This window comes from Hippichthys cyanospilos, chromosome 6 (genome assembly GCF_059441005.1).
Source record: "Hippichthys cyanospilos isolate Australia breed blue-spotted pipefish chromosome 6, RoL_Hcya_1.0, whole genome shotgun sequence".
Taxonomy (NCBI): Eukaryota; Metazoa; Chordata; class Actinopteri; order Syngnathiformes; family Syngnathidae; genus Hippichthys; species Hippichthys cyanospilos.
This window is the reverse complement of record NC_142374.1, coordinates 8,896,624-9,040,802: the sequence shown is the minus strand read 5'-3', so window position 1 is coordinate 9,040,802 and position 144,179 is coordinate 8,896,624. Positions and strand designations below refer to the sequence as shown.

General features: G+C 40.1%; 8 protein-coding genes and 1 long non-coding RNA gene across 23 annotated transcripts in view; 5 read left to right on the top strand and 4 right to left on the bottom strand.

Annotated features, from left to right (window-relative positions):
- The window catches only part of abtb3b (ankyrin repeat and BTB domain containing 3b), an 81,342-nt gene extending 57,420 nt beyond the window's left edge, over nucleotides 1-23,922 (bottom strand). For both annotated transcript variants that reach the window (XM_088416656.1, XM_088416657.1), the window contains exon 1: nucleotides 22,893-23,922. In XM_088416656.1, the coding sequence (XP_088272782.1) occupies nucleotides 22,893-23,748 (856 nt within the window). In that variant the 5' untranslated portion in view covers nucleotides 23,749-23,922. The remainder of the gene's footprint in view (nucleotides 1-22,892) is intronic.
- A 5,275-nt stretch (nucleotides 23,923-29,197) lies between these two features.
- Nucleotides 29,198-36,524, top strand: cry1b (cryptochrome circadian regulator 1b). The gene is made up of 11 exons (XM_088416658.1): nucleotides 29,198-29,967; nucleotides 31,081-31,189; nucleotides 31,329-31,471; nucleotides 31,563-31,747; nucleotides 31,998-32,086; nucleotides 32,459-32,599; nucleotides 32,692-33,003; nucleotides 33,090-33,241; nucleotides 33,958-34,160; nucleotides 34,392-34,526; nucleotides 35,609-36,524. The coding sequence occupies exons 1-11, from the start codon at nucleotides 29,810-29,812 to the stop codon at nucleotides 35,719-35,721; spliced, it is 1,740 nt and encodes a 579-aa protein (XP_088272784.1). The 5' UTR covers nucleotides 29,198-29,809; the 3' UTR covers nucleotides 35,722-36,524.
- A 144-nt stretch (nucleotides 36,525-36,668) lies between these two features.
- LOC148422070 (dihydrofolate reductase) lies at nucleotides 36,669-44,353 on the top strand. Its single transcript, XM_088416676.1, has 6 exons — nucleotides 36,669-36,909; nucleotides 38,601-38,650; nucleotides 40,260-40,365; nucleotides 40,490-40,616; nucleotides 42,850-42,965; nucleotides 43,531-44,353. Exons 1-6 carry the CDS (start codon nucleotides 36,803-36,805, stop codon nucleotides 43,637-43,639), a joined length of 615 nt encoding a protein of 204 aa, XP_088272802.1. The 5' UTR covers nucleotides 36,669-36,802; the 3' UTR covers nucleotides 43,640-44,353.
- A 6,948-nt stretch (nucleotides 44,354-51,301) lies between these two features.
- mterf2 (mitochondrial transcription termination factor 2) lies at nucleotides 51,302-91,502 on the bottom strand. Of its 12 annotated transcripts, none has more exons than XM_088416671.1 (4): nucleotides 90,922-91,228; nucleotides 89,544-89,648; nucleotides 75,568-75,702; nucleotides 51,302-52,683 (listed from the first exon to the last, which is right to left on the bottom strand). In XM_088416671.1, the coding sequence occupies exon 4, from the start codon at nucleotides 52,652-52,654 to the stop codon at nucleotides 51,527-51,529; it is 1,128 nt and encodes a 375-aa protein (XP_088272797.1). In that variant the 5' UTR covers nucleotides 52,655-52,683; nucleotides 75,568-75,702; nucleotides 89,544-89,648; nucleotides 90,922-91,228; the 3' UTR covers nucleotides 51,302-51,526. The 12 variants fall into 12 exon arrangements, 8 of the variants coding, with proteins under 8 accessions (XP_088272797.1, XP_088272793.1, XP_088272798.1 ...); XM_088416667.1 differs by lacking the exon at nucleotides 90,922-91,228 and adding an exon at nucleotides 74,539-74,652 and having other exon boundaries at nucleotides 89,544-90,027; XR_015865850.1 differs by lacking the exons at nucleotides 51,302-52,683; nucleotides 90,922-91,228 and adding exons at nucleotides 72,207-72,792; nucleotides 74,532-74,652 and having other exon boundaries at nucleotides 89,544-90,045.
- Nucleotides 71,268-80,775, top strand: LOC148422069 (carbohydrate sulfotransferase 1). The gene is made up of 3 exons (XM_088416659.1): nucleotides 71,268-71,408; nucleotides 77,015-77,190; nucleotides 79,188-80,775. Exons 2-3 carry the CDS (start codon nucleotides 77,052-77,054, stop codon nucleotides 80,351-80,353), a joined length of 1,305 nt encoding a protein of 434 aa, XP_088272785.1. The 5' UTR covers nucleotides 71,268-71,408; nucleotides 77,015-77,051; the 3' UTR covers nucleotides 80,354-80,775.
- A 20,550-nt stretch (nucleotides 91,503-112,052) lies between the features above and the next one.
- etfbkmt (electron transfer flavoprotein subunit beta lysine methyltransferase) lies at nucleotides 112,053-114,926 on the top strand. Its single transcript, XM_088416790.1, has 3 exons — nucleotides 112,053-112,524; nucleotides 112,595-112,725; nucleotides 114,048-114,926. The coding sequence occupies exons 1-3, from the start codon at nucleotides 112,247-112,249 to the stop codon at nucleotides 114,398-114,400; spliced, it is 762 nt and encodes a 253-aa protein (XP_088272916.1). The 5' UTR covers nucleotides 112,053-112,246; the 3' UTR covers nucleotides 114,401-114,926.
- Nucleotides 114,927-115,931: 1,005 nt separating this feature from the next.
- Nucleotides 115,932-130,390, bottom strand: LOC148422065 (uncharacterized). The gene is made up of 4 exons (XM_088416789.1): nucleotides 130,214-130,390; nucleotides 121,198-124,355; nucleotides 116,508-116,555; nucleotides 115,932-116,433 (listed from the first exon to the last, which is right to left on the bottom strand). Exons 2-4 carry the CDS (start codon nucleotides 124,334-124,336, stop codon nucleotides 116,300-116,302), a joined length of 3,321 nt encoding a protein of 1,106 aa, XP_088272915.1. The 5' UTR covers nucleotides 124,337-124,355; nucleotides 130,214-130,390; the 3' UTR covers nucleotides 115,932-116,299.
- LOC148422066 (uncharacterized) lies at nucleotides 123,370-126,473 on the top strand. Its single transcript, XR_015865868.1, has 3 exons — nucleotides 123,370-124,326; nucleotides 124,466-124,533; nucleotides 125,063-126,473. It is a non-coding gene; the product is annotated as an uncharacterized LOC148422066 (long non-coding RNA).
- Nucleotides 130,391-141,137: 10,747 nt separating the features above from the next.
- slc41a2a (solute carrier family 41 member 2a) overlaps nucleotides 141,138-144,179 on the bottom strand; it is a 14,992-nt gene continuing 11,950 nt past the window's right edge. For all 3 annotated transcript variants that reach the window (XM_088416844.1, XM_088416841.1, XM_088416842.1), the window contains exons 9-11: nucleotides 141,703-141,834; nucleotides 141,472-141,620; nucleotides 141,138-141,390 (exon numbers count right to left, since the gene is read on the bottom strand). In XM_088416844.1, coding sequence (XP_088272970.1) covers nucleotides 141,214-141,390; nucleotides 141,472-141,620; nucleotides 141,703-141,834 — 458 coding nt within the window. In that variant the 3' untranslated portion in view covers nucleotides 141,138-141,213. The remainder of the gene's footprint in view (nucleotides 141,391-141,471; nucleotides 141,621-141,702; nucleotides 141,835-144,179) is intronic.

Genomic DNA, 144,179 nt, shown 5'->3' with positions numbered 1-144,179 from the left:
ATCAAAGCCTTCAGCATCTTTGAGCCCTCATCTACTTGGCTGATTGCACTTTAGAAACTGTCGACTCTCCTGAAAATAAGGTGCTGTGCTGTCGCTGTCATCGGTGCTATCTACTGTACATTATGAAATCCCAAATATACTAAAAAAAAAACGTTATGTAGCCCAGAAAAGCAGAAGAGTATCTACACTGGAAAAGATGCAAGTCACTGACATCAAGACAATAAAGCATCTTGACATGCATGGATAGTTCTACCCCTAGTCCATCATCCTGAGGCTGTACACAAAGCAGAAAGAGGGGGCTGTGGGCTAGTGAGCATCCAGGGCACTATCCAGGAGGAAACAACAGGCCTCCAAGAACATGGCCCCCACGGGCAATCTGCTCAGTGAATGCCTCATACAACAGAAAGCCGGTAAGGAGAAGGAGCCAGATGGACTGGCGTGGAAGGGCAAGCCCCTGCATGGCATGTACCACCATCAAATTGAAGGAGTAGCTGAGATCAACAAAACATACCAGTGGCTGGAAAAGGCTGGACTGAAAGACAGGATGGAAATGCTAATCATGGCAGCACAAGAACGGGCCCTAGATGCAAGATCAACAGAAGCCCCACCTCATAGCTGGGTGTAAGATGCCCGTGTGCAAGGAATACATGGTAGCATGAATAGTGTACCAGAACATCTATACCAACTATGGATCAGAAGACTCAGATTCAAAATAGAAATCGCTTCCAAAGGAGGTGGGAACCAACCAAGCTAAGATTCTGTACTGACAAATGGGTGAGAACCAACCAGTCTGATATGATAGTGGTAGATAGTTGAGATTGATCAATCCTGCAAGAGAGGAACATTCCGAAAAAGGAACACACAAAACCGGAGAAGTACCAGGGATAAGGGAGACTTAGAGAAAATGGAGAGGGTAAAGACAACACTCGTACCAGTATTGATCTGAGCACTGGGGGCAGTTACCCCCAAGCTGGATAAATGGCTCCAGCAGATACCAAGAACAACATTTGACATCTCGGTGCAGAGGAGTGCAATCCTGAAAAGAGCTAAGATACTGTGGCGAACCATCAAGCTCAAGCTTGAAGGAGATTCCACCAATTAAGGATGGAATATCTTAAACTTTATCCGCTTGATTTCATATTTATTGATGACAGGTTACCAAAAATCAAAAAAGATGATCTGAGAAGACAGTGTGTGATGGCCTCAATGAAATGTCGACTCATTGCTTGTATGGATTAAGTTATTTCCCGAGGCACTCTATTACTCATCATTCTGCTCAGCTTCCCTGACACAGACACTGTGATGCCTATGTGATTATCTTTTTGGCCCCCTCTGGGGGTAACACTTCGGTCAACATCACTCATCGGCCCCAAGGAGTTCTGCCTCTGTTATTGCTATCTGAGTGGTGGGAGGGGGCAAAGGACAGGGGCTTTATCCCTGCGCCTGTCCTAGTCATTTTTGTAACAGATGACTCCGCCGTACTACAAAGATGCAATCAAGGAGTCAGAAGTCATCGTCAGTCATCTTAAAACAGGTCTTACAACAATGGTGCTTCGGGAAAAGTATGGACACTTTTGGGAAGGCCATTAATTTTATCTCTTGTCTTTACTGTGGGGATGAGTTAAAAGTGTAATAACAGTATCGACGCAAGGGTGGAAGTTTTAAGTACATATGAATGAAAAACTATTGCCATATCACTAACTTTGCCAAGTAAAAATCAGCTCTTCAGAACAATTCAGTTATTACTTATATGGCTAGGGATGCTGCGATAAACAAAAGACAGTATAACTTAAAGAAGGATGAACTATTGATGATCAAATAGTGTACTCAAACTGTTAAAAAGCACCAAGTGATATAGCATGGAAAGATATTCTTCTGTAAAGAAAATACTGTTCAAACACTTGTCACTTGTTTAACGCGCATGGCAGTCTCAGAAGGAACAAATTGTTTCGTGAATGTTTTTTTTTTGTTTTTTTTTGTCTTTGGTTTGCTCATGTTTGAGCAAAACGGTATTAATGGAAAAATCCACGTGACCTCTCAGTGTTGTTAACCGTCATGAGCTTCTTGAAGAAAAGAGCATTTTCCAGAAGTGAGATCATGTGAATTGGAGCTAAAACACCATGATGATATAATATTACAGGTACTTGCAGTTGATCTGTGTTTTTGACCCCTGTCACCTCTTTCTCTCTCTTTTGAGTCACTGAGTTCTCTTACATTACGTCTATTAAAACATTCTCTTATATTCTGTGTATTCAAAATGCTTTTAAATTTTTGAAATTTAACTTTTAAATTCACGTAAGTAAAGGCAAAACATGGAGTTAATCTGCATCTGAGCCTTTTCACACTGCGGTTTTTCCATGCCAATTTTGGACCGACATGAAAAAGAAGAGGCAGGCAGAAGGGAGCATATGTTAGCAATAAAAACTGTCTTGAACCTATATACCATATACCTCCTCGTGTTGTAATCTGTACCACATGCTGAGCTCAGACGAGTGTTGCTCATACTCACTCAGAATAAGCTCAACTATTTCAAAACTAATGTTGAAATAGATGGGCTCAACCTGCAAGCAGGGAATGAGAAATTCAGATGACGTCAAACACTCACTGCTGACAGCAAGTTGAGGTTCTCCAGTAGTCATGCTATTAGTCACTTGTCTTGAACATTGCGTTCCCCCAGCACTGGAGGTGATCTGTCACGGTGGACACGTATTTCTCTCTATAGTGTGTGCTGTCTCACTCTGTCCATCATTTGAGGCCCAATACAACTATTACATTCTGGGCATTCAAGATTCTGCTATAGTGAAAAGAAAAATGCAGTGACTCACTGCAAGATAATCCCACTTCCTGTAGTTTGATGGTTCTTTTGGTGTAATTTCCATACCATGTGTGTGTTTTTCTGTTCCTTATTTGTGATGCATAACGCTGTCATCTCCTCGTTTATCATTCAAATAGCCCAGTGCAGAGAGTGACTACAGTATGCCAATTTCCCATCGGCCTTTGGTGCTGTCCCTACACCGAATTGCGCTTCTATTATATTCTGTCTAGCAGCAAGTGGCCTGAGCAGATGTGTTGATCGATGTCACTGCAGCCTGCTAGATTTTGGGGATCACAAATAATTTGTGTTGTTTGTTCGATAAAAATGCCGCAGTAGACCAAAACAGTAGACCCCGCAGCAGATGCCCAGGTGAAAATAAAATTGAAAACGAGTCTTCCATTTATTCATATCTTCCATGTATTCATAACAGCAATTGTACAAAAATGATCATGTTAAATATTTAAGATCCTGGATTTGCACCCTGAGGTGAGATTACTTATTCACGGCAACTCACATGTGCATCTATATCCACTATAAATATGTGCACTGACACATGCTTGAAGGTCAGCACTGTGAAGTCTCAGTGGAGGTAATGAGATCCCACTCAAGTGGAAAAGAATCACTAGCGCTAGAAGATACACAGTTTCCTTGAGCGCTCCAAGTCTCAATTGGTTTCTTCTTTTGGACTTATTTGATTGGTTGGGGATTTCCTCACTTCGCAATTAAAAAGGTCTGCAATTAAAAAGGGAAGATTCTGACATAATGCCAATAGTTGAGTAAAATAATTAGGAATTCTTGTTGAAGGCTAAAGCAAAGATCTCTGATATGGACTCATTTACCTGAAAACAATAATTTGAAAATGTCATGTGCTGATTTCCCTGACAAATGTTTTGGTTTAAAAGGGACAACAATGAAAAAAAGGGCCAGTAGTGCAATTGAGGGTGAAAAAAAAAAAAAAAATCATGATGGAAGCAATTCCTCCACGTTTGAAAGAGACACACTTAATTTGGCTACATTTCGCAATGATTGAGAAATTTCATACTGTCCGATGTGTGATAAAGATTATCATGACCAGTGGTGTGACTGAGCCTGTTTTCAGGTTTTTTTTTTCCCTCCACAACCTCCTGCTCAAAAAAAGAAATTAATTAAAAAAAATGAATAAAAATCTGTGTTTTTACATGTAGTCAATAACCTTTAAAAACCCAATTATTTTTGTAGTTTTCTCACTTAAGTGCCACTTACTTACAATAGTTAATACTTACAATACTGCCTCTCCTGGGGCACTCTTGGTTCCATTATAAGTAGGCCTCAGCATTATAGTGATTTTATCAATTAATCAATAAAGTTTTATGGCAAACAATTTAAAAAAAAAAAGAAATCTAGGTTTTTCTTCCTTTCTTTGAGGTGGCCCGTCGACACGTTGACGTTCGCCTCACAGTTAAGGGACCCGGGTTCAAATCCACCTCACTCCAGCAACCTCATATATTAGGTTGTTATCATTATGTGCTTATTTCTTGTCTAGAATAATGTGCATTGCTATCCACGTGTGCAGTCCTAGTTCATCTCGCCCCAGTCCTTAGATAAAGCTGTTGACGCAGGAAAGTGTGAGCTGCGACCTTGGCCCAGCTGTTGGTGGCGCCCGATTGGCTCTTTTTGTTATGTCTTGTAATGTGCAATGCTTTGCTGAATGAATAAAAACCAGGCAGGGGCACTTGGGCGTTGAATTAGCGTTGGAGAACACACGAGTTCATTCGTCCAAGCTTTTTCCCTATTCCATGGCATAGAAAAGTCAATCTTGACAGGTCTGAGTTACTCTTTTTGCTGCTTAGCAGCTAGGCTTGTCCTAGTCTTCTTTTAGAGATTTCTCTGACACAGCCTTCCTGTGGGGCGTTTGTACGTTCTCCACGAGCCCGCGTGGGCTCTCTCTGGGCACTCCGGCTTCCTCCCACATTCCAAAAAAAATGCATGGCAGGTGAATTGGACATACTAAATTGTCCTTAGGTGTGATTGGGTGTGTGAATGGTTGTTTGGTTCCGTGTGCCCTGCGATTGGCTGGCAACCAGTTCATGGTGTCCCCTGCCAACTGCTCATAGTCAGCTGGGATAGGCATCAGCAGGGCTGCAACCCTTGTGAGGATAAGCGGGTCTACAAAATAGATGGATGGAGGTTTTTCTCCTTTTTTCCATCATACTTTCTGCTCTAAGGCGCTTTTGTGCCACTCTCCCTTTGTTTTTGTCACAAAGATACACACACCAAATACGATCATACAGACATTCATTTATTATCTTAACCACTTATCATCCCTGGGCTTATTGTCATGGTTTGTAGGATTTTGGGTTGTGGGTTTATCTTGGGGGTTTCTGTTCCTTTCTGTTTACGTATGTAGTTCCTGTTTCTGCTCCTCGTTAGTTCTGATTTAGTCCACCTGTCCGCGTTACCTGCCCCTCGTGTCCTCCAATCCGCTCCCCTTGCCTATTGTTCCTGCCCAGCCTCCGTGCGTTTCTGATTAGTTTGTGAATGTATTTAAACCTAGCTTCTGTTACAGCCCTTGTCGGATCATTGTCTTGTCATGTCATTGTCGTCCTGTAGTCCCGTCTCGTCCATCAGTTCCGTGTATTCCTGCCAGCCTGCCCGTAGTGTTTTCTGTTTTTCCAGCCTGCCTGCGCCCTTAGTTTTTGCCCTCCTGTTTTTCACGCTTTCGTTCCCGTTCGTTGTCAATGAATATGGATTTCGTCAACCCCCTGTCCCGACGCTCCCCTGCTTTTGGGTCCTCCTCCTCCGCAACCATGCCGGCATTCACACCCGCCGCGCACCCCCGTGACACTTATAGGCGTTTTGGAGCCTATCCAAGCTGTCTTTGGGCAGTAAGCAGGGTGCACCCCAAACTGATTGCAAGTGAATTGCAAGGCACACAAAGAAACACACGTAAGGACAATTTAGAATATTCAATTTACCTACGTACCATGCATGTTTTGGGAATGTGGGATGAAATCCAGAGCATCCAGAGAAAACCTATGCAGGCACGAGGAGACCATGCAAACCCCACACAGGAAAGTACCCAGAAGCAAACCCATGAGCCTGGCATGTGAGGCGAATGTGCTTAGCAGTTTTCCACTGTGCCGCCTCTTAACAACATGATTACAACTAAAGACAGCAACACATTTTACACGAGAAAGAACTGGTATTTTCAGTGGTTTAGAACTCATTTAGGTTTTGCTGGGACACACATGGAATAGGTGAGTTCACATTGCAAAATTTATCTAAAGCCCACGGCAACAAAAGGCAGTGGCACAACTAACTTATTCTATCATTTAAAACAGAGGCAACCAGCTGAGTGCCAATCTTTGGGAATGTTGAGGGACACAGAACAGCTACAATAACGAATTCCTGCTAAACAGCAGCATATTGTGGTAGAATCGTTTACCCAATGAAAGAGAAGTGGACGGTGGAAAGCAATTACTAATGTTATAGTAACCACACGTACTGGACGGTTGGGACATAAGTTTCCATTTATGGGAAAATGTATAACACTTTTTAATTCAGCAGATATCGTAGACATCCTGTGTATCATATATTAACTTAATTCCTGTACCACCTTGTAGCGTGCAAAGACTGGCTTCATTCACTCCAGACCCAGAAATGTGCCAAATGTTCACCTGTTTACATCTGTGTATTTTTGGGGTTTTTCTTTTACCATCCCAAGTTTGCACCCAAATGCCCTGCTCCTTCAAAAACTTGCCATACTATTATTACCTAGCATTAGCCTCCAGCTATCGGCTACCTGGTTGCAAGTTTTTTTGTTTTTTTTTTCCTGAAGTTACTTCAACCCATTTTCAGTATAACAGCACTCATGAGAACATGAGCAAAGAGCTGCAGGGCGTGCCGTTTTATGAGTTTGACTGAGCTTTTATCAACAATGAACGGGCTCTATGGATTATATTTGCCTTCAAACAGCGTACTTTCCAGAGGTACACTAATCTTTCTTGCCAAAAGTATATAACTTCCTGTATAAAAGTGATAGACATCAAGGACAGAGCTCATGTTTTCCACCTAAACCAAAATGATGTTTTGTTTGTCAATCTAATGCAAAACAAACATTTTAGGTTTGTTATTTTATCATTCTCAAAAAATTTTGGAGTTGATTATTTATTTGCATACAATATGCTAAAATACACTTATGTTACCCGAAGTATTTAATTCCAGACAGACGTTTTGTTCTATAATCCCAGAAGAGAAGTACTGTAGTAGAGGTTTAGACGACGAAGCTTGTGGAGATACTGTTATAGGTGTGGTGTGCTGGGTTAGTCATCTCCAGTACATCACACACAATAAAGGCAGTAAACACATTGCCTGATCTAGTTTGTTCATTTGAGTCACTCTTTTTTTTTAATTAGCGGAGATGTTAAAATTTAGTATGTGTGCATAGTTTTAGATCCCAGCCATATATGAAGTATTAAAAAAAAAAAACTGGGATGTGTGTTCTACCAAAACACACCATGGCTTTAAGGTAAAAAATGTGCCATATAAAATGGCATTTTTTCATGCTGTGCTAAAATTCCAAAAGAGAAATACTGTTGCCGTTTGTTTTTTGGGGGGTATTTTTTTTAGAATGTGTTTGAGTTTTGTCTCTCATTTTTAGCAATCTGGTTTAGACGACGAAACTTGTGGAGATAATGTTATAGGTGTGGTGTGCTGGGTTAGTCATCTCCTGAACATCACACACAATAAAAGCAGTATACACATTGCCTGATCTATTTTGTCTGTTATTTGAGTCACTCTTTTTTTTTTTTTAGCTGAGATGTTAAAATTTAGTAAGTGTGCACAGTTTAGATCTCAGCCATAAATGAAGTACAGTGGGCCCCCGGGTTACGAACTTAATCCGTTCAGCGGCTACGCTCGTATCTCGAATTGCTCGTATAGCGGGCAATCCAAACCCATGTTAATTCGTGAGTGCGTGCAACGCGCGCAGAAGCCTTAGGTAAAATCATCACGCTGTATACATAAATTAATATTAAGTGACATAATCTACTGTACAGTTGCATTAAATAACAAATACAAAGGATAAATGACTTTTACCTTTGGAAAGACGTGACTTGTGCTGAGATAAGCAGAGATGAGCAGAGATGAATGCTCTAAGTCAATACGGTAAATCAGATATGCTATTGGTCTTACAGTGTCAAAGTAACTTTTTCAGTCAGGGTTTTCTCTACTTCCTTCCATCCCAACCAGCTGTGCCATCAAGCTAGATAAAGGCGTTCGGCCAATAGCATATCGGCACTTCTGTGATTGACGTGTGACACCGGCCAATAGCATCTCCGTGAGTGAGACCGGGTGACCTTAATCGACCAATAGCATATTGGCGTCTCCTTGACTGACTGATAATTATTTGCACTTTTTTTTTAAACGGTTGGAATGTATTGACATCTTATTGATTAAAACACATTTAAATCTGTGACGATTTTTTGTCCTGCAATCGGCACACTTAATTTCATGTCAACTGTTTTTCCCGACGTGAATTGAGCACGGTGGAAGCGGAGAGGTGGTTGTGTGTGTTGCATTTACTAGGCAGCACACTTATGGCTTGTTCGAGCGTCAGTTCACCTTTGGTTACAACTCACAAAATTGCAACAATGACGCTGTCCCAATGCATATCGGGAGATCGCCGACTAACCTGACATGCAATCTTGTCTAGCAACCATTATATGGCGCTGTATCATCACCCGTAATAGGGTGCAGAGATTAACCTCTTGAGTTAATACGGCAACGCATATAGGCTATTGGTCTTACAGTGTTACAGTAACTCTTTCAGTCATGGTGCAAATCACGGAGATACTAAAACATCATCCTCTTATTTCTTCCTTTACCGCTGCTAGTAATTTTAGAAGCTATGTCTAACAGATAAAGTTTGCAAAGTCTTCAAAACATTCCGTTTTTCACTCATTTTGTCTACTTCCTTCCATCCTGTCCCATCAAGCTAGATAAAGGCGTTCGGCCAATAGCATATCGGCATTTCTGTGATTGACGTGTGACGCCGGCCAATAGCATCTCCGTGAGTGAGACCGGGTGACCTTAATCGACCAATAGCATATTGGCGTCTCCTTGACTGACTGATAATTATTCGCACTTTTTTTTAAACGGTTGGAATGTATTGACAATTAATTAAAAAAAAACACACATTTAAACCAATGACAATTCTTTGTCCTGCAATCGGCACATTTAATTTCATGTCAGCTGTTTTTCCCTTTAGCTGTACAAACACTACACTTAAATGGTAATATATTTAGACACCGTGAGTGAGACAGTCAGTGTGAGATTGTAAGACCAATAGCGTTCACGTTACCGCCATAAGTATCTATTAATGATTGTAGATGACGCAACTGCTGAATATATTGACGCAGTTAGGCGAGAACATTTCTACATACTCAATGGCTGGTTTGACGGAATGCTCGCAAGACGAGAGGTTTGCTCGTAAGCGGAGGACAAAATTCTCCCTGATCCACGCTCGTAAGGCGGAATGTTCGCAAATCAGGATGCTCGTAAGCAGGGGGCTGACTGTATTTAAAAAAAACTGGGATGTGTGTTCTACCAAAAAACACCATGGCTTTAAGGTAAAGAGTGTGCTATATAAAATGGCATTTTTTCATGCTTAGAAAATAAGTGAGTGTGGAGAGGGTCCATTATCCATCCATTTTCTGTACTGCATATTCTTCCTTAAGAGAACTACATAAACAGTTGCTGTTGTTGCCGCAGAGTTATCACTTCATAAAATAGAGGATATAGGATGTATAGGCATCAGACTGGTAGCGTAAAGATATTGGAGCAAAGCAAAAAAAAAAAGTATTTAAATATGTTCAATGTGGGCAAAGCTAACGACGTAGAATGTGATAAAGTGTTGGGATATTTTTTATGCTTAAATTAACACTAGATTTTTGGGAGGCATTTTTTTATTTTGGCCTAATTCCAATCCACTAAGCAGCACAAGATTAAACGACAATAGAGACTGCAAGGGTACTTACTGATATCTTTATTTTCAAGGATAATGATGTCTTCCAGTGAGTCTCGGCCTATAATTATTCAATAGGAGGACTGGTATGCCAAAAGAAGAGCTTTTTTTTTTCTTTCACTAAATCCGCTCTGTATTTTTAGCCTACAGCTGAATTGTGCACTTAGTCATGCGTCGAGGAAAACCTCATTGGTTTTGAAAGGACCAAAAAAGGACTGAAATAAAAGATTTCATATGCTCTTTTGAAATAAAAAAAAAAACCTAAGAATTCATGGATATGTAGTAAATGAAAGACACTGATACAAAGGCCTATCCGTGCCCCACCAAAATCTTGAATTCATTGCAAAATATTTAGTTCATATCCTGACGTATGCAAACATCTTCTAAGATTTTACATAAAGCTGCAGCTATATACAGTACTTGTGGGGTTTTCGATTGACAGTAACCACTAAACCAAATAAAATATGCAGAGTGATTTTAAAGCAATGACTGAGTTCTTACTGTGATGACATTACCAAGGATATAATGGAGTGTATTTTATATTGGTGCAAAAGGTCATGTATTAAAATTAGAAATTCAGGGAAATTACAGAGAAGCTCCATCCAATCAGAAAATGGTGGATGGAGTTGCTGTGATATAATGTAGCACAAAAGTAATCACAAACGTTGTCATACACTAATGCACATATATATCAAATAGAAACGACAAGATGATGGAATGTTCACTAGTTAGGGCGTTATTAGAAAATTAATATAACACAATACACTTGTGGTTTCAATACAACAGAAATAGCACACCCATGCTGTACAGTTAGGTAAAAATAACCCAAATCTGGTCAAAATAGGACTAACTTTTTGTGCTTCATCTGGAAGTTGGGTCAAGTGAATAACCTATAAAACAACAAATAAATGTGGTTGTTTTGTACAAATGCATAATATTTGGGGTTGTTGTCATTTAAAAAAAAAAGATACATAAAACAAACCATAAATGTGTTTGTTTTGTACAAATGGATAATATTTGGGGTTGTTTTCATAAAAAAAAAAAAAAAAAAATATTAAAAAAAAGTTTGGTGGTCTATTTTTTCTTAAAACCTTTTTTTTTAATACAATTCATCCATCCATCAATCCTTTATCTACTGCTTTATTCGAAGTTAGGTAATGGTGGCAGCAGCCTCAGCAGAGAAGCCCAGACTTCTCTCCCCAGCCACTTTGCCCAGTTCCTCTGAGAGGATCCCTTGTGGTTCCCAGGCCAGCCAAGAGACAACGTCTCTCCAGCATGTCCTGGGTAGTCCTCCCAGTGGGACATGCACGGAACACCTCACCAGGGAAACATCCTAATAACCAGATGCATGAACCACCTCAACTGGCTCCTCTCAACACAGAGGAGGAGCGGCTCAAAACCCAGCCCCTCCTGGATGACCAAGCTTCTCACCCTGTCTCTGAGGGACACCCTGCGGAGGAAACTCATTTCGGCCACTTGGATCCCGTTCTCTCGTAGATCGACTGGTAAATAGCTTTCAGTATAGCTTTCGTTACCACGACACACAGGTACAGAGTCCGCATTACAGTAGATGCTGTAACCAACCGCGTGTCAATCTCTCATACCATCATACCCTCACTCGTGAACAAAACCCCAAGATACTTAAACACCCCCGCTTGGGGCAGGACCTCATCCCCGACCCAGAGGGGGCACTCCTTCCTTTTCCAACATGAGGACCATGGTCTCTGATTTGGAGGAACTGATCTTCATTCCAGCCGCTTCTTACTCGACTGCGAACCACTCCAGTGTTGGACGTCACTGCTTGAAGAAGTCAACAGCACCACATCGTCCGTAAATAGCAGAGATGTATTCCTGAGAATTCATTCATATTTTCAATTCATTTCTTTCACATATACACATAAACTCAAGAGATTTGGAATTAATTGTGCACAAATTTATCCCAAGAGTACAATAATTGGTAAGTAGGCCTTTGAGCATTCATATTTTTCAAAACCTTTAGGCACCGTGTACACTGAATTGGACAAGAAGAGTTGTCCAATGAAAGAAAAGCGTGACCATTTAAAAAAAGTCTTATTTCTGAAAAACAGTTAAAAACCCAGCAAGGATCTCCTCAAGAAGGTCACAAGGTCATGTGACGTAACATAGCAAGATTCACTCATGCAAGTCTTTGTCAGCATAAGACATAAAAGTCAAACAAAAGTGAAACACGGGGCGTAGAAAATAGTATCAAAATTTTCATTTACTTTGCACTGTGGCCGAATCCAAGTAACATCAACTTTTCACATGTTCGTTCCAATCCCACAATGAAATTAATTCCCAAACGAGATGTGGAATGTGTGAGCCAGTAAGAGTACATCCTTGCCCGTGCTGCATGCGCTGCTTCAAATCTGTCACTGCCCGCTCGTGCTAAGACCCTGGGGCTGCTGTGCAAGGGTTTCCCCCCGAGGTATGGTATAGTATATCTCACCAAGGATTAATGAGTACTGGTCTCCCCTGGTACAGAGTGGCACGATTACATGTCTTGTTAATTCCTGTCTCTCTTGCCTACAACAGCATGTGTGCACCAAGCTCACAGAGCAATGGTAAATACTGAATAAGGAAAAAACGATGCTAAAGTAAAGTGAGTGAAACCTTCACTATCAAGCCCATGGAAGACCAGTAATGCAGTTCAATGCAAAAGAGTAAAGTACCGCTGCTATAGCAAGTATGGTTTATAAATAAACAATCAACACAGTCATTCATAAACTTAAGCGATCTTCTCATGGAACTGGATCTAAACTGTGTTCTGTTTTCATGGTTAAGTAGCATGAGTTTACCGATTCGGCTAATTACGATGTTTGAAATGTACTTTTATTTAAAGAGGTTTCTATTCAGAGAGAAACCTTGCTTTACGAACTTGAGATATTTGGGCACTATATTTGTAGGCAGCGCTGATGCGCTCGAGTGTATAAACTGGTGCATTTTCGTGTCAATGCAAGCCTTCGTCTAAGAAAATTTGGCAGGCAGCTCTGCGCCATGCTTGGCATTTCAGCACATCAAGGGAATTTCCTTCCACGATGTTGAGCCCTTCCAACTCAGTATACAAAATTTATATATTAGGGATAATGGCTTACAGCTGATCTTCCACAATTTTAGCACACTTGGTTGATTCAACCTTTGTACATTGGATGACATGAGGAAGGCCTCGGCAGAAAAAAACAACAAGAACTGTATACTCTACGAAAACGATCATGTTCCTAATGTGTAAACACTTGTAGGCTTGTTCCAGTAAACAAAATGCTATTGACATGAATAGGTAGGTGCTAAACACTCTTTCTGAATGTGTGCATATGGCGATGCTAAGATAATGTTCATGCTTAAGTCCATTTCTTGACTTTGATGGAACTGTTGCCACAGCCAGCATGGGCGCCATCACATATGTGCATATATTGCCCTTAATAGGAACACTGCCAGTGCCAACATGCCTGCCATGTTGGCATGGCAGGGAGCCTTCTCTAATCTACTGTATATGTGTGACAACGGTGGCACAGCAACAAACACATGTACTAGCGATGTAGTGCAATTGCGGACAATCCTGGAGGAAATAACATTCCTGGACAGATACTGAAGAAAATGATGTTTTGAGTGGACTGGACACTGTTTTCTGTTTGATAAATCTGGAGTTTATTGGCTGTGGGTCGGTTAAAATGAGGTTCCATTGTGTATACATAAACTGTATAGCCCCCCCAAAAAACTCCACCACCCACCAATTAAACGAGCAGCAGTGAGACTCACCTGTGTATACTTGTGTCCCTCAATCAGGCAAAGAAAATATTGTCATAGTACACAATTGGTCTGTAATACAAGAAAGACTGCATGATAGTGTTTTAAAGCCTAATGTGACATTTTCCATACGATTTTTGAGAGCAGGCGAGTCGGCCAGGACTTAAAAAGCCCACCACCATTTGCAAAACAAAACTGTGCATTAAAAAAAAAAAAAAAAAAAAAAAACAGGCGGTGCTCATTCTTGGGCCCCGGGTATCATGTTTGAAATACCATTGCCTCTGGCATTACCAAAAATCAAACAGGGGTTGTCGTCCTGGGCCTTGCATGGACTGTAAAAAAATATTTCAACATATAGTTTCCTGTTCTGGCAGGATACTGCCACCAAAGAAGGGAAACCCAACACCCACCTGCAACAGAATCAGTTATTGAGAGAAGAGCCCCTGACATCTTGACGCAAGTATGTGTGTGTGTGTGTGTGTGTGTGTGTGTGTGTGTGTGTGAGAGAGAGAGAGAGAGAGAGAGAGAGAGAGAGAAGGAGGAAAAGAGACAGAGAGAGAGAACGAGAGAGAGTGCATCTGTGTAGGAGGCTCACCATATGCTAGATGAGCCATTGCAGAACTGATGCAGCAGGTGAGAACAGACATGACAGCATTGGGTGAGAAGGGTTTTGTTGAGGCTTACTCAGTACATTAGCACCAAAGAATGACACACTTCACATTGAAGGGATCGCTGTTACAAATTAATCCCAGCACAGCAATATGCAACATAAATTCAAGTGTTACCAATAATTACAGGATATTGCTCTATCTCTATAGGACTGACTACCTATTTTTAGGATACATTCTGAGAGGGGCTGCTCTTCTTTCACCAGCGGATAGCTAAAGCCCAAAATGTACAATTGCACATCTAAAGTTTATTGTGATTTGCTAGGAATTTTGCAGAAGTGATCATTCAAAAATGTCACCACTTCAAAAGATTTACTCAAGTACTGCAATGTCTATCTGGTATGTTCTCTTTTTTCTAACCTTGTTTAGTCATTATTTTGCTGAAGAACACTGTGAGAAAAATGTAGTACTTGAGTGCGTGTGTGTGTGTATGTATCAAACTGATAGCCCTTTCACATTAATCAGTACTCTAGAAGTAGCTCTCGGTTTCGGAATGGGTGGTAAGCCCTTCCCTGGAGAAAGAACGTGCTGTGACATTGCTGAGCAAGGATCAAAATATCACGATCCCCCGCTGGCAGACAAGGGGAGATTCAAAGTTCATTCTTCATATACAGTACTTAAAATAATGATGTCAACACATATGAAAGACTGAAAAGAGAACCAAGTATTGCCAATGAGAGGAAATCATTGAGTACCGTATTTTCCGCACTGTAAGGCGCACCTAAAAGCCTTAATTTTTTTTAAAAGCTGATGGTGCGCCTTATATATGGATCAATATTGCGATTGGGATTCGTAGACGGGGAATGAAGTGATAAGTAAGCTTTACCTGTTTCTTTTGTGTGTTTACACATGAACAAGGTTGGTCATATTGACATTAAGTTATTATACAATTGAGAGTTATTATTTGAGTTATTATTATTACTTTCAGTATTGCTTTATTGTGATTGAAAAAGTTTTAAAATATGTCATTAATTGAGGGCGCGCCTTGTAATCCGGTGTGCCTTATATATGGAAAACGTTTTAAAAGATGTCATTAATTGAGGGTGCGCCTTATAATCCGCTGCGCCTTATATATGGAAAACATTTTAGAATGTGTCATTAATTGAGGGTGCACCTTATAATCCGGTGCGCATTATAGTGTGGAAAGTTTGGTACTCAATGATTTCCTCTCATTGGCAATACTTGGTTCTCTTTTCAGTCTTTCATATGAGTTGACATTATTTTAAGTATATGAAGAATGAACTTTGCATCTCCACCCCCCCTTTTTTTTTAACAAATGTTACATAAACAGCTAGCATAATCTGTGCACTTTTATTACAAACTATAGCCACATTCATAGCGTTTATGCTCTCCCAAAATACACAATAGTGGTGCTATTAACAGACCTGCATTCAGTAGCATCAATTCTAACTCAATTTAAAAAAATTATTATGCTGCCAACATCTTAGCCCTCTTAGTTGGCAAAGCAGCACAGCACAAAACTCAAGCTCACTTTTCAGATCCACACTCAACCTATTACGGATATGTCATTTGATGTAAATTTGCCTAAACACCACATAGTTGCAATTCATGGGAACATGGCTTCCACACTATTCCCCATTGTTGCATACCTCTATTAAATCAGAAGCCTAAAAGTGCGAGTATTCACTGAGCATATTAACAGTTTATAAAAATATGATTCACACTTGGGAATGTAAAAGAATATAAATCACCTTTTTTTGGACTGTAATGTCTACAATCGATACAACATGGGCCTTCATATAGGGGTTTGCCGATGACAACCACACACTCGCCAACACACACTCGACACACTTCGTTTTTTTGTATTGATTCACACTCCTGACTGGGACACAAACTTGGCATTAGCCGGAGTGTACTGTCAAGTGCAGAGAGGAACTTCCCGGATATACACTATGCACTCCGAATTGCGGAAACCAAACAGCCATTGAGCAAGCGTGTCACAACCACAGACGGGCTCACGTCACATCATGACTGTAACTCAAAGAAAAAAAACAGACTTCTTTTGAGAACAAATGCACAGTAAATATTCTGGACAGACAACTTGAGACAAGACAGTTCCAAAGACAGGTGAGGGAGGCCATTTACAGTACGATGAGAAACTTTGTCATCAGAAGAGGAAGCTTACACCACCACCTATACTGTAATATCATCATTTCATCCCTTCCAAAGATATTCAATACTTTATCTTCATGCACATGACAAACGACACAGCGACTTTTGGCCTTCAGGTGCTCTCGCAACCATTGTTACAATCAAATATGCTACTCAAGAAGGCGAGGAGGCTTTATGTCAAAAGACTGTCAGCATCCATAGAAATACATTCACCACCTAACATCCAGCTGAGTTGTTGGCATTTTTAAAAAGGAGTATATGTATACTGTCTCTGTCCTGTTCAAATGAACGAATTGCTCCCACTCTCCTTCACAATTTTGCATTAAGGAAAGGGGACCAAAACCGCTTCACGAGGAAGACACAGATGTCAAAACAGACCCTGTAGCCAAAACAATGTCTTTATGGACTACGACCAAATTGTGCGTTCTTGTCCAGCTGTTGTCAACCTGAAGCTAGACAAAAACACAATTCTCCAAGAGGAAACTTGACATCTCAGAAAGCAGTCAGAGAAAGTGACATTGAAGTGAAGGCTTAGCATTCAATTGTTTTGTATCCTTGGATATTTTTCAAGTCAGAAGTCTAATTAACAGTAATGGTGCAATGGAGCATTTTTAATTCAGTACACATACCGCATTCACTTTGTAGTATAGCGGTTGAAAACCCCTCCTTTATCATGTAAGTTACATTTATGGGAGCAATTCAGCAGCTAGGGGTGAAACAAGTTTGAATTTTAAAAAGAGCACCATTTTGTTTTTTATGCCTCGAGCACACCCTCAGAATGACATGTCAAGGAGGTCACAACATTTATTCATAACATACCACCAACACCTTGCAAAGCATTACTTAAAAGATGACTGAAAAACACATGACAGTCAGTGCAATAGCCTTGGTAGGCTTTTATTTTGAAGGTGTGGTGGTGTGGCAGCAGGCTTGACTTTTCTTCTCGCATTTTCACTTTGCGGCTATCTTGGCCCAGTTTTTTATTACCATCACATACAATACCCTCTTGGAAGTAAATATCCCAAAAGGGTTCTTGTTGAAGGACACAAGTCCTACCCAAGAACCATGCGCTTCAGTAAAACACTTCTTGAAAAAGATTCTTTAAGAGTTCTTTGTAAGATTAATGGGTTCGACACACTGGAGGCAACAAAATACCGCAACTCCTCCTAGATCAAACTTTACACATGGAACACAGTAAGCAGTTGCAATTGCAGCAGCGACAGACATCGCTGTCTGCTGTCACTACAACAGATTTGACTGGCTAAAAATTTGAGGAACCCTTAAGATTTTTATTGTAAACAATAGTTTTATTAAGAATACCCGTATGAAGATTTAGAATTTTTCCGTGGATTATTTGTATTATTCACGTTAACCCTACTCTGCTAATCCCAAACTTTCGCTGATTGGTTGTAGTGCCTGGTGACAACATGAAACATTTTTCAAATTTCTAGTGTCGCTTTGCAGATCGCTGAGTGTACGTAGGCGTGCAGGAGCGAAATTTTAAATACGGTGGGGAGAGGGAAGGCGATTTTCCTCTTGACGCCTTGGTTCTGTACAGTGGTGAATAACTGAGAAGCGAGTGCCTCGCCGCTCATGTCTTGAACCCATAGGCATTCGTCTCTGAACCATTTTAATCCAGTCATTTAACTTGAGGAGAAACAGCATGGAACTAATCACGGTGGCTGAGTCCATGCAACGTACAGTAAGTCCCTTGGTATGTTACACTGTCATGGTGATATAATGTCACTATGGTTACAGAACGCTTTTTATCCTTATAAATGATGACTCATTGCAGATGTACCTGGCTCTGAAAAAAAAAAAAAAACAATCAGTCCAACAACTGCCTTAATGAATTTACCAAGTCAAGTCAAGTCTATTTATAAGGCATAATTAAAAACAACCTCAAAGGGCTGACCAAAGCGCTGCACAATTACTAAAATAAAAAGCAAGTTATTGCGCACAATTATAATAGTAAAACAGTGATTAAAATCAATATAAGGCAGAGTTAGAATAAAAAGGGAGGTAAAACAGACAGAGCCAAGATTACTTGTCTACATGGAGTGAATGCCTGAGAGAAGAGATTTTAAAATGTTCAAGTGACTAAGCAAGCCCTAACCTGAAAAGGTAAGCTGTTCCATAGCTTTGGGGCCAACACAGAGAAAGCTCGGTCACCACGAGTAGCAAGCCTGGACCGAGGGACTTCCAGGGGCAGCAGGTTTGACGACCTAAGTGTCGTGGTTATCGTTGTAGATGTAATGGTGCCAAAACATTTAAAAACAATTAATAAAACTTTAAACCGTTTTCCACCGTTCATATTTAGATACAGCTGATAAAATCCTTTCTAACATGGTTAGCCTACAATTTGTACAGATTTGATCAGTTGCCATCAATTGCAATACACTCCTTGCAGTGTCCCAAAAGAGTTCTTCTCGCAGTGCAGATTATCTACCGAGAACCATTTGCTTCAGTAAAAGACTTATTGAAAAAAATTCGTCAAGGGTTCTTTGCAATACCAATGGACTCGACACACGTGAGACAACAATTATATACAATACTACGTCGGGCTTAAAGACTGGTTAAAGAACCACAGAGCACGCCGCTGTACCGGCATGCATTACATCACCTTTCCAAACCTCATTACATCACCTCTTCCTCATGCTAAACACTTGCCACACCTCGTATGCAGCTGGAGAACTTTTGTACGCCAAATGGACTGAAAGTGGATTGGTCTTGGCATTAAACAATACAATCACACAGTGCAGCGTGATGCGTTACGGTTTCGCTGCCTCAGACTTTCTGGACTATGTGTGTTGTAATTAAAAACTGGAGAGGAGCCCGTGCCGAAGGAGTGCATACTAAGCGTCCCCCTGCCAAAGATGTCCTCCATAGAATTAGGCAGTCCCTAAGTCTGCTGTCTTGTAAGTCTGCCTCTGTACAGTGTGTGTCATTTCAGTCTTTGTAATTACACAGCTATTTTCCCAGAAAATGTGACGGGCTTACATTGTAAGGGGGGAAGCACCATATGACATCATCTATCTGGAAGTAGTTGAAAGTCTAATAGCACACAATTGTGTACAGTATAAGCATTTAGCTAGAATGTATTGGCAACGATTAGAAGGCATTGTTAGACTTTAAAAGGCATGTGCATTCAAATTCTAATGTGAAATATCTAATAGACTACGTGCTGTTCTTCGCCATCCTCAAGATAACGCGGTGACAGTTGCTTCCATCTTCCCCACCATCCAACACAGAGTGCCGTACTGTAGCTGTATGACACGCTTTGACACACTGCAGCATTTTCTGCCACTCAGTCCACTGAAGGACGTGTTCCAGAGGGAGATTGAAGACAGAATAGCCGACATTATGAGAAAACTGCAAATGAAAGCAAATTTCCTTGGCTCCCGCTTGACTGTGCTGAAACGAACCCTCCCACCAAAGTGGCGCACACAGTCGGTATAGCAAATTTTGAGAAACTAAACAAACAGGGGTCGTACACCAGTGTTTTCAGGCTTCAGGCATTCGTTGGTGATGCATCAATACAGTCAGCTTCTCAAACTTTCCCTCTTTCACTCTGTTTACCTCCCTCACTCAAAACCCAGGTTTTATTCTCACTGCTCTGCATAATGGATGATAGCACATTGGTCCCCCAGGGTCTTTCATTATGTAAACCTGTTGCAAGAACAGCAGTTTTTCAGCATTCATCAAACCAACAATCACGTATTAGAGTGGTGTGTAATTTATTGCCATTTACGCAGCCATAAAGCCAGAACACAATTAGTAAAGGACAAGTACAAAAAAAACAAAAAACAGAAAGCCAGTATAGAAACTGCAAAGGGGTATTGTCAGTATCAGAATAGGTACGCACAGACGGTCGTGTACTATCGATTTAGGGAAGCTTAAAATGCGCATCAAGCTGCAGGGCATGACATCTGCAAGAATTTCACTAATATGTGTGAGACAGCAAAGCTCTTACTTACTTGCCGCTGCTTTTATGATCTTTTCACAGCATTCATTTACAGGGGCTGTACAATTTCAGAGATTACAGGTAGACAAAAAAAAGAAAAAAATTCAACACAACCTCACAGGGGTTTGTGTATGTTCAAAGGAAGAAGCTTCTAAAGGGCTGGTAGGATCTAGGTGAAGGTACATACATCAGATTTCATCTTCACCATTTGAGTCACATCGAAACAATTGCAGGCCCCGGAATCATAATTCCATTAGCCGTCCTCCATGAACCTCAATTTTTAAAAAATGCTCAAGGATTTTTTTTTTTTTAACTGCATTAACTGCTATAACAAGCGGGTACCTTTTATTTGGTGTGCATCGTCGAGAAGACAAGTCAAGCTAGATAACTGTTCATGCTGTGCATGATAGTAACACACCATGACTGTGGTGAGAAGGCCAATTTCAAAATAAAATTATGCCAAAAATAATAATACACAAATCTAAGTGCCTTGTTATGCTTTTACCGGTATTTTAACTTAAATATGTTTGTGGCAGCATGTGGTGACTGACTTAACTGGTCCTCCCGACTGGAAAATGGAGCTCAGTTAAGGTTTGTTAACAGAAACCATTTTCCAGCACCGATTAAAGGTGCTAACACACGCAAACACACGTCACCCCCGGTCCCCTCCATCGTTTTTGGAGGGAGCGTCATCTTGGCATATTAGTGCCATATGTTTGTGAGCTCGGCTTTTCCTCAGGAACAAGTGCAAAAAATAATAATAAAACACCTGCGTGCACTGCACTGCTTACTGCTTAAGTGGCCAGAAAGAAATCAATATTCACAATTTTAAACAATTGAAGGATGAGAACTAAACCGTGTGTAATTTGACCAAGGCCATATGCTTCTTTGTATTCCCACCACCAAGTCGGAGACCAGCCCGCTCCCAGCACCTGCCCTAAACTGGTCACCAGTCAATAGAAGGACACTCTCTTAAACGAGCTATTCACACTTTCATTTAGACCCTCATTAGTGAGAACTGAACTCATGCAGGCTTCTAGCTAAGAAAATCAAATGTAACACTTAACGAATGCTTTTGTGAAACATTGGGTCAGACCTCAACCACTAAAGCCATTTACTTCACATAACATCTTATTTTCTACAGACATTTCAGCAGTTAAGTGACAGCAGTTGAAAAGAAGATAAGAATTATCAAGCCATTTTCTCAAACGGTCTGCTTTGGTCAGATGACATGAAAGGCTTTGTTTAGCTGTTGGATGCCACTGGAGACAGCATGCGCCAGCCAGTACTAATATAAAAAAATTACAGATGGACTCTCACTTATATAGTGCATTCATACCTTTGGTACTCAAAACGCCACTCACAAATTAGTTATTTACCTACTGATGACAAGGCATCAAGAGCAACTGGGGGTTCAATGTCCTGCTTTAGGACACTTTGACATGGTCAAGATGGTTGGGGATCGAACCCACACCTGCTGAGCTGAAGTTGAAAACGTGGACCGTAAGGTTTATTTTGTCCCCTCTTTACGCCATTTTTTTCGCCTTACGACACATCCAACATAGCATTAGTGTGTGTGCGTGACTGCAATGTTGGATGTGTCCAAGTTCATCTGTCTATAAACGCATTACCACTTACGTCAATATAGTGGACCCCCGGGTTACAGCGTCCCTGGCTTACGTTTTTTTTCATGTTGCGATGTGGAATACAGAGTTTTTTCGTCCCCTTCTTTAAGGTATTTTCCCCGCTTTGCGACAAAAACAACTGTCATAACCCTAGGGGGTTGGCTGTATTTGCATTTTGTCTCAAGCTGCAGGCGTATTTAGGTAATTGCACTTATTTTCTGTTGCTGTCAATGCCTCCATGCAGCGCGTCACTACAATACTGGCCTGCTATTGGTCAGCGTCTCCTCACGGAGATGCTGGTCTGCTATTGGTCGGCCTCACATGTTTCAAAATGGCGGAACGGTAAAGCTTTGTTCTATCGTGAGTGGTTACAAAACCGTATTTTAGTGCATTTTACTGTTTAATTCAAACTTGAATGGGTTAGCCATGGGTCCCAAGATTGCTAGTGATGTTAAAGAGAGAAGAAAGAAGATGATTTATAAGGAAACGAAGCTGGAGATAATCAAAAAATACAAAGCTAGCCTAGCCTAGGCTTACTATGGAATATGGCCATAACAAGCGCCACTCAAAGGTAAATAAATCATGTCTATATTTTTTTTTATTCATGATGTTTTCTGATTGTGTACATGTGTGTACAATTTTGATGTTTTTACCTGGGATTCTAAACGCATTAGCTATTAAACATAGGTTTGGATTGAAATCATGTGAAAGGTATACAGCAAGACTGCACCACCAAACTAAAGCCAAACCCGTGAAAAGCCAAACGCTTAAAAATCTGCAAGCACGGCCAATGGTTCAGTGTACACTGGAGCTCAAAGAGTCTTTGGGGTTTCTCTGCAGGGTTATCAAGCCTTATCAATCAAAGTCAGCATGCACAAGTTACAATTAAAGAGCGTTTGCAGTAAGTGTCCCTTCAACTCACCACTCGCATTCTTTCCACAGCTGAGGTGTTGCCAGTGCTGCAGTGACCCCCACAGCTCAGCATCACAGCTGACGGCCTGCTCCAGGCTCTCCACGCTCAACTTGGGGATATTGTTGTCCCGCTCCAGCAGCGCACTGCGGAGCGCCCGCGCGTGTATCTCGCGGAAGAGGCTCTCCATGCACGCCGCCAGATAAATGGCCGCGTGCTCGTGGATCCTGACCGCGATCCTGCTGTCGACCATCCACCTGAAGAATCTGCCCACGTTAAAGACGAGCCCGCAGCGCACGGACTTGGCGCGGGCGAACTTGTCCTCCTCCGTGCTCATGTTGTATAGCGACAAGGCGCCGAGTGCAGCGCCGATGCAGTTCGTGGAGACGACCCAAGACAGAACCATCTTTATGGCACTTTGGATCTCGTATTTGGTGCATTTGGCGTAGCGTAAACTCAAGCGCTGCGCTTCCTTGGCCACCCTGACGAGGGCCCGGCTGACCAGCGCCGAGAGCCGGAGCAGGACGTCCTGCGGCGGGCTCTGTACGCTCACCCCCTCGTCCCTATGCAGGGCTCTCGCCACCTCCCCGAGGCTCCACGGCACATCCTCAAGCTCGGGTAGTTTAGCGCACTGGCCCGTGCACTCCAGGATCTCGGCGTCTTCGACCAGGACCGTGTTGACAGTGTCCAGGCTGTTGTTTCGACTGTGCATGGAGTCCGTTAGTTGCCAGCAGTTCCCCCCATGTGCCTCCGAGCAGCACAGCGACGCACTGGAAGACCTGAAGGAGTCCGCGGCTCCACCATAACCCGAGTCGAGAGTCAAATCCTCCAGGGTCCTCGCTGCTGCTGACTTGCTACTCCTTGCCATAACTGAGCTTCATAGCGACAAGAGAAAGTGGAGGAAATCGACGAGTGTGCAAACGCGTGCTCCATTCGCAGGAAACGATCATTTCTGTAGGCTGGAAGTGCGTCCAACGATAACAATACAAAGTTAAAGAGAGCCCAGTGCACCAGCCGTCAAACGGTTCGACCAGCGCAGTGGCTGACAGTTGGGGGCGGGGACATGGCGCCAAGCTGATAGCCAATCGAGGCGCGATGGTGAGCGCTAACTATTTCTGATTGGATGAACCGTAGCTCACAATGGAAAGTCACGAATAAGGCGCGTCTTGAAGCTTTTTAATACAAATGCGCTGTAAACAACGTTTTCCCCTGTGATTCTCTTGACGGTGGCAAGTAAGTAAAAGTAGATACGCGTTTGTACTCAAGTATATACAATTGGCAAATTACATCAAGGCTATAAGGTCTATAAATGTCCGGAAATGCTTGTAAATGACTTAAATTTATTTTCATTAAACGCTCGCAGAAAATGATGAGAAAATGCAGGAGAGAGGACAAAGCCTTTCACAATATATTTTTCCGGATCCATATGCCTCATGGTAACACGATTCAAGACCATTAATAATAAATTACAGGCGGCATAAAGTATCATTGTGTCTTCGTGTAGAGGTTAGCTAGAAGATCTGAAGTATTTCCAAGGTCATTTGCAGGATGGTATCACTTTCAGGTTCATACCTGTATACCTAACCTGTAGTCTATGTGTAAATTGTGAATACTCTGATCTCGCGTTGTATATTCATAACTTATATTTAATGCACATACTTCTTCTCTAGTTTGTTATACAGTATTTGGGATGATTTGTAGTTTTTGTTTTTAAATTGATGTTTTTTCATTAGTGGTTGCATGGTTTTAATTCCGTGAATAAAACATAACCGCATGTTTAAAAAGATATCCCCATAAAATAATATCAGCTAATGTTGAACGAGTCATCATCACAACTTGCAATTTTGATCACTGTCAGACCTTTTTTTTTTTCTCTCGTTTGCATATGATTCACTATGACGTGACGGAATGAAAATGTTTCTGGAGCAACAGGGACCTCCAAAGGCACACGTCGGTACTTCAACAATACGGAATTTATGTTTTGTTTGGTTTTTGTTTTTTTTAATTATTGCACCATATCCAAAACAAATACAGTACGTACAAAATGACCACACTGAATGATATACAAATATCAATAGAACATCTTTAACAGTATCAATCATACATTAATATCAACATTAACATTAATCTCTCGTAAAACACAATTAAAAAATAAAGAATAAAATAAATAAATATGCTAGGGGGTACAAAAAAAATTATATAAACAAATTGAACTTTTTACAAATCTCTATTGTTTTTTGAGCCATTTTGTTGTCTGAATCTCTCATTAAAAGGATGTATTGTTTGACCTCATTACAAAATACATTAAAACAAGGTTTCCTTTCAATAAATTTGGAACAATGAAAGTGATATTTTGACAAAAACATTAACAAATTTAGAAAATAAGTAGAATCACTTTTTCCTCTATTTTCAATAAAGCCAAACAAGACATTCTTCCAAGCAATCTTGACATCCTTTTCAAAATTATTGTAGACAAAATCACATCATTTCTGCCACAATAAACTTACAAATGGGCAATACCAAAATAAATGAACAATAGTCTCTGGGGAATCATGACATGGAATTTATGGTTTGAATTGAAAAGAAAACAAAAAGCTACGTCATCGTTGGTTGAGGATACACCTCATCAGTTAAGTTTGAATTCCTCCACATTTAATGGAACCGAACCATCTTTTAAAGTATTTTGTAACGAGGTGAAACAATACATTCTTTTAATTAGATATTCAGAAAATAAAAAGGCTACAAAAAAAACAACAACAGAGATGTGTGAACAATTAAACGTATTTATTTAAATGTGTGGACTCCTAGCATAATTATTTATTTATTCTATTATTATTATTATACTGTAATTATCTTTTTTCTGTCACTTCTTTTGTATATTTGGATTTATTGTTATGCATGATATGTTCTACTAATGTTTGCTTAATGTCCAGAGGTGTTGTTTTATAGATTCTGTACTTTGTATGAAGTTATTGCAATAAAAATTATCAGTTTAGTTTGGATTTACAATCTATAACATAAAAGCCTTCTAATATGCTTTGACCTTTAAATAATGTATTTAGTTCACGCATTCATTTGCATTAATTTGTTATTTACCTTTGACGTAAAAAGGCAGTCGAATCTTAGATTAAAGACCTTAAAAATATTTTTGACCGACAGTACGTAGTTTATTCATTTAAAATTAAGCTACAGACTGAACTAAAAATGTTTTAGCCCATTTGACTTTTTAGCTGCAACCTCTAATCAAATACAACACTGCATTATCTAAGAAGTTTAGAACCTTTCCCAGAGAATAATCGGGTTGAATAGTTTGTTTTGGCCAAGTTAAGTGTGGAACAGTCTCATCGTCTTTTCTTGCATTAAATACCGATACCTTGTTTACTTAAAAATATGAATCATATGGGTGTTCATGAACTATAAATGATGTTTTGTGTTCTTTTCAGTGGGATTTTGTGCCTCATACTGAATTCACCGCCATAAACTGTGAGACATTTCATATAACATCTATAATATTTAATATCTACATTTTGTCAGGTTATGTAAGCTGCTTTGTGGCATGGTAGCATGCATGCATGCACAGTTAGCTGTATAGTATTGGTCAAATATGATGAGCTAGAGGAGGAACAGAACTCAAATTGTTTTGCATTTTCTCTCCATAGACAATAGAGATAATACAGTATATAAATAAATGTGTGTCATAACAATCTATACGGCGACTACTTTTCTCAACTATCCATGGGATATCTTTCTTTGATAGTTTCTGATTATCATGGCATATCACAGCTTCATTCTTGGTGAGGCCAATGGAGCGTTCCAGATGATAGACTCCCATTATCAATCTAAATTTAGCGAGAGCATATTTTGCAGTGAGGTTGTTCAAGGTGATGTTGGAGCAAGCCTTTCCTCTCAGGCCTCCTTTGAGATGCCAAAACATTGTAAACACAGATATATGTTTTAATTGGTGACTATGTAAATTAAAGTACCGCATCAAGAAATACGAAAAATCAACACTAGTTTAATACTGATTGGAAGAGATCCATTGTTTCAGTGAGTAATTCCCTGAGTTGTAGTCTGTTGTACATCTATAACGAAACAACGCTCATTTGTGTCTTGAAATATATTGTGAGCAAACTGTGTGACAGCATCTTTTTCAACATGGTCTTAAATTAGCACGTTCAACAATGACATGATTTAATTGCTACTTGGTAATGAACTAGAGTCCATTATCATCATTTTATGTCCAATTAATGCTCCCTTTAAAGACCCTTGTCTTGACTCTTGACTTTGTGACATAAAATACCATGGCAATAAATTTGTAAACATTATGTATATACACAGCTGCTGAAGTAAATATTGATCACATTAAAATTTTGTATCACTAAATATATTTCCAAAGTTGCTACTGACATGAAATTCATTAAAATCACCAGATGTAGGGAATAACAAAATGATTGAATTCATGCAAAGAAAGCAGAACAAACTAACAAATTAATTTGTGTGTAATATGAAATTACTCAGGGAAAAAGGATTGAACACGCCTACTGGTATTTACTTAATACTTTGTACAAAAGCCTTTATTTCCAATGACAGCGTCGCGATGCCCTGCTTTAGGGAGAGACTGGTCGCATGCATTGGCTTTCGTTCGGTGGGCTTCTTGAATGGACCTTGAGTTTGTCGTCTTTCCATAGGTTTTCAATTTGATTCGAGTCAGGCGATTGGCTGGGCCATTCCAGCAGCTTTATTTTTCATCTTTGAAAGCAAATAAGAGTTTCCTCGGCAGTATGTTTTGGATCATTATCCAACTGAAATGTCCACCCTCGTTTCATTTTCATTTTCCGTGTAGATTGCAGCAAATGTTTGTCAAGTAAGTCTTGCCCAGTACCATTTCCCGTGGGTCTTCTCTTCAAGAAGTTGCAGTCTACTGGTCCAATTTGCTGAAAAGTGGCTCCACACCATCTTGTTCCCATCTGCCAATTTGTCTGCTGGTATGGTGTCTTCAGCCTGATCTGTGCTAAAGATATCATAACAGCAGCAGTATCTCCTACAAACGTGGTGTCAATTATGGAATCCAAACAGTTTGATTTTGCTTTCATCTGACTAGACGATACTCCTCCAGTGTGTAATTGGCTTGTCCAAATGTTGTTAAGCACATTTTAAATGGGCTTTGACATGCTTTTTTTCAGCAATGGGATTTTGCATGATGAGCGAAAAATACTGGCCATGGCGGTAGATTGTATTACTCACCGTTTTCCTTGTGATAACAGTACCTGCTAATTCCAGGTCCTATAGAAGCTCTCCACAGGTAGGCACCGGACAACTCTTCTTTGCACTCCTCTGTCAGAAAAAAAAGGACAAAACTCAGACACAGCATAGCCGTAGAGCCACACTTTTGAAGTGAGGAGGAAATCAATGACTTTATTACTGTGGTGTGACATGAATGCTGCATAATGTGTATTATTGATGGTAGAAAATAAGAAGTGGAAATTATGTCTATTTGCCTGACCTGTGTCATCAAGATAAACCAATTACCATAACTGTTAAAGATTCAGAGAGATTTATTGTCACATGTAGCCTATAGCACGAAACCACACATTGAAATTCTTACTAACACGTATACAGTTATTGAAGCTTTTGCAAATAGTGTTTCAGAAATTGGAATGTGTACCACAATCTGCACATTGACTGCATGTTAATATTATCACTGTCTCAATCTAAGATGGATACCATATTCTTGTTTATCGATTGTAACACTGAATGACAGGTAACTTGAGCAAAGTTGTTATTTTGGACGGCAGGATTTGTCAGTTTAAAACACACTTGAAAATAATATGCAAAAACAAATAAACAATGCACATTAAGTATTTACTGAGCAGTGGCGCACAAACATGAAGGTGAATAAAATAAATGAAATAAAAAGTACTGCAAAAGTAGTACCGTTAGTCAATAATCATGATCATTAAAAAACAACAACAACAACAAAGATTCTAAGAAATTAAACGTAAATGATTGTGTGACGACAGAAAAATACAAACAATCGTGGCTGGTGGCTGTATTGTATTGATCATAAACTCAAGCGCAAATCGGCCCAAACTGGATGAAAAATCGAGCAGACCTTATTCGAGACAGCGCGGTCCGCCACGTGAGCATCCGGGTACTTTTCGGCGTAACGCGTAATCAGCGCCAACCTCTCGATTGGCTGCTTTTATGCGTTTATCTATTTGTGGTGGTAGTCTCCAGAACTTTTCTTTGATTCACATGGTGCAGTGATTTTTCCAAAGTTGCCGTACGTGAGTTTTAAAGTCACTTGGGAAAAATAAACCCAAGCGAACAGGGTCGCTCGAAATAAGCACACTACAGAAACGTGACAGCGAAAGAGTTGTATAATGGTCTGTGCTGACCAATCAGAGTGCCAGTTTTCTGCCGGAATATTCCAGTGGGAGGAGCTGTTGACACAAGGAGCGGATATCTTCATCAGACAGTTTCGCGCAATCCATTTACACGCAAATAGGTCGCTAGATTAAGTGCATGCCTGGTTTTAGAGGACGTCTGCTTCAGGGAACGTATAAGGGAAAGTTGACTTTATGTGCGCCTTCAGTTACTGCAGTGACAAAGAGGTCATATGCCAACGTTGTCGCTGCCACTGAGTGGAAACGGTTTGTTTTGGTGGTGTTGTTTTTTTCTTCGCGTGTTTTAAACTATCCATGCACGCATGCGGCCACGACTACCCTCGAGAATTAACTATGTAGAGAAATTAATGGAGCTAGGTTAATGTTAACACGAGCGTTAACTTTCTTAATATAAGCGTCGTATAGACTTTTTTGCCGGTTAAAAAAGGGTGGGAGGGATTTGTTCAGCTGTACCCTGCTAGGGGCCATTCACCCAAAGCCACCTTAAATAATAGACATATACATAGCGCTTTGCGTGTCGATATGGTGGCCAACGCAATCCACTGGTTCCGAAAAGGACTAAGGCTGCACGATAACCCGTCTTTAAAAGATTCTATCCGCGTGGCGCACAGTTTACGCTGCATCTACATCCTGGACCCTTGGTTTGCAGGCTCCTCGAACGTGGGCATCAACAGGTGGAGGTAATGTTTGCAAATCTGTTTGTTTTTTGGCCTTTTTGGTGGTGGTGGGGGGGGGGGGCAGTGTGTATCATAATGAAAAGCAATTATTCTATTCAGCCACACGAGGGCATGCATGGAACGCAGCGTTCCTCAGAAGTTAGCGCAGAACATTATTGTTCTTTATTTTTTTTTCTAATTAGGTGCAATGGTTTAAGAGCAAGGACAGCATCACAATTTCCAAGTCATCCACAGAGCAAAATATTGAGCTGAAAGATGCCCATTGTAATACACAGTGGACTAATGAATATATTGTAATAAGTAGGATTATTTATATATCACACATTTATATATAACGCACTTGCTGGTACGTCAGAGTGAATGTGAGCTTCCAGAGACCAAGTCCTCTCTGATGCCCCTATTTTATTTAGGTGCCTTTCCCAGCTCACTTAGGCAGTAAGCGGGAAACACCCTGAACTGGTTGACAGCCATTTGCAGGGCACACAGAGACGAACAAGCATTCACACACCCAAACACACCTAAGGACAGTTTAGTATGTCCAAGTCACCTGCCATGCATGTTTTTGGATTGTGGTAGGAAGCCGGAGTGTCCGGAGAGAACCCATGTAGGTTCATGCAGAACATGCAAACTCCACACAGGAAGGCTGGAGTGAGGTGGATTTGAACTCTGGTCCCCGAACTGTGAGGTGGACCCGCTAACCACTGTGCAACTGAGCCGATTCAGATCTATAGACTATATAGTCTTCAACAAACATAACACCCATCTATTTTCTAGAGCCGCTTCTCTTCATTAAGATTTTGGACCTGACATCCATTCGTTGATAAATTGGAACACAGAAGCATTGGGAGAGGATGCAAACTCAGAGGCGTTCTCAGGCAAGATTTGAATATCGAGCATCAGAACTACAAGCTGCAGACAAGTTTACCACGACTAAACCCTATTCACAAGAATCCCTGTACATGTTCTTAAATTAATACAATTATGAACAGTGTCAAATCAGTTTTTGTTTTTTTGCAGCTAGCTTTTTTATTATTGGCATAACATTGTTGATGTGACCCAATTCAACATCAGAAACACAGTTCATGTGTGGCACACATGCTGTTTGATTCTTTGCAGGTTTTTGTTGCAGTGCTTAGAAGACCTAGATGCCAGTTTACGTAAACTCAACTCCCGGCTCTTTGTCATTCGAGGTCAACCCACAGATGTCTTCCCCAGACTATTTAAGGTAGGTTTGATCAAACACAGTGGACATCTTACCAATTCTAATGGTATGATTGAATAGTTGTTGTTTTTTTTTTTTTTTTAGCTACAGTATATTTCTGAGGTGTCAAATGTTATGTTTGATATTTTCCTTTTCTCATTAGGAATGGCAGATAACTCATTTATCCTATGAATATGACTCAGAGCCTTTTGGCAAGGAACGTGATGCTGCTATTCAAAAGCTTGCCACCGAAGCAGGAGTAGAGGTCTTGGTGAGGGTTTCACACACACTCTATGATCTAAACAAGTGAGTGGTCAAACACACGTGCAGTCACTTTATAACTGTGTTCGTTAGTTTTCGTTGATAAGATTTGTTGCGTTTTATTCCTTTCCAAAAGGATCATAGAAGTTAATGGCGGCCAGCCTCCTCTTACATACAAGCGCTTCCAGGCTCTCATTAGTTGTATGGATGCAGTGGATTCTCCGGCCGAAACCATCACATCAGAAATCCTCAAAAATTGCGCAACACCCATCAGTGAGAACCATGACGACAAGTATGCAGTGCCGTCACTAGAGGAACTTGGTAAGGCTCGGATGTATGCTTCTGCTGCTGCTGCTGCAATAAGCACAAAAAATGCAGGCGTTGTAACTTCAAGGCTGACTTTAGCCAGGATGGTTCTTTTTTTTTCAGTGAGAAGCTCAATGTATGTGTTTTCTTAAACGTGAGTATGAGATTAGCTTGCACTTTCATTTTTTCAGAACTGTAAGGCGGACGTGCTAACCACTGTTTCACCGAGCCGCCCTCTGCTTATACATGTTTGCTTTTTCCACAGGTTTCGAGACCGAGGGCCTACCAACAGCAGTTTGGCCAGGTGGAGAAACAGAGGCCCTCTTGAGACTCGACAGACATCTTGAGAGAAAGGTGCAAGGACAACACTGGATGTGTGTTTTTTCAGGAAAACTCAAATTAAAACACAGATTGCTGCATTCAACTGTTGTGTTGTGGACAAACCATAAAGTTTTGTCTCAAGTTTTACTTTTTGTCGGGGCTAGATTTGTTCATATTATTTTAGACTGCCTACTTTTGTTGAAAATAAAGCAAATGTTTAGGGTGTTCCCACCCATTGCTTTAATCAACCTTATTACATACAGCACGCAAGATTCAAATTTGATTCATGCTCCTAAATTCAGTGGTCATTCCTTGAGACAAACGGGAAACAATAATCTTGGTCAACATACGGTACAAACGGCCTTTGCAAAACTTTTGCGCACTATTCCTTTTGTCTCTTCACAGGCATGGGTAGCAAATTATGAACGTCCTCGAATGAGCGCCAACTCGCTCCTGGCAAGTCCTGCAGGCCTCAGCCCCTACCTACGCTTCGGGTGCCTGTCGTGCCGACTCTTCTATTTCAAGCTGACTGACTTGTACATGAAGGTAATGGGGGTATTGCTGTTTTATCAATGGAAGCGCTCACTACAGGAGATTGTACGGGAATCTAATTAATGGTGAAATGTATGGTCAAATAGGTTAAAAAGAACAGCACACCACCGCTTGCCTTGTATGGCCAACTGCTGTGGAGGGAGTTCTTCTACACGACTGCTACCAACAATCCATGTTTTGATAAGATGGAGGGAAACCCTGTATGTGTCTTGATCCCGTGGGAACGAAACCCAGAGGCGCTGGCCAAATGGGCAGAAGGACGGACAGGATTTCCTTGGATAGATGCAATTATGACCCAGCTGAGGCAGGAAGGTTGGATCCACCATTTGGCCCGACGCGCTGTGGCCTGCTTTCTCACCAGAGGAGACCTCTGGATCAGCTGGGAAGAAGGCGTGAGGGTAGGCAAGCACACAAATCTTCCTTGTAATGGCTTGTCTGCCTGCTGCCTTTTGATCGTAAATGAGCCGTGTCCGCGTCCTGGCAGGTGTTTGAAGAGTTGCTGTTAGATGCAGACTGGAGTGTAAATGCTGGCAGCTGGATGTGGCTTTCCTGCAGTTCTTTTTTCCAGCAGTTTTTCCACTGTTACTGCCCCGTGGGATTTGGGCGACGTGCAGATCCCAACGGTGACTACATTAGGTGTGTAGAGTTTCACTAAATTAGCAGTGGGAGTCATATCTTTTTTTCCACAGAATTCCCCCGTTCCCCTCATTCTTTTGTTTCTGCTTGAGACTTAAGCGCTTCAAACAGAAACTGAGGCTTTAGCAAAATGGCCTGAAAGTCATATGGCATATTAAATTAATAGCATTAATTGAACCTTTTTGTCATAACAGTAATGGTCTGAGTAAAATCGGAAAACCATACCCAATGGAAGTATTTATGCTGTAATAATGAAATATGAAAAGATAAATATTTCCTCGTTAAAGAGGTCAGAAAGTATCATTCATTCTTCCATTTTTCATTCAAATTTTGCATTTTCATGCAAATGTCTGCTTTTTATTTTGTCACGAAATCTGTTTAACCTATAAAAGATGGTGGATTGGTGAGCCATGAGGATGAGAGCCTTTTTAAAGAAATGCAGCTTTGATAATCTGGAAATCACATTGTCTGTGATTTCGGTCCGAAAACGATATATTGTTTTGCCCTAGCTAAACCTGCAGCAGATTGCTGTATGAATAAATGAGTAAAGATTAGGGAACATTGTTTGTTCAAGATGCTTTGACAGTGCATTTAGTGTTGTGTATTGACAACCTTCACATTGCTAAATGTGAGATGTAGTACCAGCACAATTTTGCTCTCAATTCACTAAAAATGACCAACCTGTCAAGTTAACCTCATTTTAATCCGGTTTGTAGGCGTTATTTGCCCATATTGAGAGGCTTTCCAGCCAAGTATATCTACGATCCATGGAATGCCCCAGAGGAACTACAGAAAGCTGCCAAATGTGTTATTGGAGTGCACTACCCAAAGCCCATGGTGAATCATGCCGAAGCCAGCCGCATCAACATCGAACGGATGAAGCAAATTTATCAGCAGCTGTCGTGCTACAGAGGACTATGTAAGAGCAATAGTTACACTTCTATGTGACGTTATTATTCAAAAGCATCTCCATTACAGCCTGCCTTGTACCGAAGCCCTTTATCTTTAAACTCTGATGTTTTCAGTTTAGAAAGCGGATGAATGATTTTGAATGTGTTACTTATCTTCCAGATGAGTAGATTCCTTATTGATTTTATACCTGAATGTGCTGTGGACCTTGTTGAATGGTGGCGTGTCACTTATGATTCAGGTCTGCTGGCCACAGTCCCACATAATCCCAACTGCGGGACAAATGATAGCATTGGGAGAGTGAACTCAGGGACTAGTCAAGGACCCGAAGGCTTGTCAGAATATGCGTCAATCCAGAAGCGTACCTCTCAAGCAGGTAGGGTTCTTGCACTGTTGATACCATCCCTGCAACATATCGCGAGCGTCAGGTTGGAAGCATTGTAGCTCCAAAATAATTACTTTTCGGGAGACCCCAAAAAATTGCTTTTTTTTTTTCACCTTCAGCATTCCATTGTGAAAGTAATGGAAGCCATTTTCAACACTTTAAATATGGTCAGTAATTTGTAAAGGAACACTCACGTGTGATTTCACTGGTAGTAAGGATTTTCGAGAAATCTCAAATTGGGCTGATGGTGACTTTTGAGGCTTTGGCTCCAGCACTATACATGTACACTTTTTGTTTGTTTGTTTGGGGGGAGGTGAGCAGAACAACTAACTGTCAAGAAAAACTAAAATCTACAGCATGTTTGAAATCCCTAAATGAATATGTATGAATATTTAGTTGTTGTTTTGTTTTTTTCACCACATGAAAGGATAATACAAAATTGACATTTTTTGCTGGTAAACTTTATGGTTAACCATCTGGTTAACCATGGTTAACCAAACGTCTGTCTATTATTGCTGTCTTCATTTCATGGTCATTATTTTGACATTTTAGTGTATGTTAGTGTAAACGTTGACTTTGGGGCAAAAACTGTGTGGCGCTAACTTCAGGTTAAACACTGGGACAGACATTTTTTACTTTTTGTATCCATCCTATTTGGATGTGCAGAGACCTCCAACGTCACTCGGTGAATGTGACGTAGTCACTACACCACCGTGGTTTATAAAGCAGCTTAGACTTGTACACACCTCTTTAGCATGATGGAGTTAGAATAGCAAAGTTGCCCCCCCACCGCCACCCCCAGTCATCCAGACCACTCATTTGAGTGTCGTTTTCAAATATTTGGGAAGAGTGGCACAAGAGTATGATCTTGTTGTGTTACACCTTGAGAAACAATGAGTAAAAGCAAAACAGAAGGTCCAGGATACATTGATTTGTGTCTCCAGTCATGTATTTGGGGGTGATCCCAAAAAAGCTGCATATAATGTTGTCCTTCACAGCATACACAAAAAAATGATAGTAGTACCACATAAATGTCTTTTATTGCTCATGTGGATAATGCTTGTTCCAATTAGGTGGCTTGAGTGCAGATAGAGGACAGTCAAGGCAGAAGCGACGCGGTGAAGAAGGCCCAGCCGAGAGCAACTCCAAATCCCGAAGGCCAAGCAAAGAGTTGCAAAAGGCATAATACAAAGAATTCCTTACTCAACCTGAATGACAACCCCCCCCCAATTGTGCCTTCAGCTATTTATAATTAACTGGAATTTATGCTGCCTTCTAAGGAGTCACGCTGGGGAGTGATAGATTCAGATCTCGGGATTATGGAATATTGAATTAGTTATGAAGGGTACCCATTTTAATCACGATCCAAAATGTCGTCTTTTCTCACAGGCAAATGTTGGTACGTTAGGGGCTAACAGGCCGACCTTTAGCAAAGCCGCCCTCCCCCCAAAAATAAACAATCGGTCTGTCAACAAACCTTACAAAGGGAAAAGTACAGTCGTGCTTTTAGATTTTCAATATTACAATTGTCTCATACAATGTTTAACACCGAACCTCCAATAACGACTTATATATTCTATTTCTTTCACACACATTAAGCTACAAAAGTTAATTATAATACAACAAACCGAAGCCTGAACAAAGTCTTGCTAAAAGTAATGTAAAAGTAGTGATAAGCTGCTGTATTCCTTCTTTTTGTTTGCACAAGCATATTGAGTGTTGGCCAAGATATTTAAAAAAGTCTTTTTTTTTTTTTTTTAAATATGAATTTTACGGAAAATAGTAATATCCACTTCACTAATATGATGAAGGATTTCTGCCAAAACCATTCAAGAAAAAGAGGGGGCTGGGATCAAAAATGTTGTATATATCTGTTTATTTAAATCGTTGCAGGAATACAATTTGTGTGCGTGTGTGTGTTTAATAAAGAATGGCCTGATCTAATCTGTTTTGTAAATAAAGCAACATTGTGATATCTTTTTCCTCCAATTCGTCAAAACGTTTTAATGGATTTTCTTTATTGTAGTAATTGCGCCCAATGTGGTATTTGACATGCCACTGAGTTGCTGCCCCGCGAATCGACGATTACGCAGAGGTGTGCGCGCACCGGGTGAATCAGGCGCATGCTCACTCGTTACTTTGTTCGAAGATAGTCACATAAGCGATTCAACCCAATAGCAACTGAAGCTCGATGGGCGGTGTCCGAAGAGTTTACTCGGCTCAGGATCCGAGCGTGTAGTAGTGGAGACTTGCATGAAATATTTGCGATGGAAGAGGGTCGCCGCAAAGTGCAGAAGAAACCTGTACGCGTCATCGCGGCGGTGTGCAAAGACAAAGGCATCGGGAAAAATGGCACGCTGCCTTGGAATCTACCGTAAGACTACTTGAACACCCTTTTCGGCCTTTAGTGAAAGTTTTGATAGACTCTCAGAGAGGTATGATCATTATTATGGTTGAACTGCATTTGACGCTGCAAACTACGATAACGATACTAAATCCTGACGTTACTTAGACCCTTTTTCTGGAGCACGAGGCTATTATTGTAGAAAAAAACCTGTCAACCCGCAAATACAGTATTACCACGGAGAATGTCTAACTTGTAGCTACAAAAGCGTGACCAAAGCCACGGATGTGTAACGTGACGAGACTAAGCAAATGTCCGACTAAAGTAAAAAAAATACCCAAACTAAATTTACAAACTATAATGATTTGAATGCAAGTATTTTAACTGTGCTTTTGTATGTAATTCTTTTTAAAGCTATTCAGTATTGATAATGCCCATCGCTGTGAATTTAAAGGGCTTGCCTGTGTAACCCGTGTGGGATTGTGCAAACATTTCAACTACTGTTTTTTTTTGTTTTTTTTTTTTTTTTTTAATTGATTCGTCTTCCTCTGCAACACTGGGGGAGACAATAGAGAACAGTTTGTCTTCATGATCTGTGCATCTGCATCCCTCAGAGAGCAAAACCGCAACTGAGTGAATGCCGATCGGTCGCGGAAGTACACTAAGCATCGCGGAAGCAGAATGCACCGGAAATAACCATACATGACTAAAAATAAAATGACGCATTGAGATCACATTCAAAATATAACTAAAATAAAAAAATAACATGTAATTTTTAAAAATTCTGTTAAGCCTGTCCATCCATGAAACTGACTGAAAATACCAATATACGCAAATCTGTCATTTTGGCAAAAGTCGGCCATTCTGAAGAATCTTAGATCTAAATATAGTTTTGTTTGAATAACATGTTTAATATCTTGCATCTTGGTGCATAGTCTGAATGGCTTCAGTAGTAGTTTACAATGTAGGGAAATATACTGTAGTTGAATATGTTTCTAGTATATTTACTAAACTATTTACAATTTCATATTAATTACAATTTCTTAGCTGCTTTCTCCTAACTGGAGTCGTTGGTGTGCAGAGGCCTATCCTAGCAGTCATCAGCCAGAAAGCACACCTAAGTGCAGTTTGGAGTGCCCAATATGTAATAATAATATGCTTTTATGCGTGTTTTTGAGAATGCGGGAGGAAACCACAGTTAGTGTCGCTGCACAATTTTTTTTACCGGCAAAGCAAGAATAACAATGGCAACATTTTTAGACAGAGACAGATGTGCTAAACACAATATTAGCTTTGACCTCAAAAAAGTGATCCTTAATCATAAAATACTTGTGGCTTAGTCATGGGTTAGCTTCTCTCACATGCAATGGGGAAAAAAAGCATGAGCCTCAAGATGTTTATTTAAGTTCAAAGCAAAGTGCTGAATCCGCCAGGCAACTTTGTACTGTATGTGGACCTACATGGATTGCACGATTTCCACAATTTTTCCAGCTACCTTATTCCTGTTTTAGTTTTGGGGCATTGTTATGGAGTCACTCACCAAGTTGTACACCTTTGTGCTTGCTTTAAAAATTATAAGAACTGATGCTTGTTAGAAAAGATATTTTTTGACAATTTAAATATGATTATGGGCAGGCATAACATGTCTGACAAGAAGAAGAAACTTGAAACCTCTGAAGACTGACTTTTTTTTTTTTTTTTTCTTATAATCCAATTTGCAGATCGGAATTCCAATACTTCCTTCGCAATGTTACAGAAGTTTCAAAACCAGGTAAAGTGAAGTTCAAAATTAAGGTACGAACGAGATGCCTTACTGCACACATATGATTAAACTTTACATTCAAACGTTTACCTCTGGTGGTCAACAGAGACAAAATAGGTTGTCCAACTCTCAGTTTGCTGGACCAACTGGATCGTGCCAAATGGCAAGTACTGCTTGACTGATCCAATTATTTGTGTTCTGTAATTTATCATTAACTCATTATAACCCAAAGATGCTTTTAAATAACTTTGCAGAGTCCTGAAATTAATGCATGAAGACTTTTTTTCACACTGGGGGGTATTTTTGCAAGTTTTGTCGCAGAGGAGTTTTTCTGTGTTTAAGTTGAAGGAGGGTCTGAAAACTGTTGGCACAAATTAAAATTGTTAATGCCGATCTGTTAATAAAATGGTGTTAATATGAATATTAAACTATACATTAGGCTCCTCATTGAAACATGTACATTATTACTATTATTATTATTATTATTATTATTATATCTTAGCCCCTGAACAACATTTTGTCGAATCCTTTGATCTGAAAAAAGGCAATGCTGACATTTCACCATGCAGAGTATTACTAAACAATGAAAATTATTATTCTGTTCACACCCCTGAGCAGACAACATTCTACAATAGAGCAAAAAATAAAGTAGGCAATAAAACAGAAAAGGAAAATAAAATGGCACGTGCTACTCAGGTTTCACACTACCAGGAGTGTACCATCATGTGTGTGCACCATGGCTGAACTACTGTGAGAATTATGTGGAAGAAAACTACCCAAAAATGATCAGAATATCGCACAAGGATTAAGTAATACCACAAATGCACTTTTTCATACATACATACATATTGTACATATGTTCGATGTCATAATTTAATTTGCTTGGATTGTAAAGTTTCGGAACATACATACATACATACATACATATATATATATACACATATATATATATATATATATATATATATATATATATATATATATATATATATATATATATATATATATATATATATATATGTTTTTGGTTTTTTGTTTTTTTTTTTTCCCCCCAGGGTGTTCCAAATGGTTGACCCCATTCTAAATGCCAATATCTCGATAACTACTTGATGGATCTTAATGAAACTAAATACACTTTATGTTGAAGGTCATAACTTTTATTGGTTGCGTTTACAAAGAGAAATACAGATATTTTTTGGTTCTATGATAGATTTTCATAAATGTTCAATATGAGCGCCCCCTATGCCTCTGGACACATGAACGCCATTTATTAACCTGAAAAGATTGAACTGCCACACACAAAAACATGAAACATTTCTACACAAGCTGTGAAAATTTGAGGTCATTCCAACAAAAATTGTCAAAATTATTGGCCTACAAAATAGGGTCAAACATTTTGGAACATGTGTGTGTGTGTGAGAACATGTATATATATATATATATATATATATATATATATATATATATATATACACATTACATACATATATATATATATATATATATATATATATATATATATTTTTTTTTTTTTTTTTTTTGGCTTTCTTATTGTGTTTGACGGTTAGCCCTGTGAAGATCGGCAATCACGTCTAACTCATTTTTATTTATTTTACAGGAAAGTTCAATATGTTGGTGTGGGGCAAACTGTGCTGGTTCTCCAACCCTCAAACTATGTTCCCAATGGCTAATGTGTTGCATGCGATACTGAGTGAAACACTGGTGTGAGTGCAACTTCATACATACTGTATAGACCACATATGATCAAAATGGATATTGTTTACGGTCATGAATTTCTGTTAGGTATTCATTACCTGTACCACAAGTGTTTCTACATCTGTCTCACAGGACGGTGCCGGATCATGCCCACTTCCTTTGTCAGGACCTGGAGAGTGCTGTCCTTTTGGCAGCACAGTACCCGCTCGCAGACTTGATTGAAACCATATGGGTTGTGGGAGGCACACGGGTTTACAAGGTAAATTTATGGTAAACGGGATGCTATTGTAGGTCCAATCCGCTTGTAAAGAAGCAAAATTCCCAATGTCTCAAAAACCTGCTGACTTAGTCAAAACTGCTCATTCTATTCATGGGGCCAGTGAGGTGGTTATTGCCAACTGGTCACAGTTTCACATATTGCTGTCACTGTGTGTCAAAAGGATTGTAATGCACACATAAATAAATTAATATATATACAGTAGTACTCCTCTACAGCAAAATCATATTTGCAGCCAGAAATTTTTGACAACAGGGGACTTTTCACTATAGCAAATCTATGTCTTGGACGTAAACATAAAAAATATGCAATCTACAATCTGACTGAAGCTAAAAACAAAACTATCCAACATTTAAAAAGAACACAAAAAAAGAATAAAATTACCACATCTACAATAATCATTCATTTTCATCCATCAAGTTCTTGCATAAAGTCTTTCACTTTGCTTCATCCATCTTTCATCTTTATTACTTTTATCCTGTCTTCATGTGTTAAGTTTGGTTTAAGCTTGACGGTTCTGCAAAATCTGCTCGTAAAATGACTTTATTTCGGCAACCGCCCTCATGCGGGGTCCACGCGGAACAGAATTTGCGCAATGCGTATTTTCCGGATTGCTTATGAAAGTTTGCCAATAAAAACAACTTTATGATTCGTCTGAAAATACCGTGATCTTCTCTCTTTAACATCATGAGCAATCTTGGGACCCATGGCTAACCCATTCAACTTTGAATTAAGCAGTAAAATGCACTAAAAATACAAAGAACAAAGCTTTACCATTGCGCCATTTTGAAACAAGTGAGGCTGACCAATAGTAGACCATAGCAGACAGTAGACAACAGAAAATAAGTGCAATTACCTAAGAACGCCTGCAGATGGAGACAAAACAACACAAATACAGCCAACCCCCTAAGGTCATGACAGTTGTTTTTGTCACAAAGCGGGGGAAAATACCTTAAAGAGGGGACAAAAAAACTCAGTATTCCACATCGCAACGTTTAAAAAATGTAAGCCTGGGACACTGTAACCCAGGGGGCCACTGTGTGTTTGTGTGTATATATACAGTGGGCCCCCGTGTTACGAACTTAATCCGTTCAGCGGCTACTCTCGTAACTTGAACTGCTCGTATGACGGGCAATCCAAACCTATGTTAATTAGTGAATGCGTGCAACGCGTGCAAAAACCTTAGGTATAAACATCACGACTTTATACACATATTAAAAATGAGTAACATAATCTACCGTACAGTTAAATTAAATAATATATACAAAGGAAAAATGACATTTACCTTTGGGGCGACGTGATTTGAGCTGGGTGGAGGCGGAGGGGAGCAGAGACCAACCCGCAGAATTTATTTATTTATTTTCTTAAACGGGAACTTTTCTCAAACTAGAACATATCACCGGCGATTTCCTTCTCTTTAATCCATAATAGAAGAAGCCTCTCAATTTTGTTGTCGATCGAGGTCCGTCCCCCGGCAAGGAAAGTCTTGCCCTTCGAAGATTGCCGAGCGGTTACGGCTATACTCACGAGCAAGGTTAACCATGCGTGCGCCTCCTTCGTGTTTTTTTTTTTTTTAATTATCTCCTGCTTCGTTTCTATTGTCATCATCCTCTTACTTCTTCCTTTACCGCCACTAGCAAATTTAGAAGCCATGTCTAACAGATAAAGTTTGCAAAGTCTTCACAACATTCCTTCCTTCCATTTTTCACTCATTTTCTCTCCTTCCTTCCATCCCGACCGGCTGTGCCATCAAGCTAGATAAAGGCGTTCGGCCAATAGCATATCGGCATTTCTGTGATTGACGTGACGCCGGCCAATAGTATCTCCGTGACTGACTCCGTGACTGACACCGTGACTGAGACAGTGACTGTGACATTGTAAGAGCAATAGCGTTCAACGTTGCCGTGATGAGCGTCAACTTCTGATTTAGATGACATAGCAAAGCGAAAAAAAATGTACGAATACAATGGCCGGCATGTCGTATTGTTCGTAAGACGGAAGGTTTGTGCGTAAGTGGGGGACAAAAAACTCGTAAGTCGAAATGTTCATAAAAGAGGGTGTTCGTAAACCGGGGGCCGACTGTGTATATATATATATATATATATATATATATATATATATATATATATATATATATATATATATATATATATATATATATATATATATATATATATATATATTTATTTTTTTTTTTTTTTTTTTTTTTTTACAGGATGCACTGTGTCACCCCTGGTGTGAGTTGGTTTTCCTGACCGATATTATGGCTGAATTTCAGTGTGATGTCTTCTTCCCTGAGATGGATCCACACGTCTTCATAAAACAAGAAAGGTGCCTGGAGAGAAAATGGATGTATGATAGTGTTGTACTCTGATATACAGTATTTAAGAGTGACTTCACATTTCCAAGTTCAACTGTCTTCATTCAAAGAAATCTGTTAAGCTTCACTACATCTGTTGTGATTTTGCTCTGGGTGAATTCTTTCAATGCATTTTATGTGATTGTGAACTGAGATAAAGTGAAGATATGAGTTTGTTAACGTCATGAATTAGCTTTGCTTGAAAGTGTACATTTGCCATGTTAATGGCTCCTGTCCAGTTCAGGATGTACTCCGCCCCTCACACGGGTCAGGTGGGACCACCCTTTAAGCTCACTCATGACCCTAATAAGAGCAGTATTGTAAATAGCTGGATAGTTAAATGTTACATTTTGGGATTCCTTGTCATTACACTGAAAGGGAGTAAAATGTTCTCTTACTTGATCATATAGTCCCTAAACTGTAGTGTGGTTTCCATTGTCTGATTTAAGGCCACTTGTTACTGTAGTTCAACTTTTTTATTTTTCCTATAGGCTGTATATGATGGTTATTTTTGTTTTTATTTCATCTCCCAATTAGATTTCCTGGAGTACCAAGTGGAATACAAGAGGAGAATGGCATTAAATATGAATTCCAGGTATTCAAAAAGGAAGATGCACATAGGGGAAATGAAGAGTGTTTTGAATGACACTGGTGATGTTAAGTGATAATGCCTCGTTTTGCTTTGCTGCCACTAAACTACTTTAGCAGCATTCCAGTATCCAAACCCAAATGTTAAGAACAAGTATGTTGTGTTGTCACATCTTGGTTATCGGGATTTTGGTAGTGGGTTGCACAAATGCCACTTGGTTCCAAGGTTCCTCTTGGTGGGAAGGCCTACCATTGTGATGTACAGCACATTGAAGGTATTTTTATAATGATACATTTTCTCAAATAATGTTCTTGTAATATGTTGTTAGTGTTATTAATAACAACGTTAATGTATGCCAAGATACTGATCATGTTAAAGATTTCACTCAAAAAAGGAAACAAAGATCAATGTGTAGCCTTTTTCTTTAAATCTCAGCTAATGTTCACATTTTCAAATGATGATGCAAGATACTCATGTGATCCTGGGACCAGCAATTAGAACCTCAAATGATTCTACACAATGCACTTGCTCATTTCTCCAGGTGGACTGCTTGTGGAAGCTAAATAGAATCCCGTACAAGTTTGCTGATTACTGGCGATACACAAGCCATATTTTTGTCTCCGTACAAGTTTGCTGATCACTGGCGATACACAAGTCACATTTTTGTCTCCGTACAGTACAAGTTTGCTGATCACTGGCGATACACAAGCCACATACAGTATTTGTCTCAGTAAATGTGCATGGTTGTAATAATAAAATGATTTACTTAGATTCGTTTTGTCTCATTGTCATTCATTATTTTCTGCATTGCATATCGTTTGATTGCATGCCTTGAATGTCATTGTAAATTAACCTTGAATGCACGTAAATGTGACAATTATGTGTGCAGTAGTGAAACTAAATTGTAGTTGCACATCATCTCCACTAGAGAGCAGCACAAATAAAGAGTGCAATCCACGACTGCGGTAAGTACTGTGCTGCTCAAACGACGAGCTTCAACCATATACCGTACCGCTAGCTTGTTATTAAATATGAAACCTATGCTTCATTTCTTTTCTCTCCTTTTTTCCCCCCTTTTCTCTCCTTTTTTCCCCCCACAATTAAAACAACTGCCTCAATGGAATTCATAACTGATATGCATAATATTATACATTATCTTGTATCAAACCCCATTGACGTTTTATCTAGGTGATTGTGTGTAATTAAAAGCTAATAAATAAACTGCCCATTTTCATTCCTTTTTGAAGCACTGCCTTAAAAGGGCTTCAAGAAGTAATGAAGGTTCAAAACATTGCATATTATGGGTCACTTCAACTAGTTCATGTTTTTCTTAACCTTGATTTCTTATTTATCATTGCCGTTTATTACTGTCTATTCAAAGGTTGACGCAAATGAAATGCTTTTCAAGAAGGTATTAGTAAAACGTCTCTCTCGAATGAAGAACATTAAGGTCATACTTTTAGGGTATGGTTCAGTATTTATTTGTTTATTTACATTTCTGTTGATTTATACCATTTCATCGAGGATGTGTTAATTTGAATTATTTATTGCACCTAGAACAGGTGATCTCGTAGGGTCTCACATCTAACATCAGTGACGTCTGACCTCACAAATGTCACAGATCTTCCAGCGTCTCTTGCTGCGCTTGTACGTAGTCAAATATGGAGCTTGTTAAAATGGCAAGTGGGGGCCAACTATTTTTACTACCCCTTCCCACAGAACAGAAGTACGATGAATACACAGCACATGGTCGAATACTTTTGAAATAACATTCACTCAGGCGCTTGAATGGAAACTGCTCTTAAAACATAACATTAAAATATATTAACTTAAACTGTCATCAAATGGAGGGTATTTATTACCACGGTACATGTACGCACACTTCAACTGAATTTCATTGCTTTTAATTATGGACGTCATCTGTTTCTGCTGAGATATTCTCCATAAACGCAATAAGTTAAGCATGACTAATAGCAACCTGTGCCATGTTGGAAATGAAAAGGGGCAATTTACGTTCACCCTTATTAACCTCTCTGGCTCGACTTTGCCATTGAGGAACAGTCAGCAAAGGACAAGTGAACACTTCAGGCTTTGTCTTCTTTGTCTCTATCAGCTGCTCCAAAATGTGCTAATGAACAAAATAGTCATTGAAATTTTAAGTATAACCATAGTTATTCAGATAATATAGACATGTTCTCAACCACACAAGACTTAGGTCTACCAAATATACCAACTGGCCACAGTATTATACACTTTAGTGTGCACCACTGCACCACTGCTGAAATTTTAAGTGCAACCATAGTTATTCAGATAATATAAACATGTTCTCAACCACACAAGACTTAGGTCTACCAAATATACCAACTGGCCACAGTATTATACACTTTAGTGTGCACCACTGCATTGATATCTAAGTTACATTATCTTCACAAAATGAATACATTTAGTATATAATATGGCTCTTTTTTCAGATTTTCATTTAAAGGGGAAGTCAACTTGTTTTTTTTTTTTAGTACAGTGTTATATTAGTCTAAACATGGCATTCTGAAGAATTTTGCACTTGTGTAAGCAGAAAAAAAAATGGTTTTATCCATCCATCTTAGGGATCATCCTTTTTGCCACTTGTCGACTGTAAAATTACATTTGATCAGGGCTCGGGTAACTCAAGTGGCTGAGCAATTATGGGTCATTACTTGTGCACTGTGTAATTGTGCAGTAATTTTCAGTCAACAGCAAATGGCAACACGGCTATCCCTTCTGGGGACATTCCGCAAACACAGTATTAACCAGAATGCCATGTTTAGCCCCAAAAAAAAAAAAAGGTTTGGATTGACTTCCCCTTGACCACAGTTCATTACTGTAATCACAGCTTGCCTTGGTTTAGGACTCCGAAGCATAACACTGAGAGACATGTCCAATATAGACTCACATAGCGAGCACAGACAAACAGACCTTTACACATTTTCTTTATAGATGAAGACATGTTAGTCATTTAATTTTTCAAATGTGTTAGAAGTCTTGCAAACATGCGAGGATGTTTGAAAGGGGTTTCAAATTGAGATCTCGTTAGTATGTGACTGACTGCTATTCCACCATTCTGCTCCTCAATAACACCCACAATAAAATTTAGCTGAAGGCTGATAATATGATAAATCATTTGCATTTGATATGATAAGATGCGGTGTACCTTCAATTGTAGCATATCCAAGAAGTTGTGATTAAAAAGAATAAAACACACATTTCTTTTTTTTGTTGTTGTTTTAAATATAAAAACCAAAATTCTGAGGATTATCTGTCTACATGACTCGGCACGATTGCGCAGCGGGCTTCAACCAGGCAACATGACAAACTAAAGAAATGGATGGGAAGAATTTTCCAGTTGATGAGTGTACTTGAAGCATCACTCAGGCCACGTTGGGGCTTTGCTATTGTGAATGATCTCAATATGATCCCTACTCAAGCATCCATCTGCTGAGCTCACATGCATTATCACCAGATGCACTCACTTTCTTTTTTTATTATCTGCCCAGCGGCTATCACCATGACGACACAGACATGCTGAGAGATGACGACGGCAGCAGCAGATGGGAAGTGACAGTTGTTAATATATATATGTTGTTTTCTTGCTCCTCTCCTCTCCGGAAACTTAAGACCATCCTTTCTTTCTTTGTGCATGAGAAAGAAAAGCCCTTGGATGCATGCGTTAAGAGATTTGGCTGGTTATAAGAAGAATTGCACTTCTTTTTACTTCGAAAGGATGCCTCCGTTCAGAGCTCAAAAGCTCAAACGCACAAGATTGAGTCATTATAAATGAAATAACACAATTTTTGCATAACACACGCTGAAAACAGTCAGCACACCGCATGAAGGAGACAATTTCCAACTCAAATCAAGAGGGCTTTTTTGTCATCTCATTATGCAGTCTGGTTTAAAACGATAATGATAGAACATTTCCCAGGTGAAACGGGTCATATTAATATGTCCCCATCTGTAAAGTAACAATAAAACTGTGTGAATGCTTGCTAGAGGGAAACAGCAGTTCCGCCAAGAACATTGTGCTGAAATGAGACATTTGCACAGGATGTAAATAAAACGGTTTGTTTGTTTTCCTTTAAACTCGGCCATACATTTGACAAATGTATAATTCAGCATATGCAAATGTAATGTGATAAGGGGATCAGGGTGAATTCATTACTTAGTTGCCATCTGCAGCATTTTAACAAACATCATATGCATACATTATCTGATCTTACACGAGAGGATGTTTATTTTTGCTTTTTCAGCGCCATTTTTCACCAGCTAAATCACTAATCTGTAATGACTACAACGTTTTCTGGTTCAAAGCACCAACAAAAGCATTAACTTGAATATGCAGTATGGACGATTGCTATACATTTTGATAAATTCCTCAATCCTCTTATCTAACCCAGGCATCACACGTAAATATTTATATGAACAGTTTAAAGCATGTGCTTTGCATTACCCCCCCCCCCCCCTCCCCCATTGTACTCTTTATATTGTCTTAAGGGGATATTCGTTTGACACTCACAAACAGTGATTGTGACCCTGAAGTAAAATATTTTTTTAACAGTAAAACGGCCAGGTGTCCAGGACCTTTGTTCATTTGTATATTATTTTTTTCACATTTCACAGTGGCTAGACATAAAAGAGGTGCAACGACAACGTTCTCATTTAATTATAACAGATTGGAGCATACAGTTGAATTAATTTCAAGTTTAACTCACATTTAAGATACATCAGTTTAATCACAAACTATTTCCAAGGCATATTTAATGAGTTGTTGTTTGACTTTCAGCTCAGTCCCTAGCAACCAGAGGTTACCAAAGTGACTAAGTATGAAATTAGATTTGTGCCAAAAAAAAAAGAAAACTTTGGTTGGATTATTAAAAATGAAACCTGCCATTTATTTGATCTGGACTTTAAAAGTACGTATGTTTGTTTACTTACCCTCTGGGCTTTAAAAGTACATATGTTTGTTTACTTACCCTCTGTTGTGCAGGTTATTACAGTGAATTCAGCTTTTAAGTTGTGCAGGTCACAAGTGTATTTTATTTAGTAGGCTAATACAATTCTCAAATCATCCAAAGAATAGTGTTGACAAATGTAGACTTGGTCATGTAATATGTAGGTATTGGTACTAAACACTATAATTTCATGAAAGCTTACCTTTACGAACGAGCAGAGGTGGGCAGTTTGTTGGGACTGAAGAACTGTGACGGCCCGACATTTTGCTGACAGCCCACCGAATGACAAAAACACGATGGACCACGACCAACGGAGCAATAGATTTGGTCTGTCACTTTAATCCAGCGTTGTTATCGTCACCGCCTGTGTCACCTGTCAATGAAAAAAATGATTTGTCACCTCACCCAGTTTAAATCTTCTACATTTATGAGAAATATTTTAACTGTGACATACTTGAGAGCATGGAAGCGTAAAGAGTCTGAACAGGCAGCAAGTACTGTGTACCATATTTTCCGGACTAGGCTGGTTTATAAACCGCAGCAGCAAAATATGAGTTAAAAAAAAAAAAAAGATTGTTGTCACGGACAAGCCGCACTGGACTATAAGCCGCAGGTAATAACGTCAGATCTATTATTGAAAAAAGATGGTATATGAAGTTTATCATTATTTAACTTTTTTGTAATTGTCTGCCAACAGCAACATCCTCTCTTTAACAGACTCAACATGCCTGCATGTTCAGTTCCAACATATTTATAGAAAATGGATGGATGGAAAGATGGATATCTGTTAGTTAAGTAGAAGTTCAAAATCAAAACTTCAATAGCATCTTTTTTTTCTCCCTTTGTTTGATGGTTTATTTTAGTGAACAAGAACACATTCTAAATCATTCATATACAATCAGAAATACATAAATAAAATCACATATACTGTGTGATGTATATAAAATTACACGTCACGAATGTATCCAAAATTGTATACATTTTCTTATTAAATTTAGACATATATTTTTTGTAATAATACATTGTTCTAACTCTTTTTGAGCACAGCCATTGGTTCACATAATTTCAGTTTTATTTGATAGTTGTTCCATAAATTGCCATCTCAAAAAGATACAAACATTTGTTTTCTGGTGGCTAGGAAAAAAAACAACAACAACAACAACAACAACAGATAAGGCGCACTGGACTATAAGCCGCAGGGCTCAAAACATGAGGAAAAAGTCCCGGCTTATAGTCCGAAAAATACGGTACATAAATACATCCAGGAAAAATTGGCTGAGAACTACAGCATTAGGATGCAGCGGTTACTATTAAGAGAGACAACATCCTTAATGTATTGCACTGAGAAACACTTTCTCCTCATTGATGGTAACCAGCAAAGCTGGGATGTCAATCTTTGCGCTGCATCTCAGAGTCCAAGTTTCATGAACACAATTTGCACAGTGCAGTTCTTGTAAAGACTTTCAAAAAGTAAAAGAAAAACAAAACAAAAACAAAAAAAAACTATGTTTTGAGTTTGTTATGTGTTATTTTACTTTTTAAATATGATTTGAATGAATAAATCACTTGCACATTGTTGAGCAAAGCATTTTGGTATATCTTCCCATTAATTTTTTAAGAAACCAATGGGCAAGTTCGCAAATTGATTCAATCCCGCTTTTAGCCAGGAAATTTAAAATAAAGATTTTAAAATTCCCCAAAAGGCACTGTCTAATATATTAAGCTCAGTTAAAAACTTGTTGTTTTTTTTTTACTTGTAGTGTATGTGATAGATGAAATGTGGTAAAATGGTTTTTCAAGTGGTTAAATGAATAATTGGATGGGCGGACTTGAGAGGTTCAAAACTATTTGAAGCACCTAAATGCTCTGAAGTGGATGTGAATGCTAAATGCAGTCTAGTCCCAATGGTACTCTTGGTCCTATATGGAACAACAGGCAACAGGAAACAGGCTCTGCTTTTGCGCCGTGGTGTAATTGCTCATCTGACGCACCAGGTGGTGCTGTGGCCCTGTCATTGTCAAAGTCTGGCGGGGTTAGAAACCTTTTTAATTGCTGTCAATATTTTTTTTTCTAAATCATAATAAACATTAAGGTGATTTAAAAAAAATCAATCAATCACAATTTTAAATCTTTTTCTTTAGTTTGAAATATTTAAGATATTGGTGTTAATGTTAACTTACATTTATTATTTTTTATTTTTTATTCAGTATCACACCATTTAGTTGATCATTTTATTTTCGCAGTTTAATTTTTGGGTGGGAGGGGGCATTGATTACGGGAGTGGGTGACGGACCCACATTCGACTGACGGGGCAAGAGGTCAACAATTACAATTTTCAGCTTGAAAAAAAAGTGGACCATCGCTGACGGAAGGGAGGTCAGGACATCGATGATGACAGGACGAATTTTGACAGCAAAAAACTGTTAAATGCACACTCTTCTACCGATTGTGTTGTTATACAGTTGTTGTGTTTCTAACATGTTACTAGCCTAATGTTACCACATCAAAACATCGTATTAAGCATTAAAAACAGATACTTAAATTACATAAATGAATCTTGCTCATCGTCGTTTTGGCAGATGTCAGTAGCAGGAAGGAAAATATCACAGAGAATACCATTCAAAGCAATGCAGCCATGAATGAGGAGCATTCTTCATAAATAATGATTCTGATTCTATAGATAAGTCACATGATATCCTATATTTGGCACAGATTTTATGCCAGATGACCATCCTGACGCAATAACTAATACCTTTATTAGATTCTTCTTTTTTTAGTGCATTAGTTTGCATGAAGGCGCCACATAATATACATTTATAGATGCAACTCTCAGCAACTCCAGAACCAAATCCGTTGTTAAGCAAATATGATTCCAATGGGGTCAAAGGCAGGTAGAGGCAAAAACAGACACTGGATTCCATTAAATTGTGTACCAAATTAGGTGTCTGTTAAATGCACATCAGTCATCTCCTTTTAAAGGAGCAACAGGGTTAAAAAGAGGTCTTTCTCTGCGTAGTTGCAATTTCCCAAAGCTCACTTCAAAGTCCTTCTTAGTACCATTAAGAACATCCAGACTCGCAGTCCTTACATCATAACCACTCGACTTCAGTCTCTGAATGCGATAATTAACGATTTGGCTTGTCAGTTCCAGCACAGTCGGGGTTTGCATAATTTGACGCATGCTGATTCCGGCACGCAGTAGCCCCTGGAAGCGCTCTGCCAGAGTTTCTTCAGGGTAGTAAAGTAACGCCGGACAGCTGACGACAATGTCTCGCAGCTCTGCCTCGGAGCAATCCAAGGTCTCCTGCGAGTAGTTCAGCGTGCGGCGCATGCTGTCCGGGTTCAGCTCAATAACAAAGCCCTTCAGTTTGGAGAGGAGGTAGAGGAGCTCTGCTGTGCTGAAACCTCTTTCCTGCAGGAAGAGCATGTTCTGCCTCAGGATTTCAGGCTGTTTGAGGAGCACAAAAGGGTTCTGGCTTAGCAGCTTCTGAAGCCAGATCTTCATGTTGGCCTCGTCTCCCCCGAGGTCCTGGTAGGTCTGTTGGAGGGTGCGAACCATGTGCTTGTTCTGCTCAACTGGGTGGCTGAAGCTCTGCGGGGCGCTGGCCATGAGCTTGGTGATCATTCTCTTGTTGAGGTTTAAGCTTTGGAGGTAAGTGATGTTGTTGCGCTGGTTGTCATGGTAAATTGAGGAGGTGAAGAAGGAGGCTGGGAATTTTTCTATGATGCCAACCAGCTCTTTCTGGTTGTGACACACAGACATCCAGAGCTCTTTCTGTGCAAGTGTCTGGTCTGGATTGCAGAGCACAGCCTCAGGGTAAACCGTTAAGATGTGCGATATAATGGTATCCGAGGCACCTAGATCTTTCAATAAATCTGCAACCTCTTTTGTGTAGGCCGGATTCTGTTGCAGAACCCATCCTTTTAGTTTTCTCACCTTTTGGATGTCCACAGAGAGATCATAAAGAGCTGCCACAGTCTCTTGGTTCTCTGCTGAGCTAAATGTCCCATGCGGTCTCACGTTTGGAGGTAAAGATGTCACACGGTGGCACTGAAGGCACAGCGATGTCGTGAGGAGACGCAACATTGGGGAACGCAACACCTAGTGCTGATCGCCTATGAAGGAGAAAAGGAAATTGAAGAGATATGTTAAAAACACCTTTGTGACTCCTTAGCAAGTACGATACCTTCTCAGGACATACGACGTACAGTACAGGCCAAAGGTATGGAAACATCTTGTCATTCAAATTCTTGAAGCTGATTGTTTCTTGTCAATGTGGATTTTAACAGTTGTCAAATAGGGCTGCCATCTGTGTATTAACCTGACTTCTGCACAAAAAACTCTACGGATGGTTTTGAGACCATTGATAAAGCAAAATAATCCATGAAAAAAAACCCAGATAAGGCAAACCGTTAAGTGAAAACCATTTCAGGTAACTACCTCTTGAAACTCAGAGAGAATTTCAAGAGTGTACAAAGCAGGAATTAGAGCAAAAGGTGGCCAGTTTGTAGAAACTAGACTATAAAACATGTTTTTAGCAGTTATTTCACCTTTTGTGTCAAGTACATAATTCAAAATGTGCTCATTCAAAGTTGTGATGCCTTCAGTGAAAATCTACAATGGAAATACTGAAGAAAATAAAGGAAATGCATTGAATGTGGTGTGTGGAAATTTTTGAACTGTAGTGTAGGTTGAAAAAAAAATCCTGAACAGCATTTTGAGAGTTAACGTAAGTAATAACTAATGCCATTGTACAATGAATAACATTGGAGATATTTATTGATCAAGCGTTGTCAAGCATGTAAATTTGTCCATGTATCCACAAAAAAATTAATTTTATGAGCTTTCAAGCTCCTTTTTTTTTTTTTTTTTGCCTGCCCGCAGTTTATCCATTCATTCATTTTGTTTTTTACGTACGTATATTGACGCACGGGGCATTGAGCTTAGTATGAAAATAATACACAGGAACGGAAAAAAAGCTCCGATTGTCAGAGCAAAAATGGTGAATACCTACCGTAAAAGTTGTCAAGGTGGGCAAGGGAACATTATCTTTGGTGCTATGAGCGGATGTGACGTTATATTATGGAACAACTTCTTCTTCTACTGCGTATATTTCACACCGCCTCCCGATTCTTATGCAACAGCGAAAGCTGCAGGCTGCATTCGATAGGACGTTCTTCAGTCCTAGTAGGTACTAGGTACTGCTACTGCCTACTTCTACTTTTCTTCTACGTCTTCTACTTCAACTAAACGAATAATACTGTAACTATTTTTTTATTGCAGTTTAAAAATATTGTTATACAAAGTGTCTGGGTTATTATGAAAAGCATACATGAACATTTTCTATCCTTTTCCTGAGCAGGTATATTTTTAAGTGATGTTGTTTTGAAGAGAATTAGCACATCATATCATCCTAAATTAATGTGTATAAGTTTGCATGTGCCATTTTGGCCCAATTTATTTCTTCTACTTCAACTACTAGTGTGAGTACAAAAAAAGGTGGCAAAAATGTATATGTCAAACTGCAGTCGTTGTGCTTGGAGCATGTGTGTCCATGAATACACTCTGGGTAATCAGGCCTGAGTTGAATTGGTTGGGAGCACATGTAGTTTTCTCACAGTTGGTGCTTGATCATGATGCTTGATCACCAGCTCTGCAAGCTGTTCCCTCAGCAGCACGAGAGCGGCTGCTGAGTGGGAAGCTGACTTCATTATGTACAAGTAAACAGATGAACTACCTGGAAGGAAAACAGGTCAGTGCTTCTGTTTTTTAAATGCTTAATATCTTGAGCGAGTCTGAGTTGGCTGCACGGATATGCAGTTTTCGACAGAATCACAGCCAAATAAAAGATGTTCTATATACAGTAGGTGATTTGTACAATTTATTCAGTAGGTCTCAGTCAAGCAAAACAACTTTCTTAGTGGTAGGAAACAACATATGGGCCTGTAAACAGTGTTATCCTCGGTGTTGGGAGTAATGCATTACCAAAGTAATGTAATTGCTATAATGCATTACTTTTTACTGTAACGCTGTAATGTAATATATTACACATAAAAAATAGTAATATTTTTCTCGTTACAAATGAGAGTAAAAAAAATACAATGCATTTTTAGCCTGAAATTCGTGGTGAAAGGTTTACAATACAATACAGATGAAATGATTTATACTGGTTTTAGACTTAAGCCAACCTTTCACTGGATGTGTAATGAGCATAATGCACTACAGTTAGAATGGCAAATCCATATTTCCAGTTACGGTGGTGAGTAATTAAAAAGTCATGCAATAGTAGTGTAATGCATTGTATTTCAAATACAGTAATATTGTAATGTAAATAATTACTTTAAAATGGCAGTAATAAGTAATAAATAATGCATTACAGTTTTGAAGTAACTTGCCCAACACTAGTTATCTTCTCTCGTCCCACCTGCAGTCAACCTTTTAACAGATTCATTGCCTCTGTGCAGGTTTAAAAAAAAATAAAAAAAGACAATCCCATCTACCCTCCTTCACTTCTGAAATGCTTCCCTGGCTCTGTGAATAATAGTGGCAACACTACAAAAATAAATCCATCCATCCGTTTACTGCTTCCATCCATCCGTTTACTACTTTTCATCATGAGGGTTGACTCGGAGCGTTTTCCAAAAGTACACCCTGTGTTGATCACCTGTTAATCACGGGGCATATATAGACAAACAATCATTCATACCCAACCCTAAGGGCAATTTAGAGTTTCCAATTAATCTTACACACTTGTTTGGGAACCCCACAGAAAGCCCACACAGGCAAAGTGAGAACATACAATTTCCACACACGAGGGCCTTAGCCAAAATCAGACACAGAACCTTCCAACTATGAGGCAGACTGAAAACCTTTTTGTTGGAAAAACCTTAAGATCTGTGTGGTCGTCTGATGCAGAATGTAAAATGTAAATTTTATGTAGTTTCCACCTGCAAGTGATGACGATATATCTAAAAAGCAAAATATCCATCCATCCATTTACTATAGCCACTTATCCTCACGAGAGTCACTGGCTTGCTGGTGCCTATCCCAGCCATGTTACAGCAGTAGGCGGGGGAAACCCTAACCCTGGCCAATCGTAAGGTACACAATGACAAAGAACCATTCACACACCCAATCACACCTAAGGAAAATTTAGGATGTCCAATACACCTGCCATGCATGTTTTTGGAACATGGGAGGAAGCCAACAGTGACTAGAAAAGACCCATGCGGGCTCCGAAAGAACATGCAAACTCCACACAGGAAGGCCTGAGCGGGCTGGATTTGAACTCGGAACTCTGAACTGTGAGGCGGACATGCTTATCGAGCCATCCCAAACCAAATACCACCTCCTATAGCAATATTCGTGTTATATTCGTGCAATATATGAACAGATACAAACTACACAGGCATGAAGACGCCAATGTAAGATAAAAATTTGCAAGGACATATTTACCTCATATTGGCAGTTACAATGTTACTCTAGTATATCCTGGCAAAAGAAAACCTTTTTTTCTTTAAGGGTAGGAAGAGTTTATCTTCTAACCTCCAAAAGGATCCTATATCAAGATTAACAGCATTAAATGAGGACGATCGGTCAATTTGACTGCTCAGTTGACTGTTGAAAGTAGATGCAAGTACTCTGCAGTCATACAGTATGTAACATTATGAACAACACGGAACATAAATGTCATTCATTGTCAACATGAAATAACCTGTACTCTCTGTTAGACTATAAAACATTCCCAAAAGTGGCACTGTAACAACTCTTTGGGTTGAACCTGTTCTTCAAGGTTGCCCTTGACAAAAGAATACACAACTTTTTCTCTCTGTTAAATTGCACATGACTTGACTTGTTATAGATCAAAAACATTATATTAAGAATATTGTACTTGACTGTAAAATGAATTCAGTATTAGTTATCCAACACAGCCACCTGTAATGTACTGCATCAGGCTATTTCTAGACCAGAAACATTTTCAATGGAAATCACTGAAGAGCATATGTCTGACATTTTGACAAAATAATTATCAAGTGCATTTGTGTGTGTGTGTGTGCGTTTTGCGTGTGTGTTTTCCTTCGTGCATTCCACCATTTACATTTCGGTACAGGTATGTTCGGTTTGACTGTCGGGGAAGAATGTGGAAGAGGAGGATACTGATATTTTCCCCGAAGGCGGTTCCAAAGCGACAACACCAGGCGAGTGCTTTATAGGAGGTTAAGTGTCGTCCCAAGTCTCAGTGTGACAAACACAGCGATTGAAGCAATATGGGTCTTTTTGTATTTGTTCAAATGTCCGTTTTGTTCTTCCTTCATCAGGTGCACAGTGAGGAGCCAGAGCCCTCAATCAGAGCAGTTGAGGGCACCATGGAGTTGGGCTATTGTTTTGGTGTGGACTATATCGTCGCTTACAGATGTGGGCCAGAAGGGGAGCAGCTGCTTGGCAACTCTTCAGATGACAGCGAGCCCTTTGCCCTCCCCGCTCACCTCCAGGGTCGCATCCACATCAACAACCATAATCAAGTTCTCGGGCTGCAGATCCGTCAACTGACACCCTTGGACTCCGGGCTTTACAGGAGGGAGTGCTGGAAGAACCAAACACGAGTCAACCACCACTCACAGCTGCTTATCGTGTGCGATGAGGAGATGGAAGCCAAAAAGGTGATTGCGGATGAAAGAAACGGCCAGACGCAGCTTCGGTGCAACAGCACTTCCGATGTCATGGAGGGATTGTCTGTCCGCTGGTATTACGACACCGAGCAGTCTTACAGACTCCAGCTCTTCTTAGATACCAGCGTGTCACTGGAACCACTGGTGAGTGAGCTGCAGGGTGCTGTGACCGTCACTGACAATGGCGGAACGCTCCTACTGGACAACACCTTGATGAAGCAAAAACAACAGTTTTACTGTATGGTGAGCAATGCAACAAAGTGTCGCAGTTTCCAGAATATGTACCAACCTGTTCACAGTGAAAGGCGAACAATCTTTGCCTCAGTAGGGGACAAAGTGGAACTGATATGTCCCTTTGAAAGTAATAACCAGCAATGGGAGACACCACTAGGGAACATAAATGCCAGCAGCGTGAGGAACAATGAGATGTACATATCAGACAAGCCTGAAGACTACTCGCTGCTGATTCCCATTGTCTCGTACGAACACAGCGGCGAGTACTCATGCGTCGCAGCTACACTCGACATGCAGTACTCGCTGTCTCTTTGTCCTCAAAGACAAGCCAAGGAAAAAGTGTGCACTGAAGGTGCTAACATCTTGCTAGAATGTGAAATTGACCAAGAGGATCCCAAGAGAGTGCTTTGGTTCCGCCAAAACTCAGCAGGCGACCATAAGCTCATCCTCGACTCCAATGACGACACCATAGAAGTCCCGGAGGATCAGAGAGGCAGGATGTCTATGTCAGAAGGAAAATTCTCACTGACACTCTCTAACGTTGACTTGAAAGATGGCGCCTTCTACTGGTGTGTCGCGTTGGGTGCAACTGACTCTGCAGATTTCGGATATGATTATGTAGATGACTATGTTGATGAAAACACTGATTATGGTGATGGGCAATACTGGTACGAAACACCTAGGTGCATATTTAAACAGGAAAACAAATTGATCGTGGCAGGGAAAACATCGAGCATTTCAGAGTTTGCCATGGTGGCGGTAGCAATGGTGCTCGTGGTGGTTGGACTGATTGTAGCTGTGATTGTCATGAAGAGGGCAAAAAACATACAGCGGAGCAAGAAAGTAGCATCAAGGTCCAAACAAAGAGCAAACAAGGATGTCAAATCGAACGGGGATCCTGAGTGTCTGGAAAAGTTGAATCCTGCTTGAAGGCTTTTTTTCTCTCTTTAAGAGTCATTTAAGTACAGCCCGGACTTTGACATGCAACAAATGCTTAAATCTTGTGACTGAAAATTTCTTTCCTTCCTTTAATCTTGCAGGCCTATCATCACTATTACATACATGTCAATTTCAAAACAAAAAAAATAGATAATTAGAACGAAGTAAAGGTCAAATTCGTTCATCTCCACCCTTGCTAACTGCTAAACACCGTGTTTCATTGCCAACACCCAAGCAGTACAGTGATCCTTATCCAAGGCCTAAAGAGCAGAAGAAACCGGTTAGGCTTCTCTTCTGTCGATGGGTTTAAAGCTATTAATGATAAAAACATTAACAGACAGAAAGCACTCACGCGTGAGGGAAAGGACGCTATGCACTTAAAAAGCTTTTTCAGCATTTGGGTACACTTGAACAGAAAGTGTTAACAAGAGGCTTTGCATGTTTGCACTACTTATTATCCATTTGTAAATAGTAAAATCATCCGCAATGCTTTATATTTGTGGTTTTGGTGGCATCGTCTGGAGGAAAATACAGTGTGTATACATTTTTTACATTAAAGTTATTATTCTAACTTAAAATAAGGTGTGGACTTTTTCTCAGGGTTTCTTGCCACAAGTGGTGAAGTTCATGGCTAGTGAGGCACCATGGCTAGCGAGGCATCAGTTTTAGACATTTCAGAACTTATGAGGCATACATAGTGCTTGCTGCATTCAGCATTAAATAAGCTAGAGAAAAATGGATGAAAAAAAAATAAAAGTCTTACCCTTACTTGTAAATTAAGCCAAATTTACTACTTGTAGATTGAGAGGTTTCTCCATCTAAAAAGATATTTCTGTCCAAGTATTTCGAGTGAAGTATCTCTTCACATACACTATTTTTAACGAGCACAGTGAGCTCAAGCTGGAGCATGTTTGTCCCCTATTTTACAGTCTAGATCAAATCCTTCCCAGCTAAAAAGATGAGAAACTACCTGGGAGATTTGTATTATTTCCCCACCGTTTCTGAGGTACAACATTTCAACCTGACAATGTCAAAGAAAAGGCTTGGGAGGCATGGAAGAAGAAAGGCACCAATGTAAACCTTTGTGCCCTTGTGCCCCGCTCAGTGTGGCTGATTGCCACTCTAAAGGAGACTGCACTGTCATGGAGGCACAATCCTGTTCGCTTCACCTCACACTATCTGCTTTTGTTGCAGTCAGGAAAATTAATGTAAATAAATAAATAAATCCATATTGAATTCATTAGTCCAACTATGGAAAATCACAAGTCTTTTTGGGGGCGTCTGAAAACATGATCTCAGAGTGAAATGTAAGTCGCTGTGTGGAGTTTGCATGTCCTCCCCGAGCCCGCGTGGGTACTCTGGGCACTCCGGCTTCCTGCAGGGCAGTTTTATTGGACATACTAAATTGTCCTTTGGTATGATTGGGTGCGTGAATGCTTGTCAGTCTCGGTGTGCCCTGCGATTGGGTGGCACCCAGTTCAGGGTGCCCCCCACCTACTACCCAAAGTCAGCTGGGATAGGCACCAGCAAGCCAGAGACTCGTGTGAGGATAATCAGCTCTAGAAAATGGATGGATAGTGTAACTGACTTCCTATGCATATAACAATAAAATTCTTAAATCTTGATGAAGAAATACTACAGTTATTTCCCAATATAGACTACCTTGTTGATGTACAACAAAAAATATGCTATCCCTGCTTTTATTGAGAGACTGAGATGAGGCTGGCTCACTTCATTTCTGGCACATGTACTGTATTTAAACAGGAAATACACAAATTCAGCATTTTTGACAACAAAAAAAAGCCCAGAGCAAAGAGAGAAAAATGAAACCATTCTTATTGAATCATGTGTTCCAAGTTCCAACTTGCTTTAACACCTTGTGTTGGTGGGCAGTCACTCAGAGGACAACCTTTCACACTCACCTTTATACTGTCTATCACTGAGGTTTGGAACCTCACCTCCTGCACCTGTCAGTGAAGTGAACTGTAATTGTTGTAATAGCTTTTACAGAGTAGGCCTAATTTACCCATGCACATAATTGAGAATAACCTGGAAAAGAAAATGTCTTCGAAAAAATATTGGATATGCTACAACTAACCTAGTGTGAAACGTCCCATTGGCAGGTATGTTCAGTGAAAATGAAACGTGTGAGTAAGAAAATGATGTGTGGCTTTAATCGCACAAAAAGACATCAAAATCTAGGAAAAAAATAACAAAATATTTGACGATGGTCATGCTTACACATGATGATTCGTTTGTTTACTTTCCAATGATTCTTTTATCTGGAATTCAAGCAGATGCTGGATGCTCTCATGTATACTTGTGAAAGTTCCAGGGTACAGAAAAAGGGCCTTGGGGGCCGAAATGTGCGCCTAGGACTCAGCACGCCTCAGAGAACAGAGAGTGGTAGCAGCAGGCTTCCCCTAGCTTGTCGCATTGAATGATTTTCAATAGCTCATCTTAATTGTTGAAGCATCTCTCCTACCATCTGCGTGCCGAGGAAAGTTGGCCTCATCATGTCGGGAAAACACGTTTTAAATTTTGTTTGTTTGTTTGATTAACATTGTTAAAATGTTTCTTGTTGAAATTTAAAACGGTCTTTGCATTCAAACGTTGGTTCATTCTTATTTGCTTATTTGCTTCTTTAGTTTAGCCCCCTCCGCCCCCGAAAATCAACAACTGAGTAGATGAAAAAAAAACTTTAGCATTAAATGAATTCAGCAATTCAGTACACATTTGTTTTCTCATGTTATACGCAATTACCTTCAAACATATTTATTGCATTACAAAAAAAGATTTCACAATGTCCTTAATGGAACTAACGTGTTCTTGGATCGAGGCGTGCCCAGAGAAAACAGACACATGCATGTTGACAACTAAGTTTATACACTTTGAAACAAAGAATTTGAATCCCAAACCTCAGAACTGTGAATCATATATTCTAAAGGATTTCGGGAGAGGACTTCAAATTATCAGTCTGAAATGTTTTCTTCCTCCTAAGCAACTCTAATGTACTTTAGTTGTAATAAAAGCTAATAAGAAATGGATTGGGCTAGCTCCAATTTTGTCAGTTGTCAATGCAGCAGAGTTTTTTCATGTTTTACGGGTGCTATACAATCTGGTGGATTCATCTCCCTGGGGTTTTTCTATGGCAATAAGAATTTCTTTAACACATTTTTAAAAATTGAAACTATTGTTTTCCTTAGATGTTTTACCAAATGTAAAATGTAAAATTAGTTGAATAAAGTTACTATATATATATATATATATATATATATATATATATTATATATATATATGTATATATATATATATATATATATCAATTATAACTCATCCATCAAAGTTCATACTTTGAGTAAAATGTATTTAAAATTTTAGTGTTTATATCTCTCAGAAATCTCCACAGCAACCAATATCTTAGGAAAAAAAATATTAACCTTAAACATTCCGGAAATGTTGAAAGACCACTGAAAAGTACATTCCAATAAAAATTACATCCCTGCAGACAATGCAAACATGAATAAAACTGGGTTTGCCCACAGAGGCTCATTCCGCTGAGATTCATGTTTTTCAGCTTGAACAAAACAAATGATTTTTTTTTTCATAATAGAAGAGAATCACTATACTTGGGAGAGTATGAATAGGGGAAGAAAATGGAAATTCAAACATAAATCATAACAAGAATTTCCACGCACATTGTTGGACCCATTCCCTTACATAAGTTTTCAAAGTTGACTGAAATACTTGAAAGTTTCCATGCAAGAGAGCAATTATTAACTGAGAGTCATGTGCATCAACACGTGCTACCTACTGCCCGTGGGCAGCATCATTGCTTCTCTTTGCCAGGTAGCTAAAAGGTTTTGTGAATCAATGACATTGACAATGACATTAGCCGTGTTAGTTTTCATGTCACTGGAATGTTTAGCTGTGTGTCATTAATTGAAGGAAATAACACATTTAGAAGAGCACAAAATGAAGTGCAACTCTCCAATCAGGTTGGCTAAAATTAAAAGTGCAGTAAAGTAAAAGTGGGCTGCTGTATTTAATATATATTGAAGATTTATCAAAAATTCAATAAAATAATAATTTCTTGGATGTTTGCGTTCAAATTGTTGCTACTCAAGCTAAACAGCTTTAAGGAACAATAAATTGGGTTTTCATATCTCCAACAGTCATTAAGATACTCTATAACTATATAAGGAGGCAAGCTCTTGCGAGGTTATAGCGCCCACGACATTTCACATTTTCTCATCCCCGCACAGCAGGCAACATATTTGCGTGTGTGTGTGTGTGTGTGTGTGCTCGTCAATGCTCTGGGTGACAGTAAAATAGCCAAATGTGGTGAAGGGGCCAGCCGGGCACGAACGTCTTAGTATGCTTTTATTTCTTCTCGACAACTTGTCTCGACGGCTGAATTGACTGACTCATCTTTCTACTGCACAACTGTTGCTCCCAGAGTGACTTACAACCTCCAGTATAAACTACATGTTGTCCAGAAATCACATTAAATTGCCAGCTCAGGACGCTAAACATCAACTTTACAAAAATATATAGGGTGCAGAGGGACAAATAGCATCTAACTGTGTTTTGTTCACACTGGCTTTATTAAAGCAAGCTTATAAGGGCCTACAACTCTCTGTCGCAGCCATCATTGATATTCAAGTCTGAATGCAATTTGCTGTAGCGGGTAGCACCAGCTTGCACAGGATTCCAGTCTATGAACCCTTTACTGTATACGAGCAATGCAAAGCATCCTCACAAGAGGAAAAACAAAGATAAGCACTACTTTTGTACGCCTAAATCTATGAATTCAGAATGTGAATTCATCACAGAAAGATGGCTGTAATGGGCATTGAACACTTACCAAAAGTACAATGACCCAGGCAGGATAAACACATTTACCAGCCAGTATATAACAGGGATGGGAGGAGATCTGTTATTTTGTTTTGTTTTTTTAAGCTTTTTGTGTCCACAGGGAGAATGCTCCGCCTGCCTCTGGTGAAGCACACAAATATCAGCCAAACATTGTGAGAAGACCAGTCAATGCTTCAAAATAAACCACATTTTAACTCGTAGTGTATGACACAAATGGCCATAGTTAGCTTTTATTTTGAAGCTCTTCTCTGAAGTTTTTTCTTGTGACAATGGGTTACTTGATCATCTTAATCAGCTCCGAGGTAAACAACGATGTTTTTTTTTTGTTTTTTTTGCTTTGTTTTTTGTTCTTTCGACTGAACGTCTGCGGACATTGGACGTGCATGGATAAAGTGTGTGAAAGATGTTTAGTAAAACACTCCGTACTATTCTTTACCATACCCAGTGATCGTTATTTTGAACTTTATTTTGCTTTTTCTACACACAGCAGAGTGCTTTCAGGAAGGCTTCAAACTCCAAAACTTACACTGCAGGACTGAATGCGCTACCCCTCCCCCCACCCCTTTCTGGATGCCAGGTCACTCTGCATTCTGCCCGTACTCCCAAAGCACCCCCCACAGAACTCCCGTAGAGACAGAGTTGAATGCATTTTCCTAGTCCACAAAACACATTTAGACCAGTTGGGTGAACTCCCATGTAGCTCTGGTCTACTGTTACACGGGTGGGACAAAAATCACTCTGCTTCTCCTGAATCAAATACAAATGTTTCTGTATACGAAATATTGATTTTACGAGTAAAAATTCGGCCAACTTTTTCCCTCTTAATCCGAGAAAAAAAATCAATATGCGAGCAATAACTCACATGCTCCAAAAGTAAATGCGCCATACCACTGCACCAGTATCATGCTCTCTCGTTGACCTGTGTGCTTGGGGGCAGGGCTTGCATTCATGCATTCATTTCGTGAAGGGAGCTGAGAAAGGCTCAATCTGCCCTAATTTGCGGGAACTATTCCTCCGTCGAACATGATGTCCACAAACCTTAACATATTGAGGCAGTTGGTGTGAAAAACAAGAAGAGAGGGTGGACAAGAGTCCTGCTGTATAGGCAAAGGGTTGGCATCAAGCTAATGGAACCACTTATGCACCAAAGAGCACTTCTGATTTTTTTACTACAGAAGTGTGGCGGTAGAGCCATGGTAGAATGGAGCCGGTTGGTCCCCCAAAAAACCCTACAAAATACAGATTGGCAGAAGGTGAATGAGTCACTCGGGTTTTTTTTTTCTTTTTTCTTAATAACAGTTTGCCCACTAGCCAGACGTGTGAAGGTGTTTGGTTAGATTGTAGGAACACTGAAATTTATGGTTGTGATTTTCAGAGGGGCAAACCATGCGAGACCAGGACCAATCAAATGCTCCCAATAAAACTGACTTCCCCGGAGGTCTCAAAGGCTTTACGGAGATTTGATTTAGAGTCTGGAGGCCAGACACTAGTGGGGATGAGGTTGATATCTTGTGATACACACTCTTGTTAGATTGTATAACTCCTGCTCCTTTGTGCAATAAGACTGTTTAGGAGAAAACATTCTCCACTTCATTGGATGCGAGCACATTGTAAAGAAGAAATTTCCTGCAGCTTTAAATAGAATATTTTGAAAGGCAGTAAAGTGAGTTTTCAATGAACAAGAAACATTTTCTTTTGTAATTGTCTCTTTCAGGTACTGCTTGTAACAAGGAAGTGGGAGAAGAAATTACTCATTTCAAGTTGCTTTCAACTAGCTATCCCGTATGAATGCAGCAGATAATTAGGCTTAATTGTTTGCGGGTGTCAAGTTCAAACAGATCATTTCCGTGCCAGTTCAATTACTGTTAGATAGAACAATTTGCAAAATGACATGTGCTAAGAGAAGGACTCAAAATTTCATTGGAATAAAATCTGAGAGAAAACTATTATTTTTAAATAAGTGTAAAATCATATTTGTTTGAATGAAATTTGCAAACGTATTTGTATTAAGATGAGGAATGTTGGAATTTTTCAGCGTATGCTCTAGAGAACGTGAAATTGTGATAATAGTCGCATTGAAATTATCAATGTTTTGACCCATCAACACAACCATTTGTTTGACAACAATAAAATCAATTTTATACTTCAAGTTGCTTGCTAGTTGGGATTTTCTTGTATTCCGGGGAAAATCTTTCCAAAGCAGTCACTTTTCAGAGGACCCAAAAGTAGCATGTTTATTTTAATATTATCATTGCATTATCTACTTATATGTACATGTCAAATCAAGCACTTTGTCATCCTACCACCAGGGGGCAAATGCAAGTTTAGGACTTCATTGAGCTTGAGAAATAGCTAGCGAGCAAATCCTGCAGGAGCGGCGAGAAGGGCGGCATCAAGGCTTAGTTACGTCATTTTGGCAACCACGCCCCTCCGCGCAGTGTCCGGGCGGTCAGCTTTTCTGCAATGCATTTATTCCAGAATTTCTTTACCGCACGGAAAACATGGCAAACTATTGGTTGTGGAAGTTTGCCGGTACAAACATCTGATTCAGCTGAAAAAGATTATGGTGCTTAAATACTGTAAGCGACTCCTGGCGAGCACGCAGACTGGGGAGAGATGTTTAAAAAAAGAAAAAAAAAAAAGCTTGGAAGAAGTTGGTTTCACAAAGCACTCCCTTTAGATGGCAATGTTTCCCACATTTCCAGTGTCAAATGGCGTTGGGTTTCTCACCTGATTTCTAATATATACTGTGCTAGCTGTCAATTGAGACCCATTTTGAAAAATCCGATCAAAAAATGTAAACGTCGGTTTGAAATGACCAAAAATGAAATTTTGACTGCTAATTGATTGATTGATAAACTTGCTTGAATGTAAAAAATGTGCTTGGTTGTAAGTAGGCTTAATTTTTTTCATGGGTTTGCACTCAGCGACTAAGTTAGGTGCGTTGTACTGTATGCTAAGTTTTTGCCATGTCCTAGGTGAATGTTATAATTATCATTCATGTATTTATTCTAGTTTATTACTATTACTTGTAAGTATCAAACCTTGAAGCCTTGTCTATATACTGCTTGTTTTAAAAAAAGGGCAATAAATAGACATTTTGACCAAACATGATTTACAATTGTGATTAATAATCGTGATTTCAATATTGACCAAAATAATCGTGATTATTATTTTGGACATAATCATACAGCCCTACCCAAATTTAACTTATGGAGTTTTTGGCCCGATGCCAGCAATATTTAAGCAATGAAATGCATATACATTTATGTGATTGTCCCAGTCATAACGACTTTCCGAGGGACACCATAACTAGGATACAGCTGGCGATGAAAATGAGTTAGACACCCCTGTATTAGATGTTGCCAAGATCCTTTAGCGAATGATGCAAACTATTGCATTAGTGGTATGAATTATTTATTTCTAACAGGGATTCTTACAGTCTTTTGCCACTGTATTGTGTCATTTTCTTGCAGAAGATCCAACCATTTCAAAACATAGTGTATAAGTTACAGTACATATGCTGTACATATGTACGCCAAGATTTTTATCCTATTTACAGAAATCAAGTATCACATTGTTGGGTTTTGTTGCTTGTCACCTTAACTGTCGCTCAACTCTAGAGTACCGTACTGTTAACCTTCACTTTGCCAGGTGTGATGAAGCCAATTCCAGCAAGTCCTGCCCAAATTAATTAACAGAAGCAGAGCTAATTTGGCAAACCATAGTGGCAAGATGCCTGGAGAACTCTTGGGTAAGAGTTCATTTCTTTTTCAGGGCGAGCTGTTCCCTTTGATGATTCGCTTTGTCACATACTGTTGGAGACAACATCACAGTAGCAATTTTGGGTGGAGCTCTCACAAGTACTCTTACATAAGTAATTTTACAGCTAGGAAGCATGCTTGTTAGTTAGTTGTTAGTTCCCTGGCCAATTGTCATTTAATCTAATGATGTGCAAGAAATTACCTTGAGGAAAAGGTCTCTCGCTGTTTAAGAGATTCGTGAAGGTATGTAGATTGAAATTGGACATGTAGATGATTGAACGGAGAAAAATAGATACTTTTACATAATATGCTTTAATCTCCCTCAACCGGATGATCTCTCAGTGGATCAGTAATTAACACCACTACACGTATAGCCATTCTTCAAACATTAGTGTACCAATAAACAGCATTCTACAGTGAACTTTTAGAATGCGCTCAGTTTTTTTTTTGTATTTCTCAAACAATTATGGGTCACTCTACAATTAGTGGCTACTTTAATGTACACTGAACCCTGAAATCTGTAAAAAAAATCTGCGTCTATGTGCTCTGCTTGATTGACTCTCAGACCATTTCCCACTTACGGAATACGCACAGTACATACACTGACAGCGATTAACCAATCATAGAACATTATGGAATACGTGCAGTATGTATGCTGACAGCAGGGGCATAGCCAGAAATTATTCGATTGGGTGGCCATGCATGCATGCATACGTGCATCATATGATGCTAAATATATCATGCTATGCAATCATAGATAAATGAAATAAATTGTACAATATAGTTATGCAGTTAAAATGAAAAAAATATGACACTGTATCAAGAGTCTAAGAATACTGCGTGCAATGTGAAAATGACAGAAAAATCACAGAAGTGGGGTTGGCCAAAAAGGGTGGGCCCTGGCCACATGGTAGTTCCGCCCCTGAATGGCAGCAAGACACCTATTAGAGAACATTATGTATGTTCCCATGTTTGCTGTTTTCCGTTTCAGCAGGCGCCCTTGATTACGGTGTGCCATATGTGTGGTTTAGGTACATAAAATGACCCCATAATTGAGAGACTGCGCCTAATATCTTGGTGAGCAGTATGGTATGGAAAATATAGTACATTGTAACACAAACTGCTGAGGGGGAGATATAAAGCTATCCATTCATCCATCCATTTTTCTTTATCAAGATTGAGGACATTGTTGTGGCTTTCGACAAGCGTTTCTTACATGGCTCCTAGGAAAAATAACATACCTGCCCCTGGTTGATCGTGTGGGACTAGCTGATTTGGTGCAGTCCTCTATGGCACTGGTCATCAATGTTGTTTGCACCATTGACTGATTTCACAAAAACATACAGATATTGATGGACCGCCATCGCCCCAGCAGTGATACATTTGGATGTCCTATGCTCTTAATATTTTTGGTGCACAACCTGGGCGCTACCGATGTGCACCCATGTCATGTCAAACCTGACGATTACTCTTGGGGACTGTAGTTAAGTTATAACAAAAAGACCAGCATCTTGATTGAATTTCTGGTGAGATAATTGACTTCTCAGATAGTACAAACACGGAAGTGGAGCGTGCGTACTTGGGCCCAATAAAAGCATTTAAAACCCTATTTGATCATTACAACATAGAAGTTATAACCTCTGGTCTTCAGAGGTAACTTTAACTACCATTCCCACCGCTGAAAAGAATTTTCAAATGTTGCCTGAGCAGCAGCAGCAACCAATAATAGAGTGATAGAGTGTAGTTATGAACAGTTGTTTAGTGAAATAAATTTAGCTCTCAGCCGCACTAGGTGGGTGGAATGAGATTTTCTTTTCACTTGCTTATTGCATTTATAGTGAGGAAGGGCTTGAATAAAGAGACTGTTTTGGAGACTTGATTGTCCTCTTGACACAGCGTCTGACAAATAATCTCTCTGACTTGCAACACTAATAAAAAAAGAGGGAGGGTTGCCAATCAAGCCAGGATGGAGAGGTCGGGTTAATAAGAATGAGTTTTTTTGTCCAACGTCAGGGTGGAAATTTTGACATTTTGAAAGATGAGAGGAAAAAAAAGTCAGCTAGAGAGTGAAAGAGACTCTTCAAAACGTACATCATCTGACACACTTTTTATTCGTTGCATGGTGGGGAACATTTTGAATGATTCTGTTTGTTCGCTTTTAAAAAAAAAAAAAAAAACTTTCTCCTATACAAATCCTACCCAGAAGATGAGGGGGCGTTCAGCTCCTCAGAACTGGGGATTTGAAGCTGGCAAAGCAAGGGCTCAACACTGAGAGGCGTAGAGGACAGGAGGCGCTTGTATCACTTGTTATGTGTTCTTGGCATCTTTCTGTCCTTTGTGTGCTTCCTAAGTTTACACTTTGAATGCAATGTGCTGTAGGCGCATATTGGCAGATAAATGTTACTTTGTGTAAGTCGTTGTGGAACTCCAGTTTTAGATGCATTATTTTTTGGTTGTGCCTTTAAGGAATATGTAAAAAAAAACAAAAACACTTGAGCAGACAGAGTAGAGGTTTTCACACTAAACACATGTCATTTCTTTGCTGAAATATGTTTTGGTTATGTAAAACACAGGCTTGATAAGCTATAGCTTCACCCTATTTGATTGGCTTGTTTCCCTTTTCACTAAGTAGTACCACTAGGTAAGTGTGATTATCATTTAGCTCCTATCGACGGGGGTTCTCCAACTTATTTGAAGATGAATGGACTAAGGACTACCAGTTTGATACTTTTGAAACTTTTTCCTCTAGGATGCTCTACCAGCGTTGATATTTTCAAACGATCACATCTAAAATATTCCAAGGACGTATATTGCCCCTTCATTGTTGAGCTATTTTTACAACAGGTCTGGGGGCTACTCAGTTAGCCTTTGGATGCTACCTGGTGCCTGTGGGCAGCACGTAAGTGACCCCAGTGTTGTCAGCATTTCCACAGTGAAAAGTGGCAGATCAGCATAGTGTATAGCTGCAAGAGAGCTGTAAATATAATAACATCAAAGAAACACAGTATGCCACTGAATTTCAACAGAGGACAACAAGAAACACAGTTTTCAGTTCTAAACCAAAGCTTTCTTCCTTTTTTTTTCCACCACTCTGAACATCTGTTTGTTTCAGTAATTCAATCACGTTTCCAAGTAGGCTGGATGTCTTGGTTCAAAACATCAAGTCATGAAAACAAGTGAGGATAATATCAGACTGAAGTAATCCAAAATAAGGCAAACAAAAACATGCTGTTATTGTCGGATACATCCATCTTGTGTAAATCCAAACTTGAAAAGACATAGCATAGGACAGCTTTTATCTGAAGTCAATACCACACATCCGTCCATTTTCTATTGTGATTTTCTATTATGATAGTCCTCATTGACTCCACAGGTGAGAACTGAAATGGCCTTTCGGTGGAAGAATGAATGAAAGCCCCATACTGTATTTTATGCAAATGAGTAAGTCAGTATCAGATGGAAAAAGGTACAAGTAACTCTCTTCTAAAATGAATTATCAACACCATGTAAAATCAAAAGACATCTACTATTCAAACCCATTTTTGGTCAAGGAAGACGCCCGCATGACTGAGTCACAGCAGGACATCCATTTCTAAAGAAAAGCAGACCTTCCCCCTCAAACGTCTCCTTCAAGGACTGATGATGCTATCACTGGCTGAATCTGAACCCGTGATGACACCCAGGGGCCTCAATATTACATGTAATGCTCGGTGCACGGGTCGGTGGCACATGTGACATGAGCAGTCGTCCTTACTTGAATGAGGGAACACAAAGGTCATCGTTTCAGTGTGCGTGAGAGCTTCATTTGATGTCGATGAGAATCTCTGTTAGGAACATTACATTGACAGAGGGCAAATTGATGGAGATGATGTGCATAGATTACTTTTGGTGCATGACAACAGCTGAGGAAAGCTGCTTCCAGGATATTAACAATATTTAACATTTTAGGAAAAGCACATTTCGAGTTGTCTAGTTATGTATAAAACTAAATCAATTTGGGTTTAGTTGGACCGAAGTCAGGCATTATTTTTTCAGATAGTATGAACCATGCACAGCATGAAACGTATCAGATGATCTTCAACAATACAATTTTGCACCCAGTCTGGAGGCTCCAGCTGAAGACCGTGCTCTCCCTTGCCCCCACCCCAGCACACACACACGCATCTCCCTCCCCCTCTCCTTCCTCATCCTCCTCATCTTCTTCACTCAGACTCCCGCTGCTCTCTATCCATGACGCATCTCCATCTCTAACTCCTGTACCGGCTCCTCGGCATCACACAGACAGACACACACATATAAAACCAGAAAAAGGCACCACAAAGGACCGGACCGACAGCTCAATAAAACAGAAACACGGTAAGAAGGCAATTTTCACATTCTCTCTTTCCCGCTTTTACTCGCGTTCAGCTGCAGAAAAGCCCACGTCTATAAGAGGTGTTATCAGACTTTTTGTACATACATGACAGTGAGAATTGGAAGTGACACTGTTCTCCGTTAATTCTTACATTTATTAACACAATACAATATGTTGTAATTTTGTTGTTTCTCTTTTTTTCCTCTTAGTCATTGCAACCCTTATCCCTGTAAAAAGCACGGTTCACAAGAAGTTCAGTGTTTCGGCCAGATTTAAAGTCATCATTTACAAAAGGCCCAGTTATACTTTTATATTTTAAAATGCCAAATTACATTATAAAATTAAGTTGTCGATTATTGCGCTGAAAAATCACGTGGTGCCCCCCCCCTCACACACCCCAGACACACACCCCTTGCAACGAAAGTAAAATGCATCTTTGCGATGACTATAATCGGATTAAGTTTCCCTGAGCTGTTTGTATTTTCTTCGTGTGCGTGTGTGCTCGTGTATGTTTACTGCCATCATAGTGCTGGACAAGATCATCTGTATAACTCTGTTATCCTGTGGTAGTGCACTTTTAATGCAAAACTGGTTTTAAATTATTGCTACAAAAGGCAGTCATTCATTACATATGATATATATACTGTATATATATATATATATATATATATATATATATATATATATATATATATATATATATATATATATATATATATATATATATATATATATATGGATACACTGTGTTTTATGTAAATGTTTTTATGACTCTTATGCTTTTGTATTATTGCTTTTTTTATTATTATTTGTGCGTGTGTGTGGGGGGGTGACATTTGAAATCATATTTTACAAAGGAGGATTGGTCATCATATATTATAATGAATAGCATTACACTAACTATCAAAGACTTTACTTAGCAACGCTGTACAGGAAAAATCATAAGCACCTCATGTTTCTTCATCACTTGCATCCTAAATCCCTCAGTCCCTCCCTCATCATCTACCTCTGACCTCATTTGTTGCTTTGTGTTCCACATAGTGTGTACCTTGCATAAATGCCATTATGTTCGAGACGTTCACAGCTACAGTATGTTATCTCAGCAGCTGCACCTGTGTTCCTTCACTCCTGGCACTTGCTTGGTTTGTCTTGTAAATGCTTTTATCAGACACTAAAAACACTGCTGTGGGATGTATGCATGTTGGAAGAATACAGTACATTGGCCCCATGCAGCTGTTGCCACACTACAGCATGGTCTACGGGGTGGCACTTATAAACAATGGGAGAACAGAAGACTTGCATATCAATATGCTCTAAATCACTGAAGCATCTGTCTTCCTTCTCCAGAGGGCAGCAGGGTGTGAGAAGCCAGCAGTTTGATTACGACTGGAAAGAAAAACAAAACCTGTGGAATCACATAGGTCAGCCGGCAAAAGTACAAACATGTTTGTTTTCTTAGGAGACAAAAATGATGATGACAACTCTGCATTAAATTTGGAAATGACTCTGATTAAGTAGATAGTACAGTATTTATACGTCCGTTCGCCCATCCATTCGTATAGCGGTCATTAGGGTCAATGGTGAACTTGAGCTTTGATATATACTGTATTTTTACAAAAGTGAGTTCGAAGTATTTGTTTTAAGATGTCATCTAATTTATAGAAGACATTTATTTGTAGAAATGCTTTTGTCAGGGCAGTGGTACTTACATTGCTATTCATTGTTTTGTAGGTGGAGAGTTGGAGTTTAGACTTTGCAATGGAAATGTAATGTGTAACTTGCTCACATAAGTGGTTTCTATTCCCATGTCTTATTATTTTGTTCCCATCAATAATGCAATGCAGTAAGGGGCAGATGTAATTATTTCCTCACTTGCTTTCTAACCCGTCAACTACAATACATCAGTAATACAGTTAGTAGTAATAAGGGTGTCGTATACCAAAATGTGCAAATATGAACAAGCTAAATTGTAGCATTTGGTAGAAAGGTGGCTATAGTAAAGACATTTACATACTCCACTTTGTTTTGTTTTTATTTACAGTAGCATACATTCAGAGTCTTGAAGGCTTTCTCTGTTGACTAAAATATCTCAAGGAGAGAGCAATATTTCAAACATACATGAAATTGTAAGATTTTTTTTTTTCCCAGCAGTGTCTTGTTTTCATTTTAGAGGGTCTCTCCTGAGCAGTGGAGGGGGACGGGCATGGAGAAGTCAAATTTCTGCTTAGTTTTGCCATGTAAATATGAGTTGCTTGCCCAACATCTTCTGAATGACAAGGACTGGCCTCAAACATATGCACAGGGTTAAAATTGCTATTCCTTTTCTGAACCAATCAGATTCTTTATACTACTTTCATGAATAAAGTAATTATTAGTTCAGCTATCGGAGGTTTGTCGCTCTGATTGGTTGAGCTCAGCATGCACATCAAAGGCTGATTTACTGGGAAGGATTTTTATTATTATCCATCCATCCATTTTCCATAGACATCCTCACTAGGGTCTCTGGCTTGCTGGTGCCTAATGCAGCATTCTACGGGCAGTAGGCGGGAGAGTACCCTCAACTGGTTGCCCGCCAATTGCAGACGTGCTAACCACTCCACCACAGATCCACCATATTATTATGATTATAAATTCATTTTGAGGTGTACTTTTCACGTAAAATGAAACAAGCTAGAACCAATAACACTGTCCATGGCTTCCTTGTTTCAATACGGAAATTGATTTTTGGGGGGCATTTTCAGAAGAGCAAAAGAAAAGTTAGCTTGCACAGATAAATAGAGCCCCAAAAAAGAAAAAGAAAGGATCTACTTTGTCTGCTGCAGCAAGTGTGGTGAGTACAGAGTAGTATATTGCTTTTTGTGATGATATATGTTGATTGTGAATTGATATATTGCAGTGCAGCGGTTTGGAATGTGGAGTACACCGAAAGATATGATACTAAAGATACACATTGTTATTTGTTTTAAAAGGATATATGATATTTGATATTTAAAACTTCCCACCGTGAACTATTGCATATTAATTACATTTGACACATAGGTCATTTAACTTCTTATCAAATAAGAGATTTAAAGTACCAATAATTCTAATCGGGAAGTGAAACTTCTTGTTTGCTGAAGCCGCACCTCTCACCATGTGGCTGTCTTGACCCCTTTATGACGTCGTTCAATGCTGGCCAGCCACGAAACATCGATCCATCCATCATCCTGACCGCAAATCCTCACGAGGGTCATGGAGGGCTGGAAACTACCCCAGCGGAGTGAATGAAGGAGCCAAAATAGGCGTTTTAGTGACATTAAATCCAAAACAGTGTCTAAAAGCCACACTCACAAAGAGCCGTTCCTCCTCTCTGATCAATTCCGAGGGAAACCGGTATCCATAACAACAGTTCTGCCCGCAAGTGAATTATTTACTATTGACGTTGATGGTATCGATATGTACTCTCAAACACGTATTTTCACCACTTTGTCACGTTCTACAGGAAAATGTTGTAGCCCAATAAATGAAATGTTGCTGTTTACTTGGCCAACTCGGTGCAAAAGTTCTCCTTCTCAACTCTGGAACCAAAACATAACTAAAAGACATGGATAAGGTCAGCATGTATTTACTCTTGCACGGGTGGTATGAGGGCTTGCGACCGTCATCAGTTCTTTCACAAGTCCTGTTTATCTGCACGGATGGGGCCAGTGCAGAGAGTGCAGAATAAGCAAAGGATGCTTAGAAGTACATCAGTGAAGGAAAATAACACTTAAGGTTGAGAAATCCAAATTGTAACATGGGTAAACTCTCCAAAGGTTTGAACTCCCACAATACGACTCCATTAATAGATTTGGTTTTCATGATGCCTCCTCTCTAATGCCATATATTGTTATATTTTGTTTTTTTTACATCATTCTGATACCTTTTGGTGTTCTTAAGAGATGGATTGGGTCACCTAAATACTCACTGAAGGCCCAGATTCAAAATTAATTGCCTGCCACTGAGTATTTGCAGACATTTGGTAGAGTTTTTACCCCAAGCAAACAAATAATAGATGTCACATAGTGTGACTTTTTTTGTGACGTTTAACTCTTCTGTCATTCCATATGCAAGCATAAGAAGAAACACTTTTACCCCAAAGGCGGAAATGTATAATTCCTGTTGGTTTGTAACTGTACTCACACAGAATTGCTTATGATGTCAGATGTTTCTTTCTCCAACCCACGGAGTAAATGCCTTTGGTTTGATGTTGTTTGTGATTAATGGAACATCATAAGCTGCTCTCAGCTCAATGCGACCAATTCACGCAGATACAGTCTGCAACAGGGACAAATACACAGCATTAACGAACAAGCAGCAGATGTGAACACCAGATTGACAGCGATAAGACCAGTGATACAATGCATCGTTTACCTGTGGTTTTGATTGTGGTTGTCTGTGCACAGCCACTTTGAGTGATGGCGAGTCAACACTCTTATGCACAATGGGACAAACGATTGCAGTATTTATAGATATCTTTAGAAAAAGACATTTGCGTCCCCCTGTCAAAGAGGTTGAAGATGTGCAAGAGAAGACGACGGAGACTAGCTAGAAAGCATGTGGGCCTTTATGTGAGCTACTATTATGGGCCAGATTAGACACAAGAGAGGAAAATTTATTGAAATAATGCTGTGTGCCTGGTACACTGATCTTGCTGTTTGGGACAGAGTGTTCCTCTAGAAAATAATCTTTAAGACAACAGTTTTCAAAGGGACTTCAGGTGCAAGAGCAAGAATATAGATAAAAGAAAAAGATCTATTTTTAAAACAGATTCACCCATTAATGTTATGGAAAAAAAGTTTGGATTTGAATTGAGGGGGATTGTGCGAGCAGCACACTACAGCTGAAAGAAATACGTGTGCTGACAAAGTTGCGAATAAAGATGAATTTATAATACTGAAATGGTAATACAAAAGGCACAGCCACTTTCTCAAACTTGAATTTGTTCACAAGCCTTGTAATGATTTTTTGAAAAGTGATTACAATTTGTGAATTTTAGTTGGGCTTTTTAAATGTGCCTTTCTTTAGGGAATCGGCAAGGACCCAGCTAGTTACAGTATATGGTCTTTACTGCACTTCTAGACCTTTTGCACCATATTGAACACATTAGTATGCAAATACTGTACTTTATATCACAGAGGTTCTTGTTTGTGGAGCCCAGCGCAGGCAAAGCAGAGATGCAAGGTATACCGAACCAAAAAAAAAAAATTATAAATATATATTTAAAAAATAAACAAACCCAGCACCGAAAAACAAGTACTGATGTAAACACACACACATACACAAAAAAAAAACAAGAAGTATACCTTAATGTATTTTGAAAAAGACAAATTATGGTGTGAGTCATTAATTTTTTGTGAAACAACACAATCAAAGTGACAAATCTATGGAACTATCATATAAATGCATAGATTGTAACACCCAAAACTGCCATTCACAATCTGAAAAGCACATTTTTTTAATACAAAGTCTGCACTTCATGAGGGCAAAGCATAGCCACAGAAATAAATGAAAAATGAGTGCTTGTTTAAAGTTGACCAAATCAATCAATATGGAATCCCATTGTGTTTGTGCATTTGTGTGTCAACAGTGTGAAGGATGTAGAGTCAACGGGAAGGAGGAACAGGATGGAGTGTTCCTGGAAGACAGTGCTCCTGCTGGTGTGTGCTTCATTGGGGGTCCAATACACCGCCATTCGCACTCTGAGGGACTCACTGTCTGAACCCTGTCATGGTGTTTACCGGTGTCAGAGCAGACATCCCAGAGGTACCGCAACCAATCCAAACATTTAATATTCATAATACAAAGAAGATTATGTCTGAGGTAGTGACTTAGGTAAATATTAACTTAAACAAAAGGAAGTGAACTCAGATAAAAAAGGTCAAATCACAATGAAAACATGCTGTGACTGAGGCTAAAGAAAGACGATGGCACATCATTAACCCAATGAATTCCCGAGTAGCTGTGTGAAAAAGAAATACGGTAATATTCGTGATTCGTCTTACAATCATTCTCTCATTTTTCCTCCATTAATCTGCTCTTACGCTGTGCCTGTTCCTGGCACCCCCATTTGCAATCAACTCCTCATCAGTCGTAATTACATGTTAGCTGTTTGTGCTATATATAGAGAGTCCACATTTCATGCCCACATCAACCACAAGAAGACAAGCTTCTTCTAGTTTATTGATTTCTGCTTTCCATCATTTACCTTTTCCTAGCTGGAAGTGATGATCAAAACAAATCAATTTAAAATGTAAAACAATTGTTTTGATATGATCCAAATAGTCCCTCATGAATTTGCAGATCAGGAATTTCACAATAGGTTCAGTTATGAGTTAAGTAATAGTGCATGAGTATATCTTAAAGAATAGACAACACCCTTTCATTAATGATGGAACATTTTGAGTAGTAAGACTCCCGGAGTCTTTCCTTCGTCACTTAAAAGGTGTTGTTGGTAACCTGTTACATACAGTATGTGCATTTGCAGTTAGCTTTTAGCCCTATTGTTTGCACCTGTTTTTTTTTTTTTCTTTTCGCATGTTGCGAGATGTCATGTAATCTACCAATACTACCCTTGCGATCAATCATTTGACCACGAGCAATTCATTGTGCAGCCCTTATATACACTATATACTGGGGTGTGCTAAAAAAAAACAAAAAAAAAAAAACATCCACGTAAGAACTGAAATCGTCATTTACTATGACAGAATCTATTTAAAACACCCCAACATGGATATTACAAATAAAAAAAAACTCTTATAAAACAAATCTGCTTCCTGTTGACCTAATGCAAATATGTGGGAAGGAAAACCATGTCAAGCATGCCTATCTATAGATTAGAGCAGAAAACAATTTAAATCGAATCGAATTGTTTTGAATCAAAATTTGATTCTAAATCGAATCATAGACCAAAAAATTAGAATCATATCGTGGGACAGTCAAACATGCCCAACGCTGCTATGAACCACACAGTATACAATCATCAGCCTTCTGTGGAAAGCAAAATACAACGTACTTTTCTGTTGTTTTCCTGAGGTCTGGTGAGGTTAGCCCAGTTTCTTGACCTCCATTCCAGGAGGTGAAATGCACCAACATACTTTCCTTGCCAAGATACTGGCGCATGCGTGGCAGTTGGCACAACCAGGATGTGTGATTTGAAAAATGCATTTAACCATGTTCCTTATGGTATCCAGTGGGAGTGGCCCCAACTGCAGGAACCTGTGCAAAGGATGTGGTTCACGTTGACATTTCTGGACTTGGTCACGGCTTCATATTGGTAGCAGCTGATCATGGCAATGCAGGGAAGATCTAAATCTGAGGTCATGGGCTTCATTTGGAAAGGACAAGATATGTAGTTCTGATTTACTGATATCTCCATGTTTCCATCCTCACTTGTAAGCGTCTACTATGAATGTCTCACTATCAACTCTGCAATTAGGCGTTTCAGGCCTGTGCTCAGGGAAATTTAGAGACTACAATTGGTTGGACTCGTACAAGTCAATAAAAATATTTCACGAACCCCTTACTTTGAAGGTCAAAGAACAAATTAGCCCGAGTAGAGCAAAAGACTGTGTTGAATCAAGTCCCGTAAGGTGCTATATTCAAAGTCCTATACTACAATTGGTAAATGGTGGATTATTTTTGTAATACTCAAACTGATACCAGTAATTTAAGGCTATACAGGGACTACTCCCGACACTAGTAGTTGTTTATAAAAACAAATATCGACTGAAACATGTTTTTTTTTTTTTTCCTCTTCAAAGAATCCAATTGGAGAACCTTATGTGATGACAGCTGGGTGTCCACAGAGACCACTCAGAAGCACATCCTGCTCTTTGCCACCACACGCAGTGGTTCATCCTTCACTGGTCAGCTACTCAACCAGCACCCTAAGATCTTTTACATGTTTGAACCTCTCTACCACGTCCAGCAGGCATTCACAAATTCCAGCGGCAGGATTCGACGGACTTTGGACCGCCGGGTCCTACTGGGTGCATACAGAGACCTCCTGCTGAACTTGTACAAATGCGACCTTCACTTTATGGAGAATTACATCCGCCCTGAGCCCCAGGACCATGCCACTAACTCTTTCTTTCGTAGAAGCTCTAGTCTTGCCCTTTGTTCTCCTCCTGTGTGTCCGGAAGGAGGGAATGCTGCAGCGCTTGATTCACCTGAAGAAAGCTGGTGTACCAAGAAGTGCAGCACCTTGAACCTCACCTTAGCATCAAGGTCATGTCTGTCAAGAAGCCACATAGCCATAAAGACTGTTCGGATCCCCGAGGTGAGAGACCTGCGAACTATAATCGAAGATCCACGTCTGGACCTAAAGATCATCCACCTGGTGAGGGACCCGAGAGCCATTCTCGCTTCACGCATGACGGCGTTTTCTGATCAATTTCGTGCTTGGAAAATATGGAATGCGACAGGGCGGCAACCGCGATACGTGGACCTATCGCAGATCACCAGTACCTGCAAGGATATGATGGCGTCTGCAGAGGCAGCACTGCAGAGACCAGCTTGGCTCCAAGGCCGCTACATTTTAGTGAGATATGAAGACCTAGCAGTTAACCCAAAACAGATGGCAAATGAGCTCTACCAGTTTATCGGCCTAGAGATGGAGGAGAGGGTGCAGACGTGGATTACAAGGAACACCAACAGCAATATGTCCGCTCCATTTGAATGGAATCACAAGTACTCCACCACCAGAGACTCCAGATTGACAGCTGAGAGTTGGAGGCTTCATCTGGGCTACGATATTGTCAGGACGGTGCAGAACCTGTGTAATGACACTTTGGCCCTGCTGGGGTACAGACGTGTACATTCCCCAGTTCAACTAAGGAACTTGTCGTATAGTCTAGTTGAACCCGTCACATTTCAAGCCATCCTTTCCCAAAATTGGGTCACTACCAAAAATCAGACAAGCACATAATATATACGCTTTTTTTTTTGTATTTTATTTGTGTTCCAGGTGAGTGTGCGTGTGTGTGTGTTTCTTCAATGATTTATGTGCATACATCAATATTCCTTTAGGAAGAATTTGTAAATTGGGTCTTATTTTGAAAAATGTGGCAACCCTTCCAAACAGTCCTTCGACTGATGCTGATGTAAAAATAATGAAATATAATGATTCATGTAAATATCTTATTTACTGTTTTAATACTGATGTGACAGATATCAAAAGATGTGACACTGACCCAAACTAATATTTTTGTGTGTTGTAGTTATGAGTGAATATTTATTTATTATTCTATTAATTACAGTATACATGTATACCAGTCACATAACCGCTGCTACGGTTATGAGAATGTTTCCCCTTTTCAAAAACTAAAGAGTAAATGAGTAAAATCCAAAGAGGTGTTGTTTTTTGAATCTTAGAGGAATGTTTTTTTGATTTGTTTTTTAAACAATTGAATAATTGAATCGTCTACATTTGTGTAAATCTTTGAATCTTTTTTGTCTAAAGTAGTTGCTGACTAAGTTGGAATTCCATTCACCACAACATACTGCTAGTCTTTGGTTGAGAAGTGACAATTTTCACAACAGGTTTAATTTAGAAGTCAATTCACACATATATGCAATATAGCAAATAACTTGGATGACCCTGTTCTTCATCGAGAAGCATGGTCACAGAATAAAGAACATTTGTGGATTTAAAAAACTCATTTCACATGAATCATAATGTCAGCATGACAATGATTTTCAAAGGTGGGTGCAACAGTAGATTCTTCTGTCTGTCATACGACAGTGGCCAGACCATCTCAGTCCATCATCGTCAGTCTGTCATTATTCCACCCGAACCACAATTGTGACGTCAGTCCGTCAGCGTTATTATGACCATGTTTCCGTAATGGCCAGATTACAATTCATCCTATTTTAGGACCGCCAATCAGTCCATCGTCTTTATTTTAACTACACTTCTGTCGTAGTGAAAGTAGTTGCTGCTATTTTAGGACCATCAAATCTCTTCTTCCTCTTCTTCTTCTTCTTTTCCTTTTTGTTCTTTTTCTTCTTCCTCCTTTTCTTCTTCTTTTAAGACCTCTGTCGGTTCCTACATTCTTCCCATATGATGTGACCTGCTGTGGGGCACCTGGAATGGCTGCCAGTCATTTCTGGGGGGAGTTGCTAGCATGTAACCAGTGGAGTGAGGGCCTAAGAATGAGAACGAGAGGAATGATAGAATCCCATTGTCAATCATTCTGCTCAAAGCAACCACACTATGCCCTAAACCAAAGGTGTCAAACTCATTCTTATCGAGGGCCATGTCGCAGTTACAGTTTCTATCAGAGGGCCAGGATGACTGTGATAAAATACATTTTGGGTGTATTTGTCACACTTCTAACTAGTTTTGAAATCAGAGAGAGGGTGAGGGCAAAAAGCGCTTGCTTTTCCCCCCCAAACAATTTCAAATTGACTTACAAATGTGATATTTTGACTGGAAACTTGAATTGGAATGGGCGTTGCGCGGGCCGCGTGAAATGGTGCGGTGGGCCGGATCTGGCCCCCGGGCCTTGAGTTTGACACCTGTGCCCTAAACCATCATTGCTAAAGCACTAATGACGTGCTAACATTGCTAACGTCAGATGTGACAGCTCAAAGTGCCGTGTTACATAGCCTATATGTTTTTATGTGAATATGTACAACGTTAGCCGTAGCTAAAGTCAATTTTATGTTTGTTAGTTCTACGGTGTAAATTGTTGGTGGGAAGTGCGGGTGAAACAAGTAAAGATAAAAAGAGGAAGACCACAATAAACCAATGCAAAAACCTATTTTCTCATTTGTGGGCTGGTCGGCATCTTAATAAATTATAAAAATGCATCACAAACTATAACAAATACGGTAGACATCACAGGTTGTGATAATGTCTCCTATTACATGCTAATAATTTCATATCTTGAATTTTCTGTCATTACTAGAGGCCTTTTGTAATCTTAATTTTTTTGTAAGTAGAGGTACCACTGTACTTCCTTCACTTCCTTTGAAAAAGCATCATATTTCTGTGGCAACTGTAATGGACTGTAGAGAATGATGAGTTTTAATTCTAAAGCCACTAAACAAAGATGAAATCGAGGAAATGTATACAATTTTAGCAAAACGGTCAGGTATCTCCGTAGGGACTATAACAGTAAATCTGAGGGTAAAATTGCCGCTTTAGTAATGTAGTTTGTTCACCTATTTTCATTTTTTTCCCGCAGCTGCTCTTAAAATTGCTGACATCTCAAATATCTTGACACACATCTAAAGATCCTGGGCAGGGCAAACAGGATTTAAAATGCATGATAGAAAGAATATGATCTGCAGGCCTTACACAAACTTTGTAATAAATGAAACCCAGCCAAGGAATGTACATTATATTTTTGGGCCTATTCCCTCCCTGTCAAGCAAGCGGCAAGTAGACTGAGTCAGCTGCAAGCTAATTACAGATTTTTTTGCACTCAATAATGGCAGTCTCTTGACTCTGCTGACAAAATTGTATCAATACTGGTAACGTTATGAGGTGCATGCTGGGGGGGAAAACCATGCAAAAATCCATACATTCCTGACCAGAGTCTAAGTAGCTGAGCCAAACAATACAAACAATACTTAACAAAACGTAATTTAAGTTTTGAATCAATGTCTTACTGATGTAAAGCAGGAGAAAGCAATGTGTTTATTGAACTCTAATTTACGTTTAACCTACTGAGGAAATACAAATCTTAGTGAGTAATATGCATTTGTTAAGATAATGATGAAAATTCTCTTTCAAGAGAGTGAGCAGGAAGGCTGACAACACAACATGTTGTGAGTCATACACACTTGGCTGCTTGGCAAACGAGGGTTCTGAATGTCACTGGACAAAGAGCAGCCAGATAGACCAACAAATGTGAAATTACTGTAGAAAACAATGTACGTGTAAGATCATTACGCAATTCCTTATAATTATTATTACCTATTGTTACTTCTGAATGTTCATTTATTTGTCATTGTACTTATTGATATTACCACATTGTGTCCTCATAACTTTGTGCTGAAATAATGTGTAAGTAGTCTACATAACTCAGTCAAACAGAGGATGCACCAAGACTGGAAATAAGACATATTTTAAGAACATTTTTCTTGAAACAAGAAAGTTTGGATGACTATAGCTCCAATGTCATTGGTGCCGTTGTTTAAAACATGCTTATCAGTCTTGACCCAATAACATGATCTTCTATCTTCAGGTTACAGTCCCGGAAGAGCCCAGACAGTGTGAACCAGTTACCACGGATGTATTGTTAAGTACTATCTTGACCTTCCAGCATGACTGTTATGTCACCGTTGATGGAATCAGCTCTGTTACTTGATTTCCCCTTGGTGTTTCCTTAACACCTTTCCATAATCACTAGGTTTAACCAGAAGCTGGTTCTAATGAGATGAGAGAAGGCCGTCCTTGGTGTTGATCCTCCAAGGGATATGGTTCATGTAGGCTTTATGGTTCTTCAAGGACCCCATATGGGCAAACAGCCAGGATATGAAGGCAAATTAAGAGCACCATTGCTGACAAACCGACAATGCAGTCAATATGTAATGCTGTAAACATACAGCTAAACATGCGCTGCTTCTTTGTTCCTGTGCTTTAACAGAGATCTGTTTTGCCAGTTGAGCAGTAGAAAGAGTGGCCACACCACATTCTGAACCTTTTAAGACTGGCATTGATTTAAGCAAAGTCAGAGGTCTCGGGAGAGCACAGCAAACAGCATATTGACAAACCACTTAAAATGACTTGTGAAAAGTGCTGTTGACGACTGGAGAAAAATCAGTGGGAGATGACCACTCCTATTTGAATCAGCACCTGACGACAGCTCACAGTATTTATGCCACTGTTAAATGACACCTAAAAGCTCAGAACCACTGTGTACAGTGTAACACACTGTTTTTCAACCTATTTTGAACCAAGGCACACTTTTTCTTTGGAAAAATCTCTTGCATACCACCAATCAAAAGCTTTGAAATGTGAAACTCTGTAACCTATATTAACAAGTTAACACGTTTTATCAACAGGAATCAAACACTGTTTAACACCCCTTAAGATATTGTCTCAAAGTACCGTGCTGACGCCAGTCGGCAAAGAGCAGGGAAGGGAATCTTTGACTGCTTCAATTCGATTCAGATTTTAGGGTCTCCGCTTCCATTCAGAATCGATTTCCGATTCAAAACCATTTTCAATTCCAAACGATTTAATTCGAATGAATTACGTGTGAACAACGGCTATTCTTTGAAGCTAGCTATAAATTGTATAACTTTTATACTATAAAATACATTCATAGGAAAGAAAGCGTACCAATAGAGTACCAAAACCTTCTTTGGAAAACTGTTGCACAAATGAAAAATTTTACAACGTCTCAGTACATTTATGACACACAAGAGATGAAAATAAAGTTTTTCGTCGAGCAGCTAAATCGAGAGTATAAGGAAAACAAGAAAACTGTGCCGGTTTGCTCATCTCTGTGCATGTCGGGCGCATTATTATTCACAATTAATATTATTATTATTTAGTAAAATATAGACAGTATTTTCATTCATTTACATGTATGTGAGTAATATGTGTGCATGAATTAATTTGAAGTTACATACATTTTATCTTGCATTATTTTATTTTGTGGACATGCTCAAGTTTTATATATTGTGTTGATTACAGACCATCTGCTTTCTGTTTTATATGAATATTTGTTCCTGGTTAGCTCATTTCATTCACGTGCGCACATGGAAAAGCTCGTATAGTCGCGATGTCATTTTTGATCTATTAAATTGATCAACAACGGCAGCCACCTTCTTACTAAATAGACTCGGTGGCGGAAATATTTCTCATGGCTTCAAAGTGATTGGGACCCGCGATAGGCAAAAGCCATTTTTAATCCTTATACAATCACTAGGTCCATGACAGTCAAACTCCATTTCTTAGCAGTGGTGTGAAACATTGCATTTACATTCGCAGCAGTGTGGCTTTCGTGCGTCACACAAATTTGCAAAACGTGACTAGACTGCTTTCTATTGGTGCATTGAATTCCCACAGAAAAGGCTGCGTGGTGACATCACGGGACAGCACCCCTCCGACATAATATGGAACCTGACAGGAAGCGGACCTTTTTTTCGTCTTTAATATTAATTTAGTGAAGTTTTAAATCAATATAAAACATAGATCACAAACTCCAGCCCTCGAGGGCCGCCGTCCTACATGTTTTCGATGAGCTCGGCGTGTTTTAAGACGGGAGCATGGAACGCATGCAGGACTGCGGCCCTCAAGGACTGGAGTTTGAGACCTATGATTTAAATTGTAGTAAATGAGAATCTCAATGCTTATGTGAATTATGTAAAAATGTGAAATTGAATGATTTACTAGAGCAGACCTGAATATATCTCAAAGAACGATGGTTTGCTGCGGCACAGTGATTGTAAAACACTGGTGTAACATACGGCATCAAAATGTTTTAATCATGATATTAAAGAAAGTGAGGAAAAAGCTTTAAGCTCATCAGACTCTCAAGCAGGGCAGCATTTCCCCTTTTCACACAAGCGCCGCAATCCCACAGGCACTGGCACAGACATATTGCATTTTTCACACTGCTCACTGGAAAGCAAAGATGTCATTTATGGAGAGATTAAGGAGCATTTAGAAAACACTTTGAGCCGCTGGGGCCCCGAGCAGACATCAGCCGCAGTCCCAGCCTCACTCACATACTGTTATTTCCCCCATGTGCGCAGTTCAGACGTACTCAGACAACACTCTGTATGCAACATGGCTGCTTATCTGTTGTAGACGCTTTTCCGCGTTCGCTTTTCAACAGTTTGCGTCGTTTTCTATAGTTAGTCTTTGGCGAAAGATTGGGGGCTAATGCTTTTTGTGAGCTTCCCACCGATGCTAAGGTTTTTGTCAACATCCAATTGCTAATGAAAAAAGCGCAGGGATAGAAATATAGAATGGAGCGTTTCAGGGATTTCTGATGTTCAATCACCTCACCAGGTTTGTGGATTCATAGCTTCAGGGGGTCTTACTTGCGCAGGAGTTTGAAATTCAATTCAGTGAGAAACCCTCAGATGTGCTACATGTGAGCATTGGTTTGTTGCCACCCAATCGTCACCTCGCACCACTCACACCCTTCCCCCCACCTATTTATTTTCTTTTATCCCAGGCTCCGGTTTCAGAAAGAAGTAGGCGTGAAAATGTCGGTGGGATTTTTGTTTTCCATTCTCCCCCATGGAAGTCTTCTACAGGGGGTGAAATAAAGTGCTGCAGGTGGAATAAGGCCTAGGCTGTATTATCACAGAAACAGTTGGGGGGAGTGCAATCCTGCAGGTTTAGTTCAGAAGTTATCTTTTACAGAAGTCTGTGAGTTTGGCTCCTGCAGTGACTTTTATTTTCTTTACCTAAATTACTTTGCTTTCACAGCCAAAAGCTATTCTTTGAGATCTTAAAATAAATCATCATTTGTTTGTATTCATTTTCTTTAAGGGCACCAAAAGCATGTAGCACCAGGTTGGTTGTAAAATATCTTGGACCACATCACCAAGGAACATGACTATTATGAACACTAGGTTACCTACACATGCAGTATGGCTCTATTGGAACATCCTCACAGCACCTGAGGTTCTGAATTCAATTCTTGATTCATGTCTGGAGAACATCTCTCTGCATTTTATCGCTTATCTGTCTATCTGTCCGTCCATCCATCGACCATCTCCTTCAGAATTGTTGTTCATAACGATGTCTTTTTGTCATGCTTTAATTTTTTAAGTATAATTGATTTAATTTCAAATCATTTTAGCTAATGAGCGGAGTCAATGAGAAACAACTTAAAAAACACATCTGAACCAAAGACATGTAGACCAAGATCCTTATGCATCCCGAGGAAAGTGTTAGCCTGGACCAACTTGCTTCAGCAAATCTGCAGGATTTCTGGTTGATTCAGAAAAATAAAGCTCTCTTTTTTCACTCTGTGATTTTCTACAGGATATTTTTCATGCTATGATGTGCAAAGAAGCTGGCAAAATATCATCAGAAGTACACAGAGAGAGGTTTAATAGTAATCATTTCACCTCAAGCCTATCAATTTCAATTTATTGCTCCATGGCTATGTTTGTACACTGACTGTCTGCTTCATACTGTTATCAATCTGTAAATGTAATTCTTTGGCATAATGTCTAAAATTCCTCATTTTAACTGACAGCCGGTGAGGTACAAATTCAAAAATAGTACTGTTGTTTTTATTCTATTTTAATCAAATTAAAATTACTATTATGTAGCCTGTATTATGTATTCTGTATTACTTCACGCATCTGATTTAGGCTTCTTGGATTATCAGGTAGTATATGTTATGTTCTGTGTTTTGTGTTGGTGTCGGATTGTTTGGGGTTTTTGTTCTGTGTTTTGAGGGGTTCGGCTTTACAATATATCTACTTTACAAATGTTTTTACTCACAGCCCCACCTATGGACTACATTCTGTAGTAATTGCATCAACCCAGAAAAAACAAGAAAAAAAAAGAATCGCAAAAAGTTGGAGGGGAGTTGGAGTTGTACCTGCAGAGCACAACTCAAATTGGAAATTATTTTATTTAAGTGCAAAGCAACGTGACACATACAGTAGACGACCCCCAACTCTGCTTCATCTTTGGGGAGAGATTTCCATCCATTCATCCATTTTTTTTAGTCTCTTATCCTCACTCGGGTCACTGCATCTGCAGGCAGTTGGCAGGGGACACCCTGAATCGGTTGCCAGTCAATCACAGGCCACACAGGGACAATTAATCATTCACTCACAATCACACACCCACACACACACACACACACACACACACATACATACAGTATACATACATACAGTATATATATATATATATATATATATATATATATATATATATATATATATATATATATATATATATATATAAATTGTAACCAGTTTATCATCGTGCCTCTTGGGCAGAGATTTGTCTCATATTAATTCGAACAAATACATTTACACATTTGACCCAGTCCCCCAATAGATTTGTGATTTGCATTCGTGGGTCTTTTTTTTTTTTCAAAGATGTTTTTTTTTCAAAGATGTTTATGCATTTATCATGACTTAACATTTGAAAATGCTCAATTCTGCTTGTGAATTGTTAAATGCATGTTTTTGGATCAGCAAGCCTGCCCATTCCTTTCTGAGATAAACGTCATGCATTAAGTATCAAGACATCAAGACACATACTCCAGTTTTTTCTATATATTTACATGGATAGAATACAACTGAATACAACTGTAATTTGTTTCCATCTTTTTGTTTTACATTGTTAATATTCCCATTCATGTTCTTGTTGTTGTTATTGTTCTTATTATTATTATTATATGCTACTTTTTTTTTTAGATTTTTTACTAATGTATAATTGTAATATTACATGCATTATTGTCGGCATGTATACACAGTGGCCCATTATTCGGATACATCTAAGACGAAGTAAATTTGATGTTTACGTATAACCTTTTAGTGTTTAAGATTGCAACAATTTAGAAACTAAGAGCTTAGGTTAGACATTTTATTTTGCTTCCTCCTCTTTTTAAGCAACTTTATTTCCCTCTTCTATTTGGTGTTTTTTGCTTTTGTTTTCCTGTTCTTTTTCTCAACAAGACAATCACAAAAGCAATCAAAGTAAATTCTCGAACGTCATGCCCATAATTAGTGTGTTATGGGGGAAACAATGACTTAACATGTTAGTACAATAAAAAATTTCCAGGAACTCACTTGAAAATGTTGTACTTGTTACTACGCCTGTGACAAACCAGATGCACAAGTTTCTAATCTGGACTTCTGGAAATTCTTTTACATGTACAATAGCAAGTTTGCAAGAGAGTGCTGAAAAATTTGATCAACCACAAAGAAATCTGAACATTTGTGCATCTCCCAGTAATTTAAAGCGCAAGCCATTAAAACATTTGACAGAATAACACAGCCTAATACAGTATATCATAAATAACAGGATCTCATTTTAAGTCTGCGTAAAGATCTCTATTTGCGTGAAGGCTTGTGCCTACTGGGATGACTCGTTTTTCCATGTAGTTGAGTTCACCCATAAAACACAAAAGAAAATGCCTAAAAGACATTGCGATGCAACAAGAATTTACCTTAGCTTGTGGCTTTGTTGTTTTGTGGACGGCAGCTGCACGCTCTGTGTTGTTGCCTGTTGTTATTCCTCATGTACCTGGATCGCTCTTCAGCATTGTATTTGACTGGTAAAAGTTGCGCTTTCATTTACTAACTAACCGGTATTGAAACATTTACCCAAGTTTTGTGTATTCCGCGCTATTGTGCACTAAAACCAATGGCGAATTGTATTTGTATTCGCTTGCTCTTTCGCTCATTTGGCGCATGGTCTCTTTGTGACACCGTAGTGCTCGTGCTGCCTTCAGGTAAGACCAGTAAATAGCAACTCTAAATTCTACACATTGCATCTTAAAGAGTAGCCACAGTTAGATCATGTTTGCACGAGCTGCACTATTTTGCTTTCCCTCCCGCTTTATTATTTTTATGGTAAAAGCAATGCCTCTAGATTTATGTGCTACTTAGGGACATTACAGATTCTGAGGAAATGTTTGTGTTGGCTTTTTTCATCCTTGTTTTGAACTCAAAGGCAAATTTCAAGCTCTCTGACTTCTATGATGTCATTCTACACTCTACAGCCATCTCATGCGGGGATCTGCTATGCTGATCTGCAATCAGCTACACCTACACCGTTAGGTTTCTCGGGTGAACCACACAATAAGGCTTGGTGGAAAATGTGGAACTCGTAACGCTATTTACACCTACCTAGCGGCACCATTTATTCCCCAGAGCGGCTATTTATTCCCCAGAGCAAAATGGAGGAATTATCCAACATTTCCTCCATCTTTGCTCTATGCTACTCTTAAGCTTCAATTATTGCGCACTCTTCGTCTCTTTCTATTTTTTTCTCATCCCTTTCCCTTCATTTCTTCTGATATTTTAACTTCCACAGCCTAGCCACATCAGTACCTCAGGGCTGACATGGCCGCTGATGCTAACAAATGGTGACTGTTCCTGCTGACAGCAGGTCCATCTATCTGTGTCACAGTAATTGAATTTCATAAATACAATCAGAGGGATCTGTTATGCGGGGGCTTTTGTTCTCTGCATTGTGATTGTGTATTACCAAAACATGACTAAACAGTGGGATTATTGTCAGATAGAGGTACAGTACTTGGCTTTGAGACAAATGATGAATGTAAAGTCAATACTGCTGCTGCACTTTTTTGCATTTAGGAGATGAATTTGCCAGAAATAATTGAGAAAATTATAATAGTAATTTTATTTTCGCTCAAAGTTGTGATTGGGATTTGATTTGCGATTTTCAATTTGTTTGTTTTGACTATATTTTTCAACATTTATCCTATCCCAGCGTTTTTAAGCCTTGCCATTGTCTGATAAGGAAGAAAATATCAACGAAAAGAAGAATTATGTTAAAAATATCTAAATCTGACAGCTTACCTGAAAATGAAAGCTTTGCAATGAATTCAGCACATCAACCTATTGGTTGTTTGCGAAGCAGGGCTGCAGCCGTCACTGACAAGTATGTGCCCACTCAGCAGAAAGCATATTTTCAGATGGAACAGATGCTGTACAAGTACCATATGCTCCACAGAAAGCAACTAATTAGCTGTTAAATGAGCCAGACATTGACATGAGAAGCTCCCTTAGAAGTAGTTAATCCCCGTTGATGCACTTTGGGAAAGTATTGATCCGACAACACATCAAGCTTCGCTCTGAGGATGCGATCAACCGGCTCACCCAGAGAGTCTTTACAGTCTGAAAACTCCCACCAGAGATTTGCTTTAATGCTAGCAACAAAGAGGCAACTGACAGAGCTCTCTGTAAGATGCATGTGACCTTAGATGAGAAATACCTTGAGAACTCTTTGGACGAGGCACCCTCAGTGAAGATTATCGCTCTTTTGAGATGAAGCTTGAAAAAGAGCATCGAGGCAAGTTTCCAGGCAAGCTCCAAACATTGAATTCAGCTCAAAAACAAGTTGAAAATCACAGCAACAATAAGCGTGTCTGGGAACTGCAAATGGCTCAATTAAAAGGCCAAATAATGAACAGAAGTAATGACAATAAACAATCAAAGCAAGAGATCACACAGTGTGCCCATTCTATAGCTTTGAATGAGCACACTCCGATCTCTTCAGGATATATACTTATATTTCTAGAAGTAGTAAATATACTGCTATCGATTTCCTTACAGCTGCTTTACCACTGAGTGCAGCTCAAATAACACCATTTTCAAAGGTTTGTTGACTCCCATGTAGAGCTACAATCATTAACCGACAAGAAGTGGATCAAACTGATCAATAACCATACTTGATAAACAATGATCATTTTGACAGACGTATGGTTTAATTTAAAAGTGTTCAAATCCTTGGTATTTCAAACTCAAAAGGAAATATTCTCCATCATCCATAGTCCTCCATGCAAGCAAACATCTTATCTTTGTGTTGTATCAAAATAACATTATTTGTATTTACTTACAGACCAAACCGGCAAGTAAATCTTCGTTATTGCATTGTCAATTTGAAATAAGGTCACATTTTTTTTAGGGATGGGAATCAAACCGATTGACTTAATATACAAAATACTTGATGGATTATTAAAAGAATCCTTAGTTGCAGGCTGCACCCCTACTCTCAGGCCACGTGGTACTCCTAGTATACGCTGTGGAACAGAAACAGGCTGGAACTTCCCAATTTGATTCAATATCTTCTCATATACAGTATGCATACTCATATACAGTAATTCATCCATCTTTTTTGCTTCTTTTGAATGAAAACGAAGAATATCCCAGCTGACTCTGGCCATATTCTAAACAACTGCACCCTACACCGGTCAATAATAAGGCACAGAGATAGACAACCGTTCACACTCACATTCCCACTGTCACTAGGTGGGAATTGAACCTACAGTGGACACTGAAAGTTGGATCACCCCTGGTGTATAAAAATAGTATTAGTGATAATATAGAAGCTAAGGAAAAATGGAAAAATATCCAAACATAAAGATCAAGGGAAGTTAACGGGTTGATCATACGATGACAACCTCGAGTGGGCGAAGGCACCGTTTTGACAACACGGGAGTGACTGACGCAGAAATATAATAAATAAATGTTTTCAAAATTCCTGATGTACGGCATGCCTCAGGTTTGATGTCATCAGTAAGTATATTTCTTACTTTCCTCCGTGCTTCACCTTGTCCTCCTGCTCCTCTCCCGCTTTCTTCCACACCTCCACGTTTTTTTTCCTTCAGCCTACTCTAATTCTCACTTAGCTCACTCTTCCCACTCTCTACATTTTACTCCACAGTTCACCTGTGGCTTATTTATAGTGCTCAGGCTGACAGCAAAGTGAAGTACAGTATGTAATTACCTAAAACAGTATTTTGCTGTGCCAAGGTGGCCAGACTGACAATGCGAGCCTCGCCAGAGCTAGACAAACTTAAGACCGTATGGCGAAAACATGTTAAGAGGAGGTGTGGGGTAGAAAAAACATCTCTTTATAAAGACTCAATTCTTATGGTTCACAGTGAAGAGCTGTTCAAAAGACTCGATCTGTTCAGGAAAACCGCATCATTAACCATTCACCCACCACAGTTTGACCTTGTCCCCCAAAAACTGGCAAAGACCTTGTAAACCCGAAGGGTCTTGACTAAGCAATCAACAAGATATTTCCACACACCCTGACTGGAGTAGAAACCCAGACCACTGAATTTAAAGTCAGTGGTCTTAAACACTGGACTTTTCAGTTACAAGCAGTAAGTGCAGTGTAGATGCAGGGAGGCAAGGCATACATGAAGATCTAGATCCTTTTTTATTTATTTCAAAATTATTCTTGTTTTATTACTAATACATTTTATTTCAACAATTATTATTGGTAGAAATGAGAAACATTGACTTTTTCTAGATCAGATAAAACTTCAACAAATTTTGTAGTAAATTTGGTTTGGATTAAATTTGGATAGGCTAAAACTAGCTGATTTTCAATGACTATTTTCAAACTAAACTTGAACCACACAGGACAGATTAAACATAACCCAATTATGAATGACAACTTTTAGAATTAATTTGGACCCCTCTAGACAGGCTAAAACACACCCCTGTTTTTAACAACTCTTTGTGGATTAAATTTGGACCAGAGTGGATGGACTAAAACACAGTCCAGTTTTCAACTATTTTTGGACCAAATTTGGAGCCCATTGGGGCAGGTTTAGCATAATTCTATTACCAACCACTATTTTGGGGCTAAATATGGACCGTATTGGACGGACTAAACACAACCTTGTTTCGTGACTATTTCTGGACTAAGTCAGGTCGAAGACGGGACCATATTTAGCCCAAAATCCAATGCTCAAAACCCATCTGGGGATGGGTGGGTATTGCTGTTGTGCGACCGACAATTTAAGCGCAGACACACCATCAGACCGCGGACAGACTACGAAGTGTGTTTGGCAAAAATCTTCAAATTAAGGAATAGGCAGTATGAGGTTGCATTGTATTTGTGAAGTCGGCCACAATGTGTAATGCCTAGCATACCGTACATAAGGACAAACACTGTAACGCTCATGTTAAAAGTGAAGAGAGATTTTATTTCCGAGCAGTAGATGGTTTGTCACATCTGTTGTGCTGCTGGGGTGTGCAGTTGGGATATGAGGAGCTTGCAAACATATGGTAGATTTAATTAATGTCAACTATTTCATCTGCTTCAGTGCAGGCACTTTAGGCCCCTAAGCTGCCGCAGAGCTCTGTTGTTTTTCTGAGCTTTCATGCATGCCTATTCAAAGCCCTTAATAAGGATTATGTTTCGGTGAAACCAATCAACGGGGACATGGTTACTCTGAACCCGCATGGGCATCGGGCTGGCTGTCATGACCCGTGCGTAAATAGCAATTTTGGACAGCTCCGTATTATGTATGCGGTAAGGTTGCAGTTTATGGTATTAAAGGTGATTAAATCATTCAATGCCAGGCCAGTAAAAATGGGTCTTTGTATTTTGCAATTGCCATCAATGGAAGTAAATGAGATAAATGTTCTTTGTTTATCTTGCGATTAAGTTATTGTTATTATGAACTTACTGCGAGTTAGGATTTTTTGTTTTTTGCTTTGATACATGCAACATTACATTATTCACTTCCAGCCCAGTAAAAAAAAAAAAATTCTGACATCTAAAGCTTTTAATGGTAGTGAATGAGTCAAATGTTGTAAGAACTTCCATTGAAGGTGCAAAGCCCTGTATTATGAAGAGCATGAAAAACTTTGTTTCTGAAATCGTGCAGAGGATATTTTGAAAAACCAAGCTGAAATGTATTTCAGTGAAAATAGTCCACCCCTACAAAGTACAACCCCCTGTTGACTTTCATCACTTTTTATTGACTCCCATTGCAGCACATTTTAGCTGGCTGTGATTTTGCACCAGCAAGTAATAGTTATTAATAATGAAAATATAAATGTTTAATATATCCTGAACTTTTAGAGCAGCAGCTATGAATTTGATTAGTCTTTTAAGATTCAGTCAATGGCATTCAGTGCAGGAGCTTATTTTTCACATCCTTGGATCAATGCGTGTCTTTCTAGGCTCTGTTTGCACTCTGTCATTTTCTCTCCTTCTTCTTGAGGAGAGTGCCACTCTAATGGATTTGAACACTAAACCGATGAAGGAACATTTATTGGCTTATCAGGACAAATTATATTTTTTAGCCACCTCTGAATCAGTGCTCATCTCTGGAACTCTGTAATGGGATAAACAAGGAGATCCTTGTGTGAGTGACTGTGAATCTTTCATGGCAATACAAATTCAACCTGTGTTATTCACCCATACAGTAAAACCAACGAATAAGAAATTTAAACAACCGAGCTGATTTATAATAACTCACTTTTCATTTTCAAACAAAGTATACTAACATATCTTGGTTAAATATTACGTATGCAACGCACTACTCTTAATCAACACAAGCCTCGATGAATAGCAGAAGAGTATAATAACTTGCTAATTGTATTCTTTTATTCAAAGGACCTTGCGTAATCCGGGATCCTTTGTCCATTTTTACTGCAGCATAATGATATGAAGCCTTTTCAAAAGATCAGTAGAACCACAACAAAATATTTTGTAGCGTGATCTTGAAGCATGAAACTCGGAATGCACTGTATGTCATGCAAGCCATCAAAGTTTCATTCTGACAAATTGCACAAAAATCAAGCATTGGTTTGATTAAAATTTTTAGACTCTATATTAGAGGGTATTTAAAAAGTTTTGTACCATACATAACTAAAGACATTGCGGATGTCTTAAATGTAAATTAAAAAAAAAAAAAGTTCCAAGTCTCAATAGGGAACAAAAGACAGTATATTTTTTCTTGGGAACAGGATCTTTTTATTTATTTTTACTTCCTATCGTGATAGCCTTAATTGGTAGGCTATGTCTACCTACTTCATCACTGTTATCACTGTAAATGTTCAATAAATCCATTCATCCATCCATTTTTGGACCCCTCTGCAAAATATAAATAAAGGTATATACACAAAAATGATACAAATTGAACAGTTTAAAGATTTGCGACATTTTCTTCCAGAAATCCATCTTGTAATCCTTGATATCCAATCTCCTGTTGGGAATCACGATAATCCTGTTTTTGGGATGAAAATCATCCAGATCCGACTGAAATGTTTTGAACACAAAGTAAGGTTTGATCCAGATTGAATCAAACTAGGATTGGTTTAGTTTTTCATAATTTATCTTATCTGAAATCCAAAATTCAGTCAGTTACCTTTTCATTTTTGTTGTTTTTTGGGGGGAAACATAAAGTAACTGAAGAAATGTACTTTTTCTTGCATTCAGAATATGTAACACTGGTACATGTATTCTATTACTTCCCAAGACCGTTAGTGATGATGTTTGACATGTGGCATTAAATATCTACTGGAGTGTCTACTAGAGTCAAAATGTACTGTATGAATCAAATTACCGGTAAGCATTGTGAAAAAAGAAAGGAACCCAACTTAGAAAACTTTAAAAAAAAGAAGTAATTTCACAAATCCTTCGACAGACTTCAAGCTATTAGTGTTGCGGCGAGGCCAGACTCAAACTGAACAATGAGCATCATTTGACAAGCCGAAGTCAGAACATTTCATTTCAACTGGCTTTTTTTTTTTTTTTTTTTTAGCAAAAAATAAAAAAATAAGAAAATGCAATTAAATGAATGCCTTGACTGAAATCAGTCAAGCGGTCTTCTTTTCAAACTGCATTAAATGTGTCCATTTAAACACAGTCTACTTTTTAATGATTTTGATCATTAATCACTGAGTCATCACTCAGAGTTGGGATTGGACCTTATGTGCTCAAGGGGTCCTCTGCATAATATTGTCTTCATATTATACTCCAGTTTTCTCTTGGCTGAAGGGGTGCATTTTTTATGTTGCCCATTGAAGAAAAAAAAAAAAAAGGATCTCCTTATCATGGTCAAAAGCTATATGTACGAATGGAGCCTATTCTCGACTTTATGCAAAAGGCAGCCTACAAAGGCAGCCTACTGGTCATGACTACTCCTTTACATACCAACCAAACGTCAGGAGTCAGAACATCAGCATGAGCCTTCAGCTCGGAGTTGCAAAATACCGTTGAAAAGTCAGAGTTGCCGGCGGGGAGTCAGGCAGGTGGTTTTGGATGATTGACATGTTGAATCGAGTCTTGCTGTCAAGACAAGAGAGATCGGATTACTTTTAAAAAACACATGATTGAGGTACGTGTAGCTTGCGTTCATTTTATTTTTATCGAAAATCAAAAAAATATATATTTTCGTTTTGTTTTTAAAACGAAAATAGGAAAAACATTTTGACAACCGTTTTTGAAAATAACAACAAAATATGTGCAGTTGTACATGCTAAATTGTCCTGGGGTGTGATTGGGTGCGTGAATGGTTGTTCGTCTCTGTGTGCCCTGCAATTGGCTGGCAACCAGTTCAGGGTGTCCCCCGCCTACTGCCTGAAGTCAGCTGGGATAGGCACCAGCAAGCCAGCGACTCTAGTGAGAATAACCGGCTCTAGAAAATGGATGGATGGATGGATGGATGGATGGAGTCTTCTGGAAAGGGCTTGTTTTGTTTCTTTTATTTCCTATGCTCAATTTTCAATTGTTACACTGTTCAGCCGATCAAGGAAGGTGACATGATTGTGCACAAAATTGCCACATTATCACTGCAGTGAGGCCAGCCTCAACTTGAAAAGACAATGTTGAGCCAGATGCCCCTAATTTCTTTCATCCTAGGCCTGATGGTAATTGGCTGCCGACCAGCAGCGCACATCACCTTCAAAATAAAAGGCTCCTGCTTAGCTGACATTGGCATGTACGCTTCGGGTTAAAAATGAATATATTACTTTTAAATGCAATCAGTCCACTTATGAGAAAAAAACGTATGAAGGTTAATTTCAATCTTAAAAGAGTTTTCTTAAATAGTTCATTTCAAATCTAACGGAAAATAACAAGACAGATCATAAAAGGGACCATTACCATAGTGCCTAGAACGAAAGAAATTAGGAGCTGCTGGCTTGACTTGGTCTTTTGGAGTGGAGGCTGGTCAGACAGCAGTTTATAGTCTTGCTAATAGTAGCCTCTAATTGTGTGTCAGAAACTCCTTGCTGCACACCTAAATAAAATTAATTGGTGGTAACGTACGCATGCGATAAGATGTAGAGCAACTATTTCTCTTGTTAAATGTCCATAAGGTTCTAGAGACACCATCTCGCCCAACCTGCTTCAACCTTCTCAGGACAGATTAAAACACCACTTCTGATTCATCGTTTTTTGTAAAGAGTTTGTCGTATCACTGCATGTTTGCATTTTGGATTAACCTACATTGAATTCTTGAGTTTATATGAGAAAACAAAAATGCAAAACACAAAAACAACGTAAAATTACATTTCATTGCTGTATTTTCATAGAAAATGGCTTTTGTATTTTAATCCAACTACAATTTTCGAAAAAAGTAAAATGTGCCGTTTAGCGATTCACGTTTAAGAAGCGAAACCACGCTAACTCAAAGGTGTGAAAGTTGTCTATAATCTCACAGTTTATATTTAAGTAAAACAAAAAATATCATCAAATCATTATTATCTATTATGTATTATTTTATATCACAATGTACGCCCCCCAAAACCTCATTTCATTCTGGTGTACTCAATCTTGTGAGATTACCGGTAGTCTCATTTTGCGGGATTTTGGTCCCACCCCTCTAGAAATACTTCTGAAAGATACTGAACTTGTACTCAAGAGGAGACTTTTGTCAAGGACTGTACACTAAAAATTTAAATTGTATATTTTATATTCAAATTGTATATTCTCAGATGCAAGCACAAGCAAAGAGACGGGAGAACAGGAAGTTTAAAATAGGTTGCTGGAAATTATGAGGAAGTTGTGTAAAATGTTTCTTGAATTGTTTTTCATTTTTGACATTCTAACAATAAAGATAAGCCATCCCCATCACCGCAACCAAACACTGACAACTCTCTATTTGCTCTATCTAAATTTATGTATGAGAACATCCTAGTGAATGGACTTTTTAACTGGCCTTTTAATCACCTGTCTGGTTGGACAGGAAACATTGTAAAGGCATGACACCGTTGTGAAAGGAAAAACAGATGCTACATTGTGTTTTCACACATCACAAAAACAACGTGACACTTGCACTGGTGTCACTTGTCAGACATAAAAAGAAGAACAACTGGTTGTGTTGATCATTAACGTGCGAGGCACATTAAAGTTAATGTCATTGTCATTAGCCTGTTCTTAAATTCAGTCAGCAATTAGTTACGGTAACTGATGACATAAAGGTCAGGTGATCTGTTCAGGCATGGACTTTCAAGCTTCAGGTCCATTTTGTTACAGCTCGGCGTGAAAAGGGTAGTGACAAAATTATTAATAATAAATCTAAATACAATTTTCAATGTTGAGTAACAATTAAGTAAGCAATCAATTGTTGTGCATTGCTTTTGGAAATTAATTATTGATGTAATGTTGAATCTATATTTGAAAACACAAAAACACTTTTGCCAGTTGCGATGAAATGACCCAGTTTGGAGGGTCGGAAATCCTGGTAAATTCATTATGATGCCACATCTTATGTTTTGCAAATGCAAAATAAAATAAAACTGAATAAAAAATGAAAAGACTAACTGTCACTGAGATAATCTGCAAATTGGTTGTGGGGTGGGGTTAGGGGGCAATAGGTTTGGACATTCAAATATTTCTAACAATTCTGATCCAAGCACACACAGGTTATTATTCTGGGAACCGGCACTGCATGACCAAAAACACTCAACACCATATGTCAAAATAGAGAATCGTTTTTTTTTCGAATTACGAGGCAAACTGGCACTAGGCACAGTTCTCAATGAACAGGTTTATTTTTGCAACCCTGGATTATCACGCACATCGGTTCTACTGTTGGTCACATTACAGTAAACAAACTGGTGCAGGAAGTGAGTCCAACTTTATTCTACTTCAATATGACATCCATACATTAGGCACACTTTATCAGTCACACCGTTGATTTTTGAGAAAATGATTTTAAGTAAGCCTTATATTTTGAAAAATACATTAAGCTGGGGTGTTCATACCCGGTAACCGAGGGCCACTATCCTGCATGTTGTTGATGTTTCCCTCCTCCCAGCACACCTGATTCAAACGATCAGTTCATCAACAAGCTCAGCAGCAGCATTATAACGAGCCTGATCTGTTCATGCATGTCTAACTGCCCCAAAAACTTAATTGATTACAGACTATTAGCAAAGAAAAAAAAGTGAAATAACTCTCACCTCAGTGGTTGCTGCACCAGCCAGAATAAAATTATCAACTGAGCCATTTTCCGTAAAGCCTTCCCTGTACCATGAGAAGAGAGACCTAAACTGGTGACCAGATGTAGTTCACCAAGCAATCACTGCCCTCTGCTGGCCTTTAAACGAACCTTACAACATGAACTTGATGGAACTTGAACAGCCTCTGGAAAATCTATTTAGACGTTTTCCCTGTCATGCGGGCGGTAGAAATATATTTACGCTGTCTGTGACGATCTGCGGCACTGATACCAAACTGTGCCATTTAATTTACTCCAAAATGTCAACTTGACACGGGAGGCTTTCAGTGTCTTACCGTGGTTAAAAATTCTCTTCTGCTCTTAAAACATCCGAGAACTTCGGGACTCTACTCACAAGCAAAAATCGCATGAAATCTATTATCCAAGCAAAATAAATGTAAAACAGAAGACCAAAAGCGAACTTGGTCTTGACAATTATGTAAACATTTCATGTATGACCTCCCAGCTCGTCATTTTGATTCGATGAAGGTATATGTGATGTGTCCTGGCTACATTTTTACTGCTTTTCAGTGGTCGTAGCTTGAACTGACAGTAAATTTTCAACGCTGCTTCTCTTTTTTCAGGCCAAGAAGCTTGCCGATTTGAGGTAAAGATCCTATCCAGAATGCTGAGAATGGCTAAAGGAGCTAAACTTTGTGTATTGAATTGCAAAGCACATCGTAATTTGCACAAACAATACACCTGACATCTCTGATGAGTATTTCATGATCATTGTTACTGCTGCTCCAGAATAAGTGCGTGCTGGCGTATTCTATGGCTTGGCTTTCTTTAACGGTCAAGTAACAGCGGTTGTATTAAATCGAGTAATTGTCAAATTCGACATTGAAGGTACGACTAGAGTAACAGCCCATTACTGCGTTTTTGCAATTTGAACTCTCTTTGGCCCAAATACAACAGGCTCTGGTTCAACCGTGACCCTGTGGTGTATTATATAAAGGATGGACATCTGGAGAAGGTGTGGAGTTGCATGTGACAAAACCCTTGTATCTCACTGGCTGAGACAGAGGGAAAGTAAATTTGAGTAAGATAGGAAGATTTTTAATATTCATGCCTCTCTCTGAGAAGGTAGGCACAAAAGGTTGGGGATGTGCACGACATTTTGGGAAGACTTCTTCCAACGCTAGCATATGACTAGAATAAAATCAAATCAAAATGGCCGAGTCAACAAAGTTCTTTTATTTTCATCTCCAGTATGCTTTGCCTGGTGCTTTTGAGCATTGTTGTTGCGGACCCGCTTCATGGAGAAATTTAAACGCTACAACCAAGAACAGGATAAGTGATAAATGAAGTGATGTTGGCATGTTTTCCTCACGGTACTGAGGTCGCAGGTTCGCTTCCAGCTTTGTTGTGTGGAGTTCACATGTTCTCCCAGTACTAGCGAAGAGTTTTTTTTTCAAGGACTCTAATTTCCTCCCACATTCCGAATAACATGCATGGAAGATAAATTGGATCCTGCGTGTTGCCCTTAGAGGAGTTTGTGTGATTCTTTGTCAATGAATGCCTTGCTCAACCACTGCTGGCAACCAGTTCAGGGTATCACCTGCCAACTGCCTGAAGACAGGTGGGATAGGCTCCAGCATGCCCACGGTCCTAGTGAGGATAAGCAGTTGCGTTGATGGATGGATGGATGGATGGATGGATGGATGGATGGATGGATGGATGGATGGATGGATGGATGGATGGATGGATGGATGGATGGATGGATGGACGGACGGATGGACCATATCTACAAATTTAAGCCCAAATTACTTTGTAATTTTCAGGTCCATTGTTATCATTGCATTTTCTTTTTTGTTGTCTAGGGAATCACAAGGAGGACAAGAAACACCAATTGTTAGAAGCAGTTTTTTTCTTAAAATTATGGTTCAACTCCCTACTTTTGAGGCATTTGACTTTAAATTAGATTACATCTTCCCTTCTACTTCTCAGCCCTACATAGTTCGTACTCAAACTTTGTAGAAGAGTGAGCTGCCATATGGCGTTAATCTATTCATGTCCAACATTACAGACAGGAGCAACTAAAAACATGTTCAATCTCCCCATGCCCAATCTCTCAAACTGTGCCCCCAATATACGTTACTTCAAATGTCCAATTAAAATATGATACCTATCTAGATTGATCGGTTACATATAAAAGCTACAGATGTAACAACTCATTTCCTTGCCTTCAAAGATCAAATGAAAACAAATGAGTTCATTTTTATCAGGAACTCTTTTACTTTCTTGGTGTTTGATCTGAAATCACTACTACCTTTTGAAAATATTCGAAAAACTTAAGACTTATGAGGCTTCATGAGTAATAGCTGCATAAAACTCTAGTTTTATTTGGACGTAATGACAACAGCTGACTTAACTCTTCTGCACAAACTGTTGCTGGTGGAGTGAGTTGCAAATCACAACTCCAGACAGAAATAACACAGTTATTCTTAAATTGCTTTCAATCAGTAATTCAAGGCGCACGTTGTGGTCATAACCCTGTCAGTTTAATTTCATATAATAATTTATGAATAAATTGGTGATGGTTGGAAGTTTTATATACCTCGCAACATCTACTAGACCTGAATTGAGCTGGGTTGTCGGAATATTATCTCAACACCTGGCAGAACCAAAACAACAACATTGGACAACGGTCAAACACCTACTGAGGTATTTAAAAGGTACCATCAGTCAAAGATTAAATTTTCAGAAATGTGAGAAAACACTTAAACTGGAGGGATACAGCGATGCTGATTGGGCATCGGACAAAAATGATAGAAGAAGCACGACCAGATATTGTTTCAGTCTCAGTGAGAATGGTCCAATAATATCTTGGAAAAGTAGAAAACAAGCAACAGTAGCATTGTCAACCGCGAAGCTGAATATATGGCATTAGCAGCCACTACTCAAGAAAGTATGTACCTTGTACAACTACTTAAAGGCATGAATAGTAAAGACCAGCACGAACCAGTCAAAATATATGAAGACAATCAAGGGACAATCGCTCTATCTAAGAATCCGGTATGCAGGCAAAGGAGCAAACACGTGGACATAAAATATCATTTTGTACGATCTGCACACATGGATCGTAAAATATCTGTAGAGTACTGCCCTACTGTAAATATGGCAGCTGATATACTCACTAAGCCTGTGACAAAAGCAAGACTGGAAAGGTTTAAGGGATATTTGTTTGGGGAATGAAAAACAAAGCATGCCAATCTGCTTATTTGTTTATTTGGGAAAGTTTTCAATGTGAACCTTTGTTTTATTTACGATAGGAGGTCATGAACATGTCTTTGAGTGGGAGTGTTGAACATATTGTGAAGACGTCTATGTTTCTTGCAAAGCCATGTTACATGATTCCTTGGGAGCGTGCGTGGATACGTGCACGGAATTATGTGTGTTGAAGTCTGAGCATGCGCAAAATAAATAGGCGCGGTGAGCAAAAGCTCGCAACGCGGAAGTAATGGCGAGAGGCTGTCACGTACTTTTCTTGTGAATGAGTTAACCACTTGGTGATTGCGACACGCATAAAACTGCTGCAAAGATGTCCAGTGCAACAAATACGTTATCCTTAAGATTTAAGCATGATAAACCATTGAAAGCTCATACTTGCCGTTATATTGCGCCATTATCTGCTTGACTAATGGCGGCTGGGTGTATCGCAGATCGAGCTAATTTGCTTGAAAGTTTGGCGTGACTTCATTTTAATTTGCACATGCACATACATCACCTCCAACGGATCAGATCCACGAATCCAAAGCAGAGGTTCATCCAAAAACGCAGTCGTGTCTCGCGACGTTTTATTCGTGCAAACTAATTGTATTCAAAATACTTTGCACTCGCAACGTTTCCATTCGTAAACCCAACACAATTTAGAGTCGTACTCATACGATTTGCTTAACAAGTGTTGGAATTTTATTTCTAATTCAACATAAACTCAAGTTAGTAATCTGACTCCAATTTGTGACCTTACCCAACTGCCACTCATCCAACAATTTGCGCGCTCGTTCTGCAATAGAAAGGTATCAGGAAGCCGGCATTTTCACACACGAGTGGATTTATTCCTAACACGCAGATCTAATACAAGCACCTGGGTCTCGGGTCCCTCTCAATACAGCCCTGTACGCCGCTGTTGCCACCAGCAGACGTACTCTCATCCGAGTTGCCCAGCAATGAGTTATACTACACAATATGCAAATGGAACATGAACAAAGGCATCCTGGCATTATTTTATTGGCTATGTGTATAATGCAGTTAACTTTAGCTTGCTCTCATTGGTCTTTCTTCACTTGCAGAATCGCTTGCTTACTCCTCCTGGTTGTAGTTTTCCTCAAAGTTGTTTTTCACCAGGTGCCAAGGTCATCTCGTCCCCGCGACTAGCACCGCTTGCTCTGAAACATTCCATTCTTACACTCCCTTGCACCCCATATTGTTTTGTTCACTTTACAGTCTCACACTCTCATACACAGAATGTAGCAATATCTAATGAACTACTTTAAGCTCAAACTCTTATATTCCTTTATTCCCTCTCATGACCTCAGACGACTGAGGTCATCACCTTGTTTTATTGTTAAACAAGAGCTAAAATCAATTGCCATAAGCTAAAAATAAGTAAACAATTAAAACATAGTAAAAAATTAAAAATCAGTACAAAATTTCATTCTAGTAAAAAATCAGTAGAAAATTTTATTCCCTCCTCATGGCCTCAGCTCCCTGAGGCCGCCTTCACATACTCACATCCCGGACTCCCGGAGGGCCACAGCTGTCTCCGCCTCCTGGGGGGTCCTTCTGAGGGGTCATCATGTACTGGCCACCCGGAGGAAGTGGCCCCAACGTGCGTTCAATTGTCTTAACAGTTAATGATCTGATACATGGAATACAGCAACATCCGCATAACACCATAATAGCGGCAAACACAGCAATAGAAATCAGTACTGATGCAATCAAGCTTTTGTATTTGACGTTTAACCAGTCCACAGAGTACCAACTGGTGTCCAGACCTGAGTGCTCCTTCATTTTGTTACTTAGCGTGCGCAGACCCTCCAATGCCTTCTTAGTAAGGCGACCGTCAGGAGACGTATTGTTGGGAATCAGAGTACAGCACCGATCCCCCAAAATACCACACACTCCTCTTTTTTCAGCTAACACTATATCTAAACCCAATCTATTTTTAATGCCATAAGAGACGTGGCTGCCAATTGCTCATGCACTGCCTGGAGAGCCGAGGTGGTGAAGTTCGCCAATCGTTGAACATTGTAGTGGACATAATTAATCCGGTCCACATTTTTGTTTACTGTAATGAACAGGAAAATACTCTCCAATCCTGCCGCCACTTGATCCACCAATTTATATTGATCAGGGACCCCTCTCGGAACTCCAATTGGATCTATGTACGTGGGGTCTCCTTCCTTCAACCATTCTTGCATATCCCTTTTCTTCCTCACCAGGAATGGGATTCTTCCACACCGTCCAACACCTTCCCAATTTATTCTGGCCATGTCTAATGCTGTCACACTAATTGGCATGATCAGCGTTACTAGGGCGCACTTACCTGAGGCATTGGGGGGAAGCCTATCGTACAACACTTTCGCTCCACACCACAGCCAAACATCAGCACGAGCGAGAGGAATTCCTGCTGGCAAAGACACATTTTCATTACACCATGACTCCTGCATATTTCCAATCCCAGGGCCCGTCCCATTTAACTTTAGGCAGGTGAAATTTTGTTGTGCAACATGGGTGTCGAAAATGGGCTTATTCTTTTCCATATGTGTCAGTGGAAAGGCCGAGTCCAATTGGCTGCACTCTCCTTGGAGAGTCTTGTTATACAGTAAACCAAAGAGACAGGTTTTGGATACAGCAGTTGCTGCCATGATTTTCAAAACTGGTCTTGCACCTAAACATACCAAACAATTCTCGTTAGTATTGTTAGCGGCCTGTTCAGCCATCAGGAGCCAATTATTAGTGACCATAGAAATACCTGTGTCAGTTGTTTACACTTCAGATGTAGCAGTAGTTGTTGTGTCTGTGTCAGCGTCTTACCACCTTCTTGCTCTGCTTCATACCATACCGTTCCATTGCAGGAATGATACACCATCACTCGTTCTCCTTTCGCTCCATCACTTCTGTCATCCCGCACCATATGTTCAAACGCCAACATAGTCCACACAAAGCACAAGCCAGCAAGCAAAATAGTCAATAAAGTTAAACATTCGCATCGTCGTCGTCTTTGTTCAGACACTTTCGAGTCCGACATTGATCCAATTCTCGCCATCGTCACATTCCCTCTCTTGACCTGCCCGTCCGGGCGGTCAACCTTTAAACTCACCATTGGCAGGCACAAAGTCTGGGGTCGGGCGCAACTGTGAGTAATGGTACCACTTTCGTCCTTTAGTTTCCAATTGGACAGCGTGTGAAGTTCTAGCCAAAACCCTAAACGGTCCTTTCCAGCGAGGTTCAGTCCACTTCCGGGAAAGCACCCTATGTCCATCAAACAACTTCCGCGATGCCTCCTCCCTCATCAGCTTCGGAGTCCTCTTACTCCCTGCACTAGTGGTGCCCCCGTCTCCTGCTAGCGCCGCCCCTGGCGTGTGCACGGGCGACTCCACATTCCCCTGCTGCTCTCCGCGCACTCTCTTTCTCTCATTATTCACACCCTGTTCAATCAACTGTATGGTCGCTGGCGTCATCTCAACGCAGTCATGTCAAAAATTGCACTTGTCGTCAGCATCACTGTAACCTGTTCTGTGACACTTAGAACCCCAATTCACCAAGTCGAGTAAGATGTAAAGGAGTAGTTGTTAAACGGATTTAAGCCAACTCACCAATTAATAAGTTGTCAACATATTGAATCAAATAGCGCCCTCCGGTACCTCCTCCGTTTGTTGCACTTCGCGCAAATACTTATTTTGAAAATCCCAGAGCTTAGCCTCCTGCCTTGGGAGACGTGTGTGTATTGTAATGTACAACCGTTAAATCTAAAAGCAAAATATTGTCTGTACTCTTCTACCAGTAGCAGGCAAAAACATTTATTAGCCAAATCAATCACAGTGAACTATTGCATTGTCGGGCTCAACCTGCTCAAACAGCGATGTTTGATAGCGGCACAAGAATGCAAGGCGTTTTCAGTAATTTTGTTAATTTTCCTAAAGTCAAATGCCATATGGTAATTTACACAATCCGCTTTCAAAACTGGGAGAATGGGAGTGTGGAAAGAGGAGTCCGATAACTCAAGGACTCCGACCTCACACAGTCCCTAAAGAGTGTTAGTAATGCGACCTGCCGACTTAGGTTTGCATGTGCATTGGAGCACTCCAAAATCATGATGTGTCACTTTGAATGATACCGGAAGAACGGGGTGGCAAAAACTTATGTCAGCGGGGCCCCCGGACCACAACGAGTCCGGCAACTTGTCCAAAAGCGAAGCGGCGTCCTCGTGGTCCGCGAGCTCCCTGCCGTGAAATCGAGAGCGTGTGACATGCTCCAGCAACCCAGGATCCACAGCGTCAACCTGGATACAAAAACATTCAGTGCTCTGGGAATACATTACCAAGGAAATTTCACCTTGTGTTCGATCACTGGCCAATTGGCATTACCACACCATGGGTCCCAGTTCACGTGCCTCCCAGCCTGCTCCTACAGCCAGTTATGTGTGGTGTGAATGACTCACCTATCATGAACAATTGAGATCGCTTATCTGTCAGTGATGTGTACGTCGCAATGCCTCGTCTCTCCACAAAAATGTGATGACTAGTCAATTTCCACTCATCGCCTTTGATTGTTTGAAATGCTTCCTAATAATTAAATCATTGTTGCAGGCATACAACAGTGTGAGATGGAGAGAGTCGGCTGAGGCAGGAGGAGAACAAGTCGATTCAGGGTTTTCACCGCAGGAACGTCAAGTAGACACTCCCTCCCTCCTTTAGTTCATGTAGATGGCTGCTTGTGTCTTTGGTCATAGGTCTTGCCACATGCGATGAATAGGTGTTTGATTTTCAGTCAACACCAAGTGGTGGTTGAGAGTTTGTCCAGCAATAGAAGTCATTTTGTGGTGTGGAGACAGGTAGAGTTGTGGGAAGACCAACAAAACCCATCTTTGGCCCAGTCATCGTCATCTGCATAGAGGTGGCTGATGACCGCCTGCTGGTGTAGCTTGCTCAGTTGTTGCTGTCGCCAGGGAGCAGGGCCACGTTGCCCAAGTCCTTGCTTCGTGGAGGTTGTCTTCCTCTGTCTCCCCTCGGGGGAGGATGGCCCTGGTGCTGGCTTTGTTCTAGCCAAGGAAACGTGCACTGTCTCCACCAATGGTCCATACCGTCACACCTGAAGCAGCCTTGATTTGGAGCTTGGCGAGAGCCGCCATGACCTCCTTTGGTGTTCCCCCTTCCACAACACGCCCCTCTGCCTCTCGCCGGCCGTCCCTCAACCATCCACATCCGTTGATCTGCCACCCCCTTTTTGGACTTTGTGTCCTTTGCTTTTTTTTTTTTTTTCCGCGCTTGTGCTAATTGAAGTCTCAGAAGCCATTCCTGCATTCCTTTCACTCCCTCATCCGATTTGTTTTGCCTGTGAACATATAATTTTACGTGGTGAGTCACATGTTGATTAAAATAACCGTCATTACCTTCCAGCAGATCAGGGTCTTCAGAAAGCTTCTCCCTGACCTCCATGGAAAGTGTGTCTAGATGCACATGTCTACAAATCACACAAAGCGGCTTGTCGCAAGATGGATGTGAACTGGTCTTATCTGTCAACGCGGTCTGGCAAGCATTGAGGTGTGCAGCGGGATCCATGGTGGGTTTCAAGTCTGGAAGTTTTGCTACGGCTGACGCGGAAGAAGGAAAGAGATCCTGGAGCACAGCAAACAGTCGCATGGTGAAAGGAGCAAACAACCAATCAGGTTCAACCATATTGAGGCCAGAATGCCTCAGGACTTCGTCAGATTGGTGAATTGAGGAACAACATGCCTGGATTAATCTTACCATGTCGCCGCAAGCCAAATTCATACCATCAGTGTGTCTCCTGAAAGCTTGGATCCAGGGCTTGGCGCCGCCCATTAATGCGGGGAGCATCTTCTGCAAAAAATCTAAATTTTCCAACGTCATTTCTTGATAAACTAACCCACGAGGGGCTGGTACCATGGGGTAATTTCTCATTGGTCAGGTATATCTATCAGATGGTCTAGTTTGAAATTCAGATTGAGGTCTGATCTGACTCTTTTCATAATGAGTGGTCAAACAGTTGTTGTCATTTGTTGCTTGTCTACTCCAGTCATCCTCTGTTGAGTGCGCGCGTCGCATCTATGTGGCAAGAGGTTGGGAGTCAGTAGGAGGGAGGAGTGTGAAATCAAACAATGGGTTCCCCCCTCCCCTGTCTCAATGTCTGTGTCTGTTTTTTTTTTCCTCATACTGGCTCTAAATTTGTCCACTAAGGACAACCACTCTGGATCTTGGGATGCATATTGTCCACAGTTCGCCTGTCTAACTGCTCTGTCCAGTTGTATGTCTTTGAGTTGGGGGTCATCTGGTCAGTCACCACGATTTCCTGTCGATTTCCCCCGCCTATGTCCTCTACAACAAGTTTTAGTCCGTCAGTCCTTTCAGTATTTGCAGTCTCTACAAAAATTCCTTCCCACCCAGTTCGTAAACTGAGGCTTGCAAAGTTACTCGTTGACCATTAGATGCAGTTTGGGATGGCTCAGTGTGCTCAGGGGTGCAGCGATCCTGCCCTGTTTTGTAACACCCAATGGCGGGTCAAAGTGACCCTCTTTTCCCTCCTGACCAGCAGCCACAGCAGTCATCATCAAACACATTTCATGCAAATTGCACTGCAACTTTTCATACTCCTTTATTTTTCTTTGGTTAAATTTCTCCTCTTTGTCCATCCACTTTCCTCTATCTTCTCCCTCAACTCTTTTTCCACTGCAATGACTTCCCTTTCTGCCATTTGAAATCCTTAGCCAAATGTGCAAATGTACATTTATCTCTATTAACCTTTTTATCCTCCTTCCATTTCACCCACACTTTTTCCACTTTGCTTGTTTTACTTTTTGCATCTTCTTTTCCACACATGCCAACAACTGACTTTCTAGTTCTCTCCATAACTCATCCATTGTTTTATGCCATCTTCCACCATAACTTTCACAACCACATTTACAACATTCTGCATTCCTTTTTCTGTCACTGCCGCGCTAACTTCGACACGTCCCATGTTCCAGGTTCTCCGCAAAACAATTCATCCTTCTTTAATTTCAAAAACAACTTCTGACTTTTTCTTACTTTTTCTTACTTAAATTTACTTATTCTTACTTAAATTTTACTTAAATTTACTTTTTCTTACTTAAATTTTCTTACTTTCTGTTCCACTAATCAACTGTGATTCCAGCTTAGCGTAATGACCATTAATATCCGACCAGACTTCAGTCCGTTCGTCTGAAGTGCCACACCCGAGACCCCTATCACACTCCCTCTTATCCGCCATCCTGAAATCCACCCGTGTGTGTCCCAATCACTTTTTACGCAGAACAATTTTAGTTTTCACACTCACACACTTTCACGCTTCCACACTGATACGTAAATCCCAGATTTTAAACCGTATCGTAACCACGAATAGTTCCAAACTATTCTAGTAGGTAAATCCCAGATTTTATACCCTACTATCGTCCACACTTTTACACTTTTACGCCGTTCCGCTCCTCCTTCCTCTTATAATTTAGCGTTGCCAATGTGCAGAATTTGAAAAGGAATCTGCCTACCTTGTTTCACTGTGGGCCCAAGAGGAAAGACGGTCGGACGTGTGGCTCCTTTATCAGGTCGTCACCTGGTGTGGACGTGGGTCCCAGACCCGAGTCCCAGACTCTTGTGGTTTTTCATAAAGTCCCAGACTTCTTGAAGTCCCAGACTTCTTTTACCTCTCATGCATCACGTCGGGGTCACCATAAATTGTTGGAATTTTATTTCTAATTCAACATAAACTCAAGTTAGTAATCTGACTCCAATTTGTGACCTTACCCAACTGCCACTCATCCAACAATTTGCGCGCTCGTTCTGCAATAGAAAGGTATCAGGAAGCCGGCATTTTCACACACGAGTGGATTTATTCCTAACACGCAGATCTAATACAAGCACCTGGGTCTCGGGTCCCTCTCAATACAGCCCTGTACGCCGCTGTTGCCACCAGCAGACGTACTCTCATCCGAGTTGCCCAGCAATGAGTTATACTACACAATATGCAAATGGAACATGAACAAAGGCATCCTGGCATTATTTTATTGGCTATGTGTATAATGCAGTTAACTTTAGCTTGCTCTCATTGGTCTTTCTTCACTTGCAGAATCGCTTGCTTACTCCTCCTGGTTGTAGTTTTCCTCAAAGTTGTTTTTCACCAGGTGCCAAGGTCATCTCGTCCCCGCGACTAGCACCGCTTGCTCTGAAACATTCCATTCTTACACTCCCTTGCACCCCATATTGTTTTGTTCACTTTACAGTCCCACACTCTCATACACAGAATGTAGCAATATCTAATGAACTACTTTAAGCTCAAACTCTTATATTCCTTTACAAGCATACGCCTTTTTGACATAGATTTTATGAGAGGGATGCATTTATTGTAGAAGATCATTCAAGTGACCAGCAGGGGGTGTCATATAACAACACCTATGCAGCTGCATCAATAATGCCAGTAGTTTCTCTCGGCGGTTTGATATTACCGTCGGAACACAATCAAGCGGAACTGTAGTTTGTCGTCGTTTCTGCACGACGGCAGAACTCATTTGTTTTGTTTCGTGTCAACCACCGTCGGGCTGTCTCAATACTTTCACATTTTACGGCATTTTTCTGAGAGTAATTCATTCCTCATATTGTGGACTTTTTAAAGACGCTGTTAAATGACACGTAGCTATTATAAATACACCGCGGAACCGAGCCGTTATGTTAAAAGTTTTAAGAGCGCTGGGGTTGTCTTACGTCACATCATTTAATTTGCCAGTTAGACGCAGGTATTTGTTTGGGGAATGTCACGGAGATGAATCTATTCGGAGATTCATCGCAGAGAACACAGAGATTGTTGAAGATCATAACCTGACACCAGAGATCAAACTCAGACTTTTTACTCCAAACTGTAGGTTTTGGTTTGAAAGACCAGAACATTGGCCCTTTGATGACCCATACTGGGCCATATACTGGCCAGGGGGACAAGCAATTTCAAGGTAGGTCTTTCAAATGATGATGCTCCTTTTACTGTTGCTGTTCTGAAATGCTCAAACTTCCTACCTGCAGGTATCTCTTGAACAATCCTGGCCTAAGTTTGGGAAAAAACGTTTTGGATCTTGGAAGTGGCTGTGGAGCTTCGGCCATTGCTGCAAAACTGTGTGGTGCCAAAAGAGTAGTCGCTAATGACATTGACGTTGGTGAGCGCCCTCCATAACGGTGCTTCCCAATTATATTTTGCAAAGAGAAAGCCTTTTACGCTCTCCATAACGGTGCTTCCCAATTATATTTTCCAAAGAGGAAAGCCTTTCGCGCCCCCCACCCTCACTCGCCATGCTGACTATACATAAGATTATCATCTATAAAATTGTAAAAGTATGCCAAAAGCTGTATCCTTCTCAACATTAACAAAGGGGAAAAAAACATGAGTGAGTTCTCAACATCTCTTAATTGCTCTTTTATGGCTTTTCAACAGTTAGTCTAAAACAGAAAAAAAATCCTTAATCACGCCTGTATATATATATATATATATATATATATATATATACACACACACACACACACACACACACACACACACAGTGGGCCCCCGTGTTACGACCTTAATCTCTTCAGTGCACTATGTTAATTAGTGAATGCGTGCAAAAACCTTAGGTAAAAACGTCACGACTTTATACACATATAAAAAATTAGTAACATAACCTACTGTACAGTTAAATTCACCTCAGCACCTTGGCCAACACTCTTGGAGTCCCCCACAGTCCAAAACCCTTGGGCGTCAGTTGACTGATATGTTTATTCGATGTTGAGAATGAAACAATGCGCAGTGGAGACGCTTTCCTTCACTTCTAGGTGTTATGGCGTCTGTATCAGCAGGAGGGCCCCCAGGGGGGGTAATCAGACCACAATGTTCAACTGATATATACAAGTCAAGAGTGAAGAAGAAACTACCTAATTACATTTACACGATAATATCTCCAGAGAAAATACAACTTCTTTTTATCATGTATAAAATTATATAAATCCCTTCAAGACCCGTTATGAAAAATCCGATTGGCGAAAAATTGGGATTCTGGTACTTTTACCAGCCTCTCATCCGCACCAGAGTGAAATGGCATTGAATTTCTCACCTGATTTCTTATACTTTGCTAGCTGTCAAATGAGACCCATTTTGGAAAATCAGATCGGCAAAAATTGGAATAAATTGGGTTTGAAATGATCAAAAACGACATTTTGACTGCTAAATTTATACTCACTTGGAGTGATTTTAGTACTTTTGTACTTTCTCTATGGCTGTTGTAGGTGTTTCTGAGTAGGTTTCTTTTTTTTTTCATTGGTTTGCGTTCAGTAAGATGAATAATCATGATTTTAATTTTGACCAAAATAATCGCAATTATTATTATGGACATAATCGTAAAGCCCTAGCTAGCGTGTTGACGTTTTGAACTGAGTCCTGCTTAGTGTCTTCAAGAATACATGAAGGCAATGCTTATCTTTTTAAATTAGTCTCTTTCCATCACAGTTGCCACGCTTGCAACCTGCATGAACTTCGAGCTCAACGGTCTAGAGGCCCCAGTGTGTGTGACAGATAACATGATTGGTTTAGATCCTGGGAACTTTGACCTAATCCTCCTTGGAGACATGTTCTACGACGAGGAACTCTCCTGCAATCTTCACACATGGTTGGAACACTGCATCAAAACTCACAACACCCAAGTTCTAATTGGAGATCCTGGCAGAGCCCAGTTTGAAGAGAATGGCTTTCAAAAACCTCTGCAGAAGTTGGCCCAGTTTGAGCTGCCCAAGCCTGTACAGGAGGAGAACTACGGTCTTACCTGCAGCAATGTTTGGTGCTACAATAGAGAACTGACCTAAATTCGCAATACAAGATTTTTTTTTTTTTTTAACATGTACATAATACAATCATTTGGGACTTCACATCTGTCACTCCCCCTCTCTTATTTTTGAATGAAGATCATGTAAACATCACTAAATAAGTTTAGATTTGGAATTAATGTCAATACAAGTCAGAATAATATATAACCATGTTTTCCCACATTTACTCCAATTCAGCTTTGAGTTCTTAAGCAAATGTGACTGTTGTGCATAAGCAGTCCAAAAAGTGCACAGCTGTATTGTTAGCAAAACGCATGGTAGCATTGGCTTGCTTGCTCCTCCTGGTTGTAGTTTTCCTCAGTTATTTTCCATCAGCTGCCTCGGGGTTTTCTCGTCTCTACATCTTCCTTGCGACCACCACCGCTTGTTCTGCAACATTCCACTCTTGCACCCCCTTGCACCACACATCCTGTCTTGCTCCACCAGTCACACGCCCAGCACTTTACAGTCTCACACTCTCATACACAGGATGTAGCAACATCTAATGAACTACTTTAAGCTCAAACTCTTATGTTCCTTTACTTGCTTGTTTAAAGGCGTTTTGAAGAGCTGGCTAGCAGTTAAGTGTTACCTTCCTTTTCGTCAATTGGAAAACCAAAATTTCCACACGGATTTAAAAGTAATCGGAGCAACGTGAGTTTTTCCTTTTGAATTAATGGTGGACTGCTAACAAAGTTTAGGTGCATACCGCCGCTTACTGTGCGAGAGTGAAGCACTCACGCCTAAAAAAGTGAAAATGGTGTTCACCACTACATGGTGCTAAATATCCCTTTGAACGACAGAAGAGGAACAAAGCAGAACCATTTAAAGTTGATTACAAGTTATAAAAAAAACAACAACAACAAACTAGCACCTAAATGGCCATTTAGTCTAAAAAAAAAAAATGGTGTCCAATTTTACTCAAGCTAGAAGAAAATATTTTAACTCATCCCACAATGGGTGGATAACAATTAGCTAAGACATTTACCCCATCCAGAATGTAGGGGAAAAACTCCCGAACGAAGACCTTTGTTCTGTTTTTCAACAGCCCAACTCAATGTTAGAGACATCTTCAAAGGACCTGAGACCTTACAGGTCTATACTCCTTCAGGACTCAGGCCTTGTTCAGACTTCCAGCCAAAATCTTATTTTTAATCCATGCAGATTGAAACTTGATGGCTCTTTTGTAGTCTGAACAGTCACAGCGTGCATGATTGAGACCATCGGGCTGAAGTTTCATGTCAGATTTTGACAGGAGGTATCTGTCTGATTGGCTTCGGGGACCAGGACCAGGGTCTGTTTTCATTTTGTAAAAGCAGGGGAGAAAAAAAAAAGTCAGTACAAAATATAACATGCAGACAAATAAATGCCTTGTTTGACGTCAAATAAGAAGACGCTTTTCTTGTACACAAAGGCAATGGAAGTTTTTTTTTTCTTGCATATCAAAGCATCCTTTAGAATGACAATAGCAAATTACACAAAGCGCCAGATAGGTAAGCGTAAAGAAAAGAGCAATTGAACGTACACACCATTCAGAAAAATATCGTCATTTATTTAAGAAATCAAATAACCAAATGGAAAAATATAAAACTCATGTAAGCAGTTATTACTTCACCTTTTGTTGCAAAAGTAAGTTACTCCAAGACCAAAGACCAAAATGTATCTTTGATGACCATCATCACAGTAAAATTGTGAAAAAAAAACAGTTGTTTCATTCCAATAAAATACAGGCAAAATAATCTTTACAAAAGTGTTAGGATAGCAAAAGTTAAACAAATTTAAAAAAAAAACATTTACACATGTAAATAAGTAAACATGCTCAAAAAGCTCATGACCATTTTGTGCAATATGGTGTTAGAAGTGTATGTCTTTTTAACTGTAACAAAAAATCTCAAACTTCTACGGAATAATGGGCGACTGAGACTTCACAATGTATTTCTTCTGATATTCCGCAAAAACACCGGAGCTTTTGGACACAGGACAATGGTGAACGGAAGAAGGCTCCTTCGTTGTAAAAGTACTCCACGCTTCCACTAGAGATTGAAACAAACATATTAACAAGACATAACGCCACTATTGTAAAAAGCTATAGTTTTAAGTAAGTTACCTCTGCTCTTCTTACTGGGGTTTGTCTTCTTGGATTCAGAAGGCTCATCTGGCAGAAAGGAAAATAGTTCAGTCTGGAGGAGAACGTTTCTTTGTCCGCCACAAAACATCCACAAACTTTTTAAAGCACATTTGCTGGGGTACTACGGAGGGCTATTTATGTGATGTAAATAAGGGTATCCTGTAATGAGATAATCTCATTCATGTACTTGCACCTTCCTTGCCTCACGCTCCAATATTAACATGCCAGAAGTGAGCGCCTCCCAATAAATATTCCCCTGAGGAAATTAGAAAATTGACAGGAGGCAGGAAGAGGAACACATGTCTGCAAAAATATTCCTGGCGTATTTTCAAAAGGCTGCCAGATAATTCCTTCAGGGTCACTGAAACCCTGTCGGGAAACAATAATCATCCATCGAAACGCAACAATCATTTAACAATATAGTAATGATTAGCATTATTTGAAACAAAAAACATCCCATTGAATCAGCCTTAAAAGGCAACAAATTTATGTCAGCCGGTCAGACTAAAAAAGGCAGATACCAATATGCATCAAATTTCAAAATATCGGCCCGGCCGATAATCGGTCGATCACGAATGCATGTATACATGCTGTACTTATATATTTTATTATTGTTTGATAAAAATAGTCTTGACGACTTCCCCTTTAAAGAGATAGTGTGTAAGATTTAGACCATTCTTCATTAAGGACAGCAGGAGGTGCTGCAGGTGCCATTTACCATTGCTATAACAAACATGGCCACCTCCGGAGAAGTGTAAATCTTACACACTGTCCCTTTAAAGGGTTAAGACTTTGTTAGTCACACTCTATTTATTTATATTTATCTAGCGAAAGCAAAACAGTGACAAATTGGAAAGTACATACACACAAATGCAGGATGACACACAAAAAACATGAAATTTTCAACAATCCCAATAAAAACAAAAGTAAAGTATTCATAGTTGAAGGAATGTAGTTTCACACAGGTTGATTGGCAAGTAAAATTCAGAGCAACTTTCTGTAGAGCCAGCCCGGGAGGTCAACACCTAATGCAATCATTTGCCTTTGTGATACAATCAGTAAAACAAAGACACAAAGTATCAATAGGCCACAAATTATAATACGTAAAGAGACGGGTGCCATAAAAGATAGGAGTGGGGGTAAAGTCCTCCAGAACGCATTGTTCGATGCTCAACCTCGAACACAAAGATGTGATTGGCGTCCAGAGGTTTGGGACGTCCGGGGCACACACACACACACACACACACATGCGGGCGCAAACAAAAAAATTACTGAAATATTGTACCTTACGATGTAGGAGTTAAAAGATCAGATTAATGTAACAATAAAAGTCAGGGCTATATAATGGTGTAAAAAGAAGAATGTTTCTAATGTGTACTTGAGTATGTTCAAAAGCATCTGCACAGTTGCTGAAACGTCTGGACTGGAATCCTCCAACCGAAAGGGGGCAGCAAAGGACAGGAAACAACCCAACATGATGACATGGCCCGGCGACAACCCTCATTCGGTGGACCGGCAAATATAAAAGAGGGCGGCGGATGAGGAACCGGCATCTTTCTCACCATGACACGGGAATGATCCAGAGATCTCTGTTTTGGACAATTGACTTGTAAACTGCATTAGACAATTTGGTAATAATAACTCTTTGAAGCGTTGTTGAAGCGATGAACGTGTGCATGTGTGTTTATCCCGGCTCATACCCGAACGCGCAGGAATCTTTTACAAAAGGTATGTAAAAAATATACTATTATTCAATTGGGCCCGCAATCAAAACTACGAGCAAATGTGAAAGATCCAACATAGTATTGAAATCTTAAAACATGCCATTTAAGAAAATGCTTGTTTTTTTGTTTTGTTTTTTAAACTACATCATTTAGATGGTGTCCTTCTGTAGTAATCCATCCTGAATATCTGCTGTTGAGATTCTGTCGTACAGCAGAGTACGCTTGAAGGACTCAGTCAATGAGAACTGAGACAACCACAGAAGGTGGTGTGAATGCACCAAGTAGGACATCGCACAGCCGTGATTTCTTGTCATAAGGGCAAAAGCATGTAGACATGCTTCACCAAAAGACAAAACCGACTCAGTGTCTCCTTTCCGTGCCACAGCCAAGGTAGCAAACAAAAGGTGCGAGACAGTTGTTATAGGCCTTTGTAATGAGGTCATTTGCCATGTGACCTTGTACGTCAACGCCACATACGCCAAGCAAGCTCATCCGGTAACAAGAGCAAGGAAGCGACATCCTCCTCCACAACAGGCATACGGTCTAATCCAATGTTGGTAGCCTCCTGCAACGCCACCAATATACGCCCCTCAGAAGTAAGGCAGGCAAACGCACTCGTATCGGCCCAACAGGACTGCAAGAAGGTGGGGAACCAATAGTGGAGTCCCTGGAATCGAACCCAGACTCACAGAAGCATAAGTCTGAAGCAGACAGAGAAGTGGCATCAACATCCTTGGAAAGGTCAGGTGCAACAGTGCCTTGAAAAGAGGGGGGCTAATCGGAAGCCAAGGCACTTGGCTGGAGGTGCTCCTGCACGAGTGCAGACATCCCTTCCAATTGAGAGCGCAAAAAGGTAATCTCACCCTCCAACTCAGAGGCCCACTGCTGGCCGGCAGTGTAACCTCGCTTAGAGGAGGATGCAGGCGGAGCTAGATTGGCAGACCAGCGTTTCACACCACATCAGCAAATGGGCGCCGAGGAGCCTGCCAACCCAATGGATGAAGCCTTGTTGGACTCTAAAGACCCAGTCACATCATCTCCGGCCACACTCACCTGCGGCAAAGAGGCTGTGTCAATGTGCGTCGAGACATGGCAACGCAAACAGCTGCAACCCCGTTCGCCCGCCACCACAACGCGACAGCCACAATTGGAGCACAGCACAGAGCCCTCCGTACAAACGAGAGCAGCGCAACAAACGCTGTCAAGGCAAGAGCCGGTGCAGGGGCAAGAATCTGCCAATCGGCAAGAGGAACACCCAACAAAAACCGCGACGGGTGCGTATCGCAGCCGGTACGGCGGAAGATGGATGATAGCAACCAGCCACGATCATGTGCAAAACACAAGCGACGCGGAACGGGAGGGAATGGGGCAAGGACGGATGCGAGACGACCAAAAGCTGGTGGGTGTTTGCAGGCAACACAAACAGTCACGGAAACGTCACAGCGAGGCCAACACCAAAGCACAACTTTATGGGGAGCATGCACACATCAGGCCGTGAACACCTGGTATTAACGCAGAAGAAGTAAACAACAAAAACTGGCGAAAACCACAAAAGAAAAAAAACAACAGAAAGCTCTAGCACACAAATAAAACGGCGCGACTCACCCCGTGAAGCAAAGCCACAACCAATGTTGCGCAACAGCAAAACCAAACGCGGACAAACCAACACAAGCGTCGCAACCACCGGAGGGCAGAGAGTAAACCGCAAGCCCAACTAATACAGTCAACGGGCTACAAGCGACGAAATAAGTAAACCGCAAAAAGTGCAGTACTCATATGGCATGCAAACCAACACGCGAGAAGATTCAGACAGACTATCTTATATATGTCCCCGGTGTCTTATACGTGACGTTTTTGATGGTATGCATTTGTCTTGCGCTTGCACAAAGGCTTATTCCATGCTTTTAACAACACCTCTGGTTGTCGTCCGGTTCAGATAGAATTAGTTACATGCATAACAGTCGTTTTGTCAGTGTAACTTCTAAGTCAGATAAGAGAGAACAAAGGCATTCCTCTCTCCAGAGGCAGCCCTGGGGTGTTGGTGCAGGGTGGACCCCTGACCACCTTACCCCTTGTAACACTTAAGCAAATTGATCATTTTCATCACAAACCAGCATTGCCTGGCGGCTGATTCAGGAAACACAGCTGGGCCAGACCCACCACGAGTGTTAAAAATGGACAATGTGTAAGTTTTAGACTGTTTTTCATTAAAAAGGAATAAACTAAACCATTACAATTTTTAAAAACTTGCAAATAAATGTGTTTGTAGCTACCGACGGTTTGTTTTAAATATATTTGTAGGACTAGTTATCATCAAATTATATTACATGGGAGGTGGCACTCCTCCGGAGGCTGCCATGTCTGTTATAGCTACGGACAATGGTAAATGCAACACCTCCTGCTGTCTTATGCATTGTCCCTTAAAAAGAAATTCACCACTATAGCCCCACGAGAAATTAACTCAAACGGACATATCTGGCAATCTGGGGAGGCAGGGAACTCTTGAGATCACACTGTTACCGAGCAGTTTTCAAACAACTTCCAATGGTTTCCATGTCGCTTCCATTTTATGTCGCTCCATCCTGAGGAAAACAAAGGAATGTAACATCTCCACATAATGAGCTACAGTGACAGTGACTGATAATCCTGTTTATCACCTTAGTAGCATGGAATTCACAGTGAAATTCACAGTATCCCAGCTAAGTTGTTACAGCGGTTAATGGGGTATCTCAAAAAGTAGACGCCATCTAAAGGACCTCATTAAAAAAAAAAATCCATCATTATTTCTTAAATGGCATGTTTTAAGGTTTCAATTGCTATGCACAAAATATTTTCTTGCATCACTCTTAGTTTGATTGGATTGTTAAAAATCTTTTGTGTCACCCTGTACATAAATAAATATGTAAGCGTCGCAAAGGCTCGTTTAGATCGTTACATTGACTCACCTGAAGACTTCTCTGTGGTTTCTTCTGGGTGTAGTGTGGGTGTGGATCCATTTTCAAAACTGAAGCTGGTGGGCAAAACGTTGAACTTCAAAACATTCTCCTGGGTGGGCATATCCGTCTGGATTGCATTTCCTTTCTTTCTTTGGTCATTGTCAACAAGATCCTTATCGCTGGAGTGAAATTTCTTTTCTTTTCCCGTCTTTATTTTAATTTTGGTTCCAAGCCGTTTCTGAGATGACAAACTTTTTGTAGCTGGACCTAACTTGGAGTCAACAGTTGCAAATATAACTTTCGGTGGTTTTGTTGACTCATTGTAGTGACCGTTTGAAGCATGCTTTTCTTGTGGTAGAGAGCCAAACAGCTTCAGCTGGACGGTTTTCCTCTGTGACACGAAAGGGTTAGGTTCACGATCAGAGCCAACATTTTTTTGGGAAACACCGACTTGATGTGACATTAGGTTTTTGGTCATCAATTTCTTCAGGTATGGAAAAATACGGTTAGGGTTGCTCAGTCTCCTCCGTTTCCTTTCATCTGTTTCATGTGTTCCAGTCTTAGTGCCGTTTATCTGAGTTCCTGACTTTGTGCTGCATTTGATTTGCACTTTAGTTTCCAAAGATGGTTTTGTCATATGTGAAGATGCTATTGGAGCTTGTTCGCTATGTGCGTCGGTGGGAGACATGGGATTCACAATTTGATTTTCCTTCAAACAATCATCAGTGGTGTAACTTTCAGTTGCCAAGCATATTTCTGCAGGTTTCAGGTGAGCTTCGTTAATTGTTTCGTCATCGTCATTTAATTCAAATGTCCCGCTTATTTTGTTGCATATTTCAAGCCAACTAATAGTTGGAAGGCTGTTGGTCATGTTCGCCTTACTTTTAGATTCCATGTTTCCTTCCACTGAGTGCGACTGGAGATCTGGTTCCATTTCAAACTGTTGGCAGTTAATTTGTTCTCGATTCTCTGTAAAATGGCTGAATTGATCCTTGCACTTGCACTTTCCATGTAAAGGTGTTTTGAAACCAAAAATGCTTTCTTTCCACTTTGCAATGCAGCAAAAATAATTTATGGGATTCGCGATTTGTAATCCACTTGTAATGTGTAGATCTTGAATTGGCTCATCTACCACAGCACCACAAGCATTTGCCACTTCCTCTGGTGGACTAGTACCTGCTGTACTTAGCGATGTCTCAACACGGCCCTGCTCAAAGATGACCTTTGCTTTTTCTGGTGACAAAATCTGGATTTCAAAAGAGTAGGGCGAGTCATCACAACCTGTGTCTACTGTTTCCGAGTCAGGTGTGGTAACCTTGTTGTAGGTTGGTGGTGACATTTTGGTGACTTTTTTGACTTGATCTGGCTGGTTGTCAGGCACATATCTGTAAACATTGGGGCCAAACTCTTTGTCAATATCATCCAGCAGTTCGTTTTTGTTCAACCAACATGATGTGTAGGGCTGTTCGGTATAAACCTCGCCATTTTCCAAAACATGAAAGTGTTTTAGTTCACCAGCAAATGAGGGGTCTACTTGTGAAAGCACAACAGTGTCTTCTCCAACATACTTGTTACAAAATAAAGGAACATATTTTACAAAGGCAGCAAAAGCTTTTGTCTTCGACATGCAAACCAAATTGTCAATGTTTCCATCCCAAAACATGTCTATTAGTTCTTTTTGTAAACTTTCTTTTGGCGCACCTTCCGTCTCAACGTGTTTACACAGCAAAGCTAACGCTTTGAAGGTCCACTTTATTGTTGGGAGAGAGGAAAGTTCCAGGATACTGGCCTCTGCTTCAAGCTGCACCTCACCCTTGTTGTTAGACCCCTTGTTGCTTTCTGGAGTTTCAAGAGTTGCTACCTGTGAAGGACATGCTCCATTACAATAGTCTTTACTGAGCACGTCAACTGTATTATTGGTCGCTGATGGACGAACACTCAGACCTTTACTTATGTAATCTGAGAGTTTGGCAGCTGGCGTAGATATATTATGACATTTGTTGAACTGTGGCTGAGTTTCACTTTCACAAGGATTCCTCCCACCCAATGATGTAGTCTTGTTCTGCATGCCCACAGTGGGTAAATTTAAGTTCTGTGTTGTGGGACAGTTGTTTGCAGACGTATCTGTATTGCAAAGTGGAGACAATGGTTGCACAACAGCTATGACTTTGGCAAGACCGGAGTTGTCGTTTGTCTTATGACTTGACAATGACTGGGCGCTATCGCTCACTGATCCTTGGGTAAGTAGCAAGCGTGACAGCAATGGATGAACTTTCATAGAATATATATCATTTGACTTTGTAATAGCCAGCTGTTTACTTTGTTCTGATGTGATTTGTTGACAAGTTGATGCTTGGAGAAGTGTCACAGGTACATTATTTCTAGTTTCTGCTGCTAGGGGAGTGTTAGTTTTACTTCTATTCAGAATAGGGTAGGAAAATTGCTGAGGTGGCTTATTCAAACTGGAAATGTGCAAGTTTTGTCCACTCGATAAGGGGATTGCAGCAAATGTGTTGCGATCGCAGAAAACATTTCCCGTATGGGCAAAAGGAAGAATTTCATGTTGAGCTCTGTTTGCAGAAGCAATGTGCATGTTATTTGCATAGGAGGGTTGCTGGACAGTCTTCATTAACTCCCGTCTACATTGAAGTGGGGTAGCAGCTGTGGAGGGAGGTTTTGATGGACCTTGGTTTAATACTTGTTGAGAACCTTCATTACTCATCCTATGTTGAAGAGCAGATGAAGATGTTACACTATCCAATGTTGGAGGTGAATGATTACGATGCGTTGAAAGTTGGCTGTTTCTGCCCTGATAACACGATGGCCGTAACAATATTTCAGACACATGCTGAGCTGACGAATTATAAACAACGTTTTGATGTCCATTTTCATGGTAAGGCTGTCCTCCTTGTACGCTACAAGAAGCGTTCTGGAGAAAAACAAATGGCCCCTTGAGCCCAACATGCTTTGCTCCAGCTGTTTGATGAGGATTTTCAGCCAGACTGTTGGAAGGACCGCCATTGACAAAAATTGCACTCTGTTGTAGGTTCACTCCAGGATTTACTGTGTTATGGACCTGAGGTTGGTCCTGAAGATATGAGGAATGTCCAAGCCTCTGGGATATACTTTTTGGCCAAGGCAAGTACATTTTTCCGTGTTTCAATGCCCTGTAAGTAAAAAACAACAACCAAAAAAAGGATAAATTGATGTGTAAATTTAAAAAGGACACTGAAATAAAACACATACACAAAGGTATTTCTATATCTAAACATTTCAGGTTGCAGTCTTCATGTCACTTTAGATATCTTTAAGAAAATACATCTGGAAGAGTCTGGAAAGCTAAAGGTAAGACAGTTACATGAGGGTGGGGCTGGGTGATATGGCCAACATTTTTTTTTTCCCATTTTTCACATTTTTTTAAAATATGATTTTAATCAATAGTAGTGAACCAAATACGTTTTTATAATTCAAAAAATCCTGTGCAGACATGAGACTGTTTTTTCCTCTTTGCCGTAAGATCGCACTAGTTTAACTACAAAAAGTTCTTTCCTAGTAAACTTTAGTCCTTAAAGTTACTGTATTATGTCAATGTGGCTTTCTGTCATAATTTTTATATAGGTTAGTCGAGTTTGCAATGTTTTGGAAAGAAAAATATCTGTAAAACTGTTGTAATAATTTTTAATATAAACATAATTGTACATATAGTGATTATACATTTGCTACAAGATACAAATGCTTGTAATGTAGAAATGCTTTGCTGTAAGAATGATTACGGTGACTATAAATTTGCTACAAAATATAACTGCTTGCAAAGAAAAAATGCTATGCTGTGAGAATGAGTGCACTGATTGTTTTGTTATTGTTTTGTCTTAAGTAGGAGGAAGGCCGCTCAAGCCTGCCTGCTGGAGCGCTCTTGCAGCTGTGATTTTCAAAATTACAGACACTATATTTTGCAGAATGTCTTGCTATGCATATTTTTATTATACATGTATTAGTTTTTCACCCACAGGCTCACACACAGAAGGACAAGTACAGCCTCCTTGGCCACAGTCACGACTGTTAGTTGTCCAAGGATAATTAATAGGCCTGAGGTACTGTAAGTGCAGCTCGGTCATGTGGCACCCCAGATGGGTCTACGATTAAATATCGCGTTAAATCGGATATTTTATCCGCGTTACCAAAAAATTTAAGTTAAGTTTTTGTCAGGTTCATTTGTTAGACATTTGTAAGAAACTGTACACAAAAAAGTAGAAAAGGCAATCTTTTTCCAGCTCATGCCTGAGGGCATTACTCAGTACATTTGTGACACACAAGATATGAAAATAAACTTTTTTGTCAAACGAGCAGCGAAACCGATAGTATGAGGAAAGGTATGGCAAAAATGTGTGCTAGATGGTTCATCTCTATAGCATTTCGGGAGCGTTATCAGTCACAATTGTTTTTAACATTATTTAGTACAATCGAGCCAGTATTTTCATTCATTTCATGTATGTGAGTAATATGTCTTTGTCAATTAATTTGGAGTTTGCATACATTCTTTTGAATTTTATCTTCTTTTGTTTTGTGAACATGTTCAAGTTTTGTGTTGTGTTGATTCCGGACCATTTGCTTGTTTTGTATGCCTTTTCCTTCCAAGACCAAACACGTATAAGCTTAGTTCGCACATGACATCAAGCTAAACTTGTAAAATTGTAGATTGTAGCTTTTAATACACATCAACATCAACAGAATGAAACTAAAAAGCCGGTGTAAAAGAGGAACTTAAAATAGCTGACAATTTGACAGCAATTACCTTAAACTAACATTATACATCACTTTAGTTTTCAAATATCACCTTAACAATTTAACAAACAACATTATGCATACATAGTGCTCATACAACAGTGTTGTCAAAATGATCATTGTTTCATGCTGTTGAAAAACACTGCAAATTCCCCAGACAGCTCGTAAAACAAATGAATATGGTTTTCTTGACACAAGGAATAACATGAGCTAACTTAGTGTAGGAGAGACACATGAAGAGGAGCGGTTGGAGCTGATAAGCGGGTAAAATGAATGACTCAGCAAATATGTTCCAATTTGACATGAGTGTTGAATAAAAAGCAAGGTGGAACATGAGGACTGCAGAACGACTGGCGAGACTATTCACTGGTTGGAGCCATTCCGGTCTCCTTGCGCATGGAAAACTGTTTTGGTGTCTTTGCTCCTTCATTAAGTGGTGTTTTTCAACAAATGTCTAGTCGATGAACCTCACACTTAAAACAAAATAAAGACTTGTGATGCCTGGCTCACTAGGACTTCATCTCCATTTCTCGCTGCTGTGAGCGAATACAGTTCTGATATTCATTTCGGGGTTACACTTTAGGTCAATTCAAAATCATATTTTTAACACAGTCGCTAAACTTAACGACTTCTTGCTGTGATTTCGTCTCCAGCCGATCCCATCTTTCTCACGTAATACAGTAAACGTGAATAAATTACCATATTAATTAGCCATGTGCACATTGTTCATGTGAAGCGAATACTGTAGCAACGAATTACTATACTAAGTAGTATAAAGCATATGTGCTCTTAAGTGAATTGGTTTTTATTGGTGAAGTTATTACCCAAGCACTGCAGAGCAGTACTTGTATGTACCTTGGTGACATTTGTCTGATGACGCACAGATTATAAAGGAAGTCAAATAACGCTTCAAACTAGAACGTGAGAAACGGATAGCGAAGGGGTGATTTTATTTTGAAGTTTTACCAGGAAGCTTAGTCGTTACAATGATCATCATTACCTCACAACTGTGTCACCAGTACCAGTATTTTTGTGAACAAAGATGTGTTCTTTTATCTCAATTGATGTTATTTTTTTCGCGAGATAAACAAAAAGTCAGATGATGTTGTTAATCATGTTCGTAAGTCGTCAAGTTTTGTTGAATAAAAGAATAGATGGACAATGATTTTAAAAAAAACACACAAAAAACACAATGTGTCCGAGGGACGCACGTTGATGCAAAAGTATGTCTCCCCTGGCAAAAGTTAAATCGTAATAACTAAAGGAACCTAGAAAAACTTCTCGCATCAAACTAGTTCCTAGCATGTTTGTTTTTGTTGAAAGATCGCCCATACCACTACATAGTGAAACAATTGATCTAATCCAAAGTACACGAGGCATTGGGCCAGTCGTGAGCAGAAAATGGCAACTTCCACATTCAGTTATTATACCCTTTTAAGGCATGTAGTCCCACTGTGAAATGTATGTGTGTGTGTGTGGGGGGGGGGGGGGGGGGGGGGGGGGGGGGGGTCTTCAAAAGTCTTTGCTCTTTGGAAGAGGGAGGAAGTCTGAGCACCATAAACCCTGACTAATATCTCCTCTTGATGGCCACAACTCACTTTTGTTCCTGGTGGAATGGGGGATGCCATTTGCTCCTTTTGGAGGTGACGACTTGTCTTGATTTCTCCTGGGCCAAGACTATATCTGCTTCATACTGACATTATACCTCGTCTCAATTTTTATTAGAATACCACAGTTCCACGAACACGCTATTTTTTTGATACACTGGATTTAAAAAACAATTATTATCTTTAGGACGCAGGCTAAATGGAGCACTGCATACAGGCGTTGCCCCTGTCGGAGTTCAACTGACTTGATGGGCACGGATTTGAAGCGCGTTCTTTTCCCTCTTCCCAGTGCGTGTAACCGTTACACGCACTGGGAAGAGGGAAAAGAACGCCACCAGGGGTGTCAAACTCATTTCGCATCGTGGGCCACATACGGCCTAGGGAGATGGCAAGTGGGCCGGACCATTAAAATTATACCATACTCTGCTATAAATAACCAAAATATCATGTCTTTCCTTTGTTTTGGTGTAAAGAAGCACAAGAACATTAGGAAAATATTGCAATTAAATGAACTATCCTTTTACAAAACATTTCATGAAACACCTCATATTTCCTTAGACAAATGTGCAATTTACTTTTATCATTCACAAATATGCATTGCAACTGATCCCACTGATTGTACAAAGGCACAAAACTTTAATTGTTACTGAAAAATATAGTAATGCACTTTAAGATTAAATGAGACTTTTAAAGAAAGGAATTTTTTAAACCACTTACACATACGCATATAAAATCTAAATGTAATCCCTGCGTACACCTTACAAACTAAGGAGAGTGATTTTAATTGTGTAATGAAGAAAGTGTTCGCCTGTCCTGTAAATCTGTAAACTTCATACATGAAACATACATACACATACAATACATACTAAAAATTTATGGAGTTGTATGAACAGTAGAATTCCGTCACACAGCTTTTGTTTTGAAGCTGCTGACTAACATTAAAGTGAACATTTTTTAAATCACCACAGTAAGGATTCATCTTCACAGAGCTGTATTCTTTCGATGGAAACGGTATCTAAGGCAGCATTTTAAAGGTGTTAGTCTAGTCTGGACTTGTATTTGTTCCTGAAAAGTCACCGTCGGAATATGGCTTCAATGCTAATGCTATTTCGCTAGCAATGAAGTAGCTGGCTTTTACCGCTGCTTCACTGACTTCTCGGCTCTGGATGAAAGTTGACTGCTGTTTCCTCAGACCCGCCAGCAATTCCTTAATCTTATCTCTTCTCAGTTGTCCTTGCAAACCGTCATATTTTTCGCTGTGATGAGTCTCGTACTGGCGTCGAATATTATATTCCTTCAATACCGAAACTTGTTGCAAACACACCAAGCACAAAGGTTTTCCGTGCATCTCTGTAAATAAATAGGACGTGGTCCATTTTTCTTTGAAAATTCTACACTCCTTATCTACATTTCTCCGTTTGGATAACGACATTTTGGCTAATGAGGGTGTAGCGGAGAGGTAGAGACCAAGGTATTAACGTCGTAACAAGCAGCAGATGACGCATTGATACCGCCTGCTGTTTTCAGTCTGTCTCAGTGATGCGGCTTGTCTTCTACTCTGATGGAAAGAGTGCGCCCCTTAGCGGATAATCCATGAATTGCAGCGAATTAAAAATATTAATTCCATGTCTTTTATGCATTTTTTCCACTTTCAAATTATCCTGCGGGCCTGATCGATCCTCCTTGGGGGCCGGTTCCGGCCCGCGGGCCGTATGTTTGACACCCTGTTACACTGTAACTTCTATGTTCGCAAGTTCACCACACTTCTTGTTCACACAGCCTGCGGCAAAATAAAAGTTTGGTTTCAAAACATGTCTCGGTTAGAAAAAAAATTCACGGAAAGTTGCCAGAAAGGCAGAACAGAAACATTTAAAATCGCGGCCGTGGGAATGCCAAAAAGATGCTTTCACGCGGCGCAAACTTGACATTCTCGAACAGGCTGCGTGGCGACGTCAAGCACAGAGCGTAATATGGAAGCCGACAAGACGCGAATCGATGTCTCTTTTATTTTAACATCAAAGACCTTTTATATCAATTTAAATCGTAGTAATTCAAATAAAAACCAATGGTGACTTGCTTCCGAAGTAGTCTCTCTGTGACCGTAGTGTTGTATGCTGCATTCAAGTAACACCGGTAAACGGCAACCTTAAAATAGTCCATAAAAAATAAAATAATCCACAGTACTTTAAATATAAGGTAAATTCACATCCGTACAGTCTTCAATGGAACAGGAGATGGGGCTATAAGTCAAAGAACAACCACCACACAACTCCCCGGTTAACGGCATTATTGGATCACAATAAGAAAATGCAAGAAGTCCCGATTTAGAAGTGTCAATAAATTACATACAAAGCGATGTCACATATCGACTCATTTTGTAGCAATATAACGATTTCGTCCAATTTATTCCAATTATGCAACACCTTCACTTTCACAAACAATATACCGTACAGTACACTAATTCTACCCCTTGATATCCGAATTTGGAGTGAATGACTCGGCGTCTCTCCCGTTGTAGTTGCGCTCATTAATTCTGCTGACTTGGAGACTGCGACTCAAAGACAAAAAAAAAGTTTGACCAAACTATGTTTGGATAGAAAAAGGGCATGTCTTAGGTTTCTTTGATATATGCTTACCGTTTCCACTGAGCTGTATCAAATCAAGGTGAAGAGCGAAGCATAAAAACTTCATCTTCGTAGCCCTTGTAGGGTAAAATCCAAGCAATTAGAGAACGTCCGCCCTGCTGTGACCATTAGTTCTTCTTCTGTTCTTCGCGAAAGACCGTTCTGTTTGCTTCCGCCTTTTCATTTCACATTCTCATAGGTTCAACTCAACCCACTTCTTGCGATGGGTGGATCCAGGGGCGTGACTTCCCATCCTGAGTCAAATTACTGATCAAAGAGCAGGTTATTACTTAACATGACCAAACCGTACTACAGTGCTCACGTCCTTTGATTTGTATCCCTGTCTTTACAATCGTTAGACCGTTGGGATTTGCCGTTCTGAATCAAAGTATTTATAAAAGAGCAAACTTTTGCACTCCCCTCCTTTGATTTGTATCCCTGTCTTTACATCAATTAGACCGTCGGGATTTGCTTGCAATATATATATATATATATATATATATATATATATATATATATATATATATATATATATATATATATATATATATATATATATATATATATATGTAAAATTACCGTGTAAATTATTGGCTTAAGATACCAGTCAGAATTGACCTCGACTGGAATAAAACAAGTAAATGAATAAATATAATATAAATATACATATATTATAAATAAATATATCATAAACAGCAGACACCAAATCATCTCTGAAGATAACCAACATTAAAGAAGTCCATGAAGTCAACTCACAATGAAGACACATTGTGAGGCCATAAGATCAAAGCAAGCTTTTAGCAATAAGTCATGCTCAATATTATTCTGTAACTGCCATTGGAAAAAGTGTCAGTTGATCACAAATGTTAAGACCTATGTTCATGTTTATTCTGTAAATGTGCACATATGATATGTTATTGCCTTTTTTAGCCTGATTTGAAATATGCAACTTGTTATTGCCATTTTAAACTGTATCTTTGATCAAGATATAGCTGAATCATATTGGAATGTTCGTGTGTTCAAGTGGAAAGTTACTAAACGGCCATAACAGACACTGAGCTGCCGGGTCAGCATACCAAAAGAGGAACAAATGCCCATGTATGTTTATTTTTGGTGGAAAGGCTGCTGCCTGACCTTAGGTTGATATTAGTCATGTCCGATCGTTCGATTAAAAGTGCTCAAAGTGTCACAGTGACACTTTCACTTCCTCCATTTAAGGCTAAGATCGTTCAAAGTATGTTCCATTACGCGTACATCGAGTCATGGGATTGGGGTCCTATAAAAAGGCCAACACCCAAAACTCGTAGCTTCCTTTTTTGCCTTTGCCTGCCAAAAGTGTGAGGACCCTCTCCAGGCTTTGGGTGTAAACCACCAAGTCGGAGTAGGACTCTGTCACTCTCAGAATTGTACACTTTTTAAATTCTTGCGACGTTGTTAGCCTTCGGAGGATTTCAAGCAGCAAACCGGTAAAGGAATATAAGAGTTTGAGCTTAAAGTGGTTCATTAGATGTTGCTACATTCTGTGTATGAGAGTGTGAGACTGTAAAGTGAACAAAACAATATGGGGTGCAAGGGAGTGTAAGAATGGAATGTTTCAGAGCAAGCGGCGCTAGTCGCGGGGACGAGATGGCCTTGGCACCTGGTGAAAAACAACTTTGAGGAAAACTACAACCAGGAGGAGTGAGCAAGCGATTCTGCAAGGGAAGAAAGACCAATGAGAGCAAGCTAAAGTTAACTGCAGTATACACATAGCCAATAAAATAATGCCAGGATGCCTTTGTTCATGTGCCATTTGCATATTGTGTGGTATAACTCATTGCTGGGCAACTCGGATGAGAGTAGTCTGCTGGTGGCAACAGCGGCGTACAGGCTGTATTGAGAGGGACCCGAGACCCAGGTGCTTGTATTAGATCTGCGTGTTAGGAATAAATCCACTCGTGTGTGAAAATGCCGGCTTCCTGATACCTTTCTATTGCAGAACGAGCGCGCAAATTGTTGGATGAGTGGCAGTTGGGTAAGGTCACAAATTGGAGTCAGATTACTAACTTGAGTTTATGTTGAATTAGAAATAAAATTCCAACAATTTATGGTGACCCCGACGTGATGCAAGAGAGGTAAAAGAAGTCTGGGACTTCAAGAAGTCTGGGACTTCATGAAAAACCACAAGAGTCTGGGACTCGGGTCTGGGACCCACGTCCACACCAGGTGACGACCTGATAAAGGAGCCACACGTCCGACCGTCTTTCCTCTTGGGCCCACAGTGAAACAAGGTAGGCAGATTCCTTTTCAAATTCTGCACATTGGCAATGCTAAATTATAAGAGGAAGGAGGAGCGGAACGGCGTAAAAGTGTAAAAGTGTGGACGATAGTAGGGTATAAAATCTGGGATTTACCTACTAGAATAGTTTGGAACTATTCGTGGTTACGATACGGTTTAAAATCTGGGATTTACGTATCAGTGTGGAAGCGTGGAAGTGTGTGAGTGTGAAAACTAAAATTGTTCTGCGTAAAAAGTGATTGGGACACACACGGGTGGATTTCAGGATGGCGGATAAGAGGGAGTGTGATAGGGGTCTCGGGTGTGGCACTTCAGACGAACGGACTGAAGTCTGGTCGGAGATTAATGGTCATTACGCTAAACTGGAATCACAGTTGATTAGTGGAACAGAAAGTAAGAAAATTTAAGTAAGAAAAAGTAAATTTAAGTAAAATTTAAGTAAGAAAAAGTAAATTTAAGTAAGAAAAAGTAAGAAAAAGTCAGAAGTTGTTTTTGAAATTAAAGAAGGATGAATTGTTTTGCGGAGAACCTGGAACATGGGACGTGTCGAAGTTAGCGCGGCAGTGACAGAAAAAGGAATGCAGAATGTTGTAAATGTGGTTGTGAAAGTTATGGTGGAAGATGGCATAAAACAATGGATGAGTTATGGAGAGAACTAGAAAGTCAGTTGTTGGCATGTGTGGAAAAGAAGATGCAAAAAGTAAAACAAGCAAAGTGGAAAAAGTGTGGGTGAAATGGAAGGAGGATAAAAAGGTTAATAGAGATAAATGTACATTTGCACATTTGGCTAAGGATTTCAAATGGCAGAAAGGGAAGTCATTGCAGTGGAAAAAGAGTTGAGGGAGAAGATAGAGGAAAGTGGATGGACAAAGAGGAGAAATTTAACCAAAGAAAAATAAAGGAGTATGAAAAGTTGCAGTGCAATTTGCATGAAATGTGTTTGATGATGACTGCTGTGGCTGCTGGTCAGGAGGGAAAAGAGGGTCACTTTGACCCGCCATTGGGTGTTGCAAAACAGGGCAGGATCGCTGCACCCCCGAGCACACTGAGCCATCCCAAACTGCATCTAATGGTCAACGAGTAACTTTGCAAGCCTCAGTTTACGAACTGGGTGGGGAAGGAATTTTTGTAGAGACTGCAAATACTGAAAGGACTGACGGACTAAAACTTGTTGTAGAGGACATAGGCGGGGGAAATCGACAGGAAATCGTGGTGACTGACCAAATGACCCCCAACTCAAAGACATACAACTGGACAGAGCAGTTAGACAGGCGAACTGTGGACAATATGCATCCCAAGATCCAGAGTGGTTGTCCTTAGTGGACAAATTTAGAACCAGTATGAGGAAAAAAAAAAAAAAAAAAAAACAGACGCAGACATTGAGAAAGGGGAGGGGGAACCCATTGTTTGATTTCACACTCCCCCCTCCAACTGACCCCCCACCTCTTGCCACATAGATGCGACGCGCACACTCAACAGAGGATGACTGGAGTAGACAAGCAACAAATGACAACAACTGTTTGACCACTAATTATGAAAAGAGTCAGATCAGACCTCAATCTGAATTTCAAACTAGACCATCTGATAGATATACCTGACCAATGAGAAATTACCCCATGATACCAGCCCCTCGTGGGTAAGTTTATCAAGAAATGACGTTGGAAAATTTAGATTTTTTGCAGAAGATGCTCCCCGCATTAATGGGCGGCGCCAAGCCCTGGATCCAAGCTTTCAGGAGACACACTGATGGTATGAATTTGGCTTGCGGCGACATGGTAAGATTAATCCAGGCATGTTGTTCCTCAATTCACCAATCTGACGAAGTCCTGAGGCATTCTGGCCTCAATATGGTTGAACCTGATTGGTTGTTTGCTCCTTTCACCATGCGACTGTTTGCTGTGCTCCAGGATGTCTTTCATTCTTCCGCGTCAGTCGTAGCAAAACTTCCAGACTTGAAACCCACCATGGATCCCGCTGCACACCTCAGTGCTTGCCAGACCGCGTTGACAGATAAGACCAGTTCACATCCATCTTGCGACAAGCCGCTTTGTGTGATTTGTAGACATGTGCATCTAGACACACTTTCCATGGAGGTCAGGGAGAAGCTTTCTGAAGACCCTGATCTGCTGGAAGGTAATGACGGTTATTTTAATCAACATGTGACTCACCACGGAAAATTATATGTTCACAGGCAAAACAAATCAGATGAGGGAGTGAAAGGAATGCAGGAACGGCTTCTGAGACTTCAATTAGCACAAGCGCGGAAAAAAAAAAAAAAAAAAGCAATGGACACAAAGTCCAAAAAGGGGGTGGCAGATCAACGGATGTGGATGGTTGAGGGACGGCCGGCGAGAGGCAGAGGGGCGTGTTGTGGAAGGGGGAACACCAAAGGAGGTCATGGCGGCTCTCGCCAAGCTCCAAATCAAGGCTGCTTCAGGTGTGACGGTATGGACCATTGGTGGAGACAGTGCACATTTCCTTGGCTAGAAGAAAGCCAGCACCAGGGCCATCCTCCCCCGAGGGGAGACAGAGGAAGACAACCTCCACGAAGCAAGGACTTGGGCAACGTGGCCCTGCTCCCTGGCGACAGCAACAACTGAGCAAGCTACACCAGCAGGCGGTCATCAGCCACCTCTATGCAGATGACGATGACTGGGCCAAAGATGGGTTTTGTTGGTCTTCCCACAACTCTACCTGTCTCCACACCACAAAATGACTTCTATTGCTGGACAAACTCTCAACCACCACTTGGTGTTGACTGAAAATCAAACGCCTATTCATCGCATGTGGCAAGACCTATGACCAAAGACACAAGCAGCCATCTACATGAACTAAAGGAGGGAGGGAGTGTCTACTTGACGTTCCTGCGGTGAAAACCCTGAATCGACTTGTTCTCCTCCTGCCTCAGCCGACTCTCTCCATCTCACACTGTTGTATGCCTGCAACAATGATTTAATTATTAGGAAGCATTTCAAACAATCAAAGGCGATGAGTGGAAATTGACTAGTCATCACATTTTTGTGGAGAGACAAGGCATTGCGACGTACACATCACTGACAGATAAGCGATCTCAATTGTTCATGATAGGTGAGTCATTCACACCACACATAACTGGCTGTAGGAACAGGCTGGGAGGCACGTGAACTGGGACCCATTGTGTGGTAATGCCAATTGGCCAGTGATCGAACACAAGGTGAAATTTCCTTGGTAATGTATTCCCAGAGCACTGAATGTTTTTGTATCCAGGTTGACGCTGTGGATTCTGGGTTGCTGGAGCATGTCACACGCTCTCGATTTCACGGCAGGGAGCTCGCGGACCACGAGGACGCCGCTTTGCTTTTGGACAAGTTGCCGGACTCGTTGTGGTCCGGGGGCCCCACTGACATAAGTTTTTGCCACCCCGTTCTTCCGGTATCATTCAAAGTGACACATCATCATTTTGGAGTGCTCCAATGCACATGCAAACCTAGGTCGGCAGGTCGCATTACTAACACTCTTTAGGGACTGTGTGAAGTCGGAGTCCTTGAGTTATCGGACTCCTCTTTCCACACTCCCATTCTCCCAGTTTTGAAAGCGGATTGTGTAAATTACCATATGGCATTTGACTTTAGGAAAATTAACAAAATTACTGAAAACGCCTTGCATTCTTGTGCCGCTATCAAACATCGCTGTTTGAGCAGGTTGAGCCGGACGATGCAATAGTTCACTGTGATTTATTTGGCTAATAATTTTCTTTTGGCTGCTACTGGCAGAAGAGTACAGACAATATATTGCTTTTAGATTTAACGGTTGTACATTACAATACACACACGTCTCCCAAGGCAGGAGGCTAAGCTCTGGGATTTTCAAAATAAGTATTTGCGCGAAGTGCAACAAACGGAAGAGGTACCGGAGGGCGCTATTTGATTCAATATGTTGACAACTTATTAATTGGTGAGTTGGCTTAAATCCGTTTAACAACTACTTCTTTATATCTTACTCGACTTGGTGAATTGGGGTTCTAAGTGTCACAGAACAGGTTACAGTGATGCTGACGACAAGTGCAATTTTTGACATGACTGCGTTGAGATGACGCCAGCGACCATACAGTTGATTGAACAGGCTGTGAATAATGAGAGAAAGAGAGTGCGCGGAGAGCAGCAGGGGAATGTGGAGTCGCCCGTGCGCACGCCAGGGGCGGCGCTAGCAGGAGACGGGGGCACCACTAGTGCAGGGAGTAAGAGGACTCCGAAGCTGATGAGGGAGGAGGCATCGCGGAAGTTGTTTGATGGACATAGGGTGCTTTCCCGGAAGTGGACTGAACCTCGCTGGAAAGGACCGTTTAGGGTTTTGGCTAGAACTTCACACGCTGTCCAATTGGAAACTAAAGGACGAAAGTGGTACCATTACTCACAGTTGCGTGCGACCCCAGACTTTGTGCCTGCCAATGGTGAGTTTAAAGGTTGACCGCCCGGACGGGCAGGTCAAGAGAGGGAATGTGACGATGGTGAGAATTGGATCAATGTCGGACTCGAAAGTGTCTGAACAAAGACGACGACGATGCGAATGTTTAACTTTATTGACTATTTTGCTTGCTGGCTTGTGCTTTGTGTGGACTATGTTGGTGTTTGAACATATGGTGCGGGATGACAGAAGTGATGCAGCGAAAGGAGAACGAGTGATGGTGTATCATTCCTGCAATGGAACGGTATGGTATGAAGCAGAGCAAGATGGTGGTAAGACGCTGACACAGACACAACAACTACCGCTAAATCTGAAGTGTAAACAACTGACACAGGTATTTCTATGGTCACTAATAATTGGCTCCTGATGGCTGAACAGGCCGCTAACAATACTAACGAGAATTGTTTGGTATGTTTAGGTGCAAGACCAGTTTTGAAAATCATGGCAGCAACTGCTGTATCCAAAACCTGTCTCTTTGGTTTCCTGTATAACAAGACTCTCCAAGGAGAGTGCAGCCAATTGGATTTGGCCTTTCCACTGACACATATGGAAAAGAATAAGCCCATTTTCGACACCCATGTTGCACAACAAAATTTCACCTGCCTAAAGTTGAATGGGACTGGCCCTGGGATTGGAAATATGCAGGAGTCATGGTGTAATGAAAATGTGTCTTTGCCAGCAGGAATTCCTCTCGCTCGTGCTGATGTTTGGCTGTGGTGTGGAGCGAAAGTGTTGTACGATAGGCTTCCCCCCAATGCCTCAGGTAAGTGCGCCCTAGTAACGCTGATCATGCCAATTAGTGTGACAGCATTAGACATGGCCAGAATAAATTGGGAAGGTGTTGGACGGTGTGGAAGAATCCCCTTCCTGGTGAGGAAGAAAAGGGACATGCAAGAATGGTTGAAGGAAGGAGACCCCACGTACATAGATCCAATTGGAGTTCCGAGAGGGGTCCCTGATCAATATAAATTGGTGGATCAAGTGGCGGCAGGATTGGAGAGTATTTTCCTGTTCATTACAGTAAACAAAAATGTGGACCGGATTAATTATGTCCACTACAATGTTCAACGATTGGCGAACTTCACCACCTCGGCTCTCCAGGCAGTGCATGAGCAATTGGCAGCCACGTCTCTTATGGCATTAAAAATAGATTGGGTTTAGATATAGTGTTAGCTGAAAAAAGAGGAGTGTGTGGTATTTTGGGGGATCGGTGCTGTACTCTGATTCCCAACAATACGTCTCCTGACGGTCGCCTTACTAAGAAGGCATTGGAGGGTCTGCGCACGCTAAGTAACAAAATGAAGGAGCACTCAGGTCTGGACACCAGTTGGTACTCTGTGGACTGGTTAAACGTCAAATACAAAAGCTTGATTGCATCAGTACTGATTTCTATTGCTGTGTTTGCCGCTATTATGGTGTCATGCGGATGTTGCTGTATTCCATGTATCAGATCATTAACTGTTAAGACAATTGAACGCACGTTGGGGCCACTTCCTCCGGGTGGCCAGTACATGATGATCCCTCAGAAGGACCCCCCAGGAGGCGGAGACAGCTGTGGCCCTCCGGGAGTCCGGGATGTGAGTATGTGAAGGCGGCCTCAGGGACCTGAGGCCATGAGGAGGGAATGAAATTTTCTACTGATTTTCTACTAGAATGAAATTTTGTACTGATTTTTAATTTTCTACTATGTTTTAATTGTTTACTGATTTTTAGCTTATGGCTATTGATTTTAGCTCGTGTTTAACAATAAAACAAGGTTTTCGAGTGATGACCTCAGTCGTCTGAGGTCATGAGAGGGAATAAAGGAATATAAGAGTTTGAGCTTAAAGTGGTTCATTAGATGTTGCTACATTCTGTGTATGAGAGTGTGAGACTGTAAAGTGAACAAAACAATATGGGGTGCAAGGGAGTGTAAGAATGGAATGTTTCAGAGCAAGCGGTGCTAGTCGCGGGGACGAGATGGCCTTGGCACCTGGTGAAAAACAACTTTGAGGAAAACTACAACCAGGAGGAGTGAGCAAGCGATTCTGCAAGGGAAGAAAGACCAATGAGAGCAAGCTAAAGTTAACTGCAGTATACACATAGCCAATAAAATAATGCCAGGGTGCCTTTGTTCATGTTCCATTTGCATATTGTGTGGTGTAACTCATTGCTGGGCAACTCGGATGAGAGTACGTCTGCTGGTGGCAACAGCGGCGTACAGGCTGTATTGAGAGGGACCCGAGACCCAGGTGCTTGTATTAGATCTGCGTGTTAGGAATAAATCCACTCGTGTGTGAAAATGCCGGCTTCCTGATACCTTTCTATTGCAGAACGAGCGCGCAAATTGTTGGATGAGTGGCAGTTGGGTAAGGTCACAAATTGGAGTCAGATTACTGACTTGAGTTTATGTTGAATTAGAAATAAAATTCCAACACCGGTAAGGAAGTCATTCTAAATTCTAAATCCATCCGATAGCCCAACTAATAATGTCATTAATTCGCAATGTAGGAGAATTGAAACTGATCACTTTGATTCTCTTCCAAAATTGGTATTAGACTTTTTAGAAACTTTCCACTCCTTTCATTATGTTTTAAATCCTTTACTTCATTATACCTGTTTTTGTGCATGGTTTTTCATAGCCTTGGACGAAGTTTTATCTTAATCATTTATTAGCTGAAAGACAAAATGTATTGAACGTGTTTTTGTGTTTTATGTATTAAGGGGACTTGGTAGGCCCAGCCATGTACTTTTTGATACTGTGAATAATTATTCGCTTTGCTTTCGCTAAATAAATACTTCAAAATTTCATTCTTTATTCTATCTCTGTCATTTTTATAAACCAAAATTAGAGATCCTCCTAGTCTTTTGTAAGTGAAGTAATGATATTGCCTTTACATCGGCAGTGCCATTCTTGATTAAAGTTTAGTTACTCAGAGTTGGTTGAAGTTAAAACAAACGTACCCGAGTGGTCGTATAAGACTGCTAAACCCTATTCTGGTCTTAACAAGTGCAAATGATCTTTTAGAACGAGGATCAGCCATATATATAATTTGCGTGTTTTTTCTACCTTCTCGTCTCAACGGTTACTCGACGAGTCGGCGGATTAAAGTAAGATGGGTAGACGCTTAAAAACTTAAAGGCTGTGAGCACCAGAACGTATCCTCTTCGACACCGGCTTACGCAGATGTCCGTCGCCCGGCGATACAGCGTTAGAGCTGTGCTGGACTAACGGGACGTCTTAACCCTTTAAACGGAGAGTCGGTCAGGACTGTTAGTTGTCCTCAGATAGCTGACAGGACTGCGGTAAGAGCAGATCAGTCATGATATATATATATATATATATATATATATATATATATATATATATATATATATACACACATATATATATATACACACACACACACACACATATATATATATATATATATATATATATATATATATATATATATATATATATATATATATATATATATATATATATATATATATGTGTATATATCCATCCATATATCCATCCATACATCCATCCATCCATCCATCCATCAATTAAAGGAACATAAGAGTTTGAGCTTAAAGTAGTTCATTAGATGTTGCTACATCCTGTGTACGAGAGTGTGAGACTGTAAAGTGCTGGTCGTGTGACTGGTGGGGCAAGACAGGATGTGTGGTGCAAGGGGGTGCAAGAGTGGAATGTTGCAGAACAAGTGGTGCTGGTCGCAAGGAAGATGCAGAGACGAGTAACACAGAGGCAGCTGGTGGAAAACAACTGTGAGGAAAACTCCAACCAGGAGGAGCAAGCAAGCGATTCTGCAGGGGAAGAAAGACCAATGAGAGCAAGCTAATGTTAACTGCAGCATACACATAGCCAATAGAATAATGCCAGGATACCTTTGTTGCTGGGTCATTTGCATATTGTGTAGTATAACTCATTGCTGGGCAACTCGGAAGAGAGTACGTCTGCTGGTGGCAACAGAGGCGTACAGAGCTGTATTGAGAGGGACCCGAGACCCAGGTGCTTGTATTAGATCTGTGTGTTTGGAATAAATCCACCCGTGTGTGAAAATGCCGGCTTCCTGATACATTTCTATTGCAGAACGAGCGCGCATATTGTTGGATGAGTGGCAGTTGGGTAAGGTCACAAATTGGAGTCAGATTACTCACTTGAGTTTATGTTGATTTAGAAATAAATTCCAACACCATCCATCCATCTATCTATCTAATATCAAATTATACAATACATATTTTTATTTTGTTAAATACACATTATTGCACATTTCAGTTGGACTACTTTCTTCTTTTAAACTTATACTCCACCAGTGTATCCACTGCACCACAGCAATAAGAAGGAAAGGGATAGAAGACCAGTCCCCAAAAGATCACCAAGAGCTGTGAGATAGGGTATTGAGTAACTGTCAGGGTCTTTACCCCTTCTCCACAAACAGTGAACCATACAGTCAGCGATACACAGCAAGGAAAAGACCTGTGAGGCAAAAATGTTGAAGAAATGCATAAAAAAGTTATGATGTGTTGCAAACCAGGCAGAAGCCCACATTTGACTCACCTGAATCAAGGATAGAGTCAAGAATGCAACAGTGAAGGCAGCACTTGGCATGCTGTGGGCCCCTTTGATAAGGTGAATAATGTATAGGAAAATAATCTGGCCAGGGATTACGATGAGAAGTAGCACCTTTGCAGAGTTCTGATTTGGCCCTGAATTAATGTCAATCAGCATACAGTTATTATACCTTCGCTGTCATCCATTCATAAATTGTTGAATTCTTTAAGAATTTACCTGAACCAAAGAAGGTGCTGCAGGGTTGGTAGCACCTTTTACGATTTTCAGGAACCTCCCTGTGTGAGAAATTCAAATGCAAATGCGTGGAAATGCGGCTCGCTTGTATGGACACAAGGTTACCTCCAATGCCTGGTAAGAATAAGGGAAAATGTCCAAGTTACCAACACAACATTTAAGTCATTGGACAAAGAACGGCTGGAAGAGGGAAGTGAATCATTTATGAATGTCATATCAGGTCGGATTTTTTCAATGTTAGGTAACTGCTTGATATCAAGCAGACTACGGGCCGACTACTCAATTAAGACTGTGTTGTGTTAATTGAATAGAAGAGAAGTTGCAGAGTCATTTTATCGTGTTGGGGGATATGCAAATTTGGTCATTCTGTGGGGGTGGAAGCCGTTGCCCAGACCCATCTTTTAAAAACTTCATTCAAGACAAGAAAGGCTGACATTGCAACACAATTTTTTCTTAACTACATTTCTTAAATACATTTCAACAATCATTCGCAATGCAGTCGACCAGGGTTGTGCGATGTGATGCAGTTGGTGACAAATGACCCCCACAGATCAGAATTTGCAGCAAACTTATCCGTTTTTGCTTGTTCACTGTGGGTGGACTTGTCATCAAATCATAGCTGTTGCGTGAAATCTCTGAAGCGGATTCGGGACATTATCCAAATGATTTGAGGGTTTTCCACGTTTGCTGACCAACAGTCATTTAGTGATGGTACCCTGGTGACTTGGCGCAAGAGGCCACCCCCAGAAACAAAATGGAGGCTGCAAGAAGGCTCAAAACTCTTAACGTGATGTTACATGGACAAAAAAAAAAGTTTTAAAAAATTTAAAAAAAAAACAAAGAAAACGCTCCACATTTACTTTTTTGCATTTTTCACCTTGTTGGAAAAGAAATCTGAAAAAGGGAATAATATGAAACAATCTTACCTGAAGACAGTGGAAGGTTTATGTCTTCTCTATCTGAGTCACTGTGATTTACTTCACGCAAGATCATTTCCAATGCCCGTTGAGCGTTGAGTCTTCTCTGTAATACTGTTCTTTAGAGGTTTGCACACCACAGAATTCTTGAGAATTCCCTATAGTAATGCAATCTGCATCCAACAGGCCATTTCGATATGGCGTTATATTTGTGCCACAATTACGAGCGCGCAAAAAAAAATTGAGCGGAGAAAATCAAACTGAGCGAGCAAAAACAGATTTTGAGCGCAGAAAAAAAGTTCTTGCAAAGAAGTTTCTCGCTCAAAATTCCTTTTTGCTCGCCCGCAATAGCATTCTCGTGCTCAACATCTCGCTCTCGTTCGCGATACTCCTCCCTCCCTCGCTCAACATCGCCTTTGCTCAACATCGAGCTCTAGCTCGCTCGAGTCGTCCTCTGCGCTCGCTTTTATTTTCAACGCTCAAAAATTTTTCCCCGCGTGCGTAATTGTGGCACAAATACAACGCCATATTTCGATAGATAGGTCAATTTACATGTGTTTACACCTGGTTGCAAATGCGAACAAGTCGTCCGCTTGCTACATGAACAACCCCCAACAATCTTATGTCTCTTACTGTGCCACAGTTAGTCTCAATCAAGGGAAATCTGCATTTGTACAAACTTATGGAATAATAATGTGAATCATTATAGCATCAAGCAAAGGCAACCCTATCTAGATGCAAACATGACCTAAAACAAAAGTCAATAAGAGATTATTTTTATTGAATCTGCATCTATGCTATTTATGGATGTTTGTGTTGACATATTGAGATTGAAACCACATTTGCCTAGGAGTGTGGATATGAAAAAGCAGCTTCTGACACACCCATGCACATTTTGTGACTGCTTTTGTTTTGTGTTTTTCTACTCATGCTGTATTTTACTTCTTGTGTGTTTGGCTGTATTTGCAATGAACTGTATGTTTTTGTGTACAATAAACGAAACAATTCTTATCTTGAATTAAATTTTCAAGAGGGGTCTGTGCAACCTCTTCCACCCCCACTCAAAAACACATCTCAGAAAACCCACACAAGATGTCCAGTAATGACCACATTTGCATGTGTGATGCTCCCCCAGCAAGATAAAGTTGGTGTGCATCGTCTCTTCTGTTCAATTTACATAACAAAGTTAGCCAATCATAGGTGATTCAGGATGCGAGCCACAATCCTTGGTGCCATTTGGCACTTTGGTGGTCTTTATAGGTAGACGTGCCAAATAGCACCTCTCTGGTCTTGCGTTAAGTCACATAAAAAAATGGAAATTTGCTTCCTTTTGATCCCAAAATAAATAAACAAAACACTAATATCCAAGGGAAGGATAATGTCCCATTCATAATCTGTGGTTTTGCAAATTCTTTATATGGAGTGCAGTGAAGCGCAAAGAATTGGAAAAGAATTCAATGGTGCTGTAGTATCTAGAAGTCATGACGTCACATCAAATTCGAAAGAGCTACCTGCTGAGCTGTACATAAAGTAGCATTACAA

Bases quoted from the DNA above. Each gene is read 5' to 3' on its own strand.
- cry1b (XM_088416658.1), top strand. From the start codon at position 29,810: ATGGTGGCCAACGCAATCCACTGGTTCCGAAAAGGACTAAGGCTGCAC. The intron at 32,087-32,458 runs GTGCAAGGACAA...GTCTCTTCACAG, and splicing joins ACAGACATCTTGAGAGAAAG to GCATGGGTAGCAAATTATGA. The intron at 34,161-34,391 runs GTAAGAGCAATA...CTTATGATTCAG, and splicing joins GTCGTGCTACAGAGGACTAT to GTCTGCTGGCCACAGTCCCA.
- LOC148422070 (XM_088416676.1), top strand. From the start codon at position 36,803: ATGGAAGAGGGTCGCCGCAAAGTGCAGAAGAAACCTGTACGCGTCATC. The intron at 40,366-40,489 runs GTGAGTGCAACT...TCTGTCTCACAG, and splicing joins ATACTGAGTGAAACACTGGT to GACGGTGCCGGATCATGCCC. The intron at 42,966-43,530 runs GTGCCTGGAGAG...TCTCCCAATTAG, and splicing joins GTCTTCATAAAACAAGAAAG to ATTTCCTGGAGTACCAAGTG.
- mterf2 (XM_088416672.1), bottom strand. From the start codon at position 52,654: ATGTTGCGTCTCCTCACGACATCGCTGTGCCTTCAGTGCCACCGTGTG.
- LOC148422069 (XM_088416659.1), top strand. From the start codon at position 77,052: ATGGAGTGTTCCTGGAAGACAGTGCTCCTGCTGGTGTGTGCTTCATTG. The intron at 77,191-79,187 runs GTACCGCAACCA...TCCTCTTCAAAG, and splicing joins TCAGAGCAGACATCCCAGAG to AATCCAATTGGAGAACCTTA.
- etfbkmt (XM_088416790.1), top strand. From the start codon at position 112,247: ATGTTAAAAGTTTTAAGAGCGCTGGGGTTGTCTTACGTCACATCATTT. The intron at 112,525-112,594 runs GTAGGTCTTTCA...TCCTACCTGCAG, and splicing joins GGGGGACAAGCAATTTCAAG to GTATCTCTTGAACAATCCTG. The intron at 112,726-114,047 runs GTGAGCGCCCTC...TTTCCATCACAG, and splicing joins CGCTAATGACATTGACGTTG to TTGCCACGCTTGCAACCTGC.
- LOC148422065 (XM_088416789.1), bottom strand. From the start codon at position 124,336: ATGTACTTGCCTTGGCCAAAAAGTATATCCCAGAGGCTTGGACATTCC. The intron at 116,556-121,197 runs GTGAGTCAATGT...CCTTTCTGCCAG, and splicing joins AACCACAGAGAAGTCTTCAG to ATGAGCCTTCTGAATCCAAG. The intron at 116,434-116,507 runs GTAACTTACTTA...TTCAATCTCTAG, and splicing joins CCCCAGTAAGAAGAGCAGAG to TGGAAGCGTGGAGTACTTTT.